The sequence below is a fragment of the Anthonomus grandis genome, chromosome 8 (genome assembly GCF_022605725.1).
Source record: "Anthonomus grandis grandis chromosome 8, icAntGran1.3, whole genome shotgun sequence".
NCBI lineage: Eukaryota > Metazoa > Arthropoda > Insecta > Coleoptera > Curculionidae > Anthonomus > Anthonomus grandis.
This window is the reverse complement of record NC_065553.1, coordinates 18,066,233-18,190,204: the sequence shown is the minus strand read 5'-3', so window position 1 is coordinate 18,190,204 and position 123,972 is coordinate 18,066,233. Positions and strand designations below refer to the sequence as shown.

General features: G+C 33.2%; 4 protein-coding genes across 7 annotated transcripts; 2 read left to right on the top strand and 2 right to left on the bottom strand.

Moving 5' to 3' along the window:
* Positions 1–5,042: 5,042 nt before the first annotated feature.
* Positions 5,043–7,185, top strand: LOC126739810 (uncharacterized). Its single transcript, XM_050445629.1, has 2 exons — positions 5,043–5,663; positions 6,376–7,185. Exons 1-2 carry the CDS (start codon positions 5,211–5,213, stop codon positions 7,183–7,185), a joined length of 1,263 nt encoding a protein of 420 aa, XP_050301586.1. The 5' UTR covers positions 5,043–5,210.
* Positions 7,186–7,923: 738 nt separating this feature from the next.
* Positions 7,924–75,384, top strand: LOC126739302 (IQ domain-containing protein K-like). 2 transcript variants are annotated; one of them, XM_050444928.1, is made up of 5 exons: positions 7,924–8,353; positions 8,458–8,555; positions 8,616–8,752; positions 8,812–8,941; positions 75,270–75,384. In XM_050444928.1, the coding sequence occupies exons 1-5, from the start codon at positions 8,065–8,067 to the stop codon at positions 75,363–75,365; spliced, it is 750 nt and encodes a 249-aa protein (XP_050300885.1). In that variant the 5' UTR covers positions 7,924–8,064; the 3' UTR covers positions 75,366–75,384. The 2 variants fall into 2 exon arrangements, with proteins under 2 accessions (XP_050300885.1, XP_050300886.1); XM_050444929.1 differs by lacking the exon at positions 75,270–75,384 and adding an exon at positions 9,001–9,106 and having other exon boundaries at positions 7,928–8,353.
* LOC126739301 (uncharacterized) lies at positions 13,981–92,523 on the bottom strand. Its single transcript, XM_050444927.1, has 9 exons — positions 92,131–92,523; positions 46,744–46,771; positions 38,438–38,676; positions 32,765–32,901; positions 32,552–32,706; positions 29,159–29,291; positions 14,929–15,150; positions 14,688–14,871; positions 13,981–14,631 (listed from the first exon to the last, which is right to left on the bottom strand). Exons 1-9 carry the CDS (start codon positions 92,176–92,178, stop codon positions 14,443–14,445), a joined length of 1,335 nt encoding a protein of 444 aa, XP_050300884.1. The 5' UTR covers positions 92,179–92,523; the 3' UTR covers positions 13,981–14,442.
* A 1,994-nt stretch (positions 92,524–94,517) lies between these two features.
* On the bottom strand, positions 94,518–117,086 carry LOC126739584 (flightin). Of its 3 annotated transcripts, none has more exons than XM_050445336.1 (4): positions 116,948–117,086; positions 108,883–109,149; positions 101,831–101,919; positions 94,518–94,800 (listed from the first exon to the last, which is right to left on the bottom strand). In XM_050445336.1, the coding sequence occupies exons 2-4, from the start codon at positions 109,125–109,127 to the stop codon at positions 94,595–94,597; spliced, it is 540 nt and encodes a 179-aa protein (XP_050301293.1). In that variant the 5' UTR covers positions 109,128–109,149; positions 116,948–117,086; the 3' UTR covers positions 94,518–94,594. The 3 variants fall into 3 exon arrangements, with proteins under 3 accessions (XP_050301293.1, XP_050301294.1, XP_050301295.1); XM_050445337.1 differs by having other exon boundaries at positions 116,837–116,975; XM_050445338.1 differs by lacking the exons at positions 94,518–94,800; positions 101,831–101,919 and adding an exon at positions 102,283–102,756 and having other exon boundaries at positions 116,948–117,085.
* Between the last annotated feature and the right edge of the window lie 6,886 nt (positions 117,087–123,972).

Sequence of the window (123,972 nt, the reverse complement as noted above, 5' to 3'; positions counted from 1 at the left end):
TGAAGTTCTTTCTCTAATGTAAGCTTTCTTATTTTGCGATTTAGGAACTCTTTTATTTCCAAAGTGATGTTTTGGGTAAGCCTTAAATTTAGCGACTTTAATCTAGCATTGAATTCATCGCACTTGGAACAGGTGTCAGAGCGGGGATATCCAAAACTGATATTAAAATCAGTCGAAAAAATTGTTCTGTAAGTTTCGTAAGACACAGATTTATCTGGATGTTTTAATTTATACATTGAGTGCTTTTTGCGAATGTTCAAATCTTCAGGTAAGTAAATTTTCTTTGACTTTTTATTGCTATAATGACTAGACCTACCCTTAAACGAACGAATATGAGAAATAACACAGTTTTTTATATCTTCTTTAAGTGCACGATGTTTATAGGATTGTTTCCCCCTGTTGTTCTTAGGAGCAACTCCTTTGACTAGAAGTGAAGTGTGAATAGTCTGAACTCTTCTTCGTGTAATTCCATGAAGTAAACAAAATGCTTTAAGGCATACTGGAATGTCGACTGTTCCTTCATTACGTAGCACTGTTACCTTATAAAAGTAACTAGCCTGTCGGAAGTGACTTTCTTCTTCTGGGCGACGATTTCTTCGTTGGAAAACAGGACTTAGAAGAATAAGGCCACACAGATAGGCACTTTGTTCCTCCCAATAACCTAACTCATTAAAATGTTTAATAATTTTAGCCCGTTCATTAGGTAAAACTTTTTCAAAGCACTGAAATCGCTTACAATGACAGTCTGGCCCTACTTCATGACTCTGTAAGCGTATTTTTTTTGAAACATCAGACATACGACCAGTTATTTTACGTTTTTTAGATAGTCCACATATTTTTTTATCGAATTCGTCACCACTAGTGTCACTCGCCATGTTCACTCAGTTAAAATAATCGGCAGACTGACCTACGAGCTTAAAAAAACAATATAATTTTCTCAACCCAACAGGTTTTTTCCTGACTTAACACGTTTTTATCTAGTATCGCGATGACATTGCACGTTCTTTCCCTGCATAGTTATTTAAAAACTGCAAATATCCAGTGACACAGTGCGTTTCTTGCCGGTATTAATTGCTTATATGAAAATATTCTTTGAAAGGAAACACATAAACGTATTATCTTAATTTTTATAAAATACTGACTTCGCACGTTTTTTCCCTGTACTCTTCATGTGCGAAAAAAGCGAGTTCATTCCTGCAGACTTGACATGCGGTAAAGAACGTTGTTTTTATTATCGCGGTAGGAAGTAGTAGGAACTATCTTGTGCGATTTGAGCGTCGGCTGGTTTATTTAAAAGTTCAAGAGGAAAAATAAAAAAATTAAATTGTGTACTATGGCAGACAGTAGATACTGGTCGAAAGAGGTAATAACTGATTTCATTGAAGTTTACAAATCAAACCCATGTCTGTGGAAGATCAAGTCTAAAGACTACACAAATAGAAATTTGAAAAATATAGCGTATGACAAGCTAATCGATATCTGCAAAACAGTAAATCCGGAGGCAAATCGAGATTATGTGATAAAAAAAATTCAAAGCTTCAGAGGGTCATTTCGTAAAGAGTCGAAAAAAGTTCTAGAATCAAAGAGGAGTGGAGCAGGCCAAGATGATGTGTATATACCAACGTTATGGTATTATGATCTGTTGCTATTTACTACTGATCAAGAAATGCCCACTGCTAGTATAAACAACATGAATACCGATGAAATAGTAGAGGAGGAGGATGAAGAGGAATTGGCAAGCAAAATAATGGAACAAACTTTTGAGGGAGAAAGTCAGGAATCTGTAGGGTCCAAAAACAACACAGAAATTGCTAAAGAAACTTTATTAACACAGGTAAGTTATAAAATTTTAAGATTTTCCTCTTTTTAACATATCATCCTGCCAACTAACTTTTCCTTCCAAATTAAAGTATTGGGTGACTTAGCGGCTAAAGTTACATTTTTTTGTCCACTGACTTGTAAACTGGTGAGTTCAGTGCTGATCTTTCGCCAGGCGCCTTTTTCTAATTCATGAGTCACCGGATTTTCGTGATCAAATGATGTGGACGTTGCGTATGAAGTTTTCCGTCTTAAGAGAAAATTGTGAAGGGCACAAATAGCAAGAATTGCATAACTAATATTTCGTGGATCAGTCATGTGTATGGCTGTGTGTAAAATTCGGAAACGTGCAGCCAGTAAACCAAAGGCATTCTCAGAAACATTTCGAGCACGGGATAGCCGATAATTAAAAATCCTCGTCTTGTAGGTAAGATCCTTTCGCGAAAACGGTTTCAAAAAATTTTTCTGCAATGATAATACCTCATCGCCTACGAAAACAAAATTAAGGTTTCTCTCCGTTTCGTCATTGTCTGGTAAATGTAACTCGCCTTAAAGAATTTTTTTTTACTGCATTTTTAATTTTACGTGAAAGATAAAACTTACCATTTATTAATTTATGATAAAATTCTGTATATTCCAAAATACCAGCATCAGAATTTCTTCCATTTTTTCAAACATCGATAAAAATAAATTCATAATTCGTGTTAACGAGTGCCATCAGTACAATACTGTAAAGTTCTTGTAGCAGTAATATTGAGCTCCAGTATGAGGAGGAGGGATGATTCATATATGTTTTCCATCAAGAGCCCCTCCGCAATTGATAAACTGCCATTTATTTTGGAAATTGGATGCTATATTTTGCGCCAATCTTCTTTTGTTGTTGGGAACTGCAATAAAATAGTTCTAAATAATATGTATTTCTTACAGATTTCTGATGGAACTTCTAACGCTTCAACAACAAAATTAAGATCAACTCCCAAAATTAAATCAACAAATATACATGGAAAGCAAAAAGGCAAGGGCAGTGTTAATAAAAGGACTTCATATTTTATGGAATTTTGCAAAAACGAATTGCAAAGAAATGATGACATTGACGAATATGATGCGGTAGGAATGGCTTGGGCAAAAAAATTAAAAAGAATGGACCCCACGCAAGCTATTTTTGCAGAAGCTTTGATTAATAACATCATAACTCGGAGCTTGTTAAAAAGACTTACAGACAAAACAAATTTGCCTGATGAAGATGAGCAAAGATCTAGACCAGTTTCTTCTTACAGTCATTACACTGTAATGTCAAATTCTTCTGATCAGCAGTGGCACGTTACATCACCAACAAGGGCAGAACATACCCAATTGATGTATCAGCACCGACGAACTTGGTGGATTTTTATGCAAGTGCTGCAAGTATTATTGATCCTGGCACAAACAGCGCATTTAATGAGCAAATTTGAAGTTTTTTTGTAACAATTTTTAATTTCTATTTGTCTTTAGTTCATTCACAGAAATATATTGTATTTTTGTTAGCAGTTTTCCACAAATGTAGATCTATATTACATAAAAAAAATTTAATTCTTTGAAAAATGTCTATTATTTTTAAAAAACTTACCTTAAGGTATGTTTCTTTGAGAACTGTGTATATTGCTTTGCATGTTTCTGGTATAATGTGGCACAAAGACGAAGGCGAAATCCCAGTTGAAAATTTAAGATCTTCAAAAGAACGGCCTGTACCTAAATAACGCAAGGTTGTTGTAAGTCTTTCTTCGGCACTTATACTTTCTCTCATCCTCGTGTTTTGTTTAGAAATTATAGGGGAGATCAAATCTAATAAAGTATCGAAAGTATCAGAATCCATACGTAAATAATTCTCAAAGTCGGTAGGAAAATTTTGCCGTAATTCAATTACAAGAGGCATATGGCCATATTTGTTACGATCCTCCATCCATTTCTTCACCCACATTTTCCTTTTTTTCTTTTCATCCACCGAATTTATGCATACAGCCATGCATAGGGCCACTTTAACTTCCTTCTCCTTACTTTGTACATTTTATTTTTAAAACTGCCTCTAATCCTTTTAAAAATTCTAAAATGCCACGAGCCACGCCAACTATGCGCGAAAACTCACAGTTTTCGATTTACACTTACACGCTTTTCTTCTCACATTCCAAACCCGTGGAGAAACCTTCGCAATTAGAACGTGACAATTTGTTGCAATTTTGCAGACACGCTCTTGGAACGTCACATTCTTGGAGTGTCGCTTTCTCGCGCGATTGGCGTGCCACGTTCCAAAACTGCGCGAAAAAACCCTGTGTGTAAAGGTACCTATTGGAAAATAATGTTTTATCTTATACATATCAAAAGCAATATTATACACTAAAATTCAAGCGATGACTGCCCATTATAAAACATCTTTCCATCACTTCTTCTGAAGTTACCTCAATCTCAAAATTGATATTTAGAAGAGCCAATACATTCAATCTTTTTTTGCAGCATTGTAATTCTGAGCTGTACGAAGCACAACTGTTACTTGAAGTAGTACTGCCATGAACAAATAATACATGTATGAAAAAGGATTTTTTGCACCTATTGGAAGAACTTTTGGGAGGAACTCCTCCCCAGTTCCCCTTTGTAAATCCGACCCTGAGTGTCCATTTGCAGTCCAGGTATATTTATAGTTCTTAGATTATATATCGATATAAGTTCGTGAATTTTAGTGATTATGTTGTCGATTCTCTGGGGGAAGCATGTTGGGTAAGAAGCCAGATTCCTTTAGTGCTTTTAGGTATACCGCGATTCAAAGTATTATTATAAGTACAAAATTTTTAGGGCTAATTATTACTTATTAAATATAGTTTATTTGATGAATGCAGCTTCAGTAAACAAAAAGATTTCAACTAAAAACTTCAAAGTTGATGCAAGGAGGTCTAAGTGACGTAAAGCAAACTTTAAATTGTTGTAACATTTAAAACAGTACGCCAATTTTAAAAAACTAAAAAGATTCTTGTAAATATTTGCTTACTGTATAACTCTGCTAAAAATATTCATACAGCTGTAGTACAACAAGAGTTACAGGGAATTAATATGTCGCCGCAGCTCTGAAAGTTACTTTTTTGTAACGATCCAGGTATATTTAGTTGTAGTAGATTTAGAGTATAAAATAAAATTTATTTGGTGAATGTAGCTTTAGTATATCAATAAAAACTCCGTGATTCATGCAGGAGGGTCTGTCTAAGGCCGGTATTAGACTATAAAAGATATTTGACAAAGATCTTTTATAAAACATTTTGTTTGATTCTAGTTCTTTTAAGAAAAGTTTTTGAGCAGTAGAACAGTATTACACTATCAAAGAACTTTGTAAAATTTAAAGAGAATCGCGACGTTATTTTTATTTAAAAATGGATGAAAGACGTGCATTAGCTTGCGCTGTTGCTATGAGTGCTGCTGTTGTTACAATGTGTTTAGTGTTAAAAAGAAAAAAAGAAAAAAACCGTCGACTTTGGGAAAGACCCTGGGTAGCGAGGCGTAATTTAAGAGGAATCCATCATAATCTGCTAAGAGAGTTACTATCTGAAGATAGTAGGAGTTATGAAAACTATTTAAGAATGGATCACGAAACATTTACGTTTATTGCTTCAAAAATAGCACCAATTATATCCCGACAAAATACACACTTAAGGAATCCTATCAGCGTTGAGGAACGCCTTATGGTGACCCTTCGATTTCTGGCAACTGGAGAGAGTTATTCCAGTCTTCAATACAGCAGTCGTATACCTCAATGTACCCTATCAGGCATAATCCCGGAAACGTCCAAGGCCATATATCAGGCATTGAAAAATGAATATCTGAAGGTATGTAGTAAAATTACTTTGTAAAAAATAATAAAAATGATTCTTTATTTCTATTTATAACAAAACTAGAACTTAAATAGGAACAAAAAAAATGAAATAATACAAATCAATATTTATTCAAATATTTTCTTGCTGAAAATCTGTGCTTCTCACGTTAGCCATTCTAAGTGCATCGCTAATCAAATTATCGGAATTGGTTAGCCCATTCTCTTCATTGAAATTATTATTAAAATTATACTCCAGCGGAGTATAACTATGATGGGGTGGCTGTGGTAATGACCTCCATGATTCTTGGGATGAGGCTGGACTTAATAGCCTGGTCGGTTGATCAAGAGTATCCCAAGTATCCATTAATATTTGTTGAATTTTGCGTTTTGTTTGCCTTAGTACAAACTTATTGCTGGCTCCCTGTATCCCACGTAATTCAGATACTACAAATTTCCCGAAAGTATCTAGGGCATCATCCTGTGTTTGATTATGCACTGAAGTTTGTTTCACAATTTTACCCATTTCTGACATGGTTGCAGAAGCTTTAACTAGTAGGTCATCGTAAGGAATAGATTTTCTTTTTTTATTTATGGAAACCGCTGGTTTTATGCCATCTGTAGCAGATTTGGAAGCTAAAGTTGTAGTTTCTGCCTTTTCACTGGTGTCATCCTGTAAATAGAAAAATGTGTTAGATAAACTTTTAAAATATTTATTTTTCTTACAGACACCAACAACTAGAGAGGAATGGGAAAATATTGCCAAGGAGTTTGAAAACAAATGGAATGTGGTCAATACAATTGGAGCAATGGATGGAAAACACATTCGAATTAATTGTCCGGAAATAGGCGGCTCTCATTTCTTTAACTATAAGTCTTATCATAGTATCATATTATTTGCTCTCACTGACGCCGACTATAAATTTGTGTATGTAGATGTTGGAACGAATGGCAGAATCGGTGACAGTGGGGTGTTCGCTAAAAGCCAACTAAGAAGATGCTTACTAGACAGAACAATATTAAACATTCCCGACGGCAAAAATCTTCCGAACACAAATATTACCATGCCCTATGTTGTTCTAGCTGATGACGCGTTTCCTCTGAGCTACAATGTTATGAAACCGTATTCTTTAAAAAATATAACTAAGGAAGAAAAAATATTTAATTACAGACTATCTCGTGGAAGACGAATGGTCGAAAGTAGCTTCGGAATATTAGCAAGCCGATTCAGAGTTTTTTTAACTGCAATTAATTTAGCACCTGAAAAAGTTACATGCATCACACTTGCTGCTTGCACATTACATAATCTGTTAACTGAAAGACAAAAACATCTATATACACGCCATGACGTTTTTACTCGAACTGAAAATATTTTTCAATACCAAGACGTTCATATCGATGAAGATCTTCAGGAAATGCAAGTTCTTACAAGACAGGTTCATATTGGAGGGAAACGCCAGGGTCGAGAAATAAGAGATGCATTTAAATCATATTATAACGGTTCTGGAAAAGTTCCATGGCAAGAAAATTATATATAATCATATAACTTACATTATTTTGATTTATGGCATTATAAATGTCACTTCCCGCTTGGGATTGTTCAGACTGGATTTCTAAATTGGATTCTGATGTATCAGCTTCTGTTGACTTGTCCAAGAATTTTAATAAAGGAAACCAATACACCTTAGGCTTATAAACATCATGCTCTTCGGCTCCACTTTTTTTGGACTGAATTACCTGGAGCATTAAATAAAATAATAAATAATTAACTTTTAATTGTATTATATGTCAATAAACCAAAAAGTAAAATGTTATAAAAAAATAAAATATTTACCTTCATTTTCTCTGATAAATATTGGCTTCTTAACCCATTTAGTTTTTTTTTAATATCCTCCACCTTGCAACCTTTGCTTACTGTATTTATTATTTCAGCAATTCGTTTATATGTATCTAGTCTTTTATTTCGATTTTTGTAATCCGGATGTTGATGATTATATAACATTTCGTAACTCTCATATTCGGAAATTAATAATTTGGTCGCCGCAACGCACCAAACAAACTTATTATCCGCCATATTGCTTTGAAATGGTCAAATATTTTATCAAATGTAATCATATGTTATTAAATGCTATAAAAGATAGTTTATAAAACTAATCTTTTATAAAAGAAGTAACATTACACTGTAAAATATTTTATAAAATTTCTTTTATAAAAGATCTTTGTCAAATATCTTTTATAGTCTAATACCGGCCTAAGAGACGTGAAGTAAAATTCAAATGATCGTTACTCCTAAACTGTAAATCCTATTTTCAAAAATTAAACACATTTTTGTAAACAATCACCTTTTCTATCTAATTTTAATGTTAATTTTAATTGAGCTTAACTCGGAGAGATCTTACATCAAAAATGCTTGACAAATGCATGCCAATGTCAGATATACATATAAACTCAAACAGTACGAAACCTTCTTTAAAATGTCTGATATTGACTATGAGGATACCTTAGTGCATAAACCTATACCAGAAATATCACATGTTTTTCAAGATGACGAAACCGCATATTCCGTCTTGGATAATGAATCGATGCAATTACCACCACTGGGAAAATGGAGTGATATAATGACAGAGTATAACGCCAAAAGGGAGGAGATTGAGCAGTACCTAAGAAATAAAAATGGAGAAGATGAGAAATTATTAATCGACAATCGTAAGAGTATAATTTCAATAATAAATATTACATTTTTCCCAGGTTTTAATCCACCTCTCGCTATTAAACGAAAATACTAACGATTATCAAATTTTAATGATTAGATCCTGTCCTCTCCAAATTGAATTTGCATCTCTTTCCCCTAATTTGTCAAGGATTATGCAAAATTCTTGAGAAAGTTCGAGAGGAACAAAGTTGTTACGTACGACAATACAATACATAATATATTTTTAAGTTTTATGTTAAAATTTACACATTTTAGCGTCAAAAAAGTGCTTTTAATGGACTCGATTATTTAAGTGAATACCTTTATAACATGAACATCAACTATCCGAAGAGAAGGGAAAATTGGACTTACATTTTTGATATGGAGTGGGTTGAAAAATTTCTAGAAAAAAAGTATATTTATATCTATAATACTCAGTATGCTAAGTATGATTCTTTAAAAATAATTTTAGTCCAAGACCTTTCTATCCGTTTTCGTTAATTTGGAGCCGGGAATATGCTGCCCTGAAAATTCAATCGTATATGAGAGGATATTGGGTTAGAAGAAGAGATGAAGTTCAAGAGCTGAGAATGTTTTGGAAGGTACAGAAAGAGTCTTAGCAATATTTTATTACAGAAAAAATTAAATAAAATTGTTTTAGAACTATAAAATTACAAAACACGCTGGATTTACCACGGACGAAATATGAGTGAAAATAACATAATTATATTGTATAGAATATTATTATTAAAACTTTGCATGAAAAATTGGAAATTTGGACTAGAAGTAGAATATTTAAAAATCTTCCAGGTAGTCTAGCCTTGGCCAGTCATGAATTGAAAACGTCCAGATACTTGACTTGTATCCAAGGAAGACTCACATATTTCCACTTGAACCTCTCACGTCGAAATCTTTTGCGTTTGTTAGAAAACTTGATCGCTTGAGTCTTTCGTGGATTAACATCTTATTTCCATGCCATTAGCTGCTCAAGGTCTCCTTAAAGGCGTGGCCAATCCAGTTTTCAGATATCGGGATGGCTGTATCATCGGCAAACTGGTTGATCAGGCTATACTTACTTGTGGGTAAGATTTTAAACCAGATATCTAACGTTTGTCAGGAAAATTTAGATCTTTCCACTTGAATCTCTTATAAAACATGCTCGCTTGAGACTTCCGGAGATTGTGCTCTAATCTACATTGGTCCATCCATATACTATTGCATGCATCCAGGTATACTTACTTATACGTTATGTTACTTATCGTTGTTGATCTGGGTAAACCCCGTTGTGGACATGTTTATGTTAAGCAGGAGCAGTGAAAGGGATTAACGTTGCGGAACTTCTAGTTTTATCTAGTTCACAACTTATAAGTCCGGGATGCCACATTTTAGCAAATGCCTTGGAGATGACAAGGAAACCAGTACCTATGTTGGAACCACAGTTTGCTCGATCTAATATGTTTAAAGTGAAGTCTGGTGATCTGATTAACCGTGCAGTGCTTTTTCTGAAATCCAAATTATCTCCGAAGGAGAACCTTAAGTATTTCTATATTTACTACTAGGTCCTTTAGGATTAGTTTTTCCTCGACTTTCCTTATGGCTGATCGGCATGTAACTTTCAAGATTCAATCTGCTTACGGGTCCAGATGATGTCTGCGCATTTCTATTGGGATGTGAGGAACACTAAATTTAGTTGACTGACATGCATACATCGTTTTTCGAGAAAAACGTCCAGATACTTGATGTGTGTTCCAAGAAGATTCACATCTTTCTAACCTCTTTCGTAAAAATCTCTTGCGTCTCTTAGAAAATATGATCACTGGATTCTTTCGTGGATTAATCTGTAATCCTTATTATATATTATTAATCTATGCAATAAAGTCAAGGTGCCATTAAAGCTGAGGGCACAGCCAGTTTTACTTGATGTTCGGACATGTAGATGTTAAACAGGAGTGGTAAAAGAGGTTAACTTTGCAAAACTCCTGCTAGGATTGGACGGGCTGTGAACGCTCTTTGTCAGTCTAGTTCTGCAAGAAGAAGTGGACTAGTCTTATCTGGTACCCGAAGTTCACAAGTTGTAGTCTGCGTAAGTGCCACATTTTGTCAAATTTCTTGGACGGAAGACAGTACCTAGATTAGTTTTTCCTTGACTTTCCTTATGGCTGATGAGCATGTAACTTTTCAAGTTAATCGCTAATTCAATCTGCTTATGGAATTACGGATCCAGATAATGACTGCGCGTTTCCAAATTGGATGAGTAGTGGTTGTGTTGGAAGATGTAGGTTGTGCATTAGAAATCTATTTTGGTCTATCTGGCCTTGGCTTACTGTGTTGTGTTAAAATTAAAGTCAGTGTTTTTTTATGTTCTTTGAGCCGTATCGTATTCTACTAAATTTGGTCAGCTGCTGCAGGGGGGATTGCAGTGATTAAACTGGCCTCAGCATGTAGTTGTATATTGTAGATTGAGAAGGGAGTCGTTTCGGCTGATCCGCCGCTTAGCACTGCTACCTGTGAGATATTTTGTGCATAACTCTACTTGTCTTAGTTTGTCTCAAAAAGTCTTAGACTTCTGCCGTACAAAGCTATATTTTTGGGAGGTAGTTGTCCCACTTCTTGAGGTGTTGGTTGTACCCCTTCCAGGTACTTGAGCCTCTTGCAGAGTTGGGTCGGGCATTCACAGAGCAGGTGTTCTGCTGTTTCTGTGGCATTGCTGCAGAATCTACATTGGTCATCCGCTGTTATACCTATTGCCTTTAGGTGATATTTCACTGGGCAATGACCGGGGAGTCCGACTCCCGGGGACCGTTAGGAGTTCGACTGCTGTTCTGATGTCTGATCTGTTCATGTCTAGGAGCTGTTCAGCTCCTTTTCTAGCAGTGGTTATAAACTTTTTTGCCTGTCTTAGTCCTGGTGCTCTTCTCTAGTGCGACAGCAATTGTTCTTTTTCCCACCTGTTTAGGTCTTCGGTGATGTGGGTCTTCATTAAACCACAGTATGGCTCTGGACCATAGTATGGTGTTTGAGCCCCTTTTTTTGCAAGGCGATCGGCTTCTTCGTTCCCCTCTATACCCCGGTGGCCAGGTAGCCACATTAGTGTTACTTGATTCTTTGTTGTAAGGCGCTTTAGGGTTTGTTTGCACTCCCAGACTAGCTTTGAATCACATTTAAAAGCTTTCAGGGCCTTTAGAGCAGCTTGGCTGTCTGATAGTATAAATATGTGTTTTCTTTGGAGGCCTTGGTTGATGCACTCTTCTGCACATATGTCTATGGCAAGCACTTCAGCTTGAAAGATGTTAGGGTATTTGCCCAGTGACTTTTAGATCTTAATGTTAGGGCCTGACACGCCCAGTCCTGCTCCTTCTGTTAGTTTGGAACCGTCTGTGTACCATAGCGATGCATTATCGGCTTTTGGTACTTCTTTTTTCTCCCATGATTGGCGATCATCTATGATCACTTCGAATGGAATTTCTAGATCCAGCATGGCCGTTATGTGGTCACGTGGTTGGCTGGCATTTTCCAGTTTAATTTCTTCGAGGATGCGCAGGTGACCACTTAAATCCCCAGGCTTGAATTTGCCGGTTTGGAAAAGCCTGTGAGCACTGTTAATTGCCTCTTTTTTCACGCTTATGTGAAGTGGAGGCATGTTTAGCAGTGTCTCTAAGGCTGTGGTAGGACAAATAGACATTGCCCCGGTTATTCCTAGACATATCAGCCTTTGGACTTTGTTTAATTTGGTCTGTGCGGTTGTTTGTTTGGTCTTCGGCCACCATACCAGCGAAGCGTATGTGATGATGGGCTTAATGACTGTTTGGTAGATCCAGTATACCATTTTCGGTTTTAGCCCCCATGTCTTGCCAACGAGTTTGCGGCATGTCCAGATTGCCACTATGGCTTTGGAAATGGTCTTGTCTAGATGATTGTTCCAAGTTAGTTTGTGGTCCAAGGTAACCCCCAGGTATTTCACCTCGTTAGAAAATGTTAGCTGAGTTCCGTTTAATATAGGTGCTCTGAGTTCTAGCTTCCTCCTTCTAGGATTTAAAGATAATCCTTCAGTTTCGCCCCAGTTTTGTATAGTATTTGGGGCACTTTGCATTCGATTCGATATTACGCCCTCGTGCTTGCCCCTAACTATTACTACCAGGTCATCTGCGTAGCGTAGAACTGTGAAACGGATCTACTTAATATGTTAAGAATTTTGTTTACTACTAATGTCCACAGTAGAGGTGACAGAACCCCTCCTTGGGGACATCATTTTACTGTGGTTACTGTTGCTGTCGCTCCATTTATTTCTGCTGTGATGGAGCGGTGCTTGAGCATTGATCCTGTCCACGATGGGGGCCTCCACCCCCAGTCTTGCAAGGCTTTTGTTATGGACAGGTGTGAGGTATTGTCGAATGCTCCCTCTATGTCAATGAATGCAGTAAGAGCAATTTTTTTGCAGTCGTTTGACTTTTCTATGACTCTTACGAGGCAGCATGTAGTTAATTGGGTAAGAGATTATTGACGTGTGAAGCCCAAGAGAGATTCACATCATTTCACTTCGGTCTTTTGCGTGGAGGTCTTCCGTGAATTGCCCAGTCTTCTTTATTGGTCGATCCATGCCATTAAGTTCTTACTTATGGCATTATCTGATGTTGGTAACGCTAATGTATTGTCGACAAACTGGTAGATCTGTCTACACTCCGTTGTGAGTAAGAAAATTCGATGTTAAACAGGAGTGATGAAAATGGTGAACCTTTTAGAACTCGTGGTTGCCAACCGGGATGTAGAAAGGTTTGTTTCGTAAGAAGGAGTGGAGTAGACTTTTCTGGTACCCGAAAAATTTGTAAGTTGTTATTTACATAAGTCATGATGGCACCTCTTGTCAAAAGCCTTGGATATATAGAGGAAGATTGTACCAAAGTTCCCAATACTGGGTTTGGTCTAATATATGTTTCAAGGGCAGTCTGGTAATTTAATGATTCGTGGAGTACTCCCTTCGGAAGCTTGTAGGTCTAGTTATAAGAATTAGTTTTTGTATAACTGCTTGCGGATCAGAAAGGTGTTTGTAGATTTCCATTAGGATTGGATTGTTATATAAGGTGGAAGTCGAATGATGGAAGTGGGACATTTTTGGCATGGCTATATTTCATGCTGAAAAATTCTTGCGCCTTTTTGGGAAGATATAAATGATTAATTCTGTCCTATAAATTCTCCTTAGTTTTAATATAAATTTCTCTAATAAGATAAGTAAGATAAGTGAGGATGGAAAAGAACTCCGAAGCAATCCGAATAGAGCCGACAGCCGATACACCTTCGGAACTCTGCCCACTTTCGAATGCTAAAAGCGGGTTTACCTGGGTTGGAAAATAAATTTAAAATGTCTCTAGAAAATAAAAATTCTCCTTAGTGGAACACTTTTATATAATTTTTGTTAAGTAGGTCAGAGTAGATAAATTAAGATGCACTCTGAAGGAATCCGAATAGAGTCGACTTGCCTTCCGCACTCCGCCCACCTTCTACTTCTATTTTAGTGCTAGTGATTTTAGTGCCTTGGACTGAGAAATCAGTTTCAAACGAGTCTCTTGAGAAACTCCAATATACCAGCATCTAATCTTATAACTAATTTGCTTTTATTCAGGGGTTTATGATAGACAAAGGCTAATTAACTTTCTAAATTAAATATATTTATTAAAAGCTAAATACGCGTGCTACCTACCCAGAAATATTTGAAAAATATCAGATATAAGAACGGCCGAGAAAAATTACAAAAGTTTGTTTGTAAAATTTCTTGACATCTGTACTTTTCAAAAATACAAAATTTTCCCTATATAACATACATATATTATGTACAACTTATGTATTATAAATAAATAAGACTATATTCTATATATTTGCTATCCAACTATGTTACATAATTGTATTTTCTGGTTTATTCGTTAAAAAATTTTGATTACAAATAATAATTTTTTTCAAATATTGAAAAAATTTTACTTACTGGCCAAACATAAAAAAATTTAAAACCTTAAAATTATTATATAAGATTTGGTTTACTAGTCAGCAAATCATAAAAATAACTTTATTAAAGCTTCAAGCAATTTTCCCACATTGAAACTTCGGACCATCCTCATTGAGTGGTACCTCTTCCAGTATATAAACAGCTATCACTAATATAATTTCTATTTTCTCTCACATAATCATCAACGTTCTTATTTGATTCATTAGCCACAAGAAGTGCTGTGTGAAGCTTAGATGCTAGCCAGCACATTAGGAATGCTGCCATAAAGAGAAGACAACCCAAAATAGCTGCTACCGCCTATAAAATAATCATTATTAGCAAAATATTTGGTTAATTTGAATATTTGAACGTACTAAGAACGTGCTGCAGCTACTTTCCATCACTGAAGCTTTTTGAAAGAACTCTCCAGGCATGAGAACTGTATATTCCAAATTGCCATTGATCTTTGTAAAGTGTGTTGAGTTGTACCTTTGTAGACCCGTTAGACGTTCATCGCTTTCAACTATTTCTACTACATCGGCTGCATTACGTCGCTTTCTGAAAAAATATTTCGAAAAATTAAGAACAAAGTTTTTAAATGGGGTATTCTGGTACCTTCGTCCATGTCCAGAGGGCTCATATAAGTCCAAACAAAAGTCTGGCTGACAGTCCACGGCTTCCATGCAGGCTTTGATTTGCGAATGTATCCAGAGTGTTGATTTTTCTTTCATTGTGCTTAGAAGGAAAGCCTCGAAATCCAAGAAAACTTCGTTATGGCGGTCTCTATATCTAGCTGGTTGGTGTGGTATTATTGATTGGAAGTCTCTGTTTCTACAGCTGTAAGGTTATGTGCTTGTTTTTAACAATGAATTTAATATGAGAAAAATGTGTGATTTTATACTTAAAAACTAAAGTTTTTACACGTTTTGTGGGAATATTTTTAATATGTTAATACAAATTTCGTATCAATTATAATAAAAATCAGCTCATAAGAAAGAGATTTTAATAAAAAAAAAATACGAATATAAGAACTAGGAAAAAAAAAATAGTTCTCGTATCAAAAACTAGAGGGTTTCGAAGTGTGGAAAATTTTGGAGAATGCTTTAAGTCGATCCGAGATAATCTCTCTAATTTTCAACCGATTTTAATACAAAAAATCGCTCATAAGAAAGAGTTTAAAATTTTTAAAAATATTTTTAGAAACTGGAGAGTTTTGGGGTATAAAGAAGTTTTGGAATATGTGTTCAAGTCAGAGTCAAAATATATGATTTCTTTGAAAAATCGGAACAATTAAAAGTCAAAATTCACAATAATTTCCATAATTTTATATCAATTTTTCTATAAAAATTAACCCACAATGAAAGATCTTTAATTACAAATAAAAAAAAATACATATTTGCAAAAAATTGAGAAAAAAGTTTTTGTGAAAATTTCCTGTAAGTAGCAAAAAAATTTCAAATGGAAATTTTGAAAAAATCTGGCCAAATCAATAGTGATTTTGATGAAAATTATTTTTAATTCTACATAAAAAAAATTTATGAATTATAAATCTATTGAAGTCAGAGTCAAAATCCGCAATAATTTAATCAATTTCTCAGTGATTTTCAGCTCATAAAAAACCGTTTTTATGAAAATACCAATTTTATCTTTATCTCTGCGTTAAATTACCACTTTTTTAATGCATTGATGGGAGGCTTTCATCTTGTGATATTTTAATTTTATCACTATTTTCACCTAAAAATCAGTATTGGTGATAACAATATCTCTTATATTCAATTGAGTTTCTAATAGAAAATTAAACATTTTCGTTCTTGATGTAATAAAACTTTTATTAAAACTATTATTAGCATAAATTAATATTAAACTCTTCTTAATTTAAATAAAATTAAATTTATTGATACCTGTATAGTCCTTAGCCTATACGCGACTAGTAATTCTCATTTGGCCATAACCAAATATACAAAAGAAACCGTTCTATCTCTCTTAAAAGTAAATTTCCTTTAATATCTGGCACATATTAAAATAACAAATATTTGTTTTAAACGATGTGCATCCTCTTTTACACAAAGATTACTTTGTTTTACTCTATCGTTATCTTCTTCGCTTTTAGATGTCATAAAAGGTGCTAAGATGCATTTACCCTACTTTACGAGATGCACTTTATGGGAGAACTTATACAGGAAAAGTTATATTTAACGTTACATTTAAATATTTAATTACTGTGAGATTTTGGTGAGAAAGTTTAAATTTGGACGAAATACAGTAAATTTTCCCTCGTAAATGGTTCCCTCATAGTATCACACTATAGGATAACCATTTGACATATCAAAGTATGACGTCGATAAAATATTCATTACCAGACATTTTAGCTCATTATTCGCTGGTAGGTCAAGCGATTTAATTTTTTTTTTGGGCCCTGTTGTATAGATATTTTAATGCTGCTTACGTGTCACAGAAGGGGGTTCCTATTGGACATATCAAAGTGAGGTTAGCTGCAGGTGACGAGGTGATTGGCAGAACTTTGTCAAATATAAAAATAAACTTCCTTCCGTATATCTAGATAAACGTGTTTTTTTAAAGAAGTTTTTGATGAAATTCTTCTGAAAAATCATTGTTTGTCGTCCATATTATCCAATCTAAGAATGCTGTTTTTATACTAAAGATTTGAATATAAAAAATGTATGTATAAATATTAGGTTAAATATTAAATATATAAAGTTTTAACAAAAACATTATTTTTAATCACCACAACCCTTACCGCCCCACCCACCTCAAACATTTATTCAGTAAGAAATTCTTTTGAAAAATCACTGTTTTTCCTCTATAATATTCAGTCTAATAGCACTGTTTTCATATTAAATATTTATTAAAATACCTATATAATATTATATCAAATTTAAATAAACAAGCGGTGTTAATAGACTAGATAATATGGCCGTTATTTATGCGTATTATTTTGGAAAAGAATGATTTTTTAAAACAATTTTTTACTAGCAAGTTGTCTGGGGTGGGTGGAGGAGGCTAAGGATAAAGTTAATGAAAAACGTTTTTTTTTGCAAAAAATAATTGTCTTAGAGGAGAAACTTTGTAATTTACTTTATTTTTGGTGTATTACAAAATGGACACCTATTTGTTGAAAAAAAATATATAAGAAAAATGGTCTTTTGAATGCAATTAAGGAATATGCCATAAAGTTTTTTTTCTCGAAAGCAAAACAATTATGATTAAATTAATTTCTGGTCAGTAAAAAGGGATATTTGAAATATTCATAAAAATTCAATTTTCTCCTTTAAAAGTTTAACAATCTGTAACATGGAAACAATGCATTTTCGCATGAACACTTATCTGATTGTTTTAGTCACAAAAAGAGTTTCTGATCCCATATCTAATTTTTTGTCTGGCAATTACACAATACCCAGTATAAAAAGTTATTTATACAAAACTTTATTATTATTCATACAGTTTCATTTTTCATACCGACATAAAAAAATCATAAGTTTAAATAATAGGGCGAGTTTTAGTTTAAGTAGCACAGCGATAAACCATAGCTGCGGGTCGATTGAAATAAACTGTTAAAATTACCAATGTTTCCCTCTTGTAATGCTAATAAGTTAATTAAGCAAATTCTCATTACCGACATTTCATTAGTAAAATCAACTAAAGAAAATTTCCCACAAATGTTTGCAAAAATTAGCACAAAAGCATGAGGTTTTAACCCTTTCGTCCCTGAATTAAAATATTTTAGTTTAAGTAATAAATAGTGTAAAGTATTATTGTTAGGATGCCTAACAATGAGTTTTTATTAATATAAATGTTTGTCAATAGTCAGGGAATGGTGGAGGAGGTGGTTCATATATATAACAGCAGGTATTTATGGGTGGTACACATGTGTACCAACAGGTATGATCGAAAATTTCATAAAAACAGAAAAAAATGCTATACCAACATTTATTTTAAAAAATAAATACAAAAACGGCTTTGCAAAGTAGAACATGAACCTAATTAACTATTTGATATGATATAACATAAAACAGAACTTGCACAATGGAGTATTGCACTCTCGGCAAAGAGTGTTTGTTCTTGTTTGTTTTTTCTCTTCAGAACAGTTCTAGTGCATCTTCTTCTGGTTGATCCCTCTACAGGCAGATATAATGCTGAAGATCCGTATAATTTTCTTTTTCTTGAAGGAGCGCCTTGTTTCGGAAATGGTAAGCTTGTATATCGTATACCTTCTGCTACTAATTCTTCTGCGTGTGGTAAAGAAGGAAAAAAAAGAAATGCTCTCATTTTTAAGTCTCAGTTGATTATACATTATCCACGAATTTACTGCACACATATTGAGGAATGTGTAAAACACCTTTTTCCACCACTTTGCTGATTTTCGATCATGATCATATAGCCCAATAAATTGATCAGCCCGATCAACTCCTTACATTTTTTTTCTGTAAAAAGAAATGGCCTCTGGACATTCGATATTTTGTTGTTGACCGGTTTTGCTTTTTTTGATAATTGTTGTCAAATTGGGCTTATGACAGTTACTCATTAGCAAAACTTCCTTTGTGTCCTACCACTTTACAAAAAGTAATACAGAAGAAATGCATCTAAATTGAGATTCCCCTTTTTAGAGTTTGTCTCCCATAGTTCATACATTCTTGCGATAGGACATGCAAGTTCCCAAGGCTGCATAGTCTAGTGAAAGTAACAAATTCACACTTGTAAAAAAGAGATCAAAACACAACATCATTTTCTTTAACTGTAGATGCAAGAGCTGTTACGACTCGCTCTCCTAAAGTTAGGGATTGATTTTTAGCGGAAATTGGGTCCTCTTTTCCAGAATATACATTGACATCATACTATACGTATAGCCGGAATCTGTATCGCAGCGAAGCCATAGTTTTATGCACCTCTTGATTGGTTTGAAGGGCATATATTGTTTCAAAGAAGATCCACCCTTGAATTTGGTCATAGATTCGTCGATACTTTGATACTGGCTATCCTGGCGACATTTTGGAAATGTGTATTTGAAACAAGATAATAAATCTTCAATATAATATGTTTTTGAAGCATTTGGGGGTTTTTGAAGAGAAGCAAAGTAAATTTTTGAGCTCAAAGTCATGTAACGATCTCTTGAAAAAGTTTTTTGAATTGTGCTATTTCCCATTGACTCCTTCTTGCTCCAATAATTTTTTAGGCTAGGAAGGCGATCGTAGCACATAATGAACAGCCAAATAATTCCTGTATTTCTCCTTTGTCAGTCATTTTCTCATTCCTTTTTTTTAATTGGTAAAGGATTTTCAGACGTTCATTTGTACAATTTGCAATGTGCAAATAAGGAAAATGAGGAAATACTTTATGAAAAATTTGCATAGGTGTCAACTGCTTGGTGATATCTGGAGCCAGCATACACTCTCTTTCAGGAGGAAGGATTTTAGCAGGCTCAAATAAAAACGACAATAAAAACGACGAAAACATATCGGACGTATCACTGCCACCTTCTTCATCGGAATCTGGTTCATAATTATCACTGGAGCCAGCAGAAAATGGTTTCGAATCTGGGGATTCTTCAATAAGCTTTTCCAGCTCTTTTCGTGAAAGCGGACGGCGGCGATCCATATTGAAGCTGAAATCAAACAAACGTAGTTATAGACCTGTTGGTATACATGTGTGCCATCATAAATACCTGCTGGTACATATATGTACCACACGAACATACCCAAAAATACAAAAATAAAACATAGTTTTGACCTACCTTTGTAACAGCACTGCACTTGCAATTGAATAATAAAAAAAACTTAATAAAAAAACTGCATAAATAAGCACTTTGAGTGTCCTAAATAACTAATTTTATTGCAGCAATACAGCCGCTACTAAATACACGTGCTAACTAAATCAACATAACCACACATTTACCACAATGCATATTGTAGGTACACTGCGGAAGCCTGATACACCGGACCGGTACACATTTATACCAAATAAAACGCTTTATTTTACAAACAGGAATTTTTATATTTGCCTGGTACATATGTGTACCGTTCGGGACGAAAGGGTCAGGAAAGGCATCAAAATTATCAAAAATTAAGAATATTATACCTAAGAAATATTTTGAAATATCTGTTCAATGTTTCATTCTTGTAATAGATTAATTAGACAATTTTTTATTACTAACATTTCCTTAGTGAAAAAGTCTGCATTATTAACTGGTAATAAACATTTTATAAATATGGCAGGAGGTGACCCAATCTCTGAAAATAAAAGAACAATTATTATGCAAATTAGAGCCTTAAAAATAACCATTATTTTTACATACCCTAATTGCGATCACTAAAGCCACGCATGGCAATTTCGTGAAATGTGCCCGAACGAGATTATTACGGCGCTTTTCGTAAAAAAAACAACCGTTTTGTCTTATATATTATGCTTCAGAAAACCAAAAAATTGCCGTACGTAATGTACTGACTGGGTTATGCTTGTCAAGTTTTTGTTTTTGTTACAACAGAAAGATATTATTATTTTGGAAACTAGGTGTTATTTTGACGAGCTTCATTTAGCACAATGTTTTTGTCTTGGTGTTAGAGATTGTAATATCTTGAGATATTCCACAAATTAATATGAATTTGGGAATAATTTAAATAAAACGACTACTGATATGAGTAAGTTCATTTAATAATAATTGGTTAAAATTCGTAGGTGTGAGACAGGGCCAAAACATCAAGAATTTATAGAAAAATCGATTGGCATTTTAACAATTATTAAAGAGGTTTCGCACAGCGATATTTATACAGTGCTTTTCTTTGAAGTCCCCCCCCCATTTATTTTTTGAACGGGTCAAAAAAAATTTTTGAAACTTGGCATAAGTAAATTGGTCTATAGATACTATTTTTCACTGTAAACTAGGTAGTTGTAAATTTCAAGATGGCGGCTGGGCGACATCTTGAGAAAAAATTTTAAATAGAAAGGGGATACGTGTGGTACCTCCAAGCCAAGTTTCAAAAATTTTTTTTGACCCATTCAAAAAGTAAATGGGGGGGGGACTTCAAAGAAAAGCACTGTATATACGAATGTATATTCATACATTACACACTTACCCTTATTTCTACAAATTAATCCAAATTAATTAATTAAAGCACTAATCTATCAGGTGGTTGTAACTTACTACGACGCCTTAACACCCTATTACTATCTCTTTTATTTTCTAAATTTTCAACTGTATTTCCGTCACTTACACCAGGTACTACTTTACTATTATTGTTTACATAACTATTTTCTAAATTTAATTCAGAGCGTGGAATAATCGAAATTTCATTTTGATTTTTATTTATTGAGAAGTTATTTTTAAGTTGATCTGTATGACGTTTACATGCCATTCCACAATCTGTTTCTACTAGGTTCTTCTACCAAACACTTAAAAAATATTTCCTGGGCACCATGGAAATTTGCCTCTGCGAAAATCTTTTATCCATACTTTATCCCCTCTCCCAAACAACGTATCTCTTCTTGAGTTATTATAATATTCCTTTTGTTTACTTTGTTTTTCTTTAACTACATTTGATACCGAGGGTAAAAGCAAATCAAATTTGGTTCTAAGAGATCGACCCATTAAAATTTAAGCTGGTGTTTCTCCTGTCGTACAATGTGGTGTGTTACGGTAATAAAATAAAAAACGATAATTAATTAAATTAATATCCATGATTGGATTCTCAAAGTGAGCCTTTAATATTGCGTTTTCCATTATACCAACTGCATTTTCTGCTATGCCATTTGTAGATGGATGGTATGGAGCTCCCGTTACATGACTTACGCCGCTTTCCTTTAAAAAAAATTGCATTTCATCGCATGTAAAAGTTTTTGCATTATCGATACAGAAGTCCGAATCATGCAAAAAGATCGCGTAGAATTTGAATTGTTGTTGTAGCCATCAAATTGGGTACCTTAAAACATTTAATCCACTTTGATGTGGCATCCCTGACAACAACAAAATTTCTACTTATTTAAAAATGGACCAACAAAATCCGCATGTAAGCGTGTCCAAGCGTTACGTGCAAAGGAAACTTGCAAAGGAACTTTTTGCTGGGATTTGGAAAATACATTACAAGCCTGACACTTTTTTACTGTTAACTCAATTTGAGAATCCATTTGAGGCCACCAAACATAGGATCGAGCAAACGCTTTCATTTTAACCATTCCCATGTGAGTGGAATGTAATTCTTCTAAAATCTTCTTGAAATTTTAATGGGATAATTAATCTAAATCCCCATAACAAACATCCTTGTACAATACTAAGTTCGTGCCTCCTTTAAAAAAGGTAAAAAATCATTGTCGGGGCAGCTCTTTGGCCACCCATTTAAAAAAAAAACATACCTTAGCCAAAATTCTGTCCTTAACAATTTTATTTCTAATTTGTACAAAATGCAAAGGAATTTTTTGATTTACTTTTTTGAATTTGAATACTGAATTTCAAAATTGAAAGCTAATAGGATATGAGCCCACCGTTGTAACCTATTAGCTGCAAAAACCGGAATGCCCTTTTTTCGCCAAAAATGATTAATAACGGCTTATGATCTGTAACTAATATAAATTTATTTTTGATTATATAAATACTGAAAAATTTTTTTTACGCCAAAAATAATTGCAGCCGCTTCTTTTTCAATTTGGGAATAAGAAATTTCTGCTTTATTTAGTAGTCGCAAAGCAAATGCTATTGATTTTTCGACATTTTTATCAAAAATATGGCTTAATCTAGCGCCTAAAGCAAATTGAGATGCTTTTACAGTTAATTTAATTTTTCTCGATGGATCAAAATGAACTAGTACCCTAAATAAAATCAATAATTTTTTTGCTTCTTGAAAATTTTTTTTACAGGCATCCGTCCAATGCCATTTTATCTTTAGAAGATTATACAAAGGTTTCATAATGCCCGATGCATTTTTTGAAAATTTGCAATAGAAATTTATCATACTTAAAAAGGATTTTAATTCAGTTACATTTTTAGGTGTTCGACATTCTGTTATTGCCGTTACTCTTTCTTTAGATGTATGCAACCCTATTTTATCTATAGTGTGACCCAAGTAGTGAACCGAATTTTGAAATAAGGAACATTTTTCTTTTTTAACTTTTAACCCACGTTCTTGGAGACGACGAAAAACTTGTTCCAGGCTCTCCAAATGTTCTAGATCATCCTTTCTCGTAACCAGAATATCATCAATAAAACACGCGGTCCTCCCGGTATTGTTCCATGATTTTTTGAAAAATTGCGGGGACGGTTTTTATGCCATATGGTAATCTGGTATAAAGGAATAAACCTTACAAGTTTTCTAGATGGTTAAGAAAGTTTTATTTGTTGATAAGCTTCAGATAAATTTATCTTTAAAAACTTTTGACCACCCTGTAACTGTGTAAACAAATACTCAATTCGAGGTAATGGAAATTGAACAGTTGTAAGATGAGGGTTTAAAGTAATTTTAAAATTACCGCAAATGCGTATATTTCCATTCCCAGTCTGAAAATTCCGTTTTTTCCAAAACTCCAATTTGAACAAGTCATTCAAGTTCATCTTCAATTTTCGGTTTTAATGCAAAAGGTACTGGTATACCTGTACAAAATTTTGGTGTAACTGCTTCCTTAAGTTGTAAATTCACTTCTAAATTTATGAAATGTAACCAATTTTGAGTCAAAAATATCTATATATTTTTCTATTAAATTTGAAAGGTGGGTAGAAAAACCTGTTCCCCCTAATTTCATTGCGTACATACTATTATTTTCTATATTATTTACAGAATAATTAATTTGATTATTTTGTTTACAAAATCCTACATTTAACATAGATAAAGCATTTCTGCCAATTAGTGGAGGTCCTCCATTTTTAATTACATAAGTTTTTAAGGAATAATTTTCATAAATAATATTTAAAAGCAAAAAACCCAGAGGTTTAAATGTAATAACTACATAATCTGTAAGAGATAAATCATTCCTATATAAATTGCAATTTTTAAAATGTTTTAAATATATTTTTTCTGAAATTGCAGAATGCGCAAAACCTGAATTAATTTCAAAATTAAGTGGAATTTTTTTAGCATGGAGTTTAATATAAAATGGTTTAATGTTACCTGAATCCTGAATATTATTTACATCCAATTGCCTAATATTAAATATAGACTCCTCGTTGTCGGAGTTTTCCGACCGCTCACTATTTTCCCGCATAAAATGATTGCGATTTCGTTTACACTGGGGCGCTAAATGTCCCTTTACATCACAATTATGGCACTGAAATTTCCTCTCATTTACTTTTTGAAAATAAACAGGTTCCTGTTTCACCTTTCCACTAAAATTTCCCCTCATGCCGTGCTCTAAGATTGCTGATTCCTTAGTTAATGCAAGTTTATTTGCACTATCAAGCGTCAGCCTGGAAACACTTTCTTCGAAGAGCCGATCCATGATATTATCATCATTCATTCCAACAATAAATATGTCTCTCATAACTACCTGCAGCTCAGTTGAAAAATTACAGTTTGAAGCTAAACTTTGTACCTTGGCTTGCCAATCTTTGACAGATTCATTTGGTTGTCTTTTGGCGTTGAAAAATTTCAATCTGTCAGCAAAATGAGATTTTAGTGGTGAAAAATCATTAGTAAGAATTTTCACTAAATCATCCATTGTTTTATCTTCAGGCAAATTTTGAACATACAAGTTCCGCACTAAAATATAGCACTCCTCCGATAACGTATTTAGTAAAATAGCCTTTTTCTTGTCTTGGTCAGTAATATTATTAGCCACGAAAAATTGCTTCAAGCGTTCCGAAAAAACTGAGAAACTGGATACTTTTGGGTCAAAAATAGTTAGTGACCCCAGTAATCCCACTACTTCGGTTGCCATTTTTATAACTGCAACAATAACTAACTGGTCACACAATATTTTTATATATAAAATAATAAAGTCGGGTCAACCCCCTTATTTAAATAAGTTATTTACTACGCTCTCGCATTTACACAATACTCGTAATGTTGGAAATTTTAGGATACCTCAACATAGAACAAGTAACTTCCACAAGTCATTTTCGGTTGTCGGAGTTACAATGTGGAATAACTTGTCAAATAATATTAAAGATTTGTCATTTAATAAATTCTACACCAAGGTTAAGCAAATTCTTCTCGACTCCCAACGAGATGCCTAGTAGTATGACTAGTAGTAAATACATAGTAGTATAAACTGCAAAATCAACTAAGACCAAAGATAAGCTAGCCTGTCCAATCTTTCTTTTGTGGTTCTTTTTTTTGTGGTCTTTTTTTGTGGTCTATTTTTGTTACCTTCCGTCGCATGCCAGCCAAATTGCTTTGCCATTTTTTGTTTCTGCCCTTTTTAGTTTTAATTTCGTTCTTTTTTAGGTTAATTAGGATTTTTTTTTTGTGTTTATTTATAATGTTTTCAAGGCCTGTTTCACGCAAATTGCGCTATCGGTTTTATATAATCGCGAAGCAGTTCCTTTTACCAAAAATTGTCAATTTTATTTTCTCATGTAGCTAATTATATTTATAACTATTTTTTTGGTAATAAACTTTTTTGACTTTGACTTTGACAATAACAAACAAATATCTCTGGATGTTAGTTTAATTTCTTTTTAAGGCAATGTTTGAATGTTTGAATGCAAAATCTTCTGGATAAAGTATGTTGGTAATATTCGTCTTTCTAATGTTCTATCTAGTTCTATCTGCAGCACCTATATGGTGGCATGCGGCAGAAAAGAGGACTCTAATACAGATACTCAACAAAACACAACGAATAGCATGTCTAGGCATAACAGGAGCGATGTCAACAACGCCGACTGCTGCCCTAGAGAACCTGATAGGACTAAGCCCGCTACACTTAGTGGTACGGGCTGAAGTTATATCGGGGGCGAAAAGACTGCTGTCAAATAGCGCAACAATCCTATCGAAAGATGAGCACAATGCCTTATTTGATAAGATACAGGACCTTGGGTGCCTGGCCCTAAAAACAGACAGAACCAAAGTCACATACCTAGACAAACCTTTTGTCATCAAAGAGAAAAGGGGACCACTGGACGCAGAAGCGGACAGGCTCAGGCAAAGAGGTTACTCAGTATGGCACACGGCAACCAAACGATCCAAGATCGGGGTAGCTGTGGGCATGGTGGAGGACGAACAACAGGGCAGACAACTCATGCTAAACCTGGGCCTGGAAACAACAAATTTACAGGCAAGCATAATAGGAATACAAACCTGTATCCAACTGATGAGAGAAGGGCTGCCAAGAGGCAAAACCTTCGCAATTTTCACAGGAGACCGGGCTGCAACACTTGCACTACAACAGTTCGAGACTAAGTCAAGGACTGTGCAAAGCTGCTGGGAGGATCTCAGGAACCTCGCCGAAGCGCAAAATAGGCCAGAGATAATCCTAGCAGAGAATATAGGCAACAATAAGGCTGCAAGAAGGGCTATCCAACTTGCAACTCAGGGAGCCAGCAACAGCCTGGTAGGCCCTGAACCAACATGTTGTGTCAACGATAAGACCTGGAAGAGGGAAATCGGCAACTGGCTAACAAACCAGAACAAATCCTACTGGGAACAGCTGCCAAAGATGGAACAATCCAAACAACTTATAGGCAGCCCACCCTTCAAGAAGGGTGAGAACATCCAGACAACAACTGCGAAGGGGCGCGGGGCTATTTACAGGCCATGCGCCCAGCAGGAAACACCTGCATACGCTAGGGAAATCAGTTACCTCGCTATGTAGGGGATGCAATGAGGAGGACGAAACAACTCTTCACATACTGTGCTTCTGTGAAGCATTTAATCAAACCAGGGCAACATTCCTGGGGGAAGAGAAACCCTCACCAGAGGGTATAAGAAATCTACCACTGGGCACAATCCTGGACTTCCTTGAAGCTACAGAATTGAACCTGTGGGACTAAACATATGGGACACAATAGGACTGCTTCTTAGCAGACCGCAGTGTAGGGAGCCACAAGGCACCACCCAGCGGTGGAGTTTTAGTGGGTACAGGACGAAACAGACTCGACACTGAGTCCCACACTACTGGGGGCGGCGCCGCGTAACCAGTGTTCATAAAGAATTTCTCCACCGACCCCCAAAAAAAAAAAAAATGTTCTATCTAGTCGTTAAAGCCACTAACACACCTTTTGAACTAAAACAGCCACTTCAGAGAAGCATGTTTTGTTCTAAGGATGAATCATTGACCATAGAAATATTTAGGGAAATGTCCAATAGTTTTTATTGTTGCCAATAGCTCTCGTCTGGTGATACAAGAGTTTCTTTCTGGCTTTGATAGCTTTTTTACTGAAATAAGCTATCACTTGATCGCCATATTCAAATTTTTGTGAAAGGACCGCTCTAGTTCTAACATTGCTTGCATCTGTAGCCAAAATAAAAGTCTGTCGAAGAATATGTATACGTTAAAAGTGACGATGAGATTATTATTTATTTCTTTCTCTTTTTTGTTTTTCTTTTACAATTTTAAATAAACTGGGAAATGGCAAAACGAGAGTAGTAATTCTTATAATGCACACTTTAATTTTGATTGACGTTGTTGGAGAATATTATTACAAGTTTATTATGGTCTTGATAGAACAAAAAAAACTAAGTTCCTGAACGACAAAACAGATCTTTTTATAAAAAACAAGTAGTTAAACATACAATGCAATAAATATAAAAACTCACTTATAAAAATGCTTACCAGACTAATATTCGGACTCTCTAGGCAAAATTGCAGGTGTTCAGCTGTACAGGTCCAGAATTAAAGTATTTTATGTCAATTGTATGTATATCTTGTTTTAGGATTATTATTACAAGATTTTTTAAGCTAATCTGACCTTACCAGGGCAATATTTGAAAACTCTCATGTTTTTCTCCAGCCATCAGAAAACGTTGCTTGCTCGAATTACCAACCGGCGTTGGAGTGAACTGTAGGTATTTAAGGTCGTGAGAAAAACGATTCCAGAAAAAATATGTTAATCGATTATAAAATGCTAACATTAACAAAAAACTTAAAAGGAACCTTAAAGTTTAATAGTTTCGTTAACACAGGTGAACGTTGTTAAGGCTCAGGTCATACTTTCGGGCTAACTACATATTATACCTTATACTAAAAAGATTTTTTTCTAATTATTATTAATATAATAATTATTTACAAAACATTATTTTTATATTCTTTTAAAGAACTTGTATTATCAGAAAATATTTCAGAGGGTTCAGTGTAATTTTTTAAGTTGATTCGGTAACATTTACTTCACGTCCAAATGCTGACTACAGTTAAAACTGGCAACTTTTGAAAAGCAACATCTTTTTGAAATACGTCATTGCGACGTTAAATTGCTACTGGAATCCTGAATAAAGGACTGATTTATAGTTGTTTCCATCTATATTCATGTATTTCAAGAGAAAATTAACTATGATGACCATGTTAACGGTAAATGAAAAAATCTTTGGATCACCTGGTGGCCATAAATTAATATTTATAAATTAATTAAAAATCCACTAATTGTAATATATTAAATCAATGTTAAGAATTTTTAAAATATTTTATTCATTAATAAGTAGAGCTTTGAAATTCTTCGCCATATATGGACCTTTAAGAGGTAAATTTATAAGGCTCATCTATGCATTTTTTTAATAAAGAAAAAAATTGCATTCTTGTATGCCCGCATTAATTTGCAATGGAAATAAATGCATGAAAGCGGTTCTTTGACATTTTGTTACCATAAAATATTTAAAAAAAAAATAATAAAGAGCTAATGAGTAGTATGCACCATCATAGGCTCGTCTTGATTTTTTTAGTAAAAACGAGATCCATCAAAACCATTAGCGAGACTTACCCATCTTTCACAAGAGCGACGCTTCCGTGCATGTGCGGGTCATCGGGGTCGGGCGATACGGTTACTTCCATCAATTTTACGTACTTCCATGCAGATTCCGGGTTGATGCGTGCCCGTAACTGTAGTTTCGTTCCTGAAATTTAATGTCGGTAACAAATTGGAAATTAGTCACTCTCGGCATCTTAAACAAATTACAATATGCCGAGGTGATTTTCATGAACGTTTGAAATGTTATTTATTAGCTTACATAGACGCACATAATTTAGAAACTCCTGAAAATTTGAAATATAAGTTATGTAACGTGGTGATTCCAGAAGTACTAGGCCGGGGGACAAATCAAATACAAAAATTTATAAAAATATGTTTTTATTTTTTTAAATAATCTCCTTTCACCTCTGGACACTTTTCCTAGCGGTGTTCAATAAGTTCAAATTCAAATTCAAATTCATTTATTGCTCTTTAGATTATATAAGTAATATAAAGTCATCGATTTAAGGATAGTACTAGAATTAAGATTAAGTTAAAAAGTTTAAAATTAAAATAGTTAGAGCTAAGTAAAATAAGAAGTAAAAGACACCCCACTTAATACTAACTTCACCAGCAGATACAGACTTATCAAACTAGGTATATATTAAAAAAAAAACCTGCTAGCAACATGAACAGTTAAAACCAAACAGATTAAGCTTATCTGATTGAGTTATGTATTCACCCACTGAATAAAAAGGGTGCTGAACAAAAAACGACCTAGCTACTGGCCTGAACTGCCTGTACCCCTCTAGCTTCTTAATTTAATTGGGTAATGTATTGTATATTTTGACACACATATAAATGGGACTCATTTCATAAATGGTTGTCTTATATCTAGGCACTGCAAAATCGAATCTATTTTTTGTCTTATTACTGTTAATATTTACATCACAATTGTTTTGGAAGAGATGTTTGTGTTTGGAGGCAAAACAGCATACCCTGTACAAGTAAAGAGAATAATTATATTGTCATAATTCCTAATTTTTTAAACAAAGTAGTCTGTACAATTCTTTTTTGAATAACAAATGTTCTTTTTATTGACTCTGCGTGAGATCCCGAAACATTATGCCATATGTTATACGTGAATGTACATATGCATAATAAAACTGAATTATTGATTCCCTACTGACAACGTTTTTTAAGTTGTAAATAGCGACGTTTGCCGACGTTTTCTTTTTACATATTTCATCAATATGGCTTTGCCAATCTAAATTTTTGTGGGTAAAGTTAGACCCAAAAACTTAGTTTCGTCCGATTCATATACAATAATCCCATCGATGTTTAGGAGCATATCATTATCAACTATTTTCAAAGTTCGATACCCTCGCCATTAACTGTCGACATCACTTCCTTATCGTTAGAAAATCTTTGACCAGTCAGCGATTTTTTCAAGTTTGAAAAAATCATCATCCGAGGGGGCTAAATCTGGCAACTAGGGTGCATCAGATATCAATTTAAAATTTAATTCGTTAATTTTGTCCATTGCAATAACGAATTTGTAACCTGGTGCATTGCCTTGATGAAACAACACTTTCTTTTTAGCCAAATGCGGCCGTTTTGCTTGATTTATTCGCTCAAACGTTGCAGATAACATGGCCCAACACTCCGTTTGATAGTTTTACCATTTTTAAGATAGTCAATAAAAATGATACGCGCATCCCCAAAAACTTACACCGTAATATTGCCTGCAGATGTCTTGTGAGTCCATTGTTTTGTTGTCTCGGGTCTGAAGTGATGGACCCACGTTTTATCCATAGTTATGAAACAACGCAACAAGTCTGCTTTCCTTTGTTACACTGGTTTCTTCCAGACTAGCTGTTATTGCACTTGCCGGTCTTCTCAGTTGCAACTGCGTGCTATGGTACTTTTGGCTCCTATACACCACTTTTCTCTGTAGCATCTGGGTGCTAAGGTTGGATTAAAGGATTTTTAAACTTATTTTAGGATAGAAAAGGGTAATTAGGCTTCGGAGAAAGGTTGCCAGTTATCTTTGGGCGGAGCCAGAGCCCGAGCCCCAGTCCTCGCAGAGAAAACAAAGCCTCAGTGAGTTTTAGTCAGTATATTTGAATTCGGCGGCTAACATCACATTACGCCTTTCCATGGCCGGTTTTCTCTTGGTCTCAGGAGAAATTTTCCTATTTCCTATTAAGGACTTGACTACACTTCTGACTTTTTACTTGAACTTGGAATGTTTTTTTAACTATGTATTCTTGTATTGTATCAAGTTTGCAGTCAGAGTGCATTCCTTACGAAGAAGGGTGCATTTGTGAACATCCTCAAACACTTATTCTGAAACACCTGAAGTTTTCTGATGTTCGTCTTCGTGGTATTCCAGAAAGTGTTTGAAGCGTAAAGTAGTTTAGGATGTAGAACCTGTTTATAGACCATTAATTTATTACTCAAAGAGAGCTTACTGCTCCTGCTGAGCTTAGAGCGTGAGTATGAGTAGAGCGCATGCATGGTTCCATTGCATGAATTAATTTTCTTTATAATGTGCGTGTTAAAGTTATTTTTTTTGTCGAAATATATTCCTAGGTACTTTATCTCATCTTTCCAGGGGAACACCGTGCCCGAAATTGCCAAATTTGGGATGTTGCGGTTATGCATTTTTTATTAGAATGGCCTCTGTTTTCTTACTATTTATTTTGATTTTCTAATTGTTTGCCCACTCTATAATTTTATCTAGATGACTCTGCATGTACGCTGATATCTGGACTAAATTTTTACAGCTCGCAAAGACACAAGTGTCGTCCGCGAATAATGCGACTCGCGAATAGTGTGTGCTTTTTGTCGCTGTGAAACTTTCCTAAACACTCAATTGAAACTTCTTGAGCAAACGCGGTACCCAGCCAGCACACACCTTTCTCATGTCCAAATTTTCAGATAATATGCGATGTACCGCACTATACTAAATTATGGCTAATGTTTACTAATCGTAATTTCAGTCGATGATCATCCAGTACCGCTTTGTGGATTCCTTTCACCGTTTCTGGAGTCGTCACCTCATTTGGTCGATCTCGGCAGCTCAGACGTCTTCGTTTAAATTATGCTATCCAATATTTTAGTGTTGTAAATGCAGAAGTAGACTCACGCAGAGTAGAATCAAGTTCAGCTTTTTTATTATTAGGCTGGGGACTTTCAAATAATAGTATTACCACATAACGATAACCAATTTTCTCCATTTTCACAAATTACTAAAAATGTTCATTATTGATGGCTGCCAAACAAATACTATAAATAACGTGTAAAACGTTGTCTTCAAACTTAAAACATATGTTTCATAGATTGAATAATTACTAATACAGTGATACCGCTATCTCTACGTCACTCTGGGTACTGCTAAGACCACCCTCGTAATAGACTTACCTATTGGCACCGCTTGATCAACCGGAAGCTCATTGTTATTTCCAGTTATATTATTGCTAATTTTCGCTGCAGGTGCTTCTTTATATAAAGCCACTTCATACTCGAGTCTGCCGGGAGTTTCCTCTACCACACCTGATACTCTTGCACCGTGGGGACTAAAATTTACTAGTATATTAGTCTTCTTTAATGAAAAATTTCGCAACGAATACTTACAAACTTCCTGCAAATCCCGCTGCTTTATTTTCGATGACAGTAGGCTCAGGAGGCTTGCACATTATGATCAGTTCCTGGTCTGATTGCATGACTACTCCTGGGAATTGTGGAAACCATACTCGTACGTGAACGAATCCCTGAAAAATTAAAAGAAAACTGTAATAATTAATTTTTTAGCAAAAATTGCATCAGCTGTAAAATGCTTCTAAATATGGTTAATTGAAAATGGGTTATTATTTCTAAGAATCTATTACTGCTTAAATAACTTTAAATTGCCTCTATAGGATAGTTAATCCTGATATGAGTGGAATCGCATTTCTAATTGAGGGAACAATGAATAGCAAAGGAGTCTCGTCATTATCAGAATTACAGATGCCAGTAGCCTTGGAAAAGCTCTCTGCTATGAATTTTTTTTTTATCATTGAGTAAATTGAGTAAATAATATTGCCCAGTTTTTTGAACCTAGCGTACGTAAGTGCTGAACACTCTTCTATGACGTGGTCAGCAGTTAAACAGCAACGTTACTCAGTTATCGGTAAAGTCTAGGGTATAAAGATGCCATCTTAAGGGCCAGTACTACTTAGTTAAAACATTCGTCTCTAGCCGGGTTTCGCATCTCTCTGACGAAGCAGGGATAGAGCACTGTTGTCAGTGCCTTAGTCTGTCTTACCAGGTACTTCCGTGCATCTCCGAGTGTCTTTCTTTTAAACAGACTTTTTAGTGATATTACAGCTACAGTGAACTAGAGTCCGCTTCCTTATTACCAGCATTACCTGAGAAGCTACCACTAGAAGGCAGTTCTACTATTTAAACAGATTGAGGCGACTCTGTTTAGATCTCGACATTTGAGATTTTCTATCTATTTTAGCAAGTAAGACAGTAACACGTTCGTACTCACAATGTGTTAGTTAATGCAGGATCTTTACAGCTCTGAGCTCTCTCTGCCTGACATATGGGACACAAAGGCCTTATAGTAGCCACTTAGATATTCCTCTACTGCCCGCGAACAGATTAAGCATTATCAGTCTTAGAGGTCACCAAAAATATATAGCCTGTATGCAGTCCTCATAGCTTATTCGAATGTATTGCAAGGTCTCGAGGCAGAAGGTTCAACATTTCTAGTTGGAGCTGTTCGCATAAATGCTAGAATGGTTGAGCTTGCAAAACATTGAACTCTCTTTGTTATACTCAAATTTTTGCTTTCTCTGTGACAACCAAACGTGTGTGTAACCAAACCAGCCCCGTATGTAAGAAGAAGTCTAACGAGAGATAAATAGTTTCAAACAGCAGACCAACCTCAGGTGCTATCGAACGCCCTATAGGACCAAAGTGAGTTAACTGTGATGCCTAGAAATCATACTGTCTTGGAGTATTTGAGGTACACACCTTCCAGAGATGATGATGGTATGACCTTACAATGACGGTCTGTTAAAGTTACTTCTCTTTGGGAAAAGTAGGAACTTTGCTTTGGTTAAGGTCAATCAGCGGTGACATTTGCTGGACAAACGATTACTAGGTCGTCAGTGTAGGCCTCGCCTGATTTAATGATTTATTAGGTCATCGACTACTAGATACTAGAAGGTAGATCGTAGCCGCTATCGTTTTAACTACCTCACTATTAAGCTTGGCAGATACCAGACAGTATTCTGAGACACAGCTTTCGAGTGCTTGGCAAATTGCTGCAAAGTTGTCGTCAAACGCCCCTTTAATTATCAGAAACCCATCAAGATAAGCCTTTTCATGGCCTATGTGACATTAGCTATGAGGGTTATAAAAGTGCGAGAATAGAAGGTAATATTTTTTAGTTGCCTGCCTCACCTATAACTTTAGTATCAGAAAGTTAGCCAACAACAGGAGATGCAATAAAGCAATTAACATTAAATGCTGGAGCAATTACAAAAGTTTTGACTCGATATATTAACACCAGAACAGTGTAAAAATACCTATCTAATTGAATTTTTGTTTATTAACGAGACAATGTGGATAATTAGAAAAACCGCGCTATTAATTTTCTATTTAAAACTCGACTGCTCAATAATTCAAAAGATGCAGCAACTAAGGTTAACCTTCTGACTGATAATGCTTATATTATTGTAAATCCCACTTCTGAGACCAATTGTAACGAAATTCGGTAACACACTTTAATTGTCAACGTCAAAAACACTAACCTAACTCGCCTTGACTGTCGTTTAATTGTTTCCAAGGTAAAAACTGAGTAAACAATTAAAACTGAATGTTAAGGCGAGTTAGGTTAGTGTTTTTGACGTTGACAATAAAAGTGTGTTCCCGAATTTCGTTACAATTGGTGGCAGAAGTGGGATTTACAATAATATAACCTAAATAACCTAAATTGGGGCCAAAATGGGGCTCTTGAACAAGATGATTTACTTGAAAACTAAACACTATAGATAAAAATAATAAACCAAACGTAAATAGAACCCTAAAGAAACCCTACGACTCAACTTTAACTACAGAATACTAATAAAAATAGTACAAAAAATAGGAAAATAATTAACGTATTTATATTTTCATAATACTACTTCCCTCTCAAGTTTGATCGGGACGATCAAACGGGACCACCTGAGTCATGATAGGGCGCTAACCGGAAGATGTTTACAATTTTCTGGTCGCTGGATACGGTACACCACGTCGTTGATTCTGGTGACCAGATTGAATGGACCTTCCCAATCCTTCTGGAGCTTTGGTGACTTGCCCTTCGTCCTCCGTTATTAATCCCCAGGATTAAAACCGGTAAAATTTGTCTTTATGTCATAACGTGATATCATTCTGTTACTTTCTAGATGAAGTTTATCCCGTGCTTGTTCGTGAACAATTTGTAAGCTCTCTTGTAAATGGTCGATGTACTCCTCAAGGGTTTCAGACTTATGGGGTCTTCCAGTAATAATGTCCAAAGGTAAATGAAGTTCATCACCGTAGACAACTTTTGCCGGGCTTTTTCCAGTTGACTTGTGGATAGAAGAACGATATGCCAATAGGAATGGTTGTATACAGGTAATCCAGTCGGTTTGCTTAGAGTTTATCACCATCCTCAAATAGGTTTCAAATGTGCGGTTAAATATTTCAACCGTACCATCAGACTGAGGGTGTAGTGGGGTTGTACGGGTCTTATTGATTCCCAGCAACTGGCATACTTGTTGGAATATTTGTGACTCAAAGTTCCTTCCTTGGTCTGAATGTATCTCTCTGGGTACACCAAATGGACAAATCCAGTTCTGGAACAGCACTTCAGCTACTGTCGTTGCTTCTTGGTTTGGAATCGGATAAACCTCGGGCCACTTACTAAAGTAATCCATAGCAACAAGAGCATATCGGTTTCCGGAGTTACTAGTAGGAAAGGGTCCTGCTACGTCTATGGCAATTCGTTCAAAGGGTGCACCAACAAGATACTGCATCATCTTTCCTCTTGTCCGGGTTCTTGGGCCCTTACTTGACGAACACTGCTCACACTGTCGGCACCAGCGTTTAACATCTTGATGACTGTTCAGCCAGTAAAACCGTTCTCTCGCTTTTGCCAAGGTCTTACTTACTCCAAAATGTCGTCCGCCGACACCGCCATGAACAGCTTCAAGAACTTCCGGAATTCGTTTTCGAGGAAGGACTGTCAGATATGTCTTTTCTTTTCCATGTACGCTCTCCCAGACTCTTTTTAACAATTCATCTTATATAACCAATGAATTCTATTGAGACCAATAAGCTTTTAGTTCTGGAGATTTGCCTGAAATTTCTTTCCGTTCTGGTTTTGACATTTCTCGAGATTTCAGTTTTAAATAAGACCAAATACTGGGTCATCACACTGATCTTGGATTAAACTAGCTACATCCCACTCTTTAGAACTGTGACGGCCAATACGATTACAGCTAAATATCTCTGGATGCTGTTTTGATTCCTTTTAAAAAAAATGTTGACATGTTTCAATACAGGGTCTTCTCGATAAAGCATCGGCGTTTTGGGTATATTTGCCTTTCCTATGTTCTATTGTAAAGTCATACTCTTGTAATCGTTGAAGTCACCTTGCTGTTTGTCCTTCAGGGTTTTTAAACTAAAACAGCCATTTCAACGAAGCATGGTCAGTTCTAAGGATAAATTGTTGACCATACAAATATTTATGGAAATGTTCAATAGCTTTTACTGCTGTCAATAGCTCTCATCTGGTGATACAATAGTTTCTTTCTGGTTTTGATAACGTTTTACTGAAATAAGCTATCACTTGCTCGCCATCTTCATATTTTTGTGATAGAACAGCCCCAATTCCAACATTACTTGCATCGGTATCCAAAATAAAAGTTTGTCCATGAATCGGATATGTTAAAATTGGAGTTGTGCATAGTGCTCTTTTTACCCGTTGAAATGCTTTTTCACAGTCTGTTGACCAACTAAATATCATTTTGTTCTCCGTGAGCTTATGTAGAGGCTTTGCAAGATTAGCGAAATTTTTTACAAATCTTCTGTAATAGGTAGTTTAGTGTTTTTGACGTTGACAATAAAAGTGTGTTCCCGAATTTCGTTACAATTCGTGTCAGAAGTGGGATTTACGATAATATAACCTAAATTGGGGTCAAAATGAGACTCTCGAACAAGATGAATTACTTAAAAACTAAACACTATAGATAAAAATAATAAACCAAACGTAAGTAGAACCCTAAAGAAACCCTACAAATCGACTTTAACTACAGAATACTAATAAAAATAGTACAAAAACTAGGAAAATAATTAACGTATTTACATTTTTATAATAATATGTAAAAAGGGTAAGGACTATATTTGAGAATAGTAGTAGAACTTCGAAATGCAAGACATGACTCTATAAATATTAGTGCAATGTAGTACATTTGCATATCTTAATATTATTTGAATTCTTATTTAGAGTTTCATATGATGTATTTAAATATTTTTCGAGCAAGGTTCATTGACAAATATATCGATAAGTTTGGCAAGTATAGTGAAAAGAATGACATACATCATATTAATCCCCGAATCCAAAAGTTTACTGGCATTCCTTCATCATACTAATGGTCTGATATGAATCTGGGAAAGTGTATATTGTTATGACATGTTATCTATTTTAGACGACGATCTGAAGAAACTGATTGCCATCTTTCATTCTCCATGGCGCATTAGAACATTTTGAAAACTCATTACATTTGCTTAAAATAAACAAAACACTGTAACATAACCTAACCTACAAAAAATAATTTAACCATTAAAAATAACGTGGTAAATAAACAATTCAAATTTCGTCCTGTTAACTGGGATAAATGTTAATTTCGTTACGTTACGCTACATTACAAGAGATCGCAGCATCATAAAATCTGGTCGTAATTTAAAATAAAATATGTGATCAGTTAAGTGAGGAACATTGAGGTCGAATTTGTATCACGTTCATGAGACATTCACGTGTGTATGTGTGTCTTTGCACGAAATTGGGATAACTGCCTTTAACCGTAATATCTCGCGAATTTACGAGATTTTGTTGTATGTGGTATATACCTGTATCTTTTTCGTTAATTAAGTCGTCACGTTCTGGGAACAAGATGTCTAAGAATGTTGATACTTATCAAACCTAAAAGTCACATATTTGGCATTTCAGTAAGCGTCACGTCAGCCTCAGCAAATGACACATAATACTCTTAAAAAATAAATGACTATACTTACGTTTCTCTTCAAAACTCCACACCTGCCAAAATCAGTAATTTTTAAATTATACTTTAATCCCGCCGTGTCTGTCAGGTCTGGTTTAATTTGACAAGTGGGATCGGTTTCTGGATCGACCGCCCTATCGTCTGCGAATAGTGGATGCCCTTTAAATCCCTCGGGTTTTCGAAGTTTTGCTAAGATCGTGTCTTTTGTACTTCCCAGGTTATTGATGGCGAATGTGCATTGAATTTCTGTGACTAAAAAATTAAAACAAAAATTAAATAGTAATAAACGAAACTCCCAGGTTAAAGTCACATGTCTTATATAGACATGAATTTGACCCTTGGAATTAAATGTAATGTCAGTCTCTTCGAGAAAAAAAGGACTATTTCTTCGAGTTTAAAACAAACATACATTTCGTGATATTTGAGGAAGCAGTATTATTGTGATATTTTATAGGGCAATGGAATCCCTTTTTAACGACATATCACAAGTAGGACTTTGCTTTTAAAATGTTGGTGCAGGAGCCATTTTAACGTTATCGATTTGATGTGATTTGATTTGAAGAGCGTCAAAAATGTTAGCGTAATGAAATATGCAAAGTGCCTTTAATTTTTTTGTCATTTAATTTAATTTTATTCGATTTACTTCCAGGAAGACCGGAAAATCCGGAAAAAAGTCCTTTTCGACGTCCGTTTTTGAGGCCAAAAATGGGCATCAAAAATGCCATATCTCGGCTATCGTAAAAGCTACGACCTTGCGGATGGTCTCGTTGGAATCAGAATGACGAAACTAAGACAAAATCGGAAAAACTCGGAATTTTCCTGATAGCTCTTATAGAAGCCGAGATATCGACCTTCAAAGTTTGGGTTTTTTCATTTTTCGGGTATACCACCCGTATCGAAATTTTTCACCAAAAATTGATTTTTTTCGTAGCTTTTACGATAGCTGAGATATGGCATTTTTGATGCTCATTTTTGGCCTCAAAAACGGACGTCGAAAACGATTTTTTTCGGATTTTCAAAGTGCTCTCATTCCCTTAGTTCTGCTCGGATCCTGTTATAACCCGGTGTTTTCGTAATCTAGGTGACCCAAATAAGACGCTGGTATTCTTAGTTTGATTTCGAAAAAAATCAATTTTTGGTGAAAAAATTCGATACGGGGGGGTATACCCGAAAAATTAAAAAACCCAAACTTTGAAGGTCGATATCTCGGCATCTATAAGAGCTATCGGGAAAATTCCAACGGTTTTGTCTTAGTTTCGTCATTCTGAATCCAACGAGACCATCCGCAAGATCGTAGCTTTTACAATAGCCGAGATATGGCATTTTTGATGCCCATTTTTGGCCTCAAAAACGGACGTCGAAAACGATTTTTTTCGGATTTTCAAAGTGCTCTCATTCCCTTAGTTCTGCTCGGATCCTGTTATAACCCGGTGTTTTCGTAATCTAGGTGACCCAAATAAGACGCTGGTATACTTAGTTTGATTTCGAAAAAAATCAATTTTTGGTGAAAAAATTCGATACGGGGGGGTATACCCGAAAAATTAAAAAACCCAAACTTTGAAGGTCGATATCTCAGCTTCTATAAGAGCTATCGGGAAAATTCCAACAGTTTTGTCTTAGTTTCGTCATTCTGAATCCAACGAGACGATCCGCAAAGTCGTAGCTTTTACGATAGCCGAGATATGGCATTTTTGATGCCCATTTTTGGCCTCAAAAACGGACGTCGAAAACGACTTTTTCCGGATTTTCAAAGTGCTCTCATTGCCTTAGTTCTGCTCGGATCCTGTTATAACCCGGTGTTTTCGTAATCTAGGCGACCCAAATAAGACGCTGGTATACTTAGTTTAATTTCGAAAAAAATCTATTTTTGGTGAAAAAACTCGATACGGGGGGGTATACCCGAAAAATGAAAAAACCCAAACTTTGAAGGTCGATATCTCGGCTTCAATAAGAGCTATCGGGAAAATTCCAACGGTTTTGTCTTAGTTTCGTCATTCTGAATCCAACGAGACAATCCGCAAAGTCGTAGCTTTTACGATAGCCGAGATATGGCATTTTTGATGCCCATTTTTGGCCTCAAAAACGGACGTCGAAAACGACTTTTTCCGGATTTTCAAAGTGCTCTCATTCCCTTAGTTCTGCTCGGATCCTGTTATAACCCGGTGTTTTCGTAATCTAGGCGACCCAAATAAGACGCTGGTATACTTAGTTTAATTTCGAAAAAAATCAATTTTTGGTGAAAAAACTCGATACGGGGGGGTATACCCGAAAAATGAAAAAACCCAAAGTTTGAAGGTCGATATCTCAGCTTCTATAAGAGCAATCGGGAAAATTCCAACGGTTTTGTCTTAGTTTCGTCATTCTAAATCCAACGAGACCATCCGCAAGATCGTAGCTTTTACAATAGCCGAGATAAGGTCATTTTTGATGCCCATTTTTGGCTTCAAAAACGGACGTCGAAAACGACTTTTTCCGGATTTTGAAAGTGCTCTCATTCCCTTAGTTCTGCTCGGATCCTGTTATAACCCGGTGTTTTCGAAATCTAGGTGATCCAAATAAGACGCTGGTATACTTAGTTTGATTTCGAAAAAAATCACTTTTGGTGAAAAAACTCGATACGGGGGGGTATACCCGAAAAATGAAAAAACCCAAACTTTGAAGGTGGATATCTCGGCTTCTATAAGAGCTATCAGGAAAATTCCAACGGTTTTGTCTTAGTTTCGTCATTCTAAATCCAACGAGACCATCCGCAAGATCGTAGCTTTTACAATAGCCGAGATAAGGTTATTTTTGATGCCCATTTTTGGCCTCAAAAACGGACGTCGAAAACGACTTTTTCCGGATTTTGAAAGTGCTCTCATTCCCTTAGTTCTGCTCGGATCCTGTTATAACCCGGTGTTTTCGTAATCTAGGTGACCCAAATAAGACGCTGGTATACTTAGTTTAATTTCGAAAAAAATCAATTTTTGGTGAAAAAACTCGATACGGGGGGGTATACCCGAAAAATGAAAAAACCCAAAGTTTGAAGGTCGATATCTCAGCTTCTATAAGAGCAATCGGGAAAATTCCAACGGTTTTGTCTTAGTTTCGTCATTCTGAATCCAACGAGACCATCCGCAAGATCGTAGCTTTTACAATAGCCGAGATATGGCATTTTTGATGCCCATTTTTGGCCTCAAAAACGGACGTCGAAAACGACTTTTTCCGGATTTTCAAAGTGCTCTTATTGCCTTAGTTCTGCTCGGATCCTGTTATAACCCGGTGTTTTCGTAATCTAGGCGACCCAAATAAGACGCTGGTATACTTAGTTTAATTTCGAAAAAAATCAATTTTTGGTGAAAAAATTCGATACGGGGGGGTATACCCGAAAAATGAAAAAACCCAAACTTTGAAGGTCGATATCTCGGCTTCTATAAGAGCTATCGGGAAAATTCCAACGGTTTTGTCTTAGTTTCGTCATTCTGAATCCAACGAGACCATCCGCAAGATCGTAGCTTTTACAATAGCCGAGATAAGGTCATTTTTGATGCCCATTTTTGGCCTCAAAAACGGACGTCGAAAACGACTTTTTCCGGATTTTGAAAGTGCTCTCATTCCCTTAGTTCTGCTCGGATCCTGTTATAACCCGGTGTTTTCGAAATCTAGGTGATCCAAATAAGACGCTGGTATACTTAGTTTGATTTCGAAAAAAATCACTTTTGGTGAAAAAACTCGATACGGGGGGGTATACCCGAAAAATGAAAAAACCCAAACTTTGAAGGTGGATATCTCGGCTTCTATAAGAGCTATCGGGAAAATTCCAACGGTTTTGTCTTAGTTTCGTCATTCTAAATCCAACGAGACCATCCGCAAGATCGTAGCTTTTACAATAGCCGAGATAAGGTTATTTTTGATGCCCATTTTTGGCCTCAAAAACGGACGTCGAAAACGACTTTTTCCGGATTTTGAAAGTGCTCTCATTCCCTTAGTTCTGCTCGGATCCTGTTATAACCCGGTGTTTTCGTAATCTAGGTGACCCAAATAAGACGCTGGTATACTTAGTTTAATTTCGAAAAAAATCAATTTTTGGTGAAAAAACTCGATACGGGGGGGTATACCCGAAAAATGAAAAAACCCAAAGTTTGAAGGTCGATATCTCAGCTTCTATAAGAGCAATCGGGAAAATTCCAACGGTTTTGTCTTAGTTTCGTCATTCTAAATCCAACGAGACCATCCGCAAGATCGTAGCTTTTACAATAGCCGAGATAAGGTCATTTTTGATGCCCATTTTTGGCCTCAAAAACGGACGTCGAAAACGACTTTTTCCGGATTTTGAAAGTGCTCTCATTCCCTTAGTTCTGCTCGGATCCTGTTATAACCCGGTGTTTTCGAAATCTAGGTGATCCAAATAAGACGCTGGTATACTTAGTTTGATTTCGAAAAAAATCACTTTTGGTGAAAAAACTCGATACGGGGGGGTATACCCGAAAAATGAAAAAACCCAAACTTTGAAGGTGGATATCTCGGCTTCTATAAGAGCTATCGGGAAAATTCCAACGGTTTTGTCTTAGTTTCGTCATTCTGAATCCAACGAGACGATCCGCAAAGTCGTAGCTTTTACGATAGCCGAGATATGGCATTTTTGATGCCCATTTTTGGCCTCAAAAACGGACGTCGAAAACGACTTTTTCCGGATTTTCAAAGTGCTCTCATTCCCTTAGTTCTGCTCGGATCCTGTTATAACCCGGTGTTTTCGTAATCTAGGTGACCCAAATAAGACGCTGGTATACTTAGTTTGATTTCGAAAAAAATCAATTTTTGGTGAAAAAATTCGATACGGGGGGGTATACCCGAAAAATTAAAAAACCCAAACTTTGAAGGTCGATATCTCAGCTTCTATAAGAGCTATCGGGAAAATTCCAACAGTTTTGTCTTAGTTTCGTCATTCTGAATCCAACGAGACGATCCGCAAAGTCGTAGCTTTTACGATAGCCGAGATATGGCATTTTTGATGCCCATTTTTGGCCTCAAAAACGGACGTCGAAAACGACTTTTTCCGGATTTTCAAAGTGCTCTCATTGCCTTAGTTCTGCTCGGATCCTGTTATAACCCGGTGTTTTCGTAATCTAGGAGACCCAAATAAGACGCTGGTATACTTAGTTTAATTTCGAAAAAAATCTATTTTTGGTGAAAAAACTCGATACGGGGGGGTATACCCGAAAAATGAAAAAACCCAAACTTTGAAGGTCGATATCTCGGCTTCAATAAGAGCTATCGGGAAAATTCCAACGGTTTTGTCTTAGTTTCGTCATTCTGAATCCAACGAGACAATCCGCAAAGTCGTAGCTTTTACGATAGCCGAGATAAGGTCATTTTTGATGCCCATTTTTGGCCTCAAAAACGGACGTCGAAAACGACTTTTTCCGGATTTTGAAAGTGCTCTCATTCCCTTAGTTCTGCTCGGATCCTGTTATAACCCGGTGTTTTCGAAATCTAGGTGATCCAAATAAGACGCTGGTATACTTAGTTTGATTTCGAAAAAAATCACTTTTGGTGAAAAAACTCGATACGGGGGGGTATACCCGAAAAATGAAAAAACCCAAACTTTGAAGGTGGATATCTCGGCTTCTATAAGAGCTATCGGGAAAATTCCAACGGTTTTGTCTTAGTTTCGTCATTCTGAATCCAACGAGACGATCCGCAAAGTCGTAGCTTTTACGATAGCCGAGATATGGCATTTTTGATGCCCATTTTTGGCCTCAAAAACGGACGTCGAAAACGACTTTTTCCGGATTTTCAAAGTGCTCTCATTCCCTTAGTTCTGCTCGGATCCTGTTATAACCCGGTGTTTTCGTAATCTAGGCGACCCAAATAAGACGCTGGTATACTTAGTTTAATTTCGAAAAAAATCAATTTTTGGTGAAAAAACTCGATACGGGGGGGTATACCCGAAAAATGAAAAAACCCAAAGTTTGAAGGTCGATATCTCAGCTTCTATAAGAGCAATCGGGAAAATTCCAACGGTTTTGTCTTAGTTTCGTCATTCTAAATCCAACGAGACCATCCGCAAGATCGTAGCTTTTACAATAGCGCCGATATAAGGTCATTTTTGATGCCCATTTTTGGCCTCAAAAACGGACGTCGAAAACGACTTTTTCCGGATTTTGAAAGTGCTCTCATTCCCTTAGTTCTGCTCGGATCCTGTTATAACCCGGTGTTTTCGTAATCTAGGTGACCCAAATAAGACGCTGGTATACTTAGTTTGATTTCGAAAAAAATCACTTTTGGTGAAAAAACTCGATACGGGGGGGTATACCCGAAAAATGAAAAAACCCAAACTTTGAAGGTGGATATCTCGGCTTCTATAAGAGCTATCGGGAAAATTCCAACGGTTTTGTCTTAGTTTCGTCATTCTGAATCCAACGAGACGATCCGCAAAGTCGTAGCTTTTACGATAGCCGAGATATGGCATTTTTGATGCCCATTTTTGGCCTCAAAAACGGACGTCGAAAACGACTTTTTCCGGATTTTCAAAGTGCTCTCATTCCCTTAGTTCTGCTCGGATCCTGTTATAACCCGGTGTTTTCGCAATCTAGGTGACCCAAATAATACGCTGGTATACTCAGTTTGATTTTGAAAAAAATCAATTTTTGGTGAAAAAATTCGATACGGGGGGGTATACTCGAAAAATGAAAAAACCGAAACTTTGAAGGTCGATATCTCAGCTTCTATAAAAGCTATCGGGAAAATTCCAACAGTTTTGTCTTAGTTTCGTAATTCTGAATCCAACGAGACGATCCGCAAAGTCGTAGCTTTTACGATAGCCGAGATATGGCATTTTTGATGCCTATTTTTGGCCTCAAAAACGGACGTCGAAAACGACTTTTTCCGGATTTTCAAAGTGCTCTCATTCCCTTAGTTCTGCTCGGATCCTGTTATAACCCGGTGTTTTCGCAATCTAGGTGACCCAAATAATACGCTGGTATACTCAGTTTGATTTTGAAAAAAATCAATTTTTGGTTAAAAAATTCGATACGGGGGGGTATACTCGAAAAATGAAAAAACCGAAACTTTGAAGGTCGATATCTCAGCTTCTATAAAAGCTATCGGGAAAATTCCAACAGTTTTGTCTTAGTTTCGTAATTCTGAATCCAACGAGACGATCCGCAAAGTCGTAGCTTTTACGATAGCCGAGATATGGCATTTTTGATGCCTATTTTTGGCCTCAAAAACGGACGTCGAAAACGACTTTTTCCGGATTTTCAAAGTGCTCTCATTCCCTTAGTTCTGCTCGGATCCTGTTATAACCCGGTGTTTTCGTAATCTAGGTGACCCAAATAAGACGCTGGTATACTCAGTTTGATTTCGAAAAAAATCAATTTTTGGTGGAAAAATTCGATACGGGGGGGTATACCCGAAAAATGAAAAAATCCAAACTTTGAAGGTCGATATCTCAGCTTCTATAAGAGCTATCGGGAAAATTCCAACAGTTTTGTCTTAGTTTCGTAATTCTGAATCCAACGAGACGATCCGCAAAGTCGTAGCTTTTACGATAGCCGAGATATGGCATTTTTGATGCCCATTTTTGGCCTCAAAAACGGACGTCGAAAACGACTTTTTCCGGATTTTCAAAGTGCTCTCATTCCCTTAGTTCTGCTCGGATCCTGTTATAACCCGGTGTTTTCGTAATCTAGGTGACCCAAATAACACGCTGGTATACTTAGTTTGATTTCGAAAAAAATCAATTTTTGGTGAAAAAATTCGATACGGGGGGGTATACCCGAAAAATGAAAAAACCCAAACTTTGAAGGTCGATATCTCGGCTTCTATAAGAGCTATCGGGAAAATTCCAACGGTTTTGTCTTAGTTTTGTCATTCTGAATCCAACGAGACCATCCGCAAAGTCGTAGCTTTTACGATAGCCGAGATATGGCATTTTTGATGCCCATTTTTGGCCTCAAAAACGGACGTCGAAAACGACTTTTTCCGGTAAAGGAAAAAAAATGAACAGGGTTAATTCCTAATTAAAACATCAACCTTAAACGCATAAATTTTGTAAAAAAATAATAAAATTAATAAACTAGTGAACCTTAAGAATGTTACTACATTTAAAACCAACTAAACGGGCCATATCCACACCCTATGTAATTTTCTCGTACATTACTATAAATTCTCATGTCTTTCTAGGCTAAAATTAGGCTCAATTAACTTATCATTGAAAATTAAAGAACTCTTTTATAAAAATTAAGATAATATCTTGCGGAATATCTCGACTGAAACAACGTACAGTTTTGCCTAACAGAAAAACTAATTAAAAATAGGTGAAAAATTATAGCTTACCTTCATAATCTTGCGCCTCTATTGTTACCTGAAACAATAAAAAAGAACCGTTAATGATTTTTAACAACCAAAAAATGCCTTGTGACCGGACGGAATGGAAAAAATTTGCAAATAAGAATTGAATGTCGTTAAATAATGATGTCGTTTTAAAATTATGTATGAGGTCCCGTTAGGTCCGTATAATAGTGTGATACAAATGGTATTTTGTAAGAAATTATTTTACCATTAAAATGACTGGTGTTATTATTTACATGAATTTTCCATACTGACCTATACGTAATACATCTTTTATATGTATAAATTTAGAATGTTTACTCAGTTTTATTTTTGCAGGTCCAGAAGATTTACGCTTGCTTTGAACTCATCGTAGACTTGAATTTTAAGCAAAAAATCAAATAATTTTTTACACATACATTAAGGACAAAGTTTGTAAAGGAAAGTTTCCTTAATATCGTACTTTATATTTCCTTTACTTAAGTTTTTGGGAAATCTCTTTTACAATAAACACAAATATTAATTAAAAAATATTTTAATTTAGTTTCGAGATAGTCGTCCTATATCTCAAATCAAAGACCTTAGTCCAAATATTACACTAGTAGTCAGAGAGTAAATTATGTAATTTTCAGTGATTTTAGTTGAACAAAATTATGTATATAAATTATACCACTTTTTACCCTTATGGTAATATAATATCAATTTCTCTGCATATAAATTTCCAATCCCTATAATTTACAGTATCATCTTGACATAATGGGTGCGTATTAAAATAGCTGTAACACTTAATAAGGCTAAGATTTATTGCAGTGTAGCTGATGCGCGGCATAAGGTGCTATTATCGCATAATTGTAATTTTCAATTTATCTAGACGGATGCAAGCGGATAGCTCATTTGATGTATTATCTTAATAGCTTAATAATTGGCAGAGGTATAGGCTGCCAGAAGGCAGGTTTTTTTTTTATTTCGGTCTATTTATCTTGAGATGATACTACGGATGCCATGCCGCCACGCCGTGCGTAAGAATGCGGAATTTATTATTATTTAACTACATAGGACTACAATAATTATTGTAGTTTGTAATAATTGTAGTGGGAAATATAGTAATTTTTTGGAAAAAAGTTTTTTCATCTTTTAGTGCACTGAATACGATTCGGAAAACACAACATCAGTGTTTGAATATTTGTTTTAATATTTAAGGGTTAAGTTGGATAAGGGATCAATTAAAATCCAGGCTATTCAAAACTTTCCTTCTTTTAGGGCCAACGTTTTGGCCTATATTAGGCCTTCTTCAGGGCTAACAGATAAATTAAAATTTTTTGTTAGACTGTAAAAACGGGAATATGGCTGTAATATTTTGAAGATTTCACTTTGTTTATTAGGTTTTGAAAATTAGCAATCTGCTGGTGTGTGAGTAACCAATAATCATTTAAATTATTTTTGTGAATAATTTGATGAATTAATTAAAATGTGCCTAAAAGAGATATGAGCAGAGACAGCGTATTTCGCTCATTGAAAGTTTTATTGACGTAGATCCACTTTTTATCTAACTGATCCAATAAAATTGAAAAGCTTGTCAAGGCTCGTGTTACACAGTTGAATTTCCAACATGGCAAATCAAGATTTTCTCAGATATAGTTTTGTGTGATTTCAAAAGCTTAAGTTCATGGGACTCATGAACTGGGTTTTTTAGAGCATTGTTGTAGATTCTAAATATCCCTGTGCACTAAAACTAGATATTTCCTAAGCTGTTTTGGTTGATTCTATAAATATTTCTTCATTTTCATCTTGTTTAATATTGACAGTTTAACTAATTTATAATGATGGATGTTCTAAAATCTCATGTTACTTTGGATCAATTATTCTTTTATCTACTTTATCAACGATAATTAAAAAGCTTGTTAAAGGCTCGTTTGAAACTTTTTAAAATGTAATAATGTACTTAGTAATCACAGTTGCCATCCAACAGGGTAAATGAGTGTTTTGTCTATACTTTTCTGTAACTTATCACAGGCATTTGATTCTGTGAGCAGATATTCTCCAATTTTAGTATAATAACCTCGCATATCTTGACGATAGATAATTGCACTTTTAGCTTATAATACCATTTTTCTCTAGTATGATCTAGGCACTCATTCACTGTACGTTTATGTTCATAAATAATCTGAGGACCGTAAATATATAATAGTTGATACCTTGCTCTATTAATATTTAAAAACAGACATACATATATTACGGCAAATCTGTCAATACCTATATGCGAGTCTATTATACAATATCAGAATGATAAAACATCGAGGAAATATTTGACTTATTGACTATTGATATTAGTAATTGTAATGCGAGCTTCGTTTCTTTTTATCTATTTTTAAAATTACGTAATGACTTATTAAAAGCATTTAACTGTGTGGATAAATATTTTACAATTTTATTGATCTTATTATAATTTTCTTTCTATTTTAGAGGGCATTCTCAAAAAGTTTTCATAGGTTTTTAATACAAATCTATTGCCAAGGGAGTTTCCCACACCTCAATCCTAGGACCAACCTTGGTTCCACTATACACCAATTATTTCGCATCCGAATCAAATTTAGTCGCATTATAATTTTTTTCTTACCAAAAAGTATTTATGGGCTCTTAATACATTTTTTTTCCTAAGGGAGTTCCTTAGTCCTGAGACCAACGATGATTCTGTTATACAGTAAGGACCTTGCATATCTTGACATTAGCGATTTGCACTTTTTGGTGATGATTTCACTCTTCTTTGGTATCAATTAGACATCCAGTTACTATCCTTAAACTTCTGAAATTATCTCAGGTTACCTCATGACCCCTCGGTCCAAATTATTTCACCAAAGAAAACTACTCGTATTTTCAAAAGCTAGTAGATAGTTTATTTAGAAAACCATGTAGGATAACTAGAGCTTTGCCAAAGTTGAGCCAGAATGTGTGCTTTCAGTTTTCTAGTGCTTCCCCGGTATGTAGTGATCATATTGTGCCAGAAGGCCGTAGAAAAACTGTGTGTAGACGAAAAAGAGAGGTGAGAGTATAATTTTTTTTTGAAAACCAATACAAGGTGCCTCATTTGCCATGTGTGACTATTGCTATTTCCAAAAACTATAGGAGATACGAGGCCCTGGTTTGATTCCGACCTTCTTTTAATACATTTTCAAAATATCTTGTTACAGGATGTGACTAAAGCTAATGACTGAATTTATTTGTTGGGCTCTTGAGGAAGCTCTTAATTGAATATGCGAGTCTATAACACAATATCAGGATAGTAAAATATCTAGGAAATTTTTAATTTATTGACTATTGGTATGAAAAATTTGAAGCCAGCCACATACCCGCTAGTTATATTCAGAAGTGAATTAAAGTCTGTCAGTTTCTTAGCGCTTTTAGGTAAAGCTATAAATATTTCTTGGGGCGGGAGAACATTTTCATCTTGTTTCGTATTGCAACAGTTAGGCCAATTTACAAGTTGAAAAATGTCGTCAATTTTCTCAAACAGACCTAGATGCGATAATCTAAAAGGAACTACACAAAGTCCAGTACCAATTTTATCTAACTTTAAGGTTGTTATTGTATTTAATTTATTTGTTTTAAATTTTTAGGTCTGATGATGCTCTTAATATGAGCAAAACACGTGTAACCCACTGTTAGAATTAATAAATACTTTTGAAACCGAGACTTTGTGTAGTTCCCTTTAGATTATCAATTCACAAGGATGGATATTCTAAAAACTCTTTTTCGTCTGGGCTGGGATCAATCCTCTTCTTATCTACTCTATACTTAAAAGGTTGTCAAGGCTCGTGTTGCATTTTTAAAATTAAATATTATACTTATTAGCCACAGTTGGGCTGTCAACAGTCCCAGATCAATATTTCCTCTGTTCTTCTCTTCTTATCAAAAGCATTTGACTGTATGTCATGGGATTCTGCCGTGGAAACTTCACTTCTACTTTTTTAGAGACGCTATTGTAGCATCCTTGCTATTTTAAGGGGATCTGTAGTTGTTAATGCTCTCAATATAAAGCTGTTACTTGGGAAATTCCCCCGACCGGGGACCACCTTGGTTATATTATAAGCCTTGACCTTAAAGTAGATCCAATATCTGGACAATAGGGACTTACAGTTTTTGCTTACACCACTCTTCTTAAGCAACTAATCTAGGCACCTAATTTCCTATACATTAGTTTCGCAGATGATCGAAAGCAGGTCAAGTCTTGGTCTGATGCCAACCTTCTATTAATACATTCTTAAACATCTAAATTGGTTTTCTTTGGTTGTACCATAGAGGTTGTGACTGAAGCTGATGAGACCTTAGTAGCCAGGTTAGCCAAAGGGTTAGCAGGATGTATTATGCTTTGATAACTAACTCTGCTACAGACATAAATTAATTGCAGAAAATCTTTCAATACCTACATCTAAATTTACGATAAAGTCAATTTTTTATGCAAATATTTAAATAGAGAGAGTATTTGGAGTTGAACTTTTGAAGGACTACATTTTTTAGAAGTGTTTGATTTATTGACTATTCGTGTTCGAAACTTAAGACCAGGTACGTATTATCTATTTTCAAAATTACATAATATACTTAGTAATCATAGTTGGGCTTCTAAGAGAGCAGATCAATGTTTTCTCTGTAGTTTTCCGTGACTTATCTAAAGCAATTAACTGTGTGTGCAAGGATTCTGCAATTTTATTAGTATTTTTATGGTTTTCTTTCTACTTTCTAATTTCCGAAGTGTTTATAGGTTCTTCATGCTCTCAATAGAAATCTGTTGCCAAGGGATTTTCCCAGGGCTCAGTCCTAGGACGAAGGTCGACTTTACTATGCCTTTGCATATCTTTACAATAGAGATTCACACTTTTTACTGTTGATAACACTCTTCTCTCGTATAACCTTGACACCCAATCACTATAACTGTGTTTAACAAATTATCTAAGGCTGGTTTTTGATGTCAACCTTCTCTCAATGATTTTTCAAAAATGTAAGTTGACAGATTTTTGGAGCAAAAGGAGCAATTACTCAACTCAGTATTGTTCATTAATTCCTTGACACCTACTCTACTAGTTTTTGAAAACAGATGAAAAAATCAGTTTTTCCTTTATCTACCTTTCGTTTCTATTGCCATTATTACTTGTTTACATAGAAAATTAATTTTAGCTTTAAAGAGGAAGTTAGTTTTAAAACAAGTAAAGGAAAATAATTTTACTCTTAATCTTTACTTTACTATCAAAATATTGACCATAAACATCTCCAGTATAAGGCGGACACGCGAAATAAAAGCAATCAACAAAATGTTACGCATCCGTACACCCAGATAAACAAAAGGAGATTTGGACATCGACCGCATTTCTCGTAAGAGATAATCTCGTTTTCGAGTGGTTTTCCTGCTCGGCCTGCCATTTCACAGCTGATTTGTGCGGGTAACCTGCTTAAAGTAGACTGAAAGAAGCCGCCCACGGCTCGGCGACTGCATTGTCTTCTTATTTTATTTTGTTTATTCAGCTAGATTTCATTCAAGTTGCTCCAGTTTCGGATGATTTAGGCTCATACCAGCTCGAGCGTAACCAGAACATGGACTTTACAAGTGAGTTTTATTCTTTGAGAAAAACGAGAGCATGGACCAAATTTTTCGTTGTTCTTGTGAATTGTTTTACAACTTTTAATTCAAAACAGTAGTAAGATAAGTTTGAAGATACACGCAAAAAAATCCTATTCTATATTAAAAACTAAAGCCACTCATGAAAAAATGAGTGTAAATCTAATGTAACAACATTGAGATAAGAACACTTTAATCTTATTTTCAGATGTATGCTTGTCTTAAAATTTAAAGTAAATCTCATTAATCTTATTAAATCAAAAAAGTTGTAATTGTTCAAGAACGAGCTATATTTGACATTGGGGAACATATTGTAGTTAAATCAACTTTAAGTTCCTGTTATTATAATTACATACAGGGTGACAATTTCAAGAGTAGCCATGGCTTATAATTTTTAAACCGTAAAAGATATAAAAAAATGCTTAAAACCGTTTCTATAGTAACAAGGGGGAACCAAAATGATGAATTTTTTAGGGATATACTATCATCCCCCTAACCCCCAGAGCCACCCCCTTAAAAATTTTAAATTGGAAGGGTAGTCGAGTGATACCTTGTTTGAAAGGTCTATTAATTCCCTATATTATGCGACCCTACTTATAATAATCAATGCATTTATTTTAGAGTTATGCCAATTTTAATATTTTATTAAAGGTTATTTAAGTGTTTTTTAATTTCTTATAAAATTAACATATTTTGAAAATGTCATAAAATATTTAACATTTGAACATAAGTACAAATGGTTAAGAACTAGGAAAACACTCTGCAATATTGCGTTTATTCTATTTTTAAAACAATAAAAATCTGCATTGAACTTTAATTATTTTATTAAATGCTCAAAGTGGCTTCCATTATTTTGCAAGCAAAAGTACAATCTGTTTTCAAACTCTTGACGAACATTTCTAAAAACTTCAGTTGTTAATAATCGGCACTCTTGTGTAATTCTTTGTTTTAGCTCCTCAATGGTGGCAGGCTGCATTTTGAAAACGACCGATTTTAGGTGACCCCAAAGAAAAAAATCGAGAGGGGTGAGATCTGACGATCTTGGCGGCCACTCAATAGGTCTTTTTCTACCAATCCATTGGTCTGGATAATGATTATCTAGCCACTCTCTAACAGGCAATACATAATGTGGTGGGGCCCCATCTTGTTGAAAATGCAATAAATTTTCATTAAGAACAAGATCTCCATTTTCATCCCTTTGGTTTTCCAATTCCGTTATTACTAAAGGCTTAACAGTTGTTTCTAACATTTCAGCATAAATTTCTCCATTTAGATTATCAATAAACAATGGCCCAATTATATTATTCCCTAGAATTCCGGCCCACACATTTATTTTTTGGGGATATTGGGTGTGCCCTTCCCTAAAAATATGGGGATTCTCATCACTCCAGTAACGGCAGTTTTGCTTATTAACGTTACCGTTTAAATAAAAAGTGCACTTGTCACTGAAACAAATGTTTTTTATAAAACGTGGCTCATTTATTATTTTTTGGGTCATTAATTCACAAAATTCGATCCGCCTGTCTGGATCGTCATCACCAAGTTCTTAAACAATCTGTACCTTGTAAGGATGGAATTTATTAATTTTTAATATCTTTCGTACTGATTCACGAGACATTCCTGTGGCAGCTGCTGCTTGACGAGTCGACATACCAGGATCCATAGCAAAATGCCCAAGAACCTCAATCTGAGTTGCTTCATCCAGTATTCTTGGCTGATTTTTCTTTATATCACCTACAAACCCAGTTTCTTCAAATTTTCTTACCAACTTCTGGATGTAATAATGCCCAACCTGCTTATCTGGGTGCCTCTCATTAAATATTGTGGCACTTCTACGAAAACAGTGATTTTGAGAACCATAAATAAATATCATTTCAACTCTTTCGGCGATCGTATAAACCATTGTAAAAATAAAACTAGAGCAGTGAGAGAACTTTAAATCACAAAAAGAACAACGATATTACTAACCAAACCAAAAATTGAACATTTTAAGGCAAAATTTAAATAAACAAAAAACAACAAATATTTCGAGAATGGCAGGCATCGAAAATTTTCCTTTTTTTTTACATCGCCAAATACCATTCCGACAATTCAATAATTTCAGTATAAGTGTACTATTTATTGGAGTTTTGTTTTGGCTTTTAACAATTCATTTTAGTATCAGAATAAATATTTTTATTCTGATAGTAAAATGAATTGACTAACATTTAAAAGGACATACATATCTCGGAAATGGTTGCATTGATTTTAATGAGTAAGACGGCAAAATATAGGGAATTAATAGACCTTTCAAACAAGGTATCACTCGACTACCCTTCCAATTTAAAATTTTTAAGGGGGTGGCTCTGGGGGTTAGGGGGATGATAGTATATCCCTAAAAAATTCATCATTTTGGTTCCCCCTTGTTACTATAGAAACGGTTTTAAGCATTTTTTTATATCTTTTACGGTTTAAAAATTATAAGCCATGGCTACTCTTGAAATTGTCACCCTGTATAATGTTCTCGGTACCACGGAAATATCATGTGGTATCACTTTCTTCAAACTTCGATCAATAGTAGAGGCGAGTACATTTCATTTAGACTCGATTCAACAGCTTCTCATTTTCCTTTTAAAGTTTTTCGTTTAACGATTTATATTAAACGTAGTTTGTGATTTCCTCGAGTGTTATTTGATCCCAATTGCATCAATGCAATTGATCCTTCAAGGTATGTGATAAAAATGAACCCAGTTTTGATTTCTTCGTTTACATTATTCTGGTTCTCTGTTCAAAGTGGTTAGTGATCCATACACCGGTGTCGGGTACACGTTGCATGGCTGCGATTGCTGTCAATCAAAATAGAGGATATTTTAATTGTGTTTCATATATGTAAGTCCATTATTTAATAGCAAGTGTGTAGGTACTATTTTTTTGATAAAATCAGTTTATTGGAAAAATACCGGGGGTTCTTAAATCTGAAATATTTTTAAATTTGGAATTGATATTCTTTATTAATTGGAAAGTTGTTAATTGGAAGAAAATATTTATTTCATTTTTAAATTTTATTTACCGTATGTAAATGCCTCATGGGGGGTGTCACTTTAAGATGTTTTAATGCAAATTCATTATCAAAACCCTGGATGTAATATAATGTAATGTACTAAGTAATATAAACCAGACCATGAAATCTTATATGAACTCTAAGAGAATGTTCGGCAGGTTATTGGCACTCTCATCAAAAATGATACATTGAATGTATACAGCAATGATATGAACCATCATTACATACGTACCAATATGATTGCATGCGGCAGAAAGGAAGACTGTTATTCAGATACTCAACAACATACAAGGAAAAGTGTCTGTCTGAGTATAGTAGAAGCGATGTCAACGACACCGACCGCGAATGGCGCAACAATCCTAACAAAAGTTGGATACAATGCCCTATTTGACAAGATACAGGACTTACTCGAATGGAACCAAGAACTGACAAAATTAAGATCACTCAGCCATATAAACCCTTTATAATTAAAAAAGGAAAGGGTTTACTGGGTATAGAAGTTACTCGGCTTTGGCAAGGCAATCGAATTGGTATGGTACACTGTAGGATAGCAGTGGACTTAGCTAGAGGATAAAAAACAAGGCAGGTAACTCACGCTGAACCTGGGCCTGGAAACAAAAGACTTAGAGGCAAACATAATAGATATCCAAACCCGTGTCTAACTGATAAGAGAAGAGGCGCCAAGAGACAAAACCTTCGATCGAGAGGATCTCTCGGAGCTACTCAAAGAGCCTAATAGGCCAGAGATGATCATATCACAGAATATGGACATGTTTGGCGCTGCAAGAAGGCTATTCCAACTAGCAATAAAGGAAACTCGCATAGGCTCAGATGCGACATGCTCATAAACATAAATTCTGAAAAAGGGATATCAGACACTGGTTGGAACTTGAGAATAAAAACTACTGGGAACAACTGCCAAAGCTGAAACTCTCCAAACAACTTTTGGACACGAGAGAGAATAAGAACTACATCACAAGGCAAAATACTGGACTCCCTAAAAGCATCTGAACTACACATGTGGTAGTAAATCTATGGGGCACAATAGAACCAGGTATCAGCCAGCGGTGAAGTTTTAGTGGGTAACTAGGCACGGAGTCCTACATTATAGGGAATTCAAGAACTACCGGTCTTCATAAACATTAATTTCTTTGCCGAAAAAAAAAGGATGGGTTCTACTTTGAAGATATAGAGTCTTTAAGTTTTTATATCTATCGTTTTAAAGCTAATAATTCTAAAAAAAGTAATATTTGTTGTATTTTAAACATATAAATGTAAACCACTATATACAAGAAGGATTTTCAACAAATTCACCTTTCAATTGCTCAAAGTGGGTTCACGACTGCCTCTGCCTATCAACTTTTCTCAATACAAATCGATTGAGAGTACAACAATATCCTTCTTATTATATTCTAAAGATGCTTCGATAGAACCACGTTTTAATTATCTTGATTTTCTAATGAAGTTGCTTTTGATGAAGATTCGATGGCACTTGATACAAAATCAGACATTAGACATTACTATATAATGTGTATCGTGCTTAAGGACAGGTTATGTAATAATACTAGTATCTTCTGGAACACAGGCCATTCCATATATAATATTCTTAACACAGTCTTTTCGCCACACAGCTGAACCAGTAAAGTTTCAGGGAATGATCTGAGCCAGCAATTTAACTAATCCTGGAATATTCCTACATTTCTATTATTATATTTTGTAACATTGTTACCTGTTCTATAAGATAACTGTAAACAGATAAATTTTCCATCTTTCTATGGACTTGTGATTGATGAATGCTGATAAACAACCATTCCTGGTTCAAAAGTGGGAAAAAAGAATATTAATTCCAACCTTTTCAGAAACATTCTTTTAAAGTTTTAATCATTCAAATATTGGTAGCAGTTTAATCGTTATCTAAAAACTTCACTAAATGATGGTTCGTTGTCGTTATTCTAAGACGTAAGATACGCAAACAGCAAATTTCTGCCTAAGGTGCCAAAATTTATAGGGAACCCTTAAACCACAGATATAACTAGCAAACGCAATTTGCTGCAATTGATATAACTTGCGTTAGCTAGTTATATCTGTGCTTAAACTAAAGGAAGGAACAATGCCTCACGGAATCGTTTATTGTATTTACCTTTAAGAGGGAAAATGCAATCTGCCTTACCACTTGGTCCTCTTTAAGTTCAATTTTAGTCAGACGGTAGTTAATATAGGGAGAACAGGAGAAACGCTACCGTTCTCTTTTTAACATGGAACTTGTTAGTGCAAATTAATACATTGATTTATGTATGCAAGACGTTATGCTGATTATAAAGGAGAATTTTGGCGGAGGAGTTGTGAGAAAGAACTTTTCTCTCTAACCTTCCTCTTCTCTGTACTGTTGTGTTGTTACTGTATGATTGTTGCTCTAAGATGCATATATATGGTAACTTTTGAACTACAGTGTGATAAAGTCTTAAAAAAAATCATTTTTTTTTCTTTACTCGCAGGTCCTCTCTACATTCAATTTTAATCGAATGGTAGTTAGTAGTAGTAGTAAGTAGCTCCATCATCCTCTTTTTAACTTGGGATTGTTATTGCAAGTTAATAAATTGATTTGAGCACGCAAGGTCTTCATTGAGCCAGCCGCTGCTAATTGTCTTTTATATATTGTCTGCGCATATGGCGCGTTTTTAAATTCAGCAGAATTTATTGATGGATTCCATCAAAGACAGCTTGACAGCTACTTGACCGATGACGTAAAACAGCATTATAATTTTTGTTTTGTATTGTTGTGTGTTTTGTTTTCCTGTTTTGATATGACTTTACGGTTGATTTCCAAATTTATTTTTCCTTTAAATTGAATGAATGCAGTTAAAAGTTAATTATTTTGTTTATTTTGATCAAATCAAAGATTATTTTAAAAAAATTATAAAATGTCAAAGTCGATGTCAACACTTTTTCATCACACCATTCCACCAAAACGGAAATACGATGGACCAGTGATTGCCATCAGCCCATCACTGATGGACCCATCATTTAATAAAGAAACATGATGTGGTGCAAAACAGATAATTTAGAAACACAAATAGCAAATTTTGCTTAAGCGCCGAATCGACTGCTGAATTTAAAAATGCGTCCATAGTTTACGCATCTTTCTATCAGTTGTTTATCTACAAATAATTACCCTCGATGATTTTTAACTCGTACTACCAGCAACTATTCTTTTGCGAAAATTGCAGTGTCATCGGCCTCTTTTCTATTGACGCAATGGCACACCGCGTAAATTTTTCGTCTAATTTCTTCTTTTTGCTGTGAACTTTTTAAAAACGACTTAATGACAAACGTTAGTCGGACTACCAGGCGAGTCGCTAGACCGGTGTTCATCATTAGCTAATGTCTCCGCGACAACGATTGCGAAATCAGACTAAAAACGTGCGTTAACAGTAAAAGTAAACTGTATCTCGCTATAAAAAAATGTAATAATGCGCGGAACAGTAAACAAGCCAGTCTCTTTAGATTAATGCCCGTGAAAAGACGGGTAACTCGTGTTTTTTTCCGGAAAATTAATAGACTTTCGATTGCGAAGAATTTTACTGAGAATGAAGAACGACCGGGCATCATAGTATATGCGGCTGTCATATGGTGGACGCATCGGAATTTTCTATATCTCACTAGTGAGAATTTTAAATTAAAAATTAATTTCTTGATGTCTTTCACCGTAAAGAAAGAATAATTAACAGATGTGCCATACAAATAGTACGTCAAATTTTATTAGTCTAAAACTCTAAGAAACAATATTCCAGCGCGATATTTTTGGGTGTATCATGAAGAACTGAATCCTTAGTACATTTTTGTATGTCCAGGAAATCATGTGTTTTACTTTTCCTACTCAGGAAAAAAAGCGAATTAATTAAAGAAAGTTAAATGTCTCAGATATAGGTGAATGTTCAGTATAAAATTTGTATGAATGTACATTCAAATGTACTCTCAATTTTTCCATAGCGACTTATGCAGCAGATAAGTGGACAATGGAACGGGTAGACCGTTGCAAAATTGACGCTCTAGAAAAGAGTAAAGAATAAAATATTAAAAAAAGCTACTGTTTTTATAGCTAAATAAAATTCAATTACTATTCTATTATAGTATTAACATGGGTCCGGAAATGCACAGTTTTTAAGATACAGGCTGATACATTTTTTATTAAATACTTATTAATTTTTTATTAATATTTAAAAAAAAATTTACTCGATTCTTTTGAGATTTGGCAGAATTACTTGTTGTATTGTGTAGCCCTAATTAGATTTAAATTAAAAAAGTACACCTTAAAAATCTGGTTTATGCTGGTCCCATACAAACAATAGAAGAGTTAAAATTGTAAATGTTTGCGAGGAAGTGAGAAATAGACCTCGAATTTTAGCTCGAGTGCGTCGCTCAATGATTCGGCGAGTAAAGCGGCCTACAGACGATCAATAATATTGCACAATAATATTGCTAGTCGTTCCCAAACAGTGCAATATATTTGGGCAATAACTATATTTAATATATGGCGCATTACTTAGTTTTGTTTTCCACTTTGTTGGTAACATATGTAAGAAAAATGAATAAGAAAAAAGTAGCTGCTATTGCCATTGTTTTGGCAACATGTTTGAAAAGGAAAAAAAAAGCCTAGAAGTAAATGGATGAAAGAATGGTTTAAGAAAAGGAACCAATATAGTCATGAATGTCTATTAAGGGAATTAAAAGTTTGTGAACCTGCTGATTTTAAAAACTTTCTATGAATGGATTATACAACATTTAGTGAATTATTAAAGATAAATACCACTATGAGAGATGCTATTCCTGCTAGTCAGCGACTGTCAATCACACTACGATATTTAGCTACAGGCAACAGTTTTCAAGATTTAAAATTCACCAGTGCCATATCTCCACAGTCCATAGGTGAAATTGTTATGGAAACTTGTGCAGCTATAATTTACAAGCTAAAGGATTATATAAAGGTTTCAAAACTATTAAAACCAACATGCGAATAGAACTTAACTAGTTTATTTCATAATTAAATTTACATTATTAAATATCTGCAAAATTTGAAAAAAAAATTACTAGCAGTATCAGTTGACTGATGAAGCGTTGCTTGCCGGTCCTGGTGGGACATAGGTGAAGGGAGTAGATGTACGACTTACATTAATTTGTATGGAATCTCTGTGAAGAGTTCCTAACTGGCCTTCAGTCATTGATACCTTTCTTTGCAAATAACTGTTGGTCTGGTTTCATTTTTGCTAGTTCTATTGCCCAGGCAGCAGCAATTTTCTCGAAGTCACTCTCTGGTTTCTCCAATTCTTTGCGAGCTAAAGCTAATAACCCAGTCGTATCATCTTTTTTCTTTTTTTTTATTGAGAGGACCATCTGCTTTCTGTAAACAATAATGTTTTGAAAACTTATTATGATTAACTATTTGAAACAACTAGTCTGATTCTCTTCTTTTCATTTTTCATTTCAGATTCCAGAGACAGAAGAAGAATGAAAGGCTGTTGCGAGAGGATTCGAAAATCAATGGAATATTCCGAATTGTTTGGGGGCAGTAGATGGGAAACGCGTATCCATTAAGCAACCACCCCACAGCGGTTTATACTATTATAACTATAAGAAATTTTTTAGTATCGTGTTGTTGGCCGTTGTTAATTCAAATTATGAATTTTTAATGGTCAATGCTGGAATTAATGGACGAATATCTGATAGAGGTGTTTTGAGTGCCACTGCATTTGGCAGAGCCTTATCGGATAACAAACTTAACATTCCAGAACCTACTGTATTAGATAGTATTAGATAGAATAGTGATAAAACACTGCCCTTTGTTTTCATAGGTGATAATGCTTTCGCATTAACAAAAAATTTTATGAAACCTTATGAACAAACTGGATTAACTGCAGAACAACGGATATTTAATTACCGCCTAAGTCGTGCTCGACGTATTGTAGAGAACACTTTTGGCATTTTAGTTTCTGTATTTGGCGTGTTTCAACGACCTAATGCGCTAAGCCCCGAAAAAGCTCGGATAATTACTTTAGCGTGTTGCTATTTACATAATTATTTAAGAAGGAAACAATCGAATAGGTACATACATTGATAAAACTACCATTGATATTGAAGATCAGGAGTCGGGTAAAATTATTTAAGGCGCATGGAGAGTCACTGCACCAACGACGTTATTGCAGATATCCCACTCCCGGAATCCAACTGTGTACGCAAAATATGTCAGGGATAATTATTGCCACTACTTTAATAATGAAGGCCAAGTTACATGGCAAAATTAATTTGCATAATACATAAAAAGCTTTTAAATATATATATGTTAGATAAGAATATACCATGAAACCCGATACCAAGGCCAACCCACATGTTTACCGTCTCAACCAGATCCGTAGGCGTTTCCGGGAATAAGCAAACGTAGCACCTTTTATGCTTAGCTGTTGTTTGTTTAAAAAGACTGTGGAAAGAACCTTATCTTATTGTTCTCATGATAGTCAGCATTTTCTGTTTGTATAAAAAGCCATTGCTTGTTAGCTCAATAATCATAATTATTAAGTATTTAGTGTAAGATAAACCTATGTCGGTTTTTATTTTTGTAATTTGAAATAAAAGTTTTTTTAAAAAGTTATTTTTGAAATCCACAATCTAACATTGGCGCAGTCGGAACGGATAGTTAATACGCCGCGAAAACAGGTTGATCCAAATTCGCGAGTAATATTAGCTACAGTAAGAACCACTAGCACCCTAAGGTAATCCAGCGTCCTCACTCAGCAACAAGGGTACGGAAGGAACACCTGGTGAAGCCCCTGGTATCCAACAAGCAGAGAACAAGACAATGGTTAAGAAGATTCTTTTGTAAGTAAAAGCATTGAATCATTCGTTTATATTTTTGTTTTTGTGTATTTTAATATTTTATACACATTTTATTTTATTATTTTTATACTGTTCGATTTTCTAATTTCGTATTTCGAAAAAAGTATTTAAAATATTACAATGTCTACCACAAATGAAATTGAACAAACTGAACAAAATAATCGACAAGCGAATACGTCAGCTCACGATATTCACCTTGAAACTTATAAACTATCTGAAATTTTTTCTTTAATTCCTGAATTTGATGGTGATGCAATATTTTTAGGCTCATTTTTACATGCGTGCGATTGTGCTTACAACATGGCAGTCGGTGAACAACGCGATCTTTTAGTTATTCACATAAAAAATAAATTAAAAGGAAAAGCCGCACAACTTATTAATTCTAGAAATTTATTATCATATTTAGAAGTTAAGCAATTATTAAGTTTACATTTTGGTGATAGTCGAGACCTCTCTTCTTTAATCCAAGATTTGCAAAGATTAAAACAATTACCAAATGAATCCCCGTTAATATTCTTTAATAGGCTTCAAACCCTTAACTCTAAAATGCACTCTGCCGTGCAAAAACAAAATTTAACCGCACCTCAAAAAATAGCGCAAACGAATTTAATAGACTCGATGGCTCTAAATACACTATTAACTGGTTTAGACCCACGTATTGGTCACATAGTACGCGCAAGTAATCCCAACAATTTACTTGAAGCTCAAGCTAGAATTAGGCGAGAATTGCAATTGTCCTATTTTGAAAACCAAAAACAAAATAGACCCATACAACCACATCCATCATCCAGACCAAACACTACCTTAAGACGCCCGCAAAATCCTAGTATAAAATGTTTTAAATGCGGAAGAATTGGCCATACTTCAATTGAATGTAGAGTACAGTCAAGCCCCAGACCTAATAATTTTGGAAACCCAGCACCAAATTTAAATAGTAACCCAAATAATTTTCAAAGGCCATATTCACAAAATCAACCTTCATTTCAAAACCCTTCTAACCCCCAACCACGACCAAATTTTGGACAAAGTAGCCAAAACCAGTATCGTCCCAGTGTCATCCAAAGAAACCCAAACTATCAAAGAACCTATCATATGAACTTTGATGATGGTTCACAATATAACTGTTTTGACGAAAATAATTATTTTGATGAGAATAGTTATTCTGATAACTACCTCGAGCAGTACAACTATTATTCCGATAATAGTCAAACCTATTATTACGATCAAAATGTCGAAGATTTTTCTAATCAAATTGATTATAATTTATTTGAACAACCAATAGGAAATCAACACGAACCTAATAATAACTTGGCAACACAACAAAATCCTTTAGTAATGTCAAATCGAAATTTTCCATTAATATCGAACCAAAACCACCCACCAGATCAGAAACAAACAGACCAGACAATGTCGCAAATTGCAACACAAATCCAAACATTGCGGATCAACGAACCGAAACAAAATCCCGAACAAAGCTTTCTTTAAATAATTTACACACCGTAAGCTCAAAAAACCTTTACTACATTTACGATGCTTCCAAAACATATAAATTACTCATAGATACAGGCGCGGGAATTTCAGTTTTTAAAGATCATGTTGCAGCCGGTTTTAAGCAACGCTTTGCGGAAAATATTGTCGTACAAGGTATTACTGATCAAAAAATATTGATCCAAGAATCCACTTTGATTCCTTTTAATGTAGATAATCCTTGTAAAGTTTATATTTGTAACTTAGATATCGAATTCGATGGTATTTTAGGACTCGATTTTCTACAACACTATGAATGCGTTATCGACTTAAAATCAAAAATACTTAAGACAAATTTTAAAGATATTCCTATGTATAAATTTACACCAGAGGATGAAAAACCTGTAGTAAAATCAAACTTTGCTAAAAACTCTTCTTATCTACCTCAAATTCTAACCCCAACAGTTGATATTGAAACTAATCAGCATTTTCAAAATAAAGCAATAAAAAATAAAAATTTAATATCAATAGAACCCCGTACTGAAAAAGTCTTTAAACTAAAATGCAATTTAAAAAACACCGATGTAATTTTATTAGGTCAAGAAAAAGAAAAAGTAAAAGTCCCAAATGCTATTATTCACGTAAACGAACAGGGCGAATTTTTAACAACCATTATTAACCCTAACGCAATTGATAAAATAATCGATTTCTCGAATTTATCTTTTGAACCTCTACCTGATCTACAATCGATAAATAATTTTAATTATTATGAGTCAGCCGAACCTGTTGATAGACGGCAACTAATAAAAGAACAATTGAGAATTGACCACCTTAACGAAGAAGAACGTGAGGAAATTACTAAACTTTGTTTAGAATTTTCCGATATTTTCTATATCGAAGGTGATCAACTTACGTTTACCAACGAAATTAAACACTCGATTGATACTAATAACGCCAAACCCATTTACACAAAATCATATAGATATCCTCATATTCATAAAGAGGAAGTTAAAAGACAAATTTCTAAAATGCTCGACGAAAATATTATAAGACCATCCGTATCTCCCTGGTCAGCCCCGGTTTGGGTAGTTCCTAAAAAACTTGACGCTTCAGGCAAGCAAAAGTGGCGAGTAGTTATCGACTATCGTAAACTAAACGAAGTTACGGTTAACGATAAATACCCATTACCTAATATCTCAGACCTCCTCGACCAACTTGGTAAATGCCAATATTTCACTACTTTAGACCTAGCGTCAGGGTTCCATCAAATAGAGATAGACCCAAAGGATATTTCTAAAACCGCGTTTTCCGTAGAAAATGGGCACTACGAATTCGTTCGAATGCCATTTGGCCTGAAAAACGCTCCATCAACTTTTCAGAGAGTTATGGATAATATTCTTATGGGAATTTTAAACGAAAGATGCCTCGTCTACATGGACGACATCATAATCTATTCTCCTACTATCCACGAGCACATTAACCGCCTACAAGAAGTCTTTAAACGCCTAAGAAAATCCAATCTAAAAATACAACCAGATAAGTGCGAATTCTTACGCAAAGAAGTAGCCTATCTCGGACATTTAATAACAGAAAACGGTGTAAAACCTAATCCGGCAAAAGTCGAATGTATTTTAAATTTTCCAGAACCAAAAAATCAAAAAGACATAAAATCTTTCCTCGGATTAGCAGGTTATTACAGACGGTTTATTTCAAATTTTGCTAAAATCTCGAAACCCCTAACAACCCTTCTTCAAAAAGATACCCCTTTTATTTTCAGTAAAGAATGTCAAGAATCTTTTAATACATTAAAAACTGCTTTAACCACTGACCCACTTTTAATTTATCCGAATTTCGAAGAACCGTTCATCTTAACTACTGACGCAAGTGCTTTTGCAATCGGAGCCGTTTTATCCCAAGGACCGATCGGGAAAGATATGCCCATCGCTTACGCATCAAGAACCTTATGTGCCGCAGAAACTAAATACTCCACTATAGAACGTGAGTTATTAGCTATAGTTTGGGCCGTAAAACATTTTCGACCGTATTTATTCGGCAGACAATTCACGCTTGTTACTGACCATCGTCCAATTACATGGTTATGGTCCATTCAAGACCCCGGAAGCAGGTTAACGCGTTGGCGCCTCAAACTCGAGGAATATTCATTTAAAATCGAATTTAAGCCCGGTAAATATAATAAAAATGCTGACGCACTTTCTCGAATTAAAATAAATCACCTTAAGGAATGCGTAGATTTTCATAAAAAAGTAAACATTTTTGCATTAGAAGAAGACACTGTTATCCCTGAACCGAGCCCTCAACCCTCATTTACTGAAGAAGACGATCGAAACATAACCGAGGAATACAATCGATTTGTTGATAATTATAAAACTAGATCTTTAATCGATTATTCTAAAATAGAGGTTACAAATGACCAACTACTAGACAAATCAAATAAAAATATCGTTACATTCTTTAGGCAAAACAAAATGGAAGATTTACATTTTAAAATTATTGACGACATTCTTGAAGAATATTTAGATTTCCAAGAATTAAAAATTAATGTTGCTAATAGTAAATCAGTTAAAAACCGGAAGTATTTAATAATCCCTTTACCATTTGACAATAATTCTTGTAGCCAACACTTGTTTTATTGTTTATTTAAATATCAAGACTTATTTGAATTAAATGAAGTTTATTGCATTGAAAATAATTTAGATCTACCTTCTCTAGAAATGATGTCATTTATTTTTGCCGACAAAGAAATCAAATTAAAAATTTGTCAAAATATTGTAACTACACCTGATGAAGACCAAATACCTATTATCATAGAACAATACCACCTTGGCAAAAACAATTTACACCGCGGAATTAACGAAACTTGTCGAAGAATTAGACAAAAATACAATTGGCGCGGTATGAATAAGAACATCGAAGACTTTATAAAAAAGTGCGAAATTTGCCAAAAAGTCAAAATTGTTAGGAAAAACTTAAGTAGACCTCTAGTAATTACGGAAACCCCCCGAACACCATTCGAAAGAATAAACATTGACATTTTTGAATACCCAACTCGTAACTACGCTTTAACCATTAACGATGAGCTCACGAAATTTGTTCAAGCTTATCCTTTACAAGACAAGAAAGCTTCTACCATTGTAAATACACTCTTAGTTTACTTCCAACACTTTGGTACGCCCCTAAGAATTCATTGCGATTCTGGCAAAGAATTTGATAACACACTTCTAAAAGACCTATGTCAACTTTTTGATACGAAAATAACATTTTCAAGTGTAGGTCATCCCGAATCGAATGGCTCTTTAGAACGTTTCCACGCGACCCTAGGCGAAATGATAAGAGTAAATCTGGCCGAACATCCCGAAGACCAACCCTTCTCGATTTTACCTTATGCTGTTATTTGTTACAATAACACTAAAAACAGAACACACGGCTTTACTCCGTATGAGCTTGTATTTGGCCATACATCAAATAGACCCCCAGAAACACTTTACAATCAAGAAGCCCTTATTTCAAAATACATCCGCGATCTAAATAATAGAATGAGCTATTTTTATAAAGTTGCTAGGCAAAGAACAGAACATGCCAAACAAAAGTCAAAAGAAAGATTTGATCAACGTATATCGGAAAAACAACCCGAATTCTCCGTTGGTGATAAGGTTTACGTCCGAGAATCACAAATAAAATCCAAATCAGAAAACAAATTTAACGGTCCGTATGTCATAACTGAAATCCTTTTAAATTCAGCCAATTTATTAAACCCCGAAACGAATAAAACAACCAAAGTTAATTTCGATAGAATGAAACCATATTTCGAATAGGTTTTATCTCCCTATCATTTCCTTGCAGGTTACTGGGATTGACTTCGATCGCCAGCAGCCAATACCGAATAACGCCCATTAATAATACAGTTGGACTCTTTTTCAATGAAGAAATTAACATTAAAATTTCAAACGACAAATGGACACTTTTAGTATATCAAGATTTACTTCCCTTTAAACAAGCAATTGAGCATAATGATAACATCCTAAACGGTTTATTAGACAGCCTGTCAATCGAAAAATCTAATCGAATGATGGCAGCTTTTGTTGAAATACAAACTCACACTAGTCTTCTTAAGCAAATTTCGAAATACGTAAACGTCAAATATCAAGAATTAATCATCGGTACTAAAGATATTAATTTAAGAGAAAAACGAGGAATATTCGACGGTATCGGAACTGTTTGGAAAGCAATAACTGGAAACTTAGATGCATCAGATGGACAATACTTTAATGACTGTATTGACAAAATCAATAGTAATGAGGCAAATATCGAACGGCTTATGCAACAACAAATTTCAGTTACAACTTCTGTTATAAAGAGTTTCAATTCTACCATACAAAAACTTAAAATCGATGAAGAAACCTTTAATCAGAATATTTGCGAAATAGAAACCTTAATTGCTTCACTTTCAGATGATCTAGCTTTTTATCGTGCACAATTTAAAATCCTAGACTTATGTGAATCGCTAATGGAAAGCTATACATTCATTAAAGACACTATAAATGACGCATTAAATGCAGTCACCTTTGCACGCTTAAAGATATTACATGGCTCTATAATAAAACCATCAAATTTAGAGGATTCACTTGGGGAAATCTCTCACTCTCTACAAAAATACAACTTACCCTTGCCAATTTCAACTTCAACTATTGCTCAATACTTAGATTTAATCGAATTAGATGCTTATCAATCTGATACAAAAATAGTATTTGTTTTAAGAATACCTCTTGTTGAACCCTCAGTATATACCCTGTATCGCCTTTATCCAATCCCGATCTTAGATAATCGAACAGGTCTTTATCACACAATATCAACTACGAATAATTATATTGCGCGTGATTTTGATTCATTGTTTTTCACTACATTTCAAAACTTGGACCATTGTAAAAATATCGACAGGGCAACGAAAATCTGTACTAATGTACTTCCGTACCCCATCGACAGTGATGCAATCTGTGAAGCACAACTCCTTAGGCAACATACAAAACTGCCTAAAACCTGTAGACCTTCCATTTTCTATGCAGAGGGTTACCATGTGCAGCCTATCCGTCAAAACTCATGGCTAGTCACAACATCAAGTCCAGTTCCAATCACCATTAAGTGTCAAAACAAGGGTATAGTCTCAGAAATTCTCACGGACAATACCATAGTAATTCTTGGAACTACCTGTGGTGCGTTTGTTGGAAGTACGAGGATCCAAGCTTCACTTGAACGAGAAACAAATGAGACTTCGTCGAAGCCAAACTCATCTCCAATATTGATTCCATACTCTTGCTGTGATCAATTGCCAGAGAAAACGAAAATGCCGAAACTGAAACCATTACGCATCAGTGAACTAAATGTTGATGACCTGAACATTGCCGAACATAATCTCAATCAGTATTCCGAACAGCTTGACAAACTAATCAATCAACCCTTCATCGAAAAACACATGAATTGGTTCACCATTACAACAATTGTATCCATAGTTCTGCTCATAGTCCTTTACATTACTTGCAAATGCCGAAGACGTCGAACTCCAACCATTGGTATAGTGACGAATAGTTCAAACAATGATGACTTCCCACCATTCCAACCTAAGCCCAGAATACGGACATTTAGAGAGCAGCTTTCGAGGATGGTCCCAAGAAGACGTCCTAGTATCCACCTAGGAGACCAAGAAGAAGCAATGGAACTCAACACCAATAAGAGTTCTGCTTAAAAGTTGCTGTTTAGATTAACACCAACTTTTCTTTTAAAAGGGGAGCTGTTAGATAAGAATATACCATGAAACCCGATACCAAGGCCAACCCACATGTTTACCGTCTCAACCAGATCCGTAGGCGTTTCCGGGAATAAGCAAACGTAGCACCTTTTATGCTTAGCTGTTGTTTGTTTAAAAAGACTGTGGAAAGAACCTTATCTTATTGTTCTCATGATAGTCAGCATTTTCTGTTTGTATAAAAAGCCATTGCTTGTTAGCTCAATAATCATAATTATTAAGTATTTAGTGTAAGATAAACCTATGTCGGTTTTTATTTTTGTAATTTGAAATAAAAGTTTTTTTAAAAAGTTATTTTTGAAATCCACAATCTAACATATATTTTAAGTACTTACTGTTTTTTCTTTTATTCTTGCTGATTTAATTGTATTATTTTTTACATTCGGGCTCTCTATGTCCTCATTTTCCATGGTATTTTGGGATCTACATGGTTCTTCAATACCGATTAGAAACTTCATTTCATTAAAATACCACAATGTGGGTTCCACTACGTCATTGATACCTACTCCACTACGTTCTGAATCATTTATTTTTTTCAGCTCTTTCCTAAAGTTAGTTCGTAGTGAATTTAGTTTACTGATTAATTGTTTTTTATCAGCTTCTGGGTATTTCTCTTTATATTTCTGCAACAATTCATCATTTTTCTTAATCCTGTTGCTGTACTCTTTGCTTTTTGTATGCCACAAAACTGGCAAAGAGTGGTAAACCTCGATAAGTTCTAAAATAAACGTTATTTCTTCCTCTTTTGCTTTTGAACCCATCGTTGTGTACGGACCAGCACGAAAGAAAATTTAAACTAAAATATTATAATATTGTGCAATATTACCCACAAACGACACAATAAATCTCTATTGCACAACAAAAATCAAACTATTTTTGATTGACACAATATATTGTGCAACCTCTCAATATAAACCATATACAAATATGAAATATTGCGCAATAATATTGATCGTCTGTAGGCCGCTTAAGAAGGTGTACAGAAATGGATGGTGGACATTTTCAACATTTGTTGTAGTTGTTGTTGCAATAAAAAGCTCCTAGAAATGTTTTCGATTTTTTGTTTTCCAAGGCACCTGTGACTCTTTTACCAAAAATTAATAAACCAATTTTGTCCAGTGGCATGCAATAAAACGGTATTTATTTTTTTGTCGAGAGCGAAGTGAGATACGAAAAAAATACAAGAGGTAAAAAAGTTGTATTTTTAACCGCTTAATCAAACAACAAATATTAAAGTTGAAAAAAAAGCAGTGGTACATTTCTTTTCAGTCGTACATTTTTTTGGCAATATTATTTGCTAAGATTTCGTCCCCTGGGACGCCACTGGACCTTATAATTTGAATGTAATTAGGGCTGAATTAGCCTCTTAATACAACAAGTAATACTGCCAAATTTTAAAAGAATCGAGTAAATATTTTTTTAATATTAATAAAAAATTATTATATCACCCTGTATCTTGAAAACTGTGCATTTCCGGACCCATGTTTATAAAAACTTTTTCTCATATTTTTTTACAAGGAATCACCCATTGAAATATTTTCGTCCATTTTTCGAACACCCTGTATATCCCAGGAACGTTTAACTAAAAAAATCTCTCTCTTTTGAGATTTTTTCAGAAATAGTTTAATAATTAATGCTAAACAATCTTTTTTTATTTTTTTTTATTATTTTTTTAATAAAAAAAAAATCGTTTATACCGGGTGGTGCGTCACCGAGCGGAACATAGGAAAACCCATGTAAATTTTAAGGGGGTCAATTATTGGCTTCCCTGTACATTTTATAGAAAAAAATGTTGAATAACTTTTTGAAGTGACCAATCTGGTAAATCCTTGTGCAAAGTTTCAAAAAATTTTAATAAGCGAATCTTGAATTATTCAATTAAATGTAATTGCAAAATTAGCAAATTTTCGGTTCAGGTAAAACCAAACGGGCACCAGTAAAATGAATTTTGTCACTGACGTTAGGAAAAGTGTCAATAAATCAGTGACAGTCGATATTTGAAAACAAGTATGAATTATTCAATCGACGAAAAAATAGCCATAATTAAGTGGCATTATGCGGGAAACAGTTTTAGAGCAGTATCTGAAATGTTTTCAGTGTATTTCCCCACCAAGCCCATTCCGTCCATTTCAACTATTAAACGTATTGTCAATAAGTTCGAGTCCAAAGGTACCGTAATAAATAACTGCAAATGTTCAACTCAGGATATCGAAAATAGAGCCGAAGAAAGAGAGAACAGAGATCTTAATATTCTACTGAGTGTGGAGGAAAGCAAGATGGTTAGTACGAGGGTTCTTGGACAAGAGGTACAAAATAAACATTATACAACGGTATTGCGCACTTTAAAAAAACACAAATATTATTCCTATAAATTCGAAAAACATCAAGAGCTGCAGCAAGGAGATGAAGAGCAAAGAATGACTTTTTGTTTTGAAATGATGGAAAGAGCAAATAATGATAGGAATTTTTTAAGAAATATTTGTTTTACCGATGAATGTGCATTTACCCTCAACAATGAACCAAATGTTCAGAATTGCCGGTATTGGAGCCAAGAAAATGAACATCGCTTTGTTTATACTCGGACACAATATCCCCAAAAAACAAATGTATTCGTGGGAATTATCGGACACCATATCATTGGACCCTTTTTTATGGACTATAACCTAACAGCTGAAACCTATTTGGACCTATTTCAAAATCAAATTGTACCCGCCTTGGAAGAAGTTGTTCAGGAAGATCAAATAAATGATCTGGTATCAAATGGATGGTTGTCCGGACCATAATGCCCGTATGGTTAGAGAGTGCTTGGAAAATGCTTTTAACGGCAATATTATTGGTCCACGGTACCGGATACTTTGGCCAGCCAGGTCACCTGATCTTTCACCGAATGACTTCTTTTTGTGGGGTCATTTAAAAAGTGTTATTTATAAAAGTGTAAAATTTAAGAATCTAAACCAGTTACAAAACACTATTTCGTTAGAATGTAATAACATTTCCCAATATCAACTTAGTAACGTTGGAAAGAATTTTATGATCGGTTAGGATATTTGATTAATAGATGTTTTTATGTAATTCTCTATTATTTTTAAAAAAGTTATTGTATTTTATTTTTCCACACTTAGTAAAATATTAAGAGTTCTGTTCTCTCTTTTCGTCGCCTTGCACACATAGGGGCGTATCTGAAATATTTGTATTTTACAGGAAAAGCATTTTAAGATGTAGGCTCAAGAGAAACTGTCGCTGTGAGAAAACGGTTTGGAATTTGCGGCTTAAATTTTGTGCTCATGTGGGCATCTATGATTAGAACAATTTGCTATTATGAAATTTTAGATAAGTTTTCCAGTTTTTCCAAAAATCAAAAAAAGATTGAGATACGCCTTTTTGTGTGCTGTAATCGAATTGTTTTAAAAAAGTTACGCCCTTTGCAAAATAACAACAACCCATGGTAATCAAACTTTTATTCGAAAAATTAAACATTTATTAAGTTTCAAATTATTAACCTAGTACTTCAAAGAAATGAAAATTGGAAATCCTGGCCTGGCCTTAAAAAAAATTCTTATCACAAAAAAATAAACGTAGGTTCCTTAACGCCCTTAATACTATCAGCTTTATAAGAATAAGTAAACATTTTTGTTAATTTTTTAACTTAAAAAATATATCCTAATAAACCAAAAGTAAAAAACTGTAACAAAAAAACTAAACTGTTTATAACATAAAACGATAAAAATAGGGACTTATTCATGTGGAAGAGATCTGTAAAATGACACATGCTCCTGAGATCGAATTACAGGAGTTTCTCCATTGCACAAAGAAATTAGGTCCTGATATTTTAGACATGTTATCTTTGGTCGTTCATTGTTAAGTTCTCCGAGGGAAAAATGATCTATGTTTGTTCTCTTCAATGTAAGGCTTCTATAATGTTCATTACAGTGAGACACTTTAAAAAAATATTATCTGGACTTTCCTTTTCAACTTTAACTTCAAAGATTTCTGTCCAGTTGATTTGGTTTCTGTCATCATCTTGGCGTATGCTTAAAACTCTTAAATCTTTCGACAAGCCTTTAAAATCTATGAAATCGGAATAATTCATTGGACTTACATTATAGGGATTTTTAGCCCTAGCTAGTCTAAAAATCGGAATCAACTGAGATGGAACAAATATGTTTCCTGAACGCGAAATGGCAGTATTTATGGCACTATGGACTGAGTCCCCTTCACTTTGACCATGAAAGGGCTCAAAAAATCGAAAACGAATTTGCCTAATGTTCTTGCTGCTTCTTACAAAATATAGCGACAATTGAATTTATAGCGACTATTGAATTTTTATTTTGGCCGCTACAGCCATCGGATATAAATAAATAAATAAATCTGCAGATTTAACCTCTTTTTCATCGTAATGCATCAAAAATTTGTAGATACATGTTGATATTTCCGATGAGCCTCTTTTGCTGTCAATTTCACTCCATGTATAGCAAAAACATTCCTTAGATGCCAAATTGTATAATGTAAAGTTGTAAGCTACTAGATGTCTAAACAAAAAGGCGTATCTAAGATACACCTTTATTTGAAATTATGTATAATTACAGTTTGTTTTTTAGTCCAGGGGCTATACCTAAGTATATTCGTTCAATTTTAAATTTAGTTTTTTTGGGTAAAAAGTTAAAAAATATAACTTTTTTTTTTATATATGGGTATTTTTAAAATACGAGAAATTAAAATAATTTTTAGCCATTGAATAAAAACCTACCATGTGGGTAAAATATTGAATTTTGTATACACCACCAAATTTCCTATATACCAATGTTAGTGTATTTTAAAGGAAGCAATTTGAACTTACAGTCATATTAGTCAAAATAGTCAGACAAAAAATTACACGTGAAGCTGCCATTTTTCAGCATCAACCTTATTCTAAAAACTCTATTACTGTTTTGCAAAAATTATTTTTTTTTTACAAATTAATATTTTAATTTTTTAATGTCATCATAAAGCATACAAACATGACTACTTGCCCGCACCCACAACAGATGTTTTAAAAGAATCCAGCCCAATAAAAACCAACACAAGTTTCCGTCGAGTCAAAAAGATTGAAACCAGTCCAACCTCGATTCAGCGGCATTTATAAATAATTGACTATGAAATTAACAAAAATTATTACTAACGGCCGATTAGGAGAAAACCACTTATAATACCCGCGAATGGCTTTTACTAACACAGATTTGTGTGCCACAAATGGCAGGCAGTGTCCCACCGTCGTAACCGAAACATTTTATTGCATATTAATTTTTTATAATTTTGTTTTGAAAATTATTTAAGCAATTAGTGTCTTTGAATAATTATTTATTTAATTACTTCCTATTTTCCTCAATAATTTCTTTTTATGACCGAATGAGGTTATATTAATAAATAGTTTTTAGTCCCCATTTCTCTGTAATTCATTGATATTACCCACTCTTATAAGTACAACATCGTCTATTTTCATTACTAAATAAAGTAGAAAGTTAGGTTTCCGTAATAAATTAAGATCTTCTTAACTATTTAGTGTTACCTATGCTAAATATGTGTAATTGTTGTTTTTGCTTTTAATCTGGGGAATAATTTTAATTTAAATGATCCAGGCATAGGTACAGTACATTTCTGTTATATTCACTATATTTTTTATTTACTCGTTAAATGTTATTATTTTCTTAACTCTTTAACTGTTTTTTTTCCAGGTGAGTCACAGGTCACGATGGACCAAACGAGCACTCCAGGAGCTAATAATAAGTAACACACATAATTCTCATTTATTTATGTATTTAACGGAATAAATTAAAATCACAACTACAATGTGAAACAAATGATACAATTTAGCAACTATAATAAGTGGTATACTTTTTTATTAGAAAAAGAAGCCAAACTAATATTGTGCTCCCTAATAAATATTTTTTCTTAAAAATTGGCTGTCAAAACCAACATAACACGTCGCGCAAACATCTTTGGAATTGCTGATTGAATCCTTATATGCCTATGGTTTTTGACAATATTGCTCTGTTCATTTTTATGTATGGTGATATATGAGAGATTCCAGAATTGTTAGATATAAGATATAAACAGTAACAGAGAGTATGAAAGGCGAACTTTAAAACTCTGCTAGGCAATCCATCAGGGTTTTGTTTAGATCTAAAGAGTTAATGTATAAGCCTGTAATATGTATAAGCCATATAATGCCTTTTCTACTCCTCAGGACACTTAGGTTTATTACATCTTTTATTACCTCAAGACTATCATGCGTACTTAATTGATCATTCATTTAATAAAATAACGTTTAAAAAATTTTAAAATTCCGGATACTTCCGGAGTTATCCGCAAAAATCGAAAATTGTCAAAATCGTTTTTACCTTCTAGCGACTTTATTTAAAGAGACATCGGAAAACTAAAATCAGTTTTTTATTGTCACTTTTTGTTCTACAACATGACACAAAAAAAAATTAATTCGTTTTTTTTTTCGATCGTCAACCTTATTTTTTCTTATGGGCGCCATTTTTAATTGCCTTTAAAATGAGGTATCGCACTTGCATGTCCGATTACTCCTTTTAGTACTTCCCATAAGAACTCAATGAGTGCAAGAGAGAAAGATATATCAATGGGATTTCCACATAAATTGATTTTATATAAACTGAAGCTATAAAATACTCTGTACTCGATATATGTAGTTTTTACTTAAAACTTGAATAATTCTTTAAATGATGTCGGAATACTTAAAAATTGAGTTTTACTGAATTAATAAATTTTCGTTTAAATACAAGATTAGCCATGGAATTAAGCAGATCATGGTTCTAAGCATAATATGATGATATTTTTTTTTAATTTTACATCAATTAGGTTTGAATCATTTTAAATCCTAAAAACTAAAGAAATATTTTCCAGAAAATTAGGGATAGTAGGTAAGACATGGTTTTATCAAACCATACCTCACTCTATACTACTACATCGCCATACACTTTCGTATGTCTATGTAATATTTTTCAAAAGTTATGCTCATGTTTTGTTTCTTAAAAACCAACTTCGTAGATTTCATTGTCTTATCCATATCAAAGTTATTATTATTAAATTAAGAGCCTGAAAAATGAAAAATTGCAATCATAGAGATAGATAGAGATCGACCTATCATAACATGTTTCTCTAAACTGTTGATTTAGAGAAAGATGGAGGAGTAAGAAGAAGAATAACGTGTGCATTTCACGAAAAATATATTAATTTTTATCTATTCAATAACAATATTGCTGCTTGCTGCTAATTTAGTTTTCCATTTCAAAAAATAATTAACAATAAATGTTGCTGAAACAGATATTAAAGATGATTAGGGAAAGGCTTAATTAAATAAGATATAATTTAAGTAAATTACTAATGATATCTTTATGGATTTTTTTTTCATTAGTCAAATATTACTTTGTCTTAGTCGCCTTCATATTTTTAAAAAACAAATAAAAATACAAAGTAAAAATCTTACTTTAATTTGCACGGTTACACGTGTTTCGAGAATCACTTTAGAGTATCGTCAGGCCTTAAAAAAGTACACATTTTCAAATTTGTAGAAAAAAATATAAGTTAAGTCTCTTGGAGAAAATCAATGATATATTTTCGTTCTTATTTTCATATAATGTTTATTCTTATTATAAGTTTTCAAGTCATGACATCTGCAACAAGTAATCCAATAAATTTATTGCAAGTTTTTGATTTAACTATTTCATTAAAGTTCGGGAAAGTATTTAAAAACTAAGACATGATTTCATCAACATATGATCTATTAGCAAAAGAATCCTTATAAACTTATCTTTAAGTTTTCTTTTCTGAAAATCTTCAGACATTTGCTCCTTAAATCTTCTTCATTGAGCTTCTCAAATCTTCTTTCCTACGTTTGCCAGAATATGCAGATAAAATTTATATTTTTTTTCTTCACATATTTAGCTCCATCTGTTCTCGAACTCTTCATAAATAAATTGACCTAACATAAAATAAAAACTTTAGTAACAGCTTTTCTTTTAACGCGTCTTATGATTGACAGAAGAATAGGAGTAGTGAGGGTGTAACTTAGTTTTACCAGATATTATATAAAATCATCCTCACGTATAAGACAGATAGGTTATTTATCAAAATAAGTTGCCTTTTTAATAGAGGTATTTGTTAAGCTTAAGTCCTGAAAAATGTTTACTTTCGTACAATATTTTGCCCATGTAAACTGATCTAAATAAAGTAGTAGTACAGGCAATATAGGTGTCGAGGTAGAACAAATTAGAGACCAGCTAATTTTTTTTAATGTGTAGGTAAAGGCCTCTAGAATAACATACTAAATGTCCCATTCGATCCAACTATGACAAATGTTATAAAAATCTCCGCCAACTTGTTTTTTTTTCATTTTTATAGAATAACTTTTTTATTTATGTTATTATCGAAAGTTACGCAGATACCTAATTTTTAGTACTTAAAGAGACGCATCTTTTGATGTAATAAAATATATTTTAGCTCAAAAAATAAAAAAGTTACAGATTTTCTAAATAATGGTACGAGCAAAAAAAATAAAATTTTGAATGAAAACTAAGTTAAGTAAAGATTTTACTTGCTGATTATAAAAACTCTGTTATGTCTTTATTCTCCAGTTCAAAAATAGCATTAGTACAATTTATTCCACAACATTGGCCACATTTTGGGGAACACTTAATCCCTAACTTTTTGCAAGAACAATTCCGTCCACAAGTACTTTGTTTGCCATTGCAAAAAACTTGCTTGAGCAGATCTGAGGGTGCAACATCTTTTTTTGTTTTGTCCGGAATGAGGTCACCATTATGCGTTTTTATCCAACCCCAATTGGTAGGGTCCATGTTATTACTGAGCCATTCTTGAACCTAAAAAATTGAAGATTAAAATTATTTATCTTAATAATTTTTTAATGGATTTAATTAATTTACCTGATAATATACTCTTAGTAAATGTTGTTCAGCAGATTTTTCAGTAGGAGGCAACACTGCTAGATTAAAATGACCTGACAGGCCCTGCCTTGAAGATATTCTATGGTACATGTAGTACCGAAGTTCTATTGGCTTTTTTGGCATTATATAATTTCAATAGAAACTCGAAGCCTGCTTTGAAAAGGCCCGATTTTAAAGTGCCTTTGGTATAAAACGAAGAAAGCTCTTCATACAATTGAGGATTCTTCCTTAAAATAGACAAGCATGTTTTCTTGCTTTTGTTAAACATAAAAGATGTTGTGTCGCATCCTGAAACTGCATGCAAAAACAAAATCTTGTCTTTTACTGGACCAAGGCAATTATGTAATTTTGATATGTTCGTAAACCTATCAGTTCCAGCTTTGCCAGGACGAAGCAAATAAAAGTTGTTTTTGTTGGAGTGGTGTAGAGCCAAAACCATGATATCGGTATCTTCCGAAATAAGTGTTACAAATTTATGTTGATAGCACAGCTTTATAGCCGTTAAGCAAATTAAAACATCTGCATCTCTTTCAGCCTGATAAACAGTTATTTCTTTTTCATGAAAGCAATTCGTAAGCAAAGCAATGAACTTTTTTTTATTTTCACTGTTTCTTAAAAACTCATCTTGCGTGCAAGGAATTGTGGTATCTGGAATAATAAGATCAACGACACGACTTTGTTTTGATCGTGTTTTTTGTAGCAGACCTTTAGTCGAAATACGTGTTTCGTCATATCCATCAAAAACGATAACGCAGTTTGCACCATAACAATGTATTACATAATTTACATATTTTCTACATATGTCTTTATAGGTAAAAGAAAACCACCATCTAAAACATAAAGAGTGTTCTTGGGCGCGTGCTGTTCTGTTGGCGAAATAGAATAAAATTCTTTTAATAGCTGTGATTTTGTACCACTTCTTATCTCACCATCCTTAAAAATTGAGGGAGGATATGGAGCCAACTCAAAAACGAAACATTTTTTGAGTTCTTCGGGAGACTTGTTGGAACATACAGTGGCGGCCAGCTAATTAAAAACGACACAAAATTTAATTTTTTTGGAAAACCATTTTATGCAGTTTTACGAATGATATTTATTTATAAGGGTTAGACATATTAAACACATTCTATCATAAATCAATAGTAATCTATTCAAAAATCTAGGGAAAAAAAATGTTTACAAAATTAATAGACAACAAATTAAAAACGAATTCAATATTTTAATTTTACACCAAAAAAAATCAGTATTTGGTAGGATATCCTTTAGCTTCTTTTATTGCTAGACATCTTCTTTGCATAGATTCTATTAAAGTTTGACAGCGAGTAATTGGGATGGAATACCAAGCTTCTTGAACACCTTTCACTAGTTCGTCCATGCTTTTAAATTGCTTTGGCTGAATTATTCTTTTAAGATCATTCCACAGATTCTCTATCGGGTTGAGGTCTGGACTACACGAGGGCCATTCAATTACATCAACGACGTTTTGTTCAAACCACCTTTTTACTGAACGTGCCGTATGCTTGGGGTCATTATCCTGTTGAAATTTCCAGGTAATAGGTAATTTTTCTTCTGCATATGGAAGCATCACATTTTCTAATATAGATTTGTATTTCTCCTGATCCATAATTCCATCTATTTTATAAATTGGTCCAACTCCATACCATGACATGCAGCCCCACATCATGAATGAACCACCTCCATGTTTAACAGTTACTTTTGTGAATCTTGGATTTAATTCCTCACCAGGTGGTCTTCGTACGTAAGTACGACCATCCGATCCGATGCGATTAAGTTTTGTTTCATCCGACTAAAGTATATTTTTCCATTGGGTAAGGGTCCAACTCAAATGATCGCGTGCGAACTGCAATCGGAGTTTACGATTCTTCTTTGAGACAAGTGGCTTCTTTCGGGAAACTCTTCCAAATAGTTGAAACTCATTAAGTCGGCGGCGAATTGTTCTTACTGATGGCTTCGGATCGTTTTGTGCATACATTTCACGTCTGATATCTACTGCTGTTAAATGGGGCGACTTTTTTGCTAAACGTACCATAATTTTATCCTCTCTTGCGGTTGTTATTCTAGGCCTTTTCTTCCTAGGTACATTTCTAACCGTGCCGTGAGTTTTATAATGTTTAATAGCATTATGAACCATAAATTTGGAACATTTTAGCATTGCTGCAACTTATGAATGCCCTTCTTGAATCAAATTTAAAATTACTTGTCTTTTTTCAGGGTCACAACTCTTTTTTTTACCCATAACGTTTGTTTTATATTGACCTTGTATTACTTAAGTGAGACACCAACTAAATGATAAATAAATGCTACACATTCGTATTCGACAAAAATTGATAAAAAAAAAAACAAAAAATGAATCGTTTTTATTTAGCTGTCCAAGGTATTTCTAAATTGTTAAAATATCAGATTCCAAACCTGTTTCAAATCCAAATATTTATGCATGTGCAAGTTAACATGAAGTGATAAAAACATTTATGTGCAAATAGAAAATATACCGTATGATTTTAGCATAAAATATTAAAAATTGTATCGTTTTTAATTTGCTGGCCGCCACTGTACAATTCGGTTAAAAAGTTGCATAGGGTTTATAACGACTTCACGTTTATTAACAGTAACTGTGTTGTTTATTTGTGCAAAAATTCACATTTAATTTCTGTATACTTCTTTCCATAATTTTCATTTAAAATTTTTTCGATAAATATCAATTACATAACCTTTTAATACATTGCTTTGCACCTAAATTGAATATATACCTGTTATATTCATTAGTAATGGCTATTAAATCATATATTTTAATTTTTTTTATAGTAAAAATATATATTTTCATACTATATATTAAAATAATGGAAAAAATTTTAATGGCATATTATCCATTTTTCATTTCTTAAAAAAAAGTACTCATCAGAAAATTTTCATAAAAATTCAATTTACTGAGATATTAACAAAAAATGATAAAAAACAAGATGGCGGCCATTTTTTTCATACTTGCCATAGTTTTACCAAATGGGACTTTCAGTATGTTATAGTACACGTTTGTATGAATTCATATACATAAAAACTAGCTTGTCTCTAATTTGTGCTACCTCACCCATTGTAAGCTGATTTTGTTTCCTGTGCTATAGAGGCAATCGAACCACTAAAAAACAGTAATTAAAAAGCGTTCTGGGTCTTTGTATTTATTGCAAAAGATTTGTTAAAGAGTTTGGCTAACCCTGCAAAACCTTTACATAAGTTCACTGAGGAAGTATTTCAAGGGCCAAAAAGAACACTGGGATCTCCCATTTTAATGGTTCCGATTCCTAGACAAAAATTTATTGTTGCTAGGTTTTTATTATTATTTTCAGTGTTCAACATCAAATATCTGCTTTCAATGAAAGGTTCTAAGAGAAAATGTACTTTTTCTTGTCTGTGGGAATCTAATGATTTCTAACCATTTTCAATTTTATTAGCTTTCATATTCTTATATCCACATAATTCTTAGGTATTCAACCTCATATAAACATCTAATCAATTTTTATAAATTCATTCAAACTGTAAAATATTAATTTACCAAATTAAATAATCGTCATTTAAATAATCCCTAAAGCGCTCCTGTATTGAAATAATTGTCATAGATTCATCATCTGTATATATAGAGTTTTTTTATGTATCTACTTATGTGTATTCTGCTTATGTCTCTTATCGTTCTTCTTACAGATAATTTTAGCCTATTTAATTACATGGAGAGCTGGTGAGCACATGTACAATGAATGCAAAATCAACCTAATTAATTATTCTGTCAAATTTTTCTTCATTAGTTGATAGTCTTTATATTCCTTGTTTTCTTTACAAAGCTTAAAGTATCGGCATTTTTAAATACCTACTTATAACTTAATCTTTTTTAATCTATGACAAAGTTCTTTGGATAATCTGCAACAACTTTTCCCAACCCTCAATATGACCTTTTTCATTTGCTTGTCTTATAAAGGGTGTTTTAATACAGTCAATCAGGGCGCGTTGTTCCGTGTAATGCTCTATGTTCACACATTTTGCGTTCTTATTGAAACACTTTTGACAATGAATTGTCTGGAACTGACATTTAGTCAATAATTATTTGACAGATATTAAAAATATTGTAACAATAATTTTATATAAATTAACTCTAATCGACTAAAACCTGATATAACAGGACCTATTAAGTTAATAATTTTCCAGGAATGCCACTTATTACTCATCCACCGTTCAGTACTGAAAATTAGAGCAGAAAGCACTCAAAGCCTCTGGTGAAGTGCTCTATAAGATATAAAATAACCAATATATGCCATATGCATTTTAATTAAATTATCCGTGAAGGCCATTAAAGATGAATTTAAGATGGTCAGTATCTCCGCAAGTATAACTGGACTAAAAAGAGATCGTCATAAATTCGACGGTACTAAGCGGCGGTACTTGGGTTCATTACGAGCGCGGGTCCAATTCAGTTGGATGCTTTAATAAAGTACTGGTAGTACTCTCGTCCGGTAATTGTCATATTTTAGCCTTGGACTCAATTAGGAGTTCGTTATAGTGAATCTAATGAGGTTTTTGAAACTGTTTGTGAATGGAAGTCATTTAAAATAGGAAATAAACAGTACTTTCATAAGAACTTTTTTGTCTTTGATGTAGTAAAATTAGAGGAGTGTGTTTCTTAAAAAGGATGATTAACGTAACGTGACGTAATATAAATTTAATTTATATTACGTCATTAGACTTACAAATCGCTAGTTAGGCCACGTTGCCAGTTGATTTAATTTTAAAAAAGTTGTAAGTAATAAATACGCTATTCTTAATATTTTGACCTAATTTGATTCAGATTGTTTTACATATTAATGGCAATAAATAGGTTCCATGTATATTATGATTTTTTTACACCTTGAACGAACTAATGTATTATTCAGGAGGAAATAATTTAAACTAAGTACGAACCTTCTTTGTCCGCTTAAGTGTTTTAATACTCTACTTTGAATTCCTCTATAATGTTACGCTTGAAAAAATATATTAGTTTCTTTGATGAGAATCGTGAAAAAAAAAACTTTATTGACTGATCGGCAATTTCCTGTAACCGCTGTTGATTTAGTAATTTATTTTATTTTCTAAGGGGGCTTTTAATTTAAATCATCTACTTAAGATTTATTAGGATTCCTTGGCGTTTTGTGGCTTAGTGAAAAATTTATTAATTATTTCCTTTTAAAAAGGTTTATAGAAAAAAGTATTAATAAATAAAATATTTGTAATAGACCAACAAGCAGCTCTCTAATTGTAAGAGATAGAAGATCGGTTAAATTAAGGTTAATTTTCTACTTAATAATTTGGTAGTAAGACTTTTAAGAAGTTTCAAATTTTCCGGAATTTTGTCAAATTTAAATAAAAAATAGCGTGTTGACTAACAGGATCAGTAATCTTAAGACAAAGCAATTAATATTACCAATACTTTGTACGATCAATCAAGACATCTTAAATAAGCAACTGACGCTCATATAATTTGAGCGTAATACATAATAAAATTTGTTACGTATTATAAAAATACTTAGATAAACTATGCATAATTCAGTCCTTCTATGGAATAAAGAAACTAGAGTTACATGACATCAGTATGTTACATTTCCAGTAAATCCAAAAATGTTTAAGGAAAGATTAATTAAAATATTAAATATTTAAAATAATTAGCTTAATTCAATTTTTCGATTTAACTGATAGCGACATTTTTAATATTTTTTTACGTAATGGTAAATGTTCTCTCTGAATGTGGAAAATAGGCTTAGTATAGACACTACCCAAGACTATACTTATCACTAGTCATGTTCATGAACAGCTGGTTCCGACATGATTAACAATTTTAATGTTCAGTTCAAATTTAGAGTTCATGATAGCATAGCAACAGCACTTAAGAAAGTTACTACTGGTGTACGTAAAAACATGAATAAATCAAAGGTCTCCTATCTTGTCCTTTTAGATTATGGTGAGAAATTAAATCTTATTAACCGTGATTGATTGATTGACCAACTGCTCTTTTTTGGATTTTCTACTTAAGCCTGTGATTGGTTCTCATCATATCTAAGCTACAGAAGACAGGTTTTAGAGGTTGATCAAACTAGATCAGATATTTAATATCTTTAACATGGTGTACGTCTGGAGTCCCTTCTTGAACTCATAGTTTTTATAGTTTTTACTGGTGACTTACCATCCCAGATTCATCAATGTTTATAACATCTATGATGATGACACCCAACTTCTAATTCCTGAAAATTTTTGCAAGGGACTTCCCGGTATTAATGACAATCTGGATAACATCTTTAACTAGTATTCTAGACAAGGTTTGTTGCGTTATGCTAAAAAAGTGTACACTTGATCATTCGATCGGAGTCTGCCAACCCTAAGTTTATTCAATCTATAATCTGTATATGGGTTTTGCATATGGAGATCTTAAATTTGACCATATCACTTCAATATATGTCTCCAATTAGCACTTTACTTTTACAAAATATAATTTTCGTATTGACCTCCTCCTTAGTATGATTGTAAAAAAGAATTCACCGTTCTATTTTACTGAGTATTTAATTGAAAGGGCCACTCTACATAACCTTAATTAAATGTGGCTAACTTGGATATTCCCTTTCACTTTACAGCAAAAATTGCTACCTAGTAGTAAAATTTCTCAATGCAAATTATTTGTTAATAGTTGGGTCTGGGCCCTATAACACAAACCCTACAATTGTTACAAGTTTACAAGTTACAATTAATTTACCGAACCTACAAGTCGTGATGAATTCAGTAACACATCAAAAACAACTACAATTGTAATTTTTTTACAATTGTAGGACTACGCGTACATATGTATAACAGACTTGTTAAAACGAGTTTAAGCTATTTAGGATTAAAAGTTATGGGTTGTTGAGAATGCTGATTTCGGTTAGTAAAAATGTAGTCTAAACAAATTATTTTTTAAAGAAAAATGCAGTTTTTGACAAAAATTAAAGAAAGCAAGGAAATTCTATTTGGTGCTTTCTCAGATAGACTTAAAAAGCAAGACAAAGTCGAGAAATGGAAGGAAATAGCCCACGTAGCCCAAAGTATATGCTTAGTTTCAGTAGAGGAGGATTGGACCTACGTAAGAGATACTGTCTGGCAGAATTTGAAAAAATCTGCAATGGTGAGTCTTTCGTTATTGAGCAATCAACATAATTTATTTACAAGTAATTTTGACATTAGGTACTAAACCCATTATAGATAAAATATACACAATGACATAATGTACTATTTCGCATTTTAGCTTAAAATAGACAACGCGAGAAAAACGCCTCTACCAAATGAGACTGTCCACCCAAGCGGACATGAATGTGAACCATCTATTTCAAGGAAAGCCAGTAAGTCATTCGTTATTATCAACTCGTATAGACTAGTATATGGGTTTTATGTGTCTTTTGAACTAAAAAGTATCCATTCCCAATCCATTTCCAATCCATCCATCTATCCATTTCTAATTTCCACTTTTCAATTGTAGGAAAGAGAAAAGTTGTCGAAAGCACGGGTGAAAGTGACGATAAAAATGAAAATCTGAAACTACAAATTGAGCATATAAAATTACAAAACTATGAAACCAAGCTGGAAATATTAAAATTAGAAAAGGACCTCGGATTACCGTTTTCTGAATTTACCTCACAGTTGCAAAATAACTTCCAATCAGAAAACGGCAAGACCTATTTATATTTATAATAATTTATCTAGTACCTATAGTTTAGATATAGTTTAAATCCTTCGTTAATAAAAGTTGTTAATAAATTAAATAAATATTTTTGTCTTTATTTTGTAAATATGTATATTTTTGAACTTTAGTATAGAAATGAAACACGTATTTAATAAATTTTAGAGCACCCTATATACATATTTTACTACTAATGTCTAATCTAGCTTGCGCTCCAACAGAAGGATTGTCATCGAGATGTTCATAATTTTCTTCATTGTCTGATAACTCTTTACCATCGTCTACCATGAAATCATCCGCGTCCCCTTTTGAAATGTTGCATAAAGTGGCACAGCATTTGAAAACATTTGCAGCAAAAACAGGGCTCACCCGTAGGTAGTTCAAACAAGGAAATTTTTCTTTTAAAATCCCAAACGCATTTTCTATTAGTCTTCTTGTTCGTTTGTGAGCTCTGTTGAAATCCTGTTGGGCTTGATTTAGTGGATTTTCATATGTTAGTGGAATCAACCATTGTTTTAGCGGATAAGCTGAGTCTCCCAGAATCACCGAATTAGGATGGGGTCTCCAACCATTTTCCATTCTTCGAAATAAATTACTGTTACGAAGTACTTTTGCGTCATGAACGCTACCGGGCCAGTTAGCACTAACATAATAAAATTTTAGGTCAGGACCACAAACAGCCATGCAATTAAATGAATGTTTACCATGGCGATCTACAAAGGCTGGCTCGTCTATAGTCGGGGCATCTATATTTACCAGTGTTCCATCGACAGCACCACATACTTCGGGAAAACCGGCGATGCCATAAAATCTTTGGATAATATCCAATGTATCATGTAGCCATGACACGATTTCGTCAAATTTTATATTATTTACTGCATTAACAGTGTCATGTACGCATCGGCACACAGTCATTCCATCATTTGAAACTCCATGCATATCGCAAACGCCATGATACTGACCTCCATTTCCTAGCCAATATAGAGCAATTAATATCTTCTGCTGTGGAGTCAATCCATACCACCGAATTGTGTTATTATTTAGCGCGGCTCCAATATCCCGAACAACACCTTGACATTGCTGTCTGCTAAGACGGAACCTTTCCTTGAACTCGCCATCGCTAAGAAAATAAAGTCTGTTCTTATGTTGAATCGGTACTCCCTGTGGGGGGCAGCTTCATTGTCACTTTCCGAGTCACTTGACCACATACCGAGAACGAAAACTACTGTTCACAGTGAGAAAGTTAATATTAAAATACTGCGTTTACCGAATTTACCCACTGATATAAATGGGTAGAACATTATTTACAATTGTGGGAAATACTTTAACACAAATATACAAGTGCTGAAGTTACAAAATACGTCTACATATGTAAAAAATCTTCCGTAATTATTAGAGCCGCACAGGTAATTACAAGATTGTTCTGTTACGGAAAAATTACAAGTGTAGAAAATATTTTTACAATTGTATAACTTGTAGTGGTTGTGTTACAGGGCCCTGGTCACTGTTTCTTCAAAAATCAATGCTTTCTCACAACTGCATATACATCTGCAAATTTACATTTTACCAAGTAATACACTGATCTACATGTGTAGTAAACGAAATAATTTATTACGGTTGCCTTAATCTCTTCATCTGCACGTTAAGAAGTCATTATAACGAGATCGAGATAATTCAAGTGAAAAATGAGCTTCCGAGGAAACGAGTAAATTTTGGCTGCTTCTTAATCTCTTAACCTACATCTTGATGGTTGCCTTTTTTTTTGGAGATTTGGGTTAATTTGTGTGGAAATGTTAAGTTTTGTAAGCGATGATATACAATTTGCTGTAAAGAAGTTGTACGCAAATTAGGTCTTGATAAGGAAATAAGAATTGTTGGTTAATATGAATCTGCATATCTACTAGAAAAGCTAAATTTCAACAAAGTTAATTATCGTATAAAAGACGTATTTTTGTATACACACTTAAGGTTATTCATGATGTTTGGTAAGATCCCGGGATATGGTCAAGATTATATGCATTTTTTAAATTCGCAACGATTTAAGATTAGTTAGCCACATTACAATATTAGTTTATTAAAAGTTTTTTATTTACATAAAATTAACAATTTTTTTTACATTTGAAGTTGGACATAACTTGAATTTTCAAGTCAAATTTTAAGTTATGGCTAAGGGCATAATAACGTAAAATCAAATAAGCCCTTTTAGGCTGATTAAAAATTAAAACCCGAATATTTCCATAAATATAAAATTCTTCTGAAGAAACTTTTTTCGCTTATTTTTGGAATTTTAAATCAGAATTTTCTTTCAGTTGATATATGTATGTTATTCTCAAGGATGTAAAACTTTTTAAAATTTTAATTGCATTTTATTCATTTAAGTCATTTTTCAATACTAATTTTACTATAAATCTGTAAAAAAGGCTGCAGTATTTTATTGGATCCTACGTTGGTATTGTTAGATTAATTTTATATACTTATCTAACCTTTAAATTTTTAAAACTGTTTGATACTGTTTGCGTAAGAGTGTTACTTTTTGGCACTAATCAACCAAATATAATTGAATGATTTATATAGATATATACTTTTTTATCGTGTTTTTTTTTTACTTTTGTTTTACCAATTTATGTTTTTTTTTAACAAGAATTTTACAAGTACAGGGTGTCCCAAATTCGAGGGTGACCATTGGAATCTCGGAAACTGTAAGAGTTACAGGGTCGATTAAATGGAGGCAAAGTTGCGCAATTTGGTGCTTAATAAAATGACGTTTAAAAAATTTTAAAATGTCATTTACTTCCGGAGTTATCCGAAAAAAACCGAAACTGGTCAAAATTGTTTCTACGTTCTACCGACTTTATTTAAAGAGATATCGGAAAACTAAAAACAGTTTTTTATTGGCACTTTTTAGGTCCTACAACATGACGCAAAAAAAAATTAAACCAACGTTTCGTTTTTTTTTCGATCATCATCAACTTAATTTTTTCTTATAGACACTATATTGGATTTTCTCATTTTTAATTGCCTTTTAATTTAAGATGAGGTATCGCACTTGCATGTCTGATTACTCCTTCTAGTACTTCATATAAGAACTCCACGAGTGCAAGAGAGAAAGTTATATCAATCGTATTTTCAAATAAATTGATTTTATATAAACTAAAGCTATAAAATAATCTGTATTTGATATAGTTTTTTTTTTAATCAATTCAATGAAATTTTAACCGGCTAATGTCATTTTGTCATGGCCTACTATATAAATTTAAAAAAAATCAAAATATTAGGTTAGGAAAGGATACATTTTCATTGAATTAGTTTAAAAAAAAACTATATCAAATACAGAGTATTTTATAGCTTCAGTTTATACGAACCCTAACAACTATATATTGGAACAAGTAGTCATTTTACGAATAAAATTCCAGTTTACCGTAACTCTTTTAATTTATTTTTTTTATTTTTTATTTATGTTTTAGAGAATTATTTTTAAGGTTTAATAAAATTTTGATGTTAAATAATATTTATTTAATTGTTTGATAATCAAAAAATGTTGACAACTAAATGTTGGAACATGGATTGCTTTTGCTCAAGTTTTTCCAGTTTTATTAGCATGACGCGAAGATGGCTTTGCATAATCAAAAGTAAGTAGTGCGTTGTCAACAATAAAAATTTTGATGCGTCACTTGACCATTAATAATCAATTACTGTAATTTTTACTACGAGTAAAATACAATAATGGCTCGTGGAAAACCTACTGATCTAAAAGTGCGACAAATTAGTATCCGGCAGTACCATAAAGGGAAAACAATGCGAGAAATCTTCAGTGAATTAAATGTTGTAACAACTACTATATTTAATATAATTAAAAAATATGGTGAAACTGCCAGTGATCGCGGCAAAAGTTTAGGACGTCCAAAAGTTGTTTCTCAAAGAAATGTAAGCAACTTGATTAAAATTTTTAAGTCGGAAAGAAGAAATACTCTACGAGAAGTAACTGCAAGGTGGAATAGAGAAAGTGGGATAAATGTTTCCAGAGAATGCTGCCGCAAATATATTCACAAGAGCGGTCTTAGTTTTTATAAGGTATGTTTAATAGGCTGTTCTGTGCTATATTATTTTCATTTTTCTCATTTTTTCGCCTAGGCCAAAGAAAAACCATTGTTAACGGAGACTTAAAAAAAGGAATCGTTACATTTGGGCCAAATCAAAACTCTCGTGGACCAAAGAAAATTGGAGCAAAGTTATTTATAGCGACGAAAGCAAATTTGATGTCTGTGTCGGAGATTATCGAAAGCGTATGATTCGGGACAAAAAGAAGCATTCCATAAGGATTGTCTTAAAAAGACATTCTCGAACATTCGCTTTTACCAAGTGCATCAAATTTATATCCATCTGGAGATTTTATCTTTCAACAGGACGGTGCCTCATGTCATACTGCTAAATCTACCAAAAAATGGATGGGGGAACATAGTATGAAAGTTTTGTCACACCCCTCTAGCAGGCCGGATCTCAATCCAATCGAAACACTTTGGCACAAAATGAAGCAACGCCTAAGAAATAGTCCGCAGCGTACTTTGCCACAACTACGTGCTAAACTACAGGTAATATGGGACAGTTTCACCCCTGAATTTTGTAAAGGTCTAGTTGGTACAATGCCTCATACAGTTCAGGCTGTTATTCAAGCTAAGGGCGACGTTACGCCTTACTAATTTGTATTTTCCTTTTTTAAAACTCACTCGTTCCAATATTTAGTTGTCAGCATTTTTCAATTATCTACCAAGTAATTAAATACTAAATAACTTAAAACATATAAATAAATTATAAAAACAATATTAAACATTATAAAAAAGCTTGTTGATTTCATATTTATGATTAAAAAAAAATTTAATAAAATATTTCCGCTAAATGGGCATTTTATTTCAAAATAACTGCTTGTTCCACATATACCTATTATACCAAATAATAGGTATATGTTGTTTCAACATATAGTTGTTAGGGCTCGTATAAAATCAATTTATTTGGAAATCCCATTGATATATCTTTCTCTCTTGCACTTATGAGTTCTTATTGGAAGTAGTAGAAGGAGTAATCGGACTTTCAAGTGCGATACATCATTTTAAAGGCAATTAAAAATACTTTTTAAAAATGAGAATATGCAATATGGCGCCCATAAGAAAAAATAAAGTTGATGATGATCGAAAAAAAAAACGAAACGACGGATTAATTTTTTTTGCATCATGTTATAGAGCATAAAAAGTGGAAATAAAAAACTGTTTTTAATTTTCCGATATCTCTTTAAACAAAGTCGCTAGAAGGTAAAAACGATTTTGACAAATTTCAGTTTTTTTCGGATATCTTTCGGAGCATCCGGAATTTTACAAGTTTTTAAACGTCATTTTAGCTTCAAATTGCGCAACTTTGCCTCCCTTTAATCGACCCTGTAACTCTTACGGTTTCCGAGATTCCAATGGTCACCCTCGAATTTGGGACACCCTGTACAACGTAAAATCTGCAAATACTTTAAAACGTTATTGTGTAATCTTTTGAGAATATTTAGGTAAGACATTTTGAGAGATGTCACAAACTAGTTCCAGAGTATCTCAAAGATCTTCTAAGATTTGTACGTGGAATAATCAAAATATGATTTTACACTAAGAGTCAATTAGAAAACTGTTTTTAATACCTGTTTTGTTCAAGAATTCTCCTCCTTACTTCGAATCGAATATTTACGGTTTTAAAATAATCGAATAATTTAAAAAGTTGATATTGTTGATGTGAAAAAATAGGCATCACGTACTTTAGTAGTTCTTTGTAAAAGACATTGATGTGCACAGGAACTCCAAATAAACCCAACACCAACCGTGAAACCAAAAACCAACTTACCATGAAAATAAACGTCAACAGAAGGACACACACTTGGTTACCCAACATATTAAAATAACTGTTTTTTTTTTTAATTAATTACAACGTCCACACGAAAAGTTTTTTTTTTTTAAATATAAATTATTGGTTATTGCCAACCAAAGTTCAGTTTACCAAAAAAACCATTTTCAAAATAAGTCAAACTGCGCGCCAAAAAACAGCCAACCAAAACAAACACCGACGGTTCAAGTGCACGGTCAAGTCGACCTTGGCAGTATGCTCTTCAGAATAGTACTGGGCGATGGTACCGCTGGGCCGATGGAGCTACTGACTGAATTAGGAAAGCTCGCGCCGGTAAGCGCTCTTTCCGCCTTTTTCCGTAGACGGTACTAATGATGGTAGTAGTAGTACTGCTCAGTACTTCAGTCATTAGGTAGTAGTACGTCACGGCCCGGTTATCGTGCCGCGAAAAGGCTTTGCTGGGTACTGTTAGGTAGGTGCTCTGCGTACATCGACAAACTAACATAGAGATCGAGAAATAGTATTTTATGTATTTTTATTGTAAGTTACGGTCACACAAAATTTAAATATTTTATTACATTAAAATTAACAAAAATAATAGTTTAATACTTATCTAAGTTTGTTTTTGCATAATGAATGTATTGGAGTGAACATAAGTTGTATTGCTATTTTGGCTTGAAGTAAACGTACTTACACTAGGCATTTGGCTGATATCAGGGTGAAGGCTGCTCGACGTCAAACTTTTTTTGTTTTTAGTAGAATAAATCAGTAAAATCAAGTTTTAAGGTAACCCACTCATGTAACTAACTCACACAGTAACTTACTATCTTAGACGCTTTTAGAGGACAAGTATAGTTGAACTGCAAATGCTATATGTGAGTTGTGTGATCGCATATTCAAGGAATTTGATGGTGGAGAGTTTGTTAAAAATATATAATCAAGACTATCAACTTAACAGAAAAGTGCACTTAAAGCAAAATGTGTTAAAGAGAGTTATGAGATATAAGGTCCCCAGGATTCTATCCAAGCCCTAGGATAGATTAGTTCTTTATGGCTGAGAGTAAAATTATTATGAAAACTTTTTAAGTTTCACCAACATAATACAAAGATAAAACTCTCCATTATACACCAGTAATACATAAAGCTGCATATACAGTGCTTTCATTTCAAAACGATCCACCCTTAATAACTTTCTTAAAAAAAAAAAGTCAAATTAGATATACAGGGGGACATTTAATTATGCATTTACTGAAGTTCTGTCAATCACCTCCTCACCTCCAGGAATGCACCTTTCAAGAATGCAGAGAAATTAGCGGGCGACCCTCCTTGCCAATGTTCGTAAGGAGTTTGAAAATAGGCTTTTTTATTGTCTTGCTAATAACGGCGCGCATTTTGAACATTTATTAAAATAAATATGTTAAACTAATTAAATTTATTTTTCTACCCTACCGATTTACACTTTAATTGCTTCTTGGTCAATCAATTTTATTTTTTTTACAACCATTGATGCTATCAATGGTTAATGAATGCCCTTTAAAATAAATAATACTTTTGCTCCTGTAAAATGAATATGATGTAATGGATTTTTTAAGATATATGCCAATGATAGGGGTAAAAAGTGTAAAATGGAAAAACCTTAGGGTTTATTAAACTATAGAATATTTTTTTTACCTGCAATAAAATTGGTAAATGTTAAATGTTTCTCTATTTTTGTTGTCCGCTATAACTCTTTAAATATTAAAATAAATGTTTTTTTTTTTTAATTTTGACGTTTTAGTCATCATTTAAGAAATGACTTTTGGAGTAACAATAAATACACAATTTTGTATAAATCATGATTCAAAGTACTTTATATTACGAAATGCTACTACATATGTTTTTAATAAATTATAATTTAAAGTCACAAAAGTGAATACTTCTGCTACCTGATATAATAAAATTATAATCAATTTATCGCATTTTTGTATATGTTCGTAACTTCTAGCGTTAAGAAATAAATTAAATTTTACTTAATTTTTCTATAAAGTAGTATGTCGACGGTCCCTTTACAACAGATTGGTACGAAATGTAGAGCAGAAAACGAAAAAAATTCAAAGTGACAGGTACTTAATGCTTACCTTGTTGCTTTAATATTATAATGGTATTTTCTGTTTTCTTAAGTGATGTCTTGGTTTTTATTTAAATTCTACATTCAATTAAAACGCAAAAACTGTAAAAAGGAAGGAAATAGTGTAAAGAGGTATTATTTACACGATTTTTTATTCGCGTTCCATTATGTAAAACATATGGGACTATTGATGTTTTACGATACTAAATTGATAATAGAACGAAACGTGGTAATGCTGTAACTTTTAATGAACGTTTTTAAGAATGAAAAAAAACAGAAATAGTGCTAAACAAACCAAAACTTTATTAATACAATAACACACTTAAAAACATATAACTTATAATATTCTCGTTTAACTTAGAAATCAATTTTCGTAGTATATCTCCTGTTAAAGTTTGACATGGATTGAGATTTGTAGATTCTCCCGCTTACTTCTGTTCTAGTTACCAATTTGATATCTTCCAAGAATTGATCAAATGATTCGAGTTTGTAAATGGGGTCGCTGCCTGTCCTCAACACCCTTTCAGCCCAAGTTTGAGGACGTGGAATGTCGCGTTTAAAACCTGTCGAAAAAAATCATATTTTTTATTGTTAATAAAATTGAAAATATCTAATATTAAAAAAATATATAACAAGAACAAAAAATATATATGAAAAATATTCAGGTGTTTTACATATATTAAAGAACAATTTTTGAGTAGCTCCGGACATGGTATTCAATTCTTTTGTCAAGAAGAAAATTGACAAAACCTAAATATCACAAAAATTCTATGGAACCCCTTAAAATAAAGAGCAATATTTTTGGTGCTATTATAGCCCAGTGATAATTTACGTAAACAATGAAATAAATTTTTTGTTAAATTTATTTTATTGCTTTATTATCTTTTGTTAATTTTTTTAAAAAAAGTTAGTAACCTAATGTATTCTTTTGCCAAATTTCATTAAACACAGGTAAAAAGTTATTTTTTGAAAATTCATTAATTTAAAAACATTTTGTTGTTATTCTGTTGAGGTATTTATTATGAAGCAGTGGTTTGGCATGCTAACACAAAGCTAAAAACTGCGAGAAGAAAATTTCATAGAACAGAAATAAGTGAATGTTTGTATCACAGAAGCTATAATATATGAAATATATAGCTATATTATACAGGGTGTCCCAGCGAAAACGAAACAGGTATTTTTGGTATGAAAAAATTTTTTTTTTACAAAAATCTCGAACACGTCGAATTTATTTTCGAGGCGGACAACTTTTCCTTACCAAGGCACCCTCATACCAGTAACCCTCTTCGAGGGGGTGGGATCACCCCTAAAATCTTAAGTAGAAAGAGGGGTCGTGTGATACCTTATTTTAAAGGTCTTTTAATTCTGAATATAACTGCCAAATTTGAAGTGGCTAAAATTTTTTATCCGGATATGTCAGCTTGTCAAAATTGTAGAAACAGCGAAAATGAAAAAGGTATTTTGAACTCTGTTTTGGATAATATTTTTAAAAGAATAAGGAAGTCCTAATTTCAAAGGGGTCACTTATTAATTAAGAGGCCACCCTAATACCTGGAACCCTTTACAAGGGGTTGAAAGCACCCCTTAAATCTTAAATAGAAAAAGGGGTCATGTCATTCCTTATTTTGAAGGCCTTTTTACTCTGAATTTAAATGGTGACTTCTGAGTGACTGATGGATATCTTGTGGATATAAAAATAGCAAGAAATACAATCTTTACTGCCAGTAAAAGTGGAGAGATAAGAAATACCTACCCTTTTCCTTTTGTGTCTTTTAAATAAAACAAGTTTATTTAAATTACTATTACTACTTTATTAAATGTTCAAATTGTGCCCCGCCTACTTCCATGCAGGAATACAGGTTTTGCTCAAAACGATGCCTGACGTTTTGTAGAACTTCAGGTGTCATCATCTGACACTCATTTATAATTCTCTGGCGTAAGTCTTATAGGGTGTCTGGTTGGGTAGCGTAAACTGGTAAGTTTTGTTTTAAATGCCCCCATAAAAAAAAATCTAATGGGGTTAAATCGAGTGACCTAGCTGGCCATTCCATAAAAGGTCCTCTCCTTCCAATCCAACGATCAGGAAATATCTCGTCAAGATATTGCCTCACACCAGCAGCATAATGTGGAGGCGCTCCGTCTTGTTGGAAAACGACTTGATCATCATCAGAATGATTTCCGCCTTCCATTATTTCTACTATTCTTGGATATACGGCATTTTCCAAGAGATCTCGGTTCATTTCTCCATTCAAATTTCCGGGCAGAAAAAACGGACCAACAATGGAGCCGCCCAAGATTCCCGCCCAAACATTTAACTTCTCAGGGAACTGGGTATGAACTTCACGAAACTGGCCCGGATTTGCAGTAGCGGCAGTTATGACGATTTACGTTACCATTAAGAAAAAAAGTACATTCATCTGAAAAGCAAATGTTGTAAATAAGACGCGAATTAACAGTTATCATATCACTAAGCGATTCACAAAATTGCACTCGTCTGTCAGAATCGTCCTCATTCAGTTTTTGCACCAGATGAATTTTGTAAGCATGGAATTTATTATGCTTAAGTATCCTATGAACACTACTTTTGCTTACTCCTGTACTCGTCGCCAATTTTCTGACACTTATTCCTGGCTCGGCATGAAGTTGACCTAGGACAGTTATTTGCATTGCTTCATTGACAACAACAGCATTTTGAACCTCACGCTTTTTATTTAAGACACTGCCAGATTCCCTAAATTTAGCAACTATTTCTAGAAAGTATTTTCTGTTGACTCGTTTTTCTGGATGAAGGTCATTAAATTCTTGTACCGTTCTACTGGCACAATTGTTATGCCGAAAGAAATGCTTCTATCATCTCAACCCTCTCTGCAGTAGAATAAACCATTGCTAACAGTGTTTCAACACGTAAAAGACTGGGTAATAATTTAAAATTATTTAAATAAATGCTGCTTTATGAAAAAACTACCAATGATATTTAGCAAGCTAAATAAATTCTTCAGATACTTGTGTTTGCATTTTATTTGGTATTTTGTTTTTATTTATGATATGCTGATAAGGTGTAATAACAATAATATTAACAATACTAATACATTTTTAATCATGTTTTCATGATCCAATAAAAAAAATTGTAAGAAAGGGTTTCAGGCATAAAGGTTTATTTAAAGCATTTTTTCCAGAATTTTATTTGGCTTTCATATCCAGAAGAAATCCATCAGTCACTCAGAAGTCACCATTTAAATTTAAAGTGAAAACGCTTTCAACATAAGGTATAACACGATCCCTCTTTCTGTTTAAGATTTAAGGGGTGCTTTCAACCCCTCGTAAAGGATTCCAGGTATTAGGTGGCCTCTTAATTAATAAGTGATCCCTTCGAAAATAGGATTAGTTGCTGGTATGAGGATGCCTTGGTAAGGAAAAGTTGTCCCCCTCAAAAATAAAATCGACGTGTCCGAGATTTTTGAAAAAAAAAATTTTTTTCATACCGAAAATAGCTCTGTTTCGTTTTCGCTGGGACACCCTGTATGAGAATATTCCAAACAGTGTCACTAGAAGTTATACCTAATCTTACATCTCTACATGTTGGAATAGAGAGAGCTGCTAATTATTATAAGAATGAAAAATAAAAGCTTGATCTATCAGAGAGCGTGGGCAACTTGTACACTACTTATCGCGATGTTATTCGATCTTCCTAAAATGCAATAATAAAGGAATATCAGTTTGAGAAAAACTTCGTCACAAAAAAGGATAGCGAAAAAGACTGGGAATTCACTTAAAGAAAAGCATCGTTTCAAATTAAAAAATATTCTTCCGTGGTTCGCTATATTTTTGTTTATTTGTAGCGTAATGCTTTTGCATATACAGATCGTGTTTTCGTTCGTTACTTATAGGAAACCGCATAGAGGCGAAATTTTGCAACGTCGCGCGTGTACGAGTGCCTGCGACAGAGCACCGCCCTGACCGGCCCGAGGACGGGATTAGTAAAATCTGACTTTCGTGAGAGCTGCGTCGTTTGGCAACAAAATGTCCCAAAATATTACGCGAAAATCCAGGCATTTTTTAAATATTTATTCTAATGCGGGTTTTTAAAATGCTGTGTTTTGCATAATGAAAATTAAAGCATTATTCTAATAAAAAATAAAATCAACTCTGATAAAAATATAATAAAAAATCAGAAATAAAACTCTTATAAACAAACTTAACATCATATAATTTTTTTAAATAAAAGGCTCAAATAAACCGCTTTCTTTCGCTAAACAAAAACTTAACCTATCGTAAAAGCTATTTCGCACCTCCAAAAGAGTTTGAGGTAAAATGGAATTGGCACCTTCGACAATTTTATTTCGCAACTCCTCTAAATTTGTTGGCCTACTAAAATCCTTGCTTGTAAATGGTCTGCTTAAGGTAACCCCACAGTTAAAAGTCATTTGGAGACAAATCTGGAGATCTAGGAAACCATTTAATATCGCCAGTCTTTTTTTTACCCTAGCCGCGTTATGAGCAGGACAGCCATCTTGCTGAAAATAAACCGATCTCAGGTCTACATCAGGTAAGAACTTGGTTTTGCAGCAACTCAAGGTACTTTTGGGCGTTTAAAGTGCCATCAATAAAAAATGACCCTATAACATTGTCGCCCAAAATATCTGCCCAAACATTCAATTTCTGAGAATACTGGGTACGAAACTGAAAACTTCTGTGCTCGTTTTCCTGAAACCAATAACGAACAATGGAAGGATTGTGTTTGCCATGCAATGGAAAAGAAGATTCATCAGAAAACGCAATATTTTTTAAAAAATATTCGTTTTCATTTGCCTTTTCCATATGGTTTCACAAAATTCCATTCTTCGCCACTGGTCTTCAAGAAATATTTCCTGAGTTTTCGAATACTTATTTTTAGGAAACAGGATAAAAGTGTAGCTATTTGTTCAATTTGTAAAAATAAGTTTTATGGAAGTACGACAAATTTAAAAAAACATCTGACCCGACTACACCCAATCCAGTACAAGCAGCTCACTGATAATTCAGAAGCTTCAACGTCAAATGAACCACCCGAACACTTTGCAGAAAATAGGGAAGAAAATGGAGAAGATAGCACAAATATTAATATTGATGCAAGTGAACAAGAAACCAAAGAAATTGAAGTGAGAAAGAAAAAGAGAGCGTTCGGTGAAAATTCTGAGCCATCGCAGCCTCAACCCAAAACAAGTAAACAATTAAAGTTATTTGGTGGACCGAGCACCAGTGAACTTAGTGACGAGAAAAAGAAAGAAATAAATGAAAAGCTGTTAAAAATGATTGTCCTAGATTTTCAGCCACTATCTTTTGTTGAAAATAAAGGTTTTAAGGACTTTGCTAACAGCCTTAACGCACTTTATAAAATTCCTAGTAGGAAATATTTGACAAACACTTTCTTAAAAGACAAATTTGTTAAGGTAAAATCAAACACTAAAGCAATGTTGTGTGAGGTGAACTATGTTTCAGTGACTACGGATAGTAATATTGCTTATGTAAGTTTAACATGCCATTTTAGTTATAAGGATAAGTTGAATTCTCAAGTTTTGTCTACCGATGAGATTTCTGGGTCCCATACTGGTGAAAATATTGGTCACACATTAAAAAAAAATTAAATGAATGGGGAATTATAGACAAAGTCGTTACAATTATATCCGATAACGGAAGTAACATAAAAAATGCAGTAAATGTACACTTGAAAAAACACATTCACCCTTGTGTGGCACACACCTTAAATTTATGCGTTACCGACAGCATAAAAGAAAACGAGGATTTTTCCATTAATTTGCAGCAAATCTCGAACACTAGTTTCGTATTTTAAACACAGTGTACTAGCGACCGAAAAATTGAAAACGACACAGATTCAAATGGGGTTTCCAGTTCTTAAAATTAAGCAAGATGTTGCCACAAGATGGAATTCGATATTATTTATGTTAGAACGCCTTTTAGAGATTAAAGATGCATTGTCCGTAACATTATCCAGTTTGCCTCAAGCTCCACTTATACTTATTCCACGCCTATCGAAATTATGACGTCAGTATTATCGGCTGAAAAATATCCAACGATATCTACCATCATACCACTAATTAGAGGACTACAACACACTTTACTACATATAAACCCAACAACCGAGGTTGGCATAAAATTAAAACAGTCATTATTGGAGGTGATAGGAAGAAGGCTTGCTCCACTCGAAAGGGACAAAATTGTAGCAAAAGCGACATTTTTAGATCCAAGGTTCAAAGGTATAGGCTTTGGACTGGAAGAAAACGCTAAAAACGCTGAGTCTTGGGTATTAGAAGAAGTGAAATAAATCGTTTTAAAAAATAGCACTGATTCTATACCGGAACTTGAACCGAACTCTTTGCTACCGACATCAGATCCATCTTTGGGCATTTTTTGATGACAAATTATTGAAAAAAAATCAATTGTAACACCGACAACAGCAATGTTAAGTATAAGGCAATATTTGCAACTCTCAAATTTGGATAGAACAAAGTGCCCATTTCAGTTTTGGAGCCAAAATAAAACTATGTTTCCAGAACTGTACGAATTAGCCCAAAAATATTTAAGTATTCCTGGAACGTCTGTTCCATCAGAAAGAATAATATTTTCTAAGGCAGGACAAGTAACTAATGTTCGACGAAATCGCTTAATACCTAAAAATTTAAATCAGATTATTTTTTTGAATAGTTTCTATTTGCAGTAATTTTTTTGCTTTTCATTTTTGTTTTTAGTTTAAATTTTAGAAATAATGTGTTTTTTTTTTAAAATAAATTTTCGTTTGTGTACTTTTTAAAATTATATAAGTTATTTTATTCAATGAAACAACTTATAAATAAAATAAGTTTTATGTTTTTATTAGTTTAAGTTTTAAAAATGTGTGATATTTTATGTACCACAATATGTTATATGTTATAAAAAAATAAATGTCGGATTTAGTTTTTTTTTAAATCATGTAAACTGATTTATTCAATAAAAATTAAATAGTTATCGTTAAGTAAGTATTCGATTTTAAGTTGTACTCGATTCCGTAATATTCGATTCCCTAAACTATTCGATTCAGCCCATCACTAGTCCTTGGGCCTCGTACTCGCACTCGTACACGCGCGACTTTGCAAAATTTCGCCTCTATGCGGTTTATAAGTAACGAACTATAAGTAACGAACGAAAACACGATCTATATGTGAGGATGGCCTAATATACACCGGAATATTAAAATCTAAAACCTGAGTTTTATTAACTTTAAGTTAATTGAATGTGTAGGAAAGATTAACTGAATGTTAAGTTTAATTTTAAAATACGGATGCTTTTTTCACATTACTATTCTTTTTCAAATAAAGAAGAAAAATTTTACGTAGAACCTATAAATGTTAGAAACCTTCTACCAGAACAAAAAATTATATATTCTTTTTGCAATTTTAGATCATTCAGAGGTTTCTTTATATGAAGACATATTTTTTTTTATGAATTAATTAGTGTAAGTAAAAATTTGTAAAAAGAAAAAAAATATATCAAAAAAAGAATAAATATTAAAAACTAAGAATTATTAAAAAATATTACAAAGTTAACATAAACACCAACCTTTTCGTCTACTGTTGATCACCTCCATAACGTCGTCGTAATAGCTTCGTCGATAATCATACAAACATTTATATTGTAAGTATTTTGGCCTAAAAAGTAAGTAATTATTCAAAAATTCTTATAAATTATAAATAATTAATATTTAAATTTAATTTTTGAGTAAAATTGTGATAAAATAAATTTCAAAGCATGATCTGTTCATTTTTTAAGGAATATTTTTGGAGCCAAAAATGTGTACTACATACTGTATCTGTAATCTTGAGTTTTTAAAGAAATAAACTCATTAACTACCAAATTTTTAACAGTAAATAAATGGATGACGCTTTTTAACTCCAAAAATACACAAGCAATTTTCCTATTCAATCAAAAGTTGTACCCGTTTTTCACCTTTAATGAGCTTCTAGTCCAAAACTGCTTCAAAATGTGAAAAGACTAATGAAAAATACATAATATAACTTAATATAAGTTTTATTAAGAACATTTTCAACTCAAAACTCAACAAACATCACTCAATATGTCTTTTATCGTTAACAACGTCTTTTTTTAATTAACTCAATACAACTTTTACCTCAGCTAAACCCTAAACCTTCGAAAACCCCTCAAAAACATTTAAATAACCCCAAAATAAAAATATTTAATAAATTAAACTATAGAACTTCCTGTTGATGTAAGTCTTTCCATGGTGCAACTGGAACTTTCCGCTGAACTTCGTTTCCTCCACCAGCTGTTTGTCTTGGCGTATGATCCTCGATATTTCATCTCGGTTTGAGTTTTTCGTGTACGTCCGTAGCGCCCTCTCTGCCCACGTCTGCGCCACTGGAATATCTCTGGAGATACCCTTGTTCCTTTTATCCAGGAAATCTATGACGTCATCATAGTAGTTGTGTCTGTAGTCGGTGAGGTATTTGTAGGGCAAGAATTTAGGCCTGGAAGAAGTTTTTGAGTTAATACTGTTTAAATAGAGGATGATTGGGAAGATTATGTTTGGAGTATCATAGGGGATCATGATAAAATGATGGTTTTGTATGCAGTGAACAAACTATGTAAGAGAAATGAATTATTAAGAGGATCCAAGTAATAATAGAGACCGATTTTCATGCAGATGAATGTGCTATAACTAATTATTTTTATGCATTTCAGACTTGATGATGATCCTCGTATTTTTTAGTTTAATGTCAGTAATAAAGATATAGAATATAATTAAGAGAAAGAAAAACTTGAATATAATACTTTATTGAGATCTTTGAGTCTTAAGTTCAAAGAGGGAAACACTTGCAGTGGAGTCCTAGGTTAAGGTAAAATAAAAAACTCACAGTCTCCCTCTAATTGTTTATTTTCTGATTTTTCTCTAATCCAAACCTTGATTGCTATTTTTAAAGTTTTCGTGGCTAATGTAGGCGAACTGATATAGTTGGATAACTTCTTAACACTCCTTATTAAAGCACATATCCAGTTGAATTCATTTTTATGAGATTGCTGTACCCTCAGACTAGAGTAGCTAGACCAACTTTATTAATAATGAAGAAACACTCTTGAATAGTGAAAAAACGCGTGGAGGGAGATTGTGTGCTTTTTACCGTAACTTTATAATAATATGAGAAAAATTAAATGCATATTTTTTTATTTTCCGACATAAAAACTGATCGGAGCCAAGTATCATTGAATGAAGCGAAATTTTGGTTCTCTAAGCCCATAAATCAAAGAATACAATTTTCAGAGAAAACTGATAAATCCAGTATTTCTCCCTTTTTAAGCCAGATATCAAGGATCAAATATATTATGGTTAAAAGACGGCAAATATACATTTCTTAAAAAATTATTTAATTTTAAAATACAAATACACTTTTAAAAGGTTTCTTTAAAAAGACATACACCGGACAACACAGTTAAAACATTTTTTTCATAACGTTTTAACGATGTTGTCCGGTGTATGATTTTAAAGAAACCTTTTAAAAGTGTATTTGTATTTTAAAATTTTATAATTATTTAAGAAATATATGTTTGTCGCCTTTTAGCCATAGTATAATTAACAATTTTCGTCTTAACTAACTCCTCGACCTGATGATGCGATAAGTTTTGTAATCGTGAAACCGGTCGTCACAAAATAATAAGAATTAGGAATTTTCTGGAGAAATAAGACCTTTTTGAACCTTCACTTTATTAACAAATCCCCAGAATATAGACGTAACTCTACAAAAAAAATAAATTTTTATTATAAATCGCATTTTGGATATAAGAAATAATTTTTTGTGTATTCTGAGTATCCAGATATTCATTCAATAATAATATTTAATATGTGTAAAAGGAAAGCTAAAGGATTGTAAAGTATAAGTTCTTTGGTACGGAAGTATAAAAACTAAGGGTAATTCTCGTCCATGCATGTTTCTACTTTTTAATTTCCTCAGAAATTAAAAGAATGGTGTACTATCCCTTATATGTATATTTTTTAATTAAATATTTTCTTTATTTTTTGCTAAATTCAAAACTCGTTATACAACAACAGTGATTTTATATGGTTATAGTTATGTACGATTGTATATCAATGTTTCAAATTCGATTGATTTTGCAATTAATTATTTAAAAATAATAATAAGGTATATGACATTGTATTTGTATTATTGTAGTATATAGAGAAGTAGGATTTAAGCAAGAGGAGAATTAAAAGCAAGAAAGCAATTAATACTAGTGTGATTAAGTTAGAAAAGTAATCTGGTAAGAGTACTTACCTCTAAAATTTAACCTAAAAATATATCTTTATTGAAAATTCATATTTCTAGGATAATATACCTCATGTATAAACTTACCTAAGTCCTACTTTTCCAGACTATTTTTAATTATGCACTAAATATTTTTAATTGCACTATATAAATATAATTTTGACGCTCTAATGCTAACGTATCGTTTTTCTATTTTAAGCCGAATTAAATTAATGGGAGCGCTTAAAATTTTATTGAGCGACAAAACCATAATTACCGTAATTAATCAAAAATTTTGGAATTATTAAGTAATTTATTTTTGCTTAAATTTTCTTGTGGCAAAAATATTGAAACGTTAAATTATGAAGTTATAATGATGGAACTTTTCTGTATAATTTCTCATATAACTCGAATTTGTATCGAAACTTAGATTTAGTGGAGACTCCTCTCTATAAAAATAAGTTACTTATTTAAATATGGCACTATTTTATAAAAAAAATAAATTAATTAATTGCTTTGCTTAGGAAATACAAGAACTTTTATGTATTAAAGAAATTATTAAAATCGTAGGGTCCCGACCATTTTTGGGTTCAAATATATAACGAGAATATAGTTCAAATATGAAACGAGATTTTCTTACGTAATTAATGATATTTTTCTGGCAAATATGATGCTTTATGTAATAAAATTCAAGACAACGTACATTAAAATTTGCCAAAAGTATTTAAAAGGTCCCCCTAAAATAATAATTAACGAAATATTTCGGGCAAATTAATGTTTCACTATTTTTATTTTTAGCTTGAGAACAATGAAAATATTTTTTGCAGGTGTTTGTCTACCTATTTTAAGTGCCGGTCAGAGGACTTAGAAATTATATAAATAAGATGATAAAAATAAAAAAGAATTTAAACATTTTAATCAATTTTTAATGAAAATTTATCAGGAAAGTTGTTCAAGAACTATCTGTCGAATATCTTATCAGAATTATAAACATATAAAAAAAAGTTTTTCCTGAGAAACTCTTGCGAAGAAATTATATTAATAAAAAATAAAATGAAACAATTTAAAACTTTTTTAATATTAATAAATTGTATTTATTTCTTTCATTTTCAACCTTTGATTAATGATTCCAAAATATGTCATAAGGTGATTTTTGGTTTTTTTTGCATTCTCCCCTTATAGAAAATTCTTGATAAAATTTTTAGATTTATTTAATAAATATTGTTTTTACCTTAACAGAATTATAAAAAATTTTTACTATTTAAACTAATTTTTCACTATTTAAAATCCATTTTATATTATACACCTTTAATTATCTATAAATGAAACATTATAAAAATAATGTAATACGTAATATAAACAAATTGTTAATCGATCTTCCAGTTCATTTCCAAATAAAGAATAAAAAATGTTAAAGACGCATTTAATTTGTTTTCATATTCTCTAAAATTCTTAAGAAAAATATGTTAAGAAATTTAAAAAAATAATAACATCAATAAAGACCTGTTTAACATCATAATTTTTTAACTGCTGATAAATAATTAATAAAATATGTCAATATCGCTTATTTTTTCCTCCTGCTACATTCTTGTAAAAAAATCTAGTCTTTAACATGTCAAGATTACATAGAATAAAAAAATAGTTTTTCCTTCGAAAATTCTCTGGTGAAATTATTATGAAGATATTGTATTAATAAATGTCAATAAGTATTGATCAATCAGACATTTTTTATTAAGTTTTTAGGCTTTGTGCAAAATATCTTTTTTTTGTCTTCTTATTTTTCCTGTATTAATTTTTATAATTTTTTTTTTAATTAAAATTAAAGGGATCATCAAAAAAGTGTTTCCTACAAAATTTTTACAAAAAAAATATTATTATTAATAAGAGTTTTTAAGGGATTTATTACCCTTGATAAAATAATTGGTAAAATTTATCAATTCAGTGTGATTGAGTTTTGTTTTACCAGATCTACAGTATTGGACAAAAATTAAGCGACGCTATAATATTCCTAAAAAACTTTGTGACTATACCTCGTATAATTTGAAACAATTTTGTAGTATCAGTACGGGGGAAAGAACTAAGGGTTTCAAAATCTATTGTGTCGAGGACCTTTTAGAACTATCGAATTAGAGGAAAAGTAGTTAACCGAAAACAGACGGGTAGACCGAGAAAAACTTCAAAGAAACTGGATAGAAAAATTAAAAGGATCTCCCAGGCAAATCCTTTTCTGTTAGCAAAGCAAATTCTTGCTGAAGCTGGGAGCTCTAATGTTTCCTCTCGAACGATACAGCGCAGAATAGTTGAAGCAGGCTTAAAAGCATGCAAACCTGCCAAAAAACCGCTTCTTAGTAAAAAGAATATTAAAGCACCACGTCTTCTGTTTGCAGAACAACATGCTCACTGGACACCAGAGCAATGGAAAAAAGTAAAAAGTACTTTTTAGTGATGAGTCAAAGTTTAATTTGTATAAAAGTGATGGTGTTCAATATGTTCGTCGTATTGCAGGTAAAAGACTTGACCCAAAATATGTCTGTCCAAGGTACTGTAAAACATGGAGGTGGCAACGTGTTAGTGTGGGGTGAGACTGCAAGCTGTTATTGCTGCGAGAGGAGGAACGCTATTAAAATTGTTTTTTTTTAAATTAACTTTATGATATACCTAGTGTTTGTTTCTCCTAATAAAAATACGCTTCAAATCAGTGTTTTAAAAAAAAATTTGCAGCTCGCAGCAGAAATGAGATAATGGAATGAATCAAAAATCGAAATGTTTAGAATACATCAAAGATTACAAGGAACAGTATGTAAACAGAATTATCCACCTTTATTTTCCTACAGGGTCTTTTGAAATTACGAGAAAAAACAACAGTTTGTTTTACTCCTGTATAATATAGCCTAATCGAAAAATGCTACTTTACAAAATGATTTTAAAAAATCACAACAAATGTATCTAAAAACTGATGGCAAAATCGTAAGAATCTGATAAAAAATAAAAAATTTATAAAACATCAAACTTGGCCAATATTTCAGGGTGGCGGAATTTTGTGCCGGCGAATCTATAAAAATATTTATATTTTTTATTGTACAAAACATGTCTAAAAAGTAGAAAAATTTTATAGAATTCAAAAATATATAGAGAACATATTTTTTTAATAAAATTAAGAATAAATATTTCTGTAACCTGATGATTTTTTCTACTGGTATATAATAAACATTTTTATAGCTAAAAATTACAATAGAAAATGGTAGTAAAACAAAATTACAAGAAAATGGATAATAAGCCATAATTAATAATAATAAATAGAAAGCCATTTAATGATATTGAGTTTTAAAAACAAAAAAAAATTGTAAAAAACATAATATAAAAAAATACATAATTAATTTAATTTTCATCTTTTAAATACCCTTTTTCTACTACCATGCAGGAGTTTTTCACACAAATTTCTTTACACACTTCCCAGTGTTGATAAAGTTTCGTTTTTTTACGCACTAGTGCGTAAAGTAATTTGGTAACTTTAATTTTTTTAAAGGGTAACTAAAGGGTAACTAAAATAGTCTCGGTCATCCTTTACTAAATTTATTTGAAAAAAATGTATCCTACATGTTTCGGACATATAAGGTGTCCATCATCAGGGATATACAATGAGGGTTTTCATCACAACACATAAAAAGCCACACTGCTTCTGGCAAGGTCAAAGGTTAAAATTACTAACAATAAATAAAAAGGGCATATTAAGATGCATGAGAAAGTGACTAAGCAGGGTCTACACAAACATTAAAAGAAAAAAAAAATATTTCTTTAACTTTAATTTTTTTGATGTTTTCTTCGGTAGTAGAAGAAATTTTGTATGTTACGCCTTTTTTTTATTCATGAGAATTGTCACAAATTCCGCATTCATAAAAAAAGGATCATTTTACATACTCGTGACATTGATAACTATTATGGATATAGCTTAATCAAAATAGTTAGGAGTCGTCAAATATAATTTAATACACTGCTTTTATTTCAAAATGAACCACTCGTAATGACTAAAAAAGTGAGGTTAGCTGGAGGTTATTGACAGAACGTTGTCAAATTTAAAATTAAGCGTCTCCCTGTATATAATTAGTGCAGTATTTTTTTTAAGCAGTTATTAAGGGTGGTTCGTTTCAGAATGAAAGCTCTGCATATTAATTTAATAAGCCTAATGTGATGGATTCGTTATTAAAAAAATAATATGACGATGATTAAAATATACGATTTTTTTTTTAAATTTTTTGAATAAATAGTTCTAAAAAATAACTTTTTTTGGATTTTCTACCCACGAAAATTATTTTTAAATTTCTTAAAGAATTTTACCTTTTTATTTTTTTTTCTTACCTTATCCAGTGTTTAAATAATAGCAACTTGTCAGGATCCAAATATTCATCGGCAGCTTCAGCTGCCTCCTCAGCAGGAGCTCCTTCAGCGGGTGCCGCTTCAGGCGTCGCGGCTGGTGGTGCTTCTTCTTCTTTTTTTCCAGCATCATCCTTTTTATCGCTTTTCTTTTTTTTTCCTTTCAGAGGTGCTGGAGCCGGTGCGGGTTCCTCCTCAGCTCCTCCAAACCAATCTGGCTCGTCATCCATGATATATTAGTAAAAGAAGAACCTATATAGAGACATATTGGTAAAATTATGACGGTCTGAAAAAAGCTTTGGCACTAATTTAAACTGATTAAACTATTAAATGAATTTTCGTATAAATTATTAAAAGTTTCACTTTTTGGCAAGTCAATTTACACACACGCGCAAAAACGTGAATCATTTGCGCTACATTAATTTGTAGTACACAAATGCATACTTTTCCTGACATCTATGTGCATTCTTTACTTTTAATAATAGCATCATTAAGTTATCGTAATATAAGATTTATTTAGTATGACTTAAGTGTAGACCGGTGTTAAGGCGGTTTATTTTGGTTTTTCGATTTACAAACAGGGCAGGAATCCAAAGAAAATCATCTACCGTAAAACTATGAGCAAACTTCATTAATAGAAGGAAAGAGAAGGAAAAGAGAGTAAAGGCAAAAATAGAAGCCAAAAAAAGAGCAGAAAATGGCTCTATTTACCTATAGAGAAAATATAAAAAGAAAATGGGGTGGTGGTATCTAGGGCTGCTTTCACAACCACTCAAATATTTTATTATTAAAAAGTTGCTTCATGCAATGGTAATGAAATAACCTTTAATAACATATAGGCAATACGCTCTACTTCGTCTCTAGTAATTGGTGATTCTGATATAGCATCAATCATATCATATCCAGATCTTTCATTTTTTCATCAAAATTTCCCCAATATATTCTTGCTATATATCACGTTGTTAATCTTTATTTCTTATTTTGTTCCCATTTGGGTGGATTCCCAGTGGATTGGAGGCAGTCGATTATTACCAATAAATTGCTTTAGTTTTGTATGTTGTTGAATATTTAAGAAAAGCCATGGATTCACTCTATTTGTAATTTAATGATGATTTATGCCCATTTTAAACACTAGAATTATACTGCAGATGAGTCAAATTACGTAAAAACAACAAACAAAAATCAACTTTTATACACCTATTTTAAATCTTTTGCCATTCCTCCACGAATTTCGCTCTTGATCCGAATGCCTAAAGTAAATGTAATCAGTTACGTTATTAGTCATTTGATGGTGTCATATGCATGTACGTTTTGCTTCTACAGCATTTCGCGCGCGTCATGCTTAAGCAGAAGGTTGTATTAACGGCATTGACCAATGCTATAGCCAATGTTTCTTGTGTGTGCCATATGTGTGTACATTTCGCCTATACGTATATGTTATATAATAAAAATCTTGTCAATAATAAAGGAAGAATTACAAAAACAGCCATTACAAAACTTTTTAATTCCATCTACAATACTGGAATAATACCGACGAATTGGCTGAAATCAACATTTGTCATGATCCCGAAGAAGAATAGAGCAACCCAATGTAAAGATCTTCGGACAATTAACCTAATGATATCATAAGCTTCATGAAAAAATCGAAAACAGTCAGTTCGGTTTTTGGAATGGCCTAATGTGTCCTTTATTTAATTGATTTCGGAAAGGCTTCTGATAAAGTTTGCAATGACAAACGCAAGATACAAATTAGTATCAGATGCATCAAAATATATCAGAAATAAAAATGCATTCTGTCACTCTTAATGTTCAGCCTCTATTCAAAGAAAATATTCAGTGAAGCTCTTGCTGATGCCACTAAAGAAATTAATATTATCTAGTATCTGATATTATTATTAGTCAAGGTAAATAATATCAGATACGCCGATGATACAGTGATTGTCATTAATAATGAACAAGATCTACAAAACCTAATAAATAAGGTAACCGATCCTATTTGTAGACAGTTTGGCTCAATACCAGCAAACAAAATTCATGGTAGTTACCTAATATTAAATAAGATAGTATCGCGGTCAAAGGGCACGAACTAGAGAAAGTTTATAGGCTAGTGTATCTCGGTAATAACATCTGTGGACCCAACTATGGAGATTAAAATGAGAATAGAGAAATCTCGAACCGTATTTATGAAGATGAGAATAGTGTTAATCAGTAAGGATTTTACGCTGAAATTGTGGATAAAGATGGTATGCTGCTATATCTTTCCAGTTCTCTTGTTCAACATGGAATCATGCACACTTACCGAGAACGTCTGGAATCACTTGAGATGTTGGTGTACCGGTAATTACTAAAAATCAGTTGGATAGACAGAATTAGAACAATGACAGAGAACCATGATATAGAACAATATAGTTATCAGTCGCATGACTAAAAATTTAAAACTAGTTAAAACTATTAAACCACGTAAATTGGACTATTTTGGTCAGTCATATCATAAGATCATGTGTACTTTCCCAAACTTGATAATTCGTGAATCTTTATGACTAAAGAATGAATCCTTATAAAGACCGAAGTTCTTAAGCATCTATTGAGCTCAACGGAATGCGATTTAGAGTCAATGCAAATCGCTGATCGTTCAAAATAGTTTCTTTACATATATCATGCAAAATTAAAGAAGTCTGTAAGCTATGGAAACAATGTGTATGCTTTGCAAGAGATAAGAACATCAAGATCACCCGTTAGTTTGGCATTGGCTTCTAGATTATCCTCGGAAAAAAAAGATATATCAATTTAGGTATCGTTGGCGTAATATTGGACAGAAAAGACCTACCCAACAGAGCCTGCGGAACACCCACTGAAACACTACACATGCCCTTCTAAAGTATGCTATATAATCTAACTGCTTGTGATCTATCTTATAAATAACCACTATCTACAAAACCAATATATCCAAGAATTGCCAAAATTATCAAAGGCCTTCGAATAGTCTAGAAACACTAGTCAACTTTCTCTGATTAGCTGCTATCAAAACGCAAAATGCTTGGATGCAAAATGTCATTACGTTCAGCATACTCAGCAACTTGATAATCCAGTATTCAGTATTCGTATTATTTTCGACAGCATTAGTAATATAATTATTGGTTTCAGGTTCTTCAGTTCAGTTGGGGATGGAACTCATCAAACAGGGAACAAATAAATTTTTTTTAGAGTCTGAAAAAATTGTATACAGTTAATAACTAAGTAAATAATATATGGGATGATACCAAACTCGAACAAGCCAATATTCTGTTTTTTGTCTTGCAAATGGAAGTTAATAATAGCTTGGAGCAGATTAATCAGCGGAGCCGACAAAATATTGATATCATCAAAAGCGAAAAAATCAACCAATTAATCAATCGAAAAATTTTTCTAACAAAATCCATGCCAGAAAAATGGTTCATTATCTCTATCATCTCTACATACGGAAAAAATATTATTAGGATTAAAAGAGTAATAGACTTAAGTGTCCGCGAAATAATGGGATTTAAGATGCTGCAGAAATTGAGAAAAGGCTGCTGTATATCTACAAAATAGAAGAAGATCCGTCACACTGCCCTGAGTGACACCTTGATTATTTTTTTAACTTTTAGCCATTGTGTACAACAGTTAAAAGATAATTTTGAAAAAAATCGTAGAGCGGCATTCCCAAGGCCAAGTCCCAATACTAATATTTTAACTTAATTAACAAAAGATGATGTTTTATATTATTGACCGTTTTACTAAAATCCAGTAGAATAAGGCAAGTGCATAAGTTTGCATTCCACTAATTCCAAACTGACATGTAAGTAAGGTTATTCTTACTATCAAAAAGGGTAGTAGTGAGTTGTTTAGCAACAATCTCTCAAGAATTTTTATCAAGTACTGGTAGAATACTAATGGGACAAAAATCGTTCCGTTTAGAAAGATTGGTTACATTTAGGGTTGAGAATCATAAGCACCTTTCCAGTATGAAATATACCTATAGTAAGACAATAATTAGTTAACCTTTCTAGAAAAAGAAGCATCTCTAAAATCTCTACACTCCTCGTATATAATAGCTCTAGCTCTATAATTTATACCATAATTACAGTTTATCCGGGATTATTGGCAGTATTATTCTTTGATAGACTTCAAAGATGCAATTTCAGAAAGGATAATCTATGAAGAAGAACAAAGTGATTAAATCAACTGAAAAATTCGTATTTTTTATTTGAGAAGTAATAACTTATATCTTTAGCTGTATATATTGCGAAACGTTTAAATTTAATATATCGCCTCTCAATACATTAACCATGACAAATTCATAAGAAAAAATTTTTGGGCCTTCACTCAAAGTCAAAATCTTAGTATAAAAAATAGGACAATATGGATTCAGACGACATTAAAACTTTCGAGACTAAGAGCACCAAAATGTGAGTAAGTCCTATACGAAGTATGGGATATAAAATAGGTTATTTACAGTGAACAAAAGTAAGTTCAAAAAATGTAGGTTTGTCTTTGTCTTTTAAAAATGTTGTACAAGTTTAAGGGAAAGTTTATTTTTTCTACTCGTATTCTAAACGGTACCTAAAAAAGTTTTTTTTTAAGTTTCATGATTTTTCTTTCAAATGCCATGTTTTAACGAACCATATAAAGCGAATATGTTAAATATATTTATTATACAGTGTGACCCATTTGTTTTCGGGTCACCCTGATAAAAAGTTTATTTTTGGTGCGATTTTGCTCGGTTTTTTTTTCATGTTAGGTCCAAAAAAACTGCATCATTATAACAAACAAAATCTGCCATGCAAATTCCAAGGCCTACTAATGTCAGTTTTTAAGGGCCAAATTTTAAGAAACCATGCTAGGCATTTTTTTAGCAAAAAATTGTGCACACCACTGGATTCGGCATCCCCCAAAATGGCCTTATACCAAATTTCACCAAAAAATATTAAATAATAACAGTTTTATGATAAAAAAAAGAAATGCGCTTTACATCTAAATTGTCTCTAAAAATTATTGAAATATTGAACTCTATTGTGTCTAAAAATTATTGAAATATTAAATTGTCACATTTGACATCTAACTGTCAAAAGTGGTAATAGAACGTGTTTAGATAGTATTAGTAATCATGGAAAATTTAAATTTAAGAGAAAAAATTGAAATTGTTCGTCTTGTTGATGGTAACACGCGTTCGATGAGAGAAGCTGCCAGAGAATTTAATATTAGGCATCCTGATAGACCAGTAAGTCTAAGTACTGTGCACCGTGTTAATAAAATTTTCAATGAAACAGGATCTGTTTCGAAAAATCTGCTTAAAAATAGACAGAATGGTTGGCGTGGGCTCAGAAGAAATGAAAATTACCTTTTCGAATATTTTAACGGCAATCCTCGAAGTAGTATCAGAACTGAAAGAACTCGTCCATTATCTCAAAGAGACCTACGTAACTAGCGAAAAAAATGAAAATGATGATGCTTTATTAGCGAATTATTAATATGTTACCTGATTAATAGATATAAAAAGATATTTTGAGACCGAGACTTTTCATTTTTTTCTCTATTGTCAGAACGGCTAGTTTGGTCCTTAACATCCCCAGAGAAAGTATAAGAAGATGTTTGCAAAAAAATAACATAAAAGCATTTAAGCCAAAATTTTTGCACACCTTAGAGGATGGTGACCAGGCAAGAAGATTAGAGTTTTGGTGTTGGCTTCAGGGAGAATATTTAAACAACAGAAACTTTCTAGATGAAATCCTTTTTAGCGATGAAGCCACTTTTACCACAAATGGCGTAGTCTCCAGTCAAAGTTGCTGCCACTGGTCCGTGCAGAATCCAGAATTTATAATAAATGCAAGGAGACAGTATTCGCAAAAAATTAACGTATGGTGTGGAATACTAAGCGACAAAATTATTGGCCCTTTTTTCTTTAATGGTAATTTGAATACAATTAAATTTTGAATTTTCTTGAGAATGAATTTTCGAACGCATTAGAAGATTTACCCTTAAGATATCACCTTAATTTGAAGTTTCAATTAGATGGTTGTCCTGTCCATAATGCTCGTTTAGTAAGAGACTGGTTAAATCAACATTTTGAAAACTGTTGGATAGGACGAAACAGTCCTTTCGTTGAGTGGCCACCGAGATCTCCTGACTTAACGCTACTCGATTTTTTTCTCTGGGGCTTATTTAAAGAAAAAGTGTACAAATCAAGACCTCAAAATTTAGAAGATCTACAAGTCAGAATAATCCAGGTTTGTTTAGAAATTACTCCAGAGCAAGTCCGTAAAGTTATTTTAAATGTAGGCAAAAGGAATGTAAAATGCATAGAAAACAATGGTGGATTAGTAGAAATTTTAAAAATTTAGTAGCGGGTAATGTTTAATTTTTTTGTTTGTTGTTTTTATTTTATTTGTATTTATTTTTGTTAGTTTATTGTCTGTTTTTATTTGTATTTAGTTTGGAATTGTTATTTGCTTGTATTATCTTTGTTCAATTTGTTTTTTTCATGGCTATCTACACATTTTTAAATGTAAATAAATGCATAATTTCCCTTTTTATTTTTTGTTATAAAATTGTTATAACTTAATATTTTTTGGTTAAAACTGGTATAAGGCCGTTTTGGGGGATGCCAAATCCAGTGGTATGCACAATTTGACTGACATTAGTTGGCCTTGGAATTTGCATGGCCGATTTTTTTTTTGTTATAATGATGCAGTTTTTCTGGACCTAACATTTAAAAAAAAACCGAGGAAAATCGCACAAAAAATAAACTTTTTATCAGGGTGACCCGAAAACAAATGGGCCAAACTGTATATTAAACTTTTTTCAAGAAGGTCAGACCCAAAAATATCATTTTCTTTAAGAACTTTAACGAGTGGATTTGGACCATTCATATTTTTAGGTATTCAGTACTATATTAAGCTGAATATTTAGGTGTAATTAGAGTTTCAATGTTAATCCAACTTTTAATAATCTTTGGACTATTTTAATTTGTGCGGTTTATGAATTTTTAGCGTTATAAAAAAAAGTCTCTTTTTTCGTATTTGTTCAAGTGATTGGAGAAGTAAACTTAAATTCTGTGGGAACAATAATTTTATAAGTATAGAAAATTAAGTATAGAAACACTTTTAATTTATGACGAAGGGTCGAATTTGCTTAGATTTTTATATTATTATTTATTGTTCTTGTACTAATATTAATAGGAAATTTTATGTACAAGAATTTCGCTATATCATTTATAAGTTTCTTATATTGACTTTAAATGGAAAAACAAAGATATATTATATTATTTTAAGAAAAGAAAAAAAAGAGAATAGAAGAATAGTTAAGAAAGAAGTCAGTAAGGCTGTTTAAAATAAAAATTATTTATTTTTAAATATTAATGCATCAATTAATATATTTAAGTTGAAATTGAAGTGGTATTTTAGAAACAAGTGCAATTTTTCATAATTTATTAATATTAAATGCAGCTTAATACTAGATCTTTATTATTATAGATTATTGAAAAAATCTGTCTACATCTTGAGGATCAGGAACTTAGGACTGAACTTTTTAACGTAAAATTAATGATTGACATGCCATTGAAAATTAGATGTTGAAATGATTTTTAAAGAAGGAATAAAGTATAAATGAAAAGAAGTATGTGATAAAGAGTATAGTAAGATGTGATAAATCTATCGTATAAATTGACTGATGACAGATGACGTAATTTGATAACTTTAGTATAATTAAAATTATATAAATGAGCAGCTTTGCCATTCTGTAGTTTTGGCCTTTTCTCAAACTTATTTACTTCGATAACTTCCATCCTCATAAAAAATCATCTCGCCCCTATTTAGTTACATGTAAATTCAATATTTTTTTAATGTATCTTATTATGGAAAAACGAAATTACATAAAAGAAATCCAATTAAAAAATATCGATAAATCAAAAATAACCACTCACTCGTCACTCGGTATGCGATTTATTATGCAATTATCCCCGTACGGGTTCGTCAAAATGTCACCGCCGAAATACTCTACTCTAAAATTAAATGTGTATGTACTTTTCACTCACCTTTTGTAATTGCACCACTTAGTCCACTGCCGAACAATTGAATGCCGATGAGCCAAAAATTTATTCGGGAACAACGGATTCCCCACCACCCTGTATAAGCTTTGCCAATCGGAAAATGCTATTTTCACTTTTTAACTTACGGGAATAGGCGAGCGGATTTAGAACTAATTCCTAAGAATCACAGAAACTAAAAATGTTCTCATATTAAAAAAAGAATTACACAGCAAATTCCCTACTGCTTGAAAAATCTCGGGTTGCCTTAGGCTTATTATTAAGCCACAGTTTAGCTTTGATAGTTGAAGGCAACTTCAACCCTGTTACATGTATCCAGCATGCATTTAAGCAGGTGTCATCTAAGTTTTGTAACTTGAGCAAAGCCTTTGACTGTGCCTCGAATCAGATTCTGATTGCCAAGAAGACTAAGTAAGACCCTACAGACTCAACAAAGGGTAAGACCTGCAGGTGTTGATTCAATGAGAGGATAGAACCCTGATATCAATGATTTTCCACTTTTATGCCCGTTAACACAGTTTACTCTTTACGTACTATGTCACTTTCAATGCCTGAAAGAGCATTTCAAGTATTTATAACTCTTCCAGAAACCTTAAAATAATCCTAGAGTTTAAGTAATTTTGCCTGCTTGGTAGAGTGTTCTCAGTATCTCTAAACCTCATCCAGGTACTTCAGGGTGATTTGTGAGATTCTATTCTAGAAACCTGAGTCACTATTTCTACCTTTAAGTGTGTTTTAAGTATGGATACATCGTCCAGGCACACAAATAGAATCCAAGAGTCTATATAACTTTAACTGCCTGGAAGAGTGTTTTAAGAATTTTTAAACATTATCCAGGCGCTTCAGGCTAATTTGCATCAAAAATTTCAGTCACTCTTTTGGCCTGTAAATATTCTCGTCCAGAAGCTGGTCCTAATTTTTTTATAAATAGCCTAGAGAATTGAAGATTTATGTAAACACCTTCTAGCCATGAAAATTGTCTATCGATTTTTCCAATGGTAAGCCTCTATTATAGGATGATAAATCATAAAAATATCGAGTTATGAAAGAAATGAAGTAAAGAGCATATTGAGACTTTTTAAAGCAATATTTTAAAATCTGTAGGTTCATTTTATACAGGGTGTTACAGAATAAGATCCTGATCCTTAAAAGTGTTAATCCTTTTAGGTGATTTTAAGAAGAAAAGTTTAGATAAAGCCATGTCATAAACCTCTTAATTTTTTGGCTACAGGGTACTAAAATCTTAGGAAAAAAATTGTATCTCTATAATAACTTCTAAGATATATTTATGAAATTTAGCACACACCTCCAGTATTTTTTGACGTAAGAGATTTTTTTAAAGTTGACACAGCTGACGCCCATACAGGAACGTATACCCTGTATATGTCCTGTAATTAATTGGACATAGGTTAATGTAGGATACCCTGACATGAAAATAAACCGTTTGAGCTCAATATCGCTTAGCAAAATATTATTGGTTTTCGTTCTACAGGGTGTTAAAACTAATTTTTTACCAAACATTTATTGAAATATTTTGGAATCCACTGGACAGATTAACCTAAAATTTGGCGTACTCTTATTATTTGGGATGAGGAACACGAATATTATATCTATTTTTCCATTACCACTAGATGGCGCCACATACAACAACATTGAATGATAAAAATGGTCATAACTTTTTTGACCTACCTCTACGCACATTTGCGAGTGAAAATAATAAAACAACATTTAATTCTAGTCAAAAAAGGTATACTTCTTTGGTGGCTTCTACTTATATGGTATGTGTATATGCTCAAGAAAATGTTCGTAGTCGAAGAGCAGCGCAGCGTTACTTAGATCTGTATCCGGATAGAAGGCAGCTAAATCATCAAACATTTAAAGCGTTGTACGATAGATTAGGCGAAACGGGCTCATTTCGTTCAAAAAACGTAAATGTGGGAAGACCAAGGATAATTGGAGCAGATATGGAAGATGAAATGTTGGTTCGTGTTATCGAAAATCCTGGAACCAGCACAAGACGTATTGAGGCAGCCACTGGTGTAAGGAAATCTTCGGTGTCCAAAATTATACGCCAAGAAAAACTGTATCCGTATCATTTCACTCCAGTTCAAAATCTTCTTCCTGCAAGACTCCAATTCAGTCAATTTTTAAGAGAGCGCCAATTGAATGATCCATTTTTTTGTAATAAAATTTTATTTACGGATGAAGCCACGTTCACAAGGAGAGGTGTTTTTAATTGGCGTAACTATCATATCTATTCGATGGAAAATCCTCATGCTTTCCAAGAACACCATTTTCAACATGAGTTTTCAATAAATATTTGGTGTGGTATCTTTGGGGATTGTATTGTGGGACCGTTTAAATTGCCAGCTAAGCTTAATGGAGAACGTTATCTAAATTTCTTGAGGAATAATCTACTCATTCTTCTAGAAGATGTGCCCCTAAATTTAAGACGTGACAGTTGGTATGTGTACGATGGTGCACCGGCAGATTATTCACTGCAAGTCAGATATTACTTGGACGAAATTTATCCTCATAAATGGATTGGTAGAGGAAGTGAATCCGTGGCCTGCGCGTAGTCCCCATCTTAATCCCTTAAGGTGCGTACAGACCTGCACACGCATGTAAGTCCAGCTACGCATAGACATACATGTGCAAATGTGGACGGCGCTTTCGTAACCTCCCGCCGTTGACATAAGCACGCAACTCGTGAGCCAGAGTGGTGTCGGTTTTTTAACGCCCATCAAAGAAATATACGTGTGCCTTCGCGCACATTTTAGACGGGTTTTTACTCTATTCGCGAGACTAGTGCCGATTTATTCAATTTTATTCATATTTATAGCTAGTGGCTAGTCACTAAAATGAAAATAATAAATGATTTTTGGGTTCCTGTAATGAGTTTTTTCAAAGTTATTCAAAGATAAATTAACAACAAGGGCTGAACTTTAAGGTCGTATCCATATTACGTAATTTTGAAACAAATAAACAGGGTGGTTAAATAAAGTTTGAAATAGAATTAGAAAACGGATTGATGATAATCAGTTGTGCATATCTGAGAACCTATAAAACATTTTGATAGCTGTCAAGTGACTTGCCCCTAATATGGCGGGAAATTTAAAAAAAGATATATAAAATGTAAAAAATTAGGCTAGAAGATATCATATCTAAAAAAGTTATTTGGAAAAATTGTTACGAATTTAATTTTATGTCTATTGATTATTTTCAATTCAATTCAATTTTTTATTATTTTCAAAAAAATACATGAAGATATCAGAAATTATGATTTTATTGTGTTTATAAATATTTTTATTCCGGTTTTGTCATTATAAATCATTTCATAGGAACCTAATATATAGATTTTAAATAAAAATAAACAAATTTGTTATTTTATGTATGACGAAAATTAAAAAAATTGGAAAATCACTTTAGAAGTGATGGCGTATCCGTTTCAATCAATGCTATTTTATGACCTTTTATATTACTTTTATCAAAGTTCCCGCCATAACAGTAGTCATTTGACAAAAAATCAAAATGTTATAATATGTTATCAAACATACACAACTGATTTTCATAAAAAAAACTATTTTAAATTTCCTAATAACAAAAAAAATTATTACTTAAAAGGTGTTCAAAGTCCTACCGACATACGTGTAAAGTTTTGAAATTATCCGGTATTAGGTACTAAAGTCAAATCTGATAGTAAATCGGATCCCATTTGTAAAGTTTTTCTTTTAAATAAATGCAATGCGTCATCCACCATCACCATTTTTTTTTGTTTTTTATTTTTTAATAGACTCTTAATAACCACAAACGCAGCACTAACCATAGCAATTCTTCGGCTATTTTTTCACGAATGGATGGAGCGACTTGAGCACGCATGCATATGCGGAGATTTTTAATTTCAACGAATGCTCTGATCGTGAATGGCTTGAGTACGCACGCATATGCGAAGCTTTTCACCGCTTGCGTATACAAGTCTGTACGCGCCTTTAGATTTTTATTTCTGGGGCTACTTGAGATCACTTGTGTATAAAAAAAAATAAATAACCGTCAGGAATTGTGGCAAAAGATTGTGGAAGGAGTCAATACCATCAGGGCCCAAGAAGAATCATTGTTTGGAGTCAGGCAAAATTTAAATAAAAGAATTAGACAATGTTTACTAGTGGATGCTGAACATTTTGAACAATTATTATAATCAACAGCCTTTTCTAATTTTATCGTTGTTAATTAAATTTTACATTAAGTGGTCATACGCAACCTAATAAAAAAATGCGTTTATTTCGAAAACGGTCTACTTTTTGGAGATCAAAGAAGTATACCTTTTTTGACTAGAATTAAATGCTGTTTTATTATTTTCACTCGCAAATGTACGTACAGGGAGGTCAAAAAAGTTATGACCTTTTTAATCACTCAATGTTGTTGTATGTGGCGCCATTTAGTGGCAATGGCAAAATAGATATCATATTCGTGTTCCTTATCTCAAATAATAAGAGTAAGTAACATTTTGCTAAGCGATATTGAGCTCAAACGGTTTATTTTCTTATCAGGTATCCTACATTAAGCTATGTCCAATTAATTACGGGACACCCTGTATATATATATCGTTGAAAAATATTATGTACGCCACTGTTTTCCCATAAAATAAAAAATATCTTTATAATTCCCATTCATTTGATTTCTTGACGTACGACATACGATTATTACGAAAAAAAAAATAAAAACATTTTTATACATCATCAATTTATTAGTCAAAAAAATTATTTATCTATTTTATAAACCTATGTACATACATTATTTTACTATTAAATAAAAAGGACAACACGTGAACAAAAATAAAAATAATTTAGAGTGGCTGTTGAAAGTGGCCACCACAACAATTTAACGCTCTGTATTTTTTAAATATTCTATAGCTCAAAAGTTACGGAGTTAGGACATACTTTATGTAAACTTTTTTTCTTAAAATCACTTAAAAATCAGCATTTTATTCTGTGACACCCTGTATATTAATTAAATTCTTAATCTTTCGAAAAATTTTGGACAGGAAAATCTTCTACTAGTTAAAACTCAAAAAACGGATCTAAAGAGAATCGGTTTTAAAGATATAAGAAAATTATTAGATGTTATGAAGCTTTTAAGAATAGAATTTTTAGAGTTACCAATTATGACAATTTCTGGCAACCCAGCTTTAAAATGATTAAGTATCTTACCAAGGCAAGCATTATAAGGATTATTTTCCTAATTTGTCAATTAAGGTCTTGAAAAGTTGAAATTTTTTAATTTCTGGGGAGACTTCAGGCATAGTAGTGTTTCTAAAGCCACCATCCAGGATAATAGGAACAGAGCAAAACTTTAGGAATTTTAGACAGAACTAAACTTCCTACTTTAAATGATCTTTTGAACCCAAAGTTTATTAAAATTTGAAAATGTTATATGATTTTTTCATGGGATTGGAACTAGAGATGTAGTTGATTCACCTTGCTGCATCTCTGCTATTCTATTTTGACTAATTTTGCTAAATCTGACTTTTGTATAAAACTTTTTATTGAACTTGCTAATAAAAATTAACTGAGACTTAAAAAAACTAAATTATAATAAATAATAATATTCTAATGAAACTTGCTCATCTAAACGATACTAATTAGTTTTTAATTAGCTTACCTTGGACGAGAACGGGTAATCGGTATAACATTTTTACAGGCTGTATTTTAAATCGATAATTTACCCAGAGCGATGCTTATAAATCTAATTTCTTGTTTTTTTGGCAAACTGAACAATTTATTTTCTATTTGTTTTGACGATGTATTTTAACTTGTACACTGACTTTTATGTGTAAGGATGTAATAAAATGTTGTTACAAAGTAAGAAAATATACAAGGTCGGGTTTTATTGCCATTTTGGTTCAGCTCGTTTCAAGTAAAAAATAAGTAATTTAGAAGTTCGATTCGAGTTATACTGCTAATAAATCATTAAAGACCTTTCCAATTCAGGAGAAGTAGATTTATTCCAGAAGTTTCATACGATGTGTAGTGTGAGATTGAAGGTATGTTAAAACTTGCACAAAATTTATATAGATCTTCATCAAATAGTAAAAATTTACAGAAGAAGTAGGGATTTATACCTATGTTAGTTTATTCTACTAGCTCTACTAAAGCAAAACGTTCATCCAATAGAAAGAGTGAGGCAGTTCAGTAGACTATTGCTTCTGAAGTACCTTGTATCTAACAATTTCTTCAAATATACGAATATAATCATTTTAGAAATATAGTCAGAAGATTAGGTCAAAGATTTGGAACAGATAGTAAGTTGGAATCTGTGAATTTTCAAATTTCTTTTGAAGTAAGTATAAAAGATTTTAGTACTTTATCCTGAATAAAGTAAGATAAGTTAACTTTTTCTTGCATAAAACAAGCTGTAGCTCTGCAGAAAAAAAAATGTATGCTAAAAATTTTAAAAAAACGTTTGCAGCAGTCCTCATATATTTTCAACATTTTATCTTGCTCTAAACTTTCTTATACTGATGAGATAAATGCAAAAAGTCATGACTGAATGCATTTAAGATATTGGTCGTCATCAAATTTTAGATAAGGAATGCATAGTTAAGAAGTAATAATAATTATACCTTACTTTATTCAAAAAAGAGCAATCTAGAGCTTTATATAACGATAGAATCGACAAAAATACGTTATGGCCATATGAAGCACTATATCAGTTGGGATTCCAGTAAGATTTTATAATTAGAAAAGTACCTAAAGCGATTTATTCTTGGACTGCATAGAGATGTGGTTTTTTATTACAAAAATTTTGATTTTAATAATAAACCCAAAGAAAAGAATGAAGATTCTCAATCTTAACAGAATTTATCTAAAAAAGTTATATGAATCTTAAAACAAAATAGCATGAGTGATTAATTTAAATGTCATAGTAAATACTAGATAAATTATTAAGGCAAAATTTAGTGTTGGACTCTTCGAATAAATTACAAATAGTAACAAATCGATTTTGGGATGTTGCCA

Coding starts and splice junctions, on each gene's coding strand:
- LOC126739810 (XM_050445629.1), top strand. CDS start 5,211: ATGGATGAAAGACGTGCATTAGCTTGCGCTGTTGCTATGAGTGCTGCT. Junction 5,664..6,375: donor TGAAAAATGAATATCTGAAG/GTATGTAGTAAA, acceptor TTTTTCTTACAG/ACACCAACAACTAGAGAGGA.
- LOC126739302 (XM_050444928.1), top strand. CDS start 8,065: ATGCATGCCAATGTCAGATATACATATAAACTCAAACAGTACGAAACC. Junction 8,354..8,457: donor GAAATTATTAATCGACAATC/GTAAGAGTATAA, acceptor TTTAATGATTAG/ATCCTGTCCTCTCCAAATTG. Junction 8,556..8,615: donor GAGAGGAACAAAGTTGTTAC/GTACGACAATAC, acceptor TACACATTTTAG/CGTCAAAAAAGTGCTTTTAA.
- LOC126739301 (XM_050444927.1), bottom strand. CDS start 92,178: ATGTTGGGTAACCAAGTGTGTGTCCTTCTGTTGACGTTTATTTTCATG. Junction 32,707..32,764: donor GCGGGATTTGCAGGAAGTTT/GTAAGTATTCGT, acceptor AGTAAATTTTAG/TCCCCACGGTGCAAGAGTAT. Junction 14,872..14,928: donor CCCTCTGGACATGGACGAAG/GTACCAGAATAC, acceptor ATATTTTTTCAG/AAAGCGACGTAATGCAGCCG.
- LOC126739584 (XM_050445336.1), bottom strand. CDS start 109,127: ATGGATGACGAGCCAGATTGGTTTGGAGGAGCTGAGGAGGAACCCGCA. Junction 101,920..108,882: donor TTATTTAAACACTGGATAAG/GTAAGAAAAAAA, acceptor CTTACTTTTTAG/GCCAAAATACTTACAATATA. Junction 94,801..101,830: donor GATCAACAGTAGACGAAAAG/GTTGGTGTTTAT, acceptor TTTTTTCGACAG/GTTTTAAACGCGACATTCCA.